Here is a 143194-nt window from a genome sequence, read left to right as displayed (position 1 = left end):
TTTTTTCTTTTCTTTTTTTTTTAAATGGTAGAAATGAGAACGATTAGTAATTAGTTTCAGAGAAAGCTGACATCTAGAGCTGGGCGACAAACCGAATTAATTCGATTGATTCGATTTTATTTTTTCAATCGATATGAAAAAAATTAAATCTCAAAATCGAGTTCAATGTTTCAACCCGGTGCGTGTAATACACACAGCCACCACGACACGCACATACATCAGGAGGACTGGCGCTGTTTCCTAAGCAGACTGCGGTCCGATCAAGAAGAAGAACACTGGCTTATGCCCACGCTTGTGCCGGACGGACAGGTAACAAAGACGTGACATGAGGGATGCAGGCGGCAGAAGTCACGGACACAGAGCACGATATTGTTCAAAAAAAGGGAAGCGTGACTTCGGTGGTATGGACGTGGTTTGGAATTGCGAGGTCGGACTCGGAACAGACCGGCGTGTTGTGCGAACTTTGTAAAAAGATGGTGAAAACGAAGGGAAGAAGCAGAACAAATCTTTTCCAGCACATCAAGCAACAGCACCTGCCAGAGCGGGAGCGGTGTGTGAGGCGTTGCATTGACGAGCATTGACGCGAGCTCCATGAAAAACCTCCACCAAAATCACAACCAAGTGCTGCTGCGGCGTGTGACAAGTCAGGAAAGAGATGGAAGGACGTTACTGATGCGGTGGCTTTTTACGTATTGAATTTAATTTAAAAAGTGATTATCTTTTAAAAATGTATCTGATGTTTTGGCATCAATAAAAATTCTATTTGTCGAATTATGTTTGTGTGCGTTTTTTTACACAGGAAAAAAAAAATCGTGAATCGGATTTTAAAATGAAAAAAAAAAATCAAGATTTAATTTTTTGGCCGTATCGCCCAGCCCTACTGACATCCAGGGGTGGGACAGAAAAAAGGAAATAACAATCATGTAGAGATAGTCTGCCTCACATTGTTTGGATCTTACGTAGGTGAGAATGCAAAGCACTGGTATCTGCCCCCCCCCCCTCCACACACACACACACACACACACCCACACAGCATCATCCCTCCCACTCTGACCTCTGACCACACATACCTCTGAGCCATCCATGCGTCACGCTACAAATGGAAGATGTACATCCCTGGAATGATGAGGATAAAAATTATTCCTGAAACCTGCTCAGACTCTCACTGCTCTAACAGCGCTCTCTGTGTGTGAAATGATGCGTGCGTGCGTCTTTCCCATCTGGCTACTGCTTTTTGATTTGTAACGTTTTTCCACAACGGTTGGGACGCCTTCATCTATAGAATAAAGCATCATCTATAGCTGACACCCTCACTCTCAGCACTGCAGATAAGATCAGCTGAGATCTTGAAAAAAATCTTCTGATTAGAAATATTTGTAACCTAAAAAAAACTAACCAACTGTACTGATGTAAAAAATAAATAAATAAAATCACGCAACAGACTGTGTTGGACCAATCACATCCTCACACTCAGGCAAGATCCTGTGCTGGCATTGTAGAACACACACACACACTCAAGAGGCAGATGGCTGCTCTCCACACCCGCCGGATTGTTGGCACAGTTAGCAGAGGAGGGAGGAACTCGGCTAAAAACAAAATCTGTGAAGCACGAAACAGAGTGGTGTCCTTCAGCCATGCAAACTAACGACCATTTGTATGGTTATTAATTCAACCCCCAATCTGCTCCTCCAGCCATCTGCCTCATTCATGGACAAGAATAATACCTTTATAGTCCACATTCTTACACACACACACACACACACACACACACACACACACACACACACACACACACACACACTTTACACTTACACAACAGAGACAACAGTAGAGAAGTCCACATAATCATTGGTACCTTAAATTCAGTACCAGTCCACATGTTTTTTCCAAACACTGACCACTAGAGATGCATCAAAAATGCATCTGACTCTAGCTCGCATTTATTTTCTGTGCTGTTGAGCGAAATGATTTCAATCCATAGTTTTGAATGCATCTGAGCACCAGTTAAAATATGTGATTCGGGATGTCAGAAAGGCTGGTCAAAGCAGTGTGTTACACACATACGCACGCACGCGCACGCACACAGAGAGCTTGAGTTAAACTACAGGTTAATGAGTGCACAGAAACGCCACGTGACTCGTTCAATGTCAAGATGGTCACTGATTTAACCACCGGGCAACACGGACAATGTGTTCTATCGCACACGGACAATGTGTTCTATCGCATCATGCCTGGGCATGCACTTGATGCACATTCTGACAAACTCATATGCTGGCTAGCTGGCTAACATTGAAAATGCTGCACACCGCGACTGGACATCCTGTTTATGGCACGTGGAGACGGAAAGGTGGCCCAACACAAGTGTCAGTGACACATTGAAACAGTCAGCGATGGGGAGCTCTGTTATGGGAAGAGGGCAGCGGGTAGATGTCAGCCCACACCTGGATCCCTTGGGTTGGAGGAACAGGTGGTGGAACAGGTCTTTAAGTACCTGAGAAGTCAGATTGACACCCACCTGTCCACACAACATGCAAACAAGGTCTTCAAAAAGGCCCAGCCATGCTTGATACTCCTGAGAATCCTGAGAGGTTTTCATGTCAGACAGGACATTTTAACAGCAGTACACTCCTACATTCAGTCCTCACTGCAACACTGCGTCACGACACAACGTCCTCGTAGAGAAAAGCAGGAAAACTCACAAGAATCCCAAATCACTGGCGCAACTGTCAGATCTTTCCAGTCAGACTCCATTACTGAGGACCCTTCACTCTCCCTTCAATCAATCATTTCAGCTTCTAAATTCACAGCACCTCGGGCTAAAAAGACAACTCACACAAATTCTTTTGTTCCTACACCACACCTACACTTTTATGGTGGAACTGTTTCTATTTTACTTCGTTTTATGTCTTTTCATATGTGTCTGTTTTTTTAGCGAGGTTTTTGTTGTTGTTGTTTTTTTGCCTCTCCCCTCACACGATTTTCTGTCACTAAAGTAAAAGACTTAAGTTTTCTGATTGCTTGAATTTCACATTGATCCGGTTAGGCTCATCTTTGGTGCATGAATCTGCAGCACCAAATGTGAAAATACAGTGATGAGCACCATCACCTGTGTTTTTGTTCGGTATTTACTGGCACTGATGTAATCTAACTCGTATTGCTACTCCATAGTATTAATGTAATTCACTTACTTCCCATTAACGCACCAAGTTCCGTACCCAACCATAACCAACACTCAGTGTGTATCGCTGTCATTTTATTGCGCGGTCCTTACAGACACAGCAAAACCTGTGACAAAAGGTAGGCAGGGTAATCTGTTAATATACCAGCAGCAGGAAGAGCAGCTGTGGCGGAGCTGAATAGTAAATAGTCGTGACAGAGACGGGCTGCTTTGGAGAGGGAGACTGGCTGTCTGCTGATAAATAAGGGGCCCGTCTCCCCACAGACGGACACACACATGAGGATAGATCAGGATCAGGTTGACGCACGTCCACACACGAAGACGAGTCCAACAACCAGGAAGTGATCTAAAGCACATGGTCTGAGGCGTATGATGCAGTTCCTTTGGGGCACGTTCATTCAGGTCCGTTAAACAATGACTCACACAGGGCACAAAGGTTTGGGTTAGACTCTTAATCAAGCTGACGTGTGTTTAGGGTGGAACACAAAGTATAATGGAAGCTCATGCAATCAGCGTGTTAAGAGCCAAGTGCACTTGCATCTTGGTGCATTGCTATCTAGGTGGCATGCTTGGATGTCCAAAAATATATCGCTAAAGCTAAATGCTCAACCGTTCTCCTCCAGAGATTCCCTCTGCACTCTTTACTCTTATATCAAGTTTAAATGTTTAATTCTCCTTTGTAGAGCTGAGCTCACAAGACTGAGTTTAGTTGGGTTGGTTTCTGACTTGTCCACACACCTGCAGTGATGGGTCACACCTCGGGACTGTCTGGGCTTGAACCGACACCAAGGGGTGACATCTCCACTGAAGAAATCACAGCTTGAAGGGAGACTGACACTCAGAAGTAAAAAGGGAAGCTATCAGTGGAGCATGCTCTGACTCAGCAGCTGCCTGGATGTGTTGCCAACACACTGGATCCTGTCCAAGTCCTCCCCATGGTTCAGTCCGAGTGTCTGTGGGCGGAGACATGCCTGCTGCCGCGACTCATAGCGATTGAAGAATTCAACCGTGTGGGCAGACTTTTCCAGGAGTGGAGACATTATTTAAAACACCTCCAAACTCGGCTGCCATGTATTGTTTTGGATCAAGAACTCTCTGATAAGGGTCATGGAGGGCTTGGGTGGGGTAGGTGTTTGACAGAGGAGCCAACTATCCCTCCGAGGAGAGGCCTGTCTTAAAAGCTCAAGCTAGACCTGCTTGTTATGTAAATGATCTTAGGGTAATGTCCCTTTTAAAACATTTTCCTTTTGTTGTCAGGTTAACAAATTTGAAAAATGTCTAGATTAAATATTGGACTAGAACTGCTGCCTTTGTTGGTCTGTCCAGTCCTTCGGAGAAATGAGTATTCCTTCATAATAAATACTCTCCAACCACTCTGCCTCCCACACAACAATCTGTCTGTGACTGGCGGCGGCAGGGGTCACTTCATGACTGTCGCCTGTGGAAAACCTCTCTGGGTTTGGTTGACTGTTGACTGCAGCCTGAGTCTCAGTGTTGCTTTCTCCAAGCCATCCTTCCTATGCTTCCTCTGAGAACATTTCCAGGATTTACTTGCTCACACACCCTCTCCCTGTGCAGGAATTTTGTCCTTCAGGGTGTATTTTCTTCAACAATGTGCCAGTTACATAATAGTAATGTTTGTGCTGTCATCAGCTTCAAATGTCCAAATAGAAAATTATGTTTGCACACTGGCCCACACACCAACTCCAAGAGAGACATAGGAACAAATAGTTAACCATTTTACCACTGTAATGGCTCAAACCCTGCAGTCAGAGGTTACAGCATGTTGCATCAGTAAATGAGTCAGCTCGCTGTCTCGTGGGGGAGCGTTCAGGGAAGCTGGGCTGATATTGACGGTCTCTTATTCACAATGATTACAGCCACTCTGGTTTCAGCTGACTGCCTGAAGCACAAAAGAGCTTCAGTGCTTTCATTTAAAATCTGAACTTTAGAAGTCAACTGAGGAAAACCTCTCCACAACAGGCCAGAGAGGAAAACACATTTTTGCAACTAGGACTTCATTCTGGAGGGGGTCAGGAGCGTGATCAACATTCCTGACGTGCACCAAAAGGCTCCTCAAACGTCATTTCTACATTCCAGTGGAGTGAGGAAAGGGAAGCCAAAAGCAGCGTCTGTGATAAGACTGTTGAGCAGTCACACACCACGAAACATGAAGTGGAAGCAGCTGTTGATGCTGGTAAGGTGTGATGTTTTTGGTTGGTTTTGGACAATGGTGTGGTGTGACAATGTGTCACAGTGCTGATGATGAAGAGTACAAAATTCTGCACATTTTAGGCAGTAGAAACTGAATTCACTGAGGCTAACTTGCCCTGTGGCTGCATCGTTTACAGACTAGAACAGTGTCTCTAAAGTGAAAATGCAAGGCCAATAAAAACACCTGTGTTTTGTGACATTGCTGGAGGACTCGTTTCTGCAGGGTAACAGACTGACAGCGCTTGAGAAGAAATACTAAAGGCCTTGTTCAGACCACAAGCAAATCTTATCGGAGAAACACACTCTGTTATTTGAAAGTGATGAGCTCGCACTTGTTTGGTCCAGACATGGCCCACCTTGCACAGACTTCAGCCTGCCCGATATCCACCAAAGTTCAAAGACATTTGCTCAGGAAGTATTCTGTTACTTTATCCAGGAGTGGAGAAGAGGCTGCTGCTAAGGTTTTTATCCGCTGGGTCCATGTTGACTCTCCTTTCTGGTTATAAGATCTGGTTGAGGTGGAGGCTCTTGGCTGGGAATGGATTCATTGTGCAAGAACTCTGTAAAGACACTAAAGTTCCAGGCTGGAATATCAAGATTCTGAGACGGTTATAATCGGTGAAGGAGAAGTGGAGGTGCAGGAGACACACCACAGGGGAGGTGCACCAGGACCAGTAAAATGTGTCTCAGCGTGTTTCACTCTGATGTGAGACGCACTCATGCGTGCATAATTATCAAGGACAGAGTGATTATTGAGGTCATATTTTGCATCTATCATACGAGAGCTCGATTACTCATCTACCACAACAGGCCTAAATCAGACAGGTAAAAATAACATTTCATGTGGTTTTTGGCTGTCTGCTTCACCTAAAAATCAATCTGGGCAGTCTGGATGCTAAAAATGAGATTTGGCCTGGAAGGCCTAGGTTTGTTCTGATTGGCAATCAGCTCGTTAATCATTGACTGAATGAAGGTATCATACTCGTTTTTTCCAAAGATGATTGGATCGCCTATTAACATTTAATAGGAATTCAGCTATTTAGTAGGGGTTTTAATATGGACAGTGAGTCTGCAGCATTAACGTCAGGTGATAAAAGCATAATTAGCTTCATATCAAACCTGAACCTCCATGCCAAACCATTAGGGATGTCGTGCCGATTTAGATATTTGATTTGATTAGATCGGTGATCCGCAGATCTGCGTTCACAATCCCCGATCCGATCTTGAAAAATATGAATAAAGTCATACATTTATAACCTGCGGTGTATAAATAAAAGCCGCATTTCTGCCCTCTACTTGTCATCACTGCCGTGCTCCGACCGGACGTGACGTATCGAGGTCGAAGGTTTCCGCCGGCCGCACGTCTCAACATTTGTAAACAAAACAACTACGCCGGCCGTGTGGCGACTCTACCAGTCGGAAGACGAATGCAGGCCCGCAGCCAAATGCAAAGTCTGCAAGCTCGTGGTTTCAAGCGGTGGCAGCAACAGAGCTTCCTAGTCTATTGCTTGCGACGACCAGCCCATTTCCGTGGTAGAGAACACCAGCTTTCGTTGGCTTTTGGAATTCTTGGAGCCACGTTACGAGCTACCGTCTAGGCACTTCATCACGAGTACAGCAATACCAGAACTTTACAACAAAGTTGGGACTCATGTACGGGATCCTCTGTGTTCCTCAATTTGTAAAATGAACAAAATGGTGAGGAAAAGGAAAGCATGGATTGACCATTGAAGCAAACAATCCAATTTATTTATTCTATTTATTTATGCATGATTGGAACGCACCAAGAGAAAAGTCTGAATCCAATGGATTCAGTTTATTCAAGGAAAGAAAAAAGATCGGATCAGAAAAAAAATCGGGATCGGCAATTATTCATGATTAAAAAAAAAATCGGTATCGGATCGGGACATCACTACAAACAGCACCCATTAAACACATAGAAAAGTACAGTCCCGTGTTTCATTTGGTTGTCCGTCCGTAGTAATGGTCCCCAGTAACCAGGACAATTATTCAGTGACTGCTTTCACTGGGGCACTTCTATTTGGGGCTCTTTTTTATTTACATCATACCTTTTTTATTCGCATCATGGCATTTTTCTTCGCCACTAACTTAACATCTCTGTCCACCATGTTTGGTGCCTGTCAATGATGTAACTCCTCCCATTTTGATCGTAAATTGGCCATCTCCGTGAGACGGGATTGCAGGGTTTCCCGCAGAAATTTGGTTAGTTAAGGTGGCGGGGTGTGACGGGGGGTGTTGAATAGAAAAAGAAGAAGAAGGGTCGGCGGTCGGTCGGCTATCCAACTTCCAGATGAATGCCTTCCCGAAGTTTTCGTTTTCTTTTTTCCCGGACGTTGGCGAAAGATGACAGATAGCGACATGGCACAATGACGTTCAACCAGCAAATGCCGCCGTTCGGACGCATCTCATGATTTTGAGGCAAACCACTCAGACCTGCTGTATTTAAAGATTTAAAATGCTGATTCTCTTCCGATTCATGACACGTTTTTGTGAGACTGGCGTTGGTCACGGTTTGGAATGAAAGAACGAAAGCAGGACATGATAACATGGCCAATATCGTTTTGTTTTTTGTTTTGTTTTGTTTTTTTGAAGATGTTCATTAAGGCGGCAGGCGTTTGTTGCTTAGGTGGCCGCCTAAACTGTACAGTGCTGCGGGAAACCCTGGGATTGGATGATCTGACAATCCAGCTGACTGACCAGCCCTAACAAGCCCTTCGTTTTCTTGCAGCTTAACAGACGTAATAAAAATGCACTGACAGAGGTTCCTGACTCTCTCCCTTGTGTCTTCTCTTTCACCTGCAAAGAGGTCACAGCCTTGACTCAGTACAACAGTAACTCAATACCACACTTACTACCTTCATTAAATCTTTAAGCGCTGCAAGCGATTAGTCCCTCTCACTTTTCCTGAATCTCCCCTCATCTCCTTCCTAAGGCCTCTCCGCAGTAGAGGACTAACAGCCACCTGATCTTCTGACTTCTGAGCCCTGGCTGTAAGAGAATCCCCTGCAGCAGCTCATGGTCTGGGCTGCTTGTTCAGATGTGTTCTGAGTAACCTCACTGTTGCATCGGCAACCGGCAGCGACGCACTCTCCACACCTGCTTCAGGGCTCAACTTCATGACCTCTGAATAATCTGGTGGAAGGAACAAACAGCCTCAAAATGTTCGGAGGATTCGTGACCCACCACATCTCAGGAACCACACACACACGACTGATGCTGCTCCTTCTCATTTGTTGTGTGAAAAAAAAAGCTTTAAAAAAGGGAAATGTGTATAAGTGGACTGGATATTTTATGAATTCATCTTGATATTTAAAACTTGAGTATTTATGAAAGAAAATGTACTCAATATTGCTTTCCCAGATACTTTCTTCATCGAGCTGCTATTACTTTTCATATTCAATCATAGCTTCGACTTCAAATGACAACACGAGAACTGAGATAAAATTATTAAGTTCCACGATGATGCTCTTATTTTGTGAGGGAATTGAGGGAGAGCCTTATGTCAGAGGAATTAGAACAAGTAGGCACGTAGTAAATGTACTCATACAAACTGAGATCTCAATACTGACCGAGGCAATCGAGTGATGCTGCCGGATTTGGTGAAAAAGTCCAACTGTGAATACTGTGTACAAAATTGTGATGTGCAATATCACAAAAAAGGGTATCATGAGCATAACTGCTTGGGGTATCCAGAAAAATGCACACAAATTACGAATACTTTTGAGATGCTTGTTTCTCAAACAGTAACAAAGAAAACATTCACGCTAACCGTTTCAAAATAACAATATCCCAGAAATTAAATAAAATGCGGAGACAAAACTAAAAGACATTTCTGCAACATTTGTGCAATACTGAGCAAAATATTTTGCTCCTTTTTGCAGTTATATTGCAACAGAATCATGGAACAACACCAATCTGGACGTAATAGTTCTGCTGTTATCAGGCAGCCCTGGCAACAGACACTGCTTGAACGCTCTATGAATGAAAGCTTTATATGAGTTGTAGGAGTCTTGTGATTCACCACAAGTTTAACTGTTACCCATGAAAACTATCACATTACTTTGTCTTTGTCAGGAAAGCAGTAAAAAAAAAAAAAAAAAAAAAAATGCACCTCTTTTTGCAAAAAAGGCAGAAAATATCCTGCCCACATTCCAGTAGAGAACAGGGGGAGGGATTCATGACCAGTTCTGATAGCTCGGGGGAATTATCTTCTGTACAGAATCAGGGAATCAATGGGTGTCCAGGGGACGTGAAGGTTCATGGAAGGAAAACGTCGTCAGACTGTAAAGGACTTGAGCACCAGAGCTTTACACACATTAACGCCACTGATCCGTTGATGATGCTTGTGTTTGCCCGCGTTAGACGCACATCTGCATGTGCGATACACACAAATCCTACTTCATGTTTGCATGCATGTGTAAGAGGTTTATCCCAGAAGAAGTTACATCATAAAACAAGATGTGAACAGTAATCTGTTCTCCACCCATACTCGCTCCCAAGTAACCTACCGCAGGACTGAAGTCCTGCATTTACTCTACTAGGAAGGTCTGCGATTCACAGCTGGTGACTAAAGGGACATGGTTACTTACAGTGTGTTATGAACCTACACGTTTCTCAGCTGTTGGGTTTGGTTTGTAGCGTAAATACAACAGCACACTGAAAAACCTCCCGTCGAGGCAGTAAACCAGCCTGTGGTCTCCAGCGATCTGCAGCAGTGGTGGTCAGCAACCTTTTCTGGCCCAAGGTCAGCAGTAGCAACAACTGAGAAGCTTCTGTAGCCATACACAACCAAGCCGTGTCAAACATACAGCAGGTCGTCAAGTTTGAACTCCACTAAGAAAACAACCATTTAAAAGTCTGCTTGTCGTTCTGTGTGTCATGGTAAAAAACTAAGTTTGAAACAGATGTTAGCCTTGCACTTTCTTCCAGGAGCCACCTGATCACACTCACCCCTGGTCTGGTCTGACCTGCTGCCACTGAGCGGCTACACTGGAGCAGCTGGGCTTACCAGCGCTGCCTCTTCACACTTTATCCTGCTCACCCTGGGGAGCCTCCTGTCACCCCTCTTCCAAACTTTGCCTCTGATGCTAGAAGGGCCATGTATAGCGGTTTTATCTGAGCTTGCTGGCTGAAAACAGATAACTGCTGCTGCTACAAAGCAAGCCGATAGGAGAGTAATGGGCTATAAAAATTAAAACTATCGGGTAAAACGAGGCACATAAAGCTGCTGATTTGTGGTAAAGAAGTGCACATGTCTGCAAAGGAGTAAACTCTCAGTCTTTTGGATCATTGTTTATATTGAACCCACCAACCCACATCCCCTAAATCTCTTTATTCAGTGACTTTTCCTGAAATCAACTACCAGTTTCCATAGCAACACCCATTGTTTACTCATAGAAGTTGGTGGTCCCATGAGCTTGAGATAAGATTTGAGCAGAAACACGATGAATGTATTGGAGGTCATGACATTGTTCCAGGACACAAGCAATTTCATTCTCACTTGATAGGGAATTGTCAATTGAGGAAGAGGTGCTGACATCCTTATTGCAAAAACACAGGAACAGAAACTGAAAACCAACTTCAGTTCAGTTCTGTTTTTTCCCCCCGATATACTCTCATATTTGTAAACCTTGAAAATGGCCCATTAATGAAGCTTAAACCTGTTCTACAGAGGCCAATTTAATTATTCAAATGTGTTTGTGTCTGAAGGTCGACAAATTCAAATCCATCCATTCACACTCACAGTCACACCTACGGTCAATTTAGAGTATCAATCAGCCTCGTCCCCTCTTGATGTCTTAGGACTGTGGGAGGAAGCTGGAGTACCAGAGAGAACCCACACAGGAACAGGGAGAACATGGAGACTCCACACAGAAAGATCCTGTGATGGAGCCGGGACTGGAACCTGGAACCTTCTTGCTGTGAGGCGTCAGTGCTGACCACTGCACCACCGTGCTGCCCCAATTTTTCAAACCATGTCTATAAGTCAAAAGATGTAGATGACAATTATGATAATTATCCACTTCACTGCTTTAAGAAATGACATCTTGGCCGTGTTGCTGGAGGGGGTAGGAATGACCCCCTGGCCACTCTAGGCTGTCTTGGACTGTTGCAGGTTCCAGAGTTAAAATAAGGTTGGGCGGAGAGAATTCCTCCACCTCCTGGACCTGCAGTAACACACCAAAGAGTGTTTCACTAGGCAGCTTTCACACGAACCACCGAACCGCTAATCGCCCGTCTTTTTTGCGGCTCGGTCCGAGGTTTCAGACAGAGTGCGGCAAATTGGGGGTCAGTTTTAGCCCGGCAATATTCCTCCTCTGAGGGTACACTTATTGCTGCCTCCATTGCTATGTGAATCCAAGCCGTCTGTCAATGTGAATCCAAGCCGTCTGTCAATGTGAATCCAAGACGTCAATGTGCCCACGGTGGGCGGAGGTGTCGATGATGACGCAAACTCGTAAACATAACACAACCGATTCTCCTGCATCAAACACCTCAAAGAATGTCAACACCGACGCTGCTGGCAGCCTGAGCGGCGAACTGCTGTTTTGAAACTCAGGGACTGTCACGGGGCTAAATATTCCTCTGAGTCATCACCACTTCAGCAAGATGAGCACCTGGGGAGCCGCTGAGATCAGGGAGCTGCTAGTATCACTGCTGAGAGGACTGTGGACAACCAGCTCACGGGACTGTGAAGGATGACTTGTTGTATGAAAAGGTTGAGGAGGAGCTTGGTGGACGTGGCTATCGCTGGATGACGGAACATCACCAGAAAGTTGAAAAACTTACGAAAAAATACCAACAGGTCTGTGACCACAACAGCAGCAGATGGAGAGGGGGAGAGGGAGGTTGGACAGGGACACTACAAGGTTTGCCAGACTGTCACGGGGCTTAATATTCTCCAGACGTGGATGTTGCCCGTCACTGTTCATGCGCAACTTCATGCTGCACGTCACGTCACATGTTCATGCGGCTTTTTTAGAAAGAGGAATATTACGCCTCCACTTCACAGACATGACGGCAAATTCCCCCCTCTACCGGGCCGGGCTGCAAATTTGTGGCATTCTGCTCTAAAAAGGGCTTCTGATGACCAGAAACCTGAAGACCAGACTGGAGGACCCTCTTACCTCCCAGCTGGTGACAGATTTTCCACGTTTAGCTCCGGCTAGCGGGAAACTCTTATTGTTGTGCTCTTCTTCCAGAGAGGAGTGACGTCCCCTCTGTAAACTGCTTTTGCTCATTCTCTCATAGTACGGCCCTGGAAGTAGGGCAGCTTTTTAGTGAGGTTGGGGGGAGTGATGTGGGGTGTGTCTGTGCTTATCAGCTGGAGTGAGCCAGAATCCTCTTATGACAGACCTAAATAACTGGTAGCAGGGCTAGACTGGGTATTGCTCATGGAGGTCAAAGGATAGTTATTATTAACATGACTAAGTCTGATAGGGGAGGGTGCAGCTGGTGCCAAGTTTTCCAGCTGACGGTGCTGGTCTTTGGACACGGTACACTGATGATGTACATATGGATCATCGCCTCCACCCGCCTGAGGGGCAGCGGGGAGAGGGTGTCGCTCTGAGTCAGTGTTACCGAGTAATCATGTGTCACGTTCTTCTTTTCAGAACAAAGGACACCACAGACAGAGAGATTAAACCACTTTCTGTTCAGTTCAGCTTGATTCGCACAGGCACAATAGTCCTTCATAACAATCAAAACTAAATCAGCGAATAATTACATAAGTGAGGTGTGAAGGAAGGTCATAGTGACCGTTTACAGCAAGAAGTAATGAGACACTGAGTAAAACCTTCAGACAAAGAGCTGGGATTTGAACTCTACCCTATTTGGTTGCTGTAGGGTGGCGATCTTTGGAGCTGAAGCCAAAAACTCAGCCCTCTCTCAGTTTTCAGCTGGTCATCATGCCGCAGCAATTTTGTACATGTAAAAATATTTTCTACTGCACAGACTGTTGACTTCCAATCAACAGTCTTGTTTATTCTACATTCTAAATAATTCACTAATGGGATGTAAACAACTGTCTGGTTCCAGTGCTCCTCTCCTCTCGTGAGAGATGTCCTCAGGGCAGTGATGTCATGAATTTACTCAAGACTGCTGAGTCCAGACAGAAACCTCAGCCAGCATGAAGGTATTCATGAGGCAGAGGAATAAGATTCCCACACACAGGATTGGTTCCTCTGTCTGAAGCTTCGGATGAGCACAGTAGCAGATCAGCTCTGGTTCAAACAGCGATGAATAAATTATAGTATTAAACAGTAGGCTAACAAGTCTGTGGGGATCTTTTCACATCACATCTCTTGTTGCCTCTGCATTTGTATTTCATCGAGTTCCCTGAGAGCATTTCAGATGAGGACGTACTCAGTACGTGTCAGCAACCGAACTCCAACCATCTCCTCTCTTGCAGGGGTTTAGCAAACACACCTCCACCCTGTAAAACATGACACGGTCCCTCCCAAAAAATCGCAATCGCATAAAGGACCGTCTGTTCTATGAGGTTAATTCTGCGATGCAACCTGACACGTTATCACCTAGTGTGGACATCCATGTAAAACAATCAAGAAAGCAATCAAGTTACCTTTTTTTTTTTTTTACCTTTTTTTTTTTTTTTTAAATTGCATTTTTCCTATCAAATCACAAATCTTGCCAGTTACTGCAATTGTAGCTCAAATTAAAGCTGCAAGCAGCGTTGTTAGGGCCTGAGCCCCCGAGCGGCCGCAGGTGTGTTTGTTAAAGCCGTGGGATGGATGGTGTAGACGTGAGAAGCGTTTGTTTGACAGTATGTACCCTGAGAGGACACGCTCTCCCCATAGACTTCCATTGTAAACGTGAAAAGTGTCCCCCACTTTGACGGCTTAAAAAATCCAAACCGAGTAATTCATGTAAAAACTTTTACAACTTTTAATCAGCACAGTTGGGAGAGTAACGTGTGAAAGTTTGGAAGCGATAGCATTAATGCCCTAGGAGGAGATAGATTTTGTTCGGGGAGTAAAAAAAGTCCTCATTTTGACAGTTTTGTCCAATTTGTGGACATTCTGTTGTAGACAGGTGAGGGGTCAGAGTGTATGAATTGTTCGTCTTCATGAGACGAGTCCAACGGTGTTGGTCCCATGTTTGTGGGACATTCGTGGGAGGAGTTATAGCGCTCCAAATTATCAAAAATTATCTTATAGTTGTGTGGCTCCCTAGGTGGCGCTATTGACTTTTGTGGTGGTTTTTTTTGTGATTAGTTTAGCCAGACCAGACAAGTGTGCCGAATTTCAGTGAATTTCATGCATGTTCAGGGGGTGAAATTAGATTATGCGCGTTATGCTCATAATGCTCATAATGCGCATGCTCATTGAGAGCAAGAACAGTCCAGTACCAGATTTTGAATGGTGTGGATGTGAAAACCGGCTCTGGGCCGTCAGGCCGAGCTGCCTCATGGGTTTAGGGGGGGCTGGGACACTGTTTAGTGTGTGTTTGTAGTGTTTTTAGTGCTGCTAATGTGTTGCTCTGCCGAGCAAACATAATAGGGCCTGAGCCTGAAGGTAAAGCTGCAAGCAGCGTTGTTAGAAAAGAAATTTAATGAGCAACAGGGACTGATCGCGAGCAAAACAGTTTTAGACAGGTCTGGAACGAGGGTGAAAAACGTTAGTCTGGAGTAGAGCCTGGCTGATATATCGGGGCCTAGCACAGACATTTAGTATCAGCGTATATGTTTTCTAATATGCACTGATGATAAAGAAAACTGCTTTTATAGCTCATAAAATGCCGAAAACAATGCCTGTTATTGTAAAATGGTGTAGCCTGACGCGTCCAGCAGAGAGCGCCCCAGTGCCTCCGCCTTGTTTATTTGACTGCTTTCTTTTGGTCTTTATTCAAATGGTGATGTATGACAATGTTGATCATTTTTAATAACCTAAGTTATTCGTTTAAGAAATCAGCATTCTGAGTATCTTTAATTGGTGCTCAATGAACATAGAAATTGCAGCACAGAAACTGCCTGCATCGGACGCGCCTGCAAACAATCTGTGATTTTCTCTGCTCTAAATTGGTGTCGGTATCAAGGTCAAAAATCCAATATTGGTTTGGCCCAGTCCCGGTTTGGGCTCTGTGTTGACAGGGTGCCTGTTACAGCAGAAAGACGCAGGAACTATTTATAGCTCATACGTGTACTTAAATATTTGTTCGTCTCACACATTAATGTCATTACCTCACACAGCCCTACCAAACACAGCCTCCCATGTTGGGAACACAAGTTTGTGACTGCCTTTGAATTGAGGATTTATCTTTAACCAATCCTGATACATTCTTTGCTGTACTGATAGCTCTTCTGTGGATACGTCAGGGCTCGCCCAAGCAGGAAGAACAAACATGACCCCATGACGAACAAGTAAATTTATTCAAGAGATGCTGAAACTCAAACAAAGGCACGCAGGATGAGTTATTAGTTTGCTGACACCAAAAAACCCAAGGGTTTGTCATTAACTCACAGAGATCTAAGATCAAAGATAAAAACCTTGCAATGTGTGTGTTTTTTGTGGCTATGGTGTGTTTATGTACACACACACACACACACACACACACACACACACACTTGTGGTGGGAACCAGAGGGGGCTGATACTCTTGTTTACATTCAGCCAGTCATTTGTGTTACCACGGACAATGATGGAGTTACAGTAGACGTTTGTGTTTTGCTGGAATCTGAGCTGAGAGACTCGCTGTTGTCACCTGAGACACAAACCATGGAGACGTCTCACCAGCAGAAGACCCTGCTGAGGAGACTGCTACGATTTACAGTTAAGACTGCGATAAATACACCACAGGAAGTCTGATTGAGCACACTTTCATTTTCGAGTGCTCCTCCAAAGACTCGCCTGCACATAAAAGAGGTTCTACACCTGATGCTTGCAGCCTGAAGTAAGCGGTCAATACAGAGGTGCATCTCCCAGGAGACAGAATGTCTATGCAAGCTGAGACACTGAGCCGTCACACAAGCATCCCCTGTTATCAGGCGACTTTGCAGCGCGTGCAGCTGAGAGTCAGCTGGCCGACCAGGACGCAGTAGGAGGCTAAACACAACAGACAGGCTGTCTCTGCCCACCACCTCAGATCTATAACGCATCATCGCTGGCATCGTGAGCACAGGGAGATCTCCCGGTTTCCCTCTCAATGCCAAAGGACAAGCAATCACATCTATGTTTAACCATTTTGTGCTAAGTCCTAAAACATGGCTGGTATCGAGATATCTTCTCATGCAGCTATGCACTTAGTTCACTGTCCATTAAAAAATTCATTCCATTCAAATCACTAATATAATCTCCAGCAGGCATTACAAGCCTATCTAACACTCCGACCTTTGCCTTTCAGCTATATGACAAAGTATTTCCTGTTATCCGCCGCAGTGCTGACGGGATATGTAAATCACGCACGTAGGGCAGCAATTACTGAAAAACCAAACTGCCACGGTGCCTTTATTCAACCGTCTGAGCCATCACAAAGAAGAATCTCTGCTGCCTGTCAAACAAAAGCCGTCATGTTAGAACAAAATAACAGAATTTCTTTGTCAGAATAGAGAAGACGCAGCACTGGAGAGACTTCAGGGGACAGAAATGCAAACAGCGCATCACAACTAGGCAGAGTTTAAGGACAAGCAGTACTTGACTAAAAACATGTATTTGGACTTTCAAGTGCTGCCAAACAGGTGGCTTGAGCTCACGCAGAGCTTTTCCCTCCTGCATTCGTTATTTATGACTTCAGACTTCAACTATGTACATTCAACATGAGGCGAATGATGAGCCGCTGGACGACAGTCGCCAAGTACTGCAAATGCACTGAAATGGACAAACGCAAACAGAGTAAAAGTACCAGCAAATTCAGACAACAGCTCCATCAATTTCACAACACATGCGCAGCGTAAAGGAAACGCGCCGCCAGCACCCACAACACAACCAAAAACACGAATGCACTGCAATGACTCCAAGCAACTTTTATCACAAAAATCATTCGAGGTCCAAAACAAAGGCCAAAACACAAGCACAGAAGAAATGCTGCATATCCAGCCGCCATAAGGGAAGTGCTCCAGGGTACCGGACAGGATTATGAAGGCTAAATGTAAAACAATACATAAAAGGCCACTTACCTCTCTATTTCCATAGACTTTACATATTTATATTTCTTAGCTCCACTTGTCTTCCTGCTTCCTCTCCCGTCTAGCGTCTCAGGTCATTAACTTCCGCTAACTACTGACAGCAGCAAAACTGTCAAAAACCATCCCAGCGCAATCTCTCAAGCACATCGTCCGATATGAACCAAGTCTTTCATATTTGGCTGTACGGCGTGACTCTGAAGGAACGTCTCAGTGAGCTCGACAAGAATCATTTTTCAGTACTGGGAAAAACTAAAAATACTTCTTTGGTAAAAGAACCACTTTAAAACGATCTAATTTAGGGAAGTAAGTTACAGTTCATTTAGATTTCAGTGGCCAGACACCCCAAAACCCAGTTTTTTTCACGATGTAACTTGGCATCAAATCTCTCTGCTGTACTTTACTGAATTCTTAATTCATTTTTTTTGTTGCTGTAGTTGTTTTTCAGGGGGTGTAGGATAATGAGCGAAGCCTAGTCAACTGAAAGTAGGAGTACAGTCCTAGAGCCCTACAGTTGTTCGTGTATTCAGGGCTCATGTGACCGTGTTTGTCGGAAAGCCAATCAATAGGGATGCTGTCTAATGGTCTCCGTCATCAATAATACAGTGGGAAGCTCGGAATTTGGCCTCTAAAATATTTATTTCATCATACAATTTAGTAACTGTATACATCACCACACTCACACACTGCAGTGTAACTAGCGAGGGTCAAATCCAGGTATCTCACTAGTGCCAGCATCTTTGTAATGGTGTGTGAGGCTCATCAGACCCCACGCAAACACACACTCACATCCATTCATTTGGTTAAAAAAAAAAACAACAACAACCTGGTGGTAGGGACAAAAAAAACCCCACCTCTCTGAGGGGATCCACTATTAATCTACCTTGTTATGATAATTCCATGTGGTTTCTCTGATTATTGCCCTTGTGACTCATTAACTGACTTAATGAGACATTCCTAATCAAATAAATGCAGAAAATCAAATCAGCTGAGGAACCAACGATGAGCGTCCAGATCAGGAAGTGTCTGGATTGACCGTAACAAATCAGCTGCTCGCGTTTGTCCTGTTTTCAGACAAACACCAAAATAGGACACTGTCCAGCTTGAGCACAGAAGAGGGAAGTGCAGGTGCCACCCAGCTTCAGCGCGATTCAAGACGTCTGACTGATGGAAGCATCGGCAGCTGTGGTTGAGCGGGGTGACGCCACTCAACACATAACGCAGCCTCAGCATTTAAAGTACATTAACACTAAAAGCCTCACTTCCCTCAAACCTTTGCCAAGAACTCATCAGAGGACTCAGGCTGACTTCGTCTGGAGGGAACAGCACCGTCCTCAATCAATAAAAGAGAAGCTGGAGGGACTTTTCACGTTCTCATGATTTAGAACGCACGCTGCCTTCCTTCACACGGGCTTCACGCAGGCAGGAGGCCTTCATGAACACAAGACAAACAGACTACTTCTATACAGAGGGAGGACTCTGACCATCCAGCTGTCCAACCAAGACACAACCGGGACACTTGAGATGCGGCTACCTCCTTACATGCCGATTACATCATAGCAAGGGTCTTGTTATTAAGACGGTCTTATTCTTATTGTTTCTTTTATTTGGGGTGAAGGAGTAGAGGGTGTGGCATTCATGTCGTGAAGTTGCTCTTGGCTCTGGAACTGCTCACATCACATTTCCTGGATGAATATCTAACGACATTTATTTTGACTGGTATTGATTTGCAATATTGGACGGAATGTTGACTTTATTTTTATTTCTATTTTTTTTTTCCACATCAATCTCATTTTCGTTGAAAAAAATAATCAAAATGTTCATGTTGTGAAATTAGTGGGGATTTGTATCAAACAAAGATGTCAGCTTAAGTCTGTAGAATCTGCAGGCCGGACGTGTGCGCAGCATTACAATATTTAATTAAGAATTTGTTTTGGCGTAGAATTAGCCTTTAATACATGAAGCTCCTTCCTGTGATATTACACTTGGTTCCATGTGACTGTGCAGCCCTACAATAACTGCAGCTCAATGCCAGAAGCTCCAGGTGAGCTACAGAGAGGTCAGCACTACCACAACCACGAGCCGTACCCTCAGCTTTTCTCTGTCAACGCTCTTTGTTCCATTCATGAATGCATTAAATTATTCAGCCACGATAACACCATTAAATAGGTTTGTAGACTTGTTCATTTCCTTCTTATTCACCAAACTGTTTTTTTCTTCCTTCACTTTCCTAATGTTGGTTTTATTCATAAACATCGCAAGTCTGGAAAAGTACCAGTGTGATTTTAAATGTCATCTATCACAGGGCTGAGACTGAAGGCACGCAGTGATAACAAACTGTGGTGCACAGGAAATGAAACAAAAGAGGACAGATAGACCAGTGAAGGCGGCACGGTGGTGCAGTGGTCAGCACTGTCTCCTCACAGCAAGAAGGTTCCAGGTTCCAGACCCGGCTCCATCACAGGATCTTTCTGTGTGGAGTCTCCATGTTCTCCCTGTTCCTGTGTGGGTTCTCTCTGGTACTCCAGCTTCCTCCCACAGTCCAAAGACATCAAGAGGGGACGAGGCTGATTGATACTCTAAATTGACTGTAGGTGTGACTGTGAGTGTGAATGGTTGTCTGTCTCTATGTGTTGGCCCTGTGATGGACTGGTGACCCGTCCAGGGTGAACCCCACCTCAGGATGCTGGGATAGGCTCCAGCCCCGTGACCCTCAACAGGATAAGAGGTAGAACATGGATGGATGGATGGACCAGTGAATGCAGATGGTACTTCTCAAGTCCCTGCGGCCTGAACAATCAATTCCTGAATCTCCTCAACTGATGTTACTGTTTTATTGACTCCCTCTCTTGGAGAAACTCCCCAGCTCTCCTCCTAACACACGCGCACACACACACACACACACACAGGCCACAGATGGGTTTATTTGGAGGCGTGCTGTCAGGTACAGAGGGACTGCAACCATGTGACCTTGCATTGTCACAGTGCTCAGCGGCAGCACTGACCTCTGCTGAAACGCCATCTGCCTCAGGTCAACCCGTTTGTATACGTATGTGTGTGTGTGTGTGTGTGTGTGTGTGTGTGTGGGACATGAATCAAACTGTCTGGGGAACAGGTGAATAAAAACCTTTTATCATCAAAATCACTCTTACAGCTGCAGTGCCTCCTGCTCAGGGAAGAGTATGAATATACAGTTTTAAAAATAACGACAGCGGTGAATGAGCTTATTGGTTTCTGTAGCAGAGATTCGTAGAAAAATAGAAACAGTGACAGCCAATCACAATCCACTCAAACTCACTCTTCATCATCATGCACCTTCACACACACACACACACACAGACACACACACACACACACACACACACACACACACACGTCACCCTGCAGCCGTCAGACAGGCTGAGAGGTCACAGCGGGACATCGTCATTTTTAAATTCATTCATCAGAAGTGTGAGCGCGCAAGTATCATCCTGTTGATGTACATGGTGAAAGAATAAACAAAATAAAAGAGACAAATTCAAACACAGTAACACACAAAAGATGTTTGTTGCCATGGTAACCTATGCGCAAAAGAGACTTTTAGATGGTCTATTCAAAACACTTAGGAGGTGGACTTAATATCAGGCTTTAAATTATAAAGTTACACATTAAAAAAAAGCTACTTTTAAATGAGACAACCCCCCCCTCTTAAATATTACCGACTCCCACTATCAGGCTGTCCTGACGGCGGGAGTCTTCGGCCACGACGTTTCACCTGACAGTGAGAAGATTCACCAGGAGGACGTAGCATCATGTGGGTGGTATGCTACACCACCACCACCACCATGAAACCAGGTGCCCTGACTGACCAGAGGAGGCGCTTGTGTATGTGCAGACCCCAACCAAGCCTGAGGCAACGCGGGAAGTGAGAGGAGCGAGCGGGCCGTGCGTTGACCTGCAGCACAACAGTTTACTGATGACGTCTTCTTTGACGATCGCCGAGACAGAAGCCAACTGATCTGCCTCTCATAACAGAGCTGGATTCTTATCCATTTTTACTGGGGATGCACGGTATCGGATTTTTTATGTTATCGGTCAACATTTTACAACCGGATCGGCCAATAAGGTGGTGTTGACCCTTCGACCTGCCAAGACGGCTGCTCCCTGGTTGCCCCAGGTTTCTGGACTGTGGATGAAGAAATAAATCGGGCAAATCTTGAGGCTCGCCACGTTAGCAGACCAAATGGATCAAAGTGTCATATTTGAAGAAGTCATTTCAGAGGTGTCCTGTTACGCCCCAAACTAGTCGCTGCTTCCACAAGATGAACACCAGAGACGGCTTCGGCTGCCAGTCACCCACGATCATTTAATGAAGAGAGAGAGCAAGTGCTGATTTTGAGGAACGGTATCAATAATAAAAAAAAAAAAACCTTTACAAATATTAGGATAGGCTGACGGACAGATAAGCACACGTTAGGTGCAAGTGCTCACCCAACATCGCTACATTCCCCGTTTCATTTCCTGTCCTTCTCAATGAACACACCAGCGTGTCAGCCTCCCTCAGAGGAGGATTCAGGTTCAGTTGACAGCAGAGAGCTCCATTATCACCGGAGAATCCCCCTATCGATCGCTGCCGCACAAAAGATCCTTTGTGCCCCTCCGTGGTAACTTCTCAAGCTGCTCTCCACCTTGCTAACCTATTTTGCCTCCATTCTCATCAGACTCGTCCCACTAGTTCCCCTCCACGCGGTTCCATGTTGGAGTAGTTCCCATCCCACTGCTTTAACACCTGTGGTTCATTCACTATTCCCAAACCGAGGTCTGGGGTTGTGTGAGACAATGTGTGGAAGCATGATACAGCAACAGGCAGGATGCGGTCCAGGATGTGGGTTTCTGAGCGAAACGATACTCAAGCAGAAGCTGGAAGCGTCCCCTCCCGGAAAGCACCAAAGAAGCTTGAAAATATTTTACACCTTCAACAAAAAGGAATCGCGGAACCGAACAATGGCGTCCTATTTTCTCCCACACAACCACTGACACCACAAGGAAAAGTTTATTTACATGCGCGCTCCGCGGAGGCACATCAACAGACGCTCCCTCGGTGCGGACGCCCGACGCCGGACTTACCTTTGAACGGCAGCGAGTTGCCAAGTCGTATCTTCACGGTTCCGCTGATAGACTCCCCCGGACTGTAGACCACCTTGTTGTTGGCAAAAGTGATATCAAATTCTTGTAGTTTCCCCATGGCTGCGCTCCGTAACTCCGCCGCCCCGCGTCTCCGAAGGCAGCGACGACGAGGCGATGCTGCGCTCTCACCTGCTGCCGCGAGCCCGCACCGCACGCTCACCATGTGACGTCACGATGAAAGTCATGGGAGGGACAAAACCGACTTATCTTGTGTTGTGCGGACCTAAAGGTCACAGCGTTTCAAATAATTCCCAGGCAGGAGCGTCTCTGAGGCAACAACCTGAGTGATTCATCTCTCCGCATGTTGTTCCAGGGTGGGAACCAAAAGGTGAAGTTTAACAGACTTCAACTTTACAGGAACTGTGAGGGAACTTGAAGAGTTTAACACATTTCAACCGTTCAGCCATCGCCTCTGTTGATACCATTAATTGATTTATGCTGCTGCGGGTGACGCCATTGAGCTCTTAAAATAGAATACATGACGTTTAAACTTTGTAAACAACATTTCTGAGAAAATTTAATCTGATCTACTTGTTCATCCACTGCCTTTAGTAACTCAGCGTATGGAGGTTATCTTAAATAGACGGAATTAAATGTTGGGTTTGAGCACACAGTTGCTTATTTATTTATTTTCTGACTGCAGTGTAGCAGAGTGGAGTCAAAGAGGAGTCCAGGTTGTCTACAGTCCTACAGGGTCTGTCAAAGGCAATCGTATCGTTTCATAATTAATCATTTCTTGCTCATTTTTTGCTCATCGCCTTCTTAAACTACCGTAATCGCCTAAGCCGTCCCCTCCCCCCCCAAGGTTTTTCAGAAAACACAAAAAAATGGAGACAAAACAACATAGCATCCAAATAAAAATGCCTTAGGCGATTACTTTAAGAAGGCGACGATATGTATTTATATTTATTCATTAATGGAAAGCCCCTTGTGAGGAACCTTCCCATTTCCCAGGTTGTCTAATTCTAACCGGGTCGGGCCACTTTTAAACTTTTTCCTGTATAAATGATAGGGAATCAGATTAAATGAAATTGAATACCTTAAATGCGCAGAACTTTCAGCGCGAGTCTGTAAGTGTGAGGAAGCTTGGACTGTCTCCCATGACATGATATCAATAATAGCTGCTCACGTACTTCAAAACAGGAAACCTTGCAAACTAAACAGTTGGCGTTTGCATGTCGGTTTCATAGTTCCTGTTCGTAAGTTTAAGAGGTTACAGATTTCTGGAGAGACCACGGAGAAAACCAGTTAAAAACAGTCAGAGCGAGACGTAACCTGCTTCCCTCCGTCTGGTTATTTTGAGGGCATGAAATACACATCTTGTTCCCTCAATCTGATCATTTGGGGCCATGAGATAGAAGTTCTTCCCTCGGTTGAACTAGCTCATGCAACCGCTGATAACTCTGCACGGGATGAGTATATGACCACACCCCATCTAACGCACCAAAAGTTAAGTTTAAAAATGTTTTTTAAAAAAAAAAAAGTTACGCCATCAATTTAAGATAAACGGGTAAATTCTTGCTTTTCTCACACGACACCCAAAAACAGCTCAGTCTTCACGCCTTAGTCTTGTAGATTTTACCACTCAGCAGCGCGCGGTGACACCAGGGAACTTTGTTATTGTGCTTTAACTAAAAGTCTTGTAAATTCTTCCTGTCTGACTGCACTTCCTGTCTTGATGTGCAGCTACGCCAGCTGAGGCTGCGCAAGTCACGTCATGCTTTCATTCAGTTTTCATCCTGAGTTGGGTTTTTTTTTTTGAAGGTGTTGCATGTTGAAGAGGACCGCAAATGACGACAAATACACACAAAAAATTGTTTTCTTTCTGCCGCTCTCTCTCTCTTTTCTCTCTCTCCATCATCCCACCAGGCCGCTAATAATCCTGGAGGCCCTGAGGCAGATGTTTCTATGACAACAGACAAACACAATGGTTGCCAAGTTACTTTGTGTATCCATGGAAATCTGGAATGCAGTGGCATCTGATACGGGCTTTTAAATAAAGCGCTCCTTTTTTTTTTTTTGCTTATTCATGTTCCAAAACGTTCCTTTCAAACTGCTAGAATGATGAAAACGAGAGCTTCACGTGTCAGGGAGTGACAGGATATCCTGTTAACACCGAATGTCAAATACAGGGAGTATCACGCACTCAACGCCAGTACAGAGACAGCGACTCTGACAAACTCTATTGTCTTTTCATCATCTTTTGTTTTGATGCTCCTTTTGTTCAAAATTTGCAGGTGAATGCAGGCTTGGAGTTAAGAATATGAAAACTATAGCTCCATCTGGTGGACATTTGTAAAAACAAAACCTACATCCACAGAGAAGTGGGATTCACTGATGTCATGTGACCCAGTTGGAGCTCTGATTCAGATTCATTGGCGGGGTAACTGAGTGCGCCTGTTAACTTAGACAGCTTTCAGTGACTCAGCTGTCATCGCGAACGTTGTACGGTAGGCCGATGGTTAACTGGTACTCGGGCAGTCGTTTTTCAGCTTTCTATTCACCCATGATGTGTTCAAACTAGGCCTTACAGCTTTGCACCCCAGGGGGGTGATTGAGTTAAAACCTGTACGTGAAGCATAGCGAAGTCAGCCAGTGTGCACCGTGTTTTTGTTACATACACCAGCTTTTAGGGAAACATGCTCATTTACCATCCACAGAGAGGCCAGACATCCCCTCCTCTCCTCTGTGCTGCATCAGGGAGCTGAGACCACCAGAGACCAGCTGATCCTGCCAGACAGCTTGGCACAATGATTGTAACGAACAGTGATGGCATTAAAATAATGCCGTAATGGTGTTACTTTGGTCAGTAATGGGAAATCTAACGAATTACTTCTTACGGTTCCCTCCCACAGTCCAAAGACATCAAGAGGTGAATGGTTGTCTGTCTCTATGTGTTGGTCCTGTGATGGACTGGTGACCTGTCCAGGGTGAACCCCGCCTCTCACCTGAAGGCTGCTGGGATAGGCTCCACCCCCCCCACCCGCCACCCCGTGACCTTTAACAGGATAAGTGGAAGAAAATGGATGGACAGACATATAAAAGAGCATTTTTAGCTGAATAATGGTGTAAACACATGTACATCTTGGCTCCCAGCCTATGGAGCAGTGTAAGACTTTGACTTCAGTGAAGGGGGCATCTTTCTGTCTCAAACTTGAGTGGTTTATAACTGTGGATCGTTTTCAGTGTTGAAACATCATCATCAAGAACAGTTATTAGACCGGCCAAAATGCTACCAGGTCTCCCTTTAGAAAATGGAGGGAAAATAATGGCAAAAGTCTCCGCTGGGAGGTGATGAGGATTTAATTGTCTGGGCTAATACACAAGTTCTAAGTTAATTGTGTTCATTTTGTCTTCTCAAAATATGCTCAGACTTTCTCATCTTCAGACAAACCAGATAGACTTGACAGTCTGGGCTGTGACTCCAGTCTTCCTCAGAACTGGAGTCACAGCCCAGACTGTCAAGCAGGTGTAAATATCTCTCCATTTAATTTGTCTGAAGATGAGCACGTCGGAGCAAACCAGTATTTCCTCTCTGATACGGGAAAAGTCATGAGCAGCCAGGAACACCACAAAAATAGTTTCACCTTCAAGGTCACGGGAGGACACGCGTTTGTGTGTGTGTGTGTGTGTGTGTGTGTGTGTGTGTGTGTGTGTGTGTGTGTGTGTGTGTGTGTGTTTCCTCTGAAGTTCCGGATTGCTTTCCCCGCTTTTGTGACCACAAAAACAGACCAAGTTGAGGTATGTTAAGGTTCTGCTCCCTGATTGTACGCATTCCCTCTCTCTCTCTGGCTGGTTGTGCTCACCAGTGTATCACAACACTTCTACAACAATTTCCCGCCAGGGATTAATAAAGGATTTCTGATTCTGATTCTACCCCGGAGCGACTCCTTCCCAGTTTCACTTCAACAGCACTGGGACAACCTAAATATTAAAGAGATATTATAAAATGTACAAGTGTCAAAAACTTAGTCGAGTGCAACTGTTGAATTACAGGATATGCTGAAGAAAATATTCCCATGAAGATTGCCCATCTACACTGCTGTGTAGAGCATAAAGTCTGCCGCTAGAGGGAGCTAAGGTCATGCAAGTATTGGGTGATTTTTGCCCAATTTTTCTTTTCATAAGTTTAAGCAATAAAAAAGGTTTTCCTCAAAGTTTCTACAGCAGAATTTTTTTTTTAGCACAAAAAAAGCAGGAGAGCATTTGAAATGATTTGTTAATGGTGTGAAAGTTTATATTTTAATCCTAATCTAACATAAACTTAAGGTATGGGAAGGTGTTTTGTTGCCTACACTTAGTTTTCATAGAGTTCATGTCCATTCGCTTACGGCAACACGCAATGTGGCTAGCGTCTTTTTTTCTTTTTTTTTCAAAATGTGTGTACACCAAGAAGAGATGCAAGGGGGAAAAAATGTCTTCATGGATTCTCAAGAAATGATCATTTATGGGTGGAGTATCATTTTAAAGAGTACAGAAATCAGCAAGACAGCCTGATGTACTTGACTCATCCACACACTGGTGTAGGAATGTGACTGAGAGATTGCGCCGCAGGTCCCATCAGTCGAAGAACTACTGGATGGGGATGATCGGAAAAGCAGAAAAAGGCAGGAGAGGCATTTTAACCAGGAGAAGTGATTCATGACTCCCGTATCTGACAAAGCTTCGGAACAAAATATCACCATTCTTCTGTCTAAGGATAACATCGGATCTTGAGACTGCACACGAACACAAACAAACGCGTCAAACTCTTGCGATCGGGTTGAACAAGTTCATTTGCCCTAAGTTCTTCATTGAAACTTTTAATTCAAGTAAATGCACAGGCAGATGTAGATTTTGGTGTACACCTCCACACAGACAGGTGAAAAATTAAAGGAGAAACATGAATTAATCAAAGGAATTGAGAAGCTTCCATAAAGAAGAGAGTTTGAGGATTACTTGCTGTGTGAAGCATTCACTTTGGCCTTCGTGGTCACCAGATCTCAGCAAAAGTGCACACAAATAAGATGATTTACATTGTTTTTTTTTTAAATTTTCATTATTTTAATTCGTCCCCTGTCTGTGGCAGGCTTAACCCTTTCCTCTACTTGCTCTCATCTTCCTCCCTGTCAAGCAAACAGGTGTGTGCGATGGCCCTTGTCACGGTGTACGGGTCGCAGTTTGCTGCAGGGCGGCGGTCCTCGAAGTAGCCCCGCTTGTCTTGGCCCACCTGGCGAGGGATGCGGATGCTGGCTCCTCGGTTGGCCACTCCAGCGCTGAAGTCGTTGATGCTGGACGTCTCATGGTGACCTGTGAGACGTCTCATGTTGTCCTGTCCCCCACATGGGTCGTAAACTTGGATGTGTGCAGAGTGTCTCTTGCTCAGCCTCTCGATGGCCTGCTCAATGTATCTGTGATAAAAAACAAAAACAAAACTGAGTAAAATGATCCCGCAAATCTGAACACAATGAGCTGAAAGTCATTATAAAGGTGATTAAACAGCAGCATCCGGCGATATAATTCAGGGTTTTGTCACTTGACCGCCTTTACATTCTCATTATTGATGCAAAGATTTTAAATGTATCTCCTAAAAGTTACAGCACTGAGAAAGAACTGTTTGCTTGAGTTACAGAAGCGCTATGGATGCAGTCCCGATGCTCTCGGGTGTTCAAATACAGTAATTAATCAACCAGAAGTGTCACATTGTGCTTGCACGCCTATGGCAGTGACCTCAACCTTTGACCGCCAAAATCTTTACAGTACATATCTGGGTCCTTGAGGACGTTTGTGGCGAATTCGAAAGAAAGTTCCTCAAAGCGTTCCTGAGATGTGGCTTTAACCAAAATGAGACAAACTCATGGAAGCAAGGATGAACAACCCCGAAATTGAAATGATTTTCGACTGACTAGAGAAGACGGCCGTACGACAGCAACCCAAATATTTTACCAGTTGAAGTTAAAATAAATGTCAGAAGTTTCTCAAGTTTCTTGGGAAACCTATACTCACTGCAGTCCTCCTTCTTCCCTCATCTTCTCGGTGCTGACATTTGTATGGCACCCAGCCCCGTTCCAGTCGCCTTTAATTGGTTTGGGGTCCAACGTTACGACAACGCCGAAGTCTTCACACACACGGTAAAGCAAGAAGCGGGCGATCCACAGGTGATCTCCCATCTCAATACCCTCACAGGGCCCCACCTGGAACTCCCACTGAAGTTTGAGGAAGGAAACAGGGGAGGTTTGACACGTGAAGGCATTTCCCTTTCACATCTGTGCTGACACTTGCCTGAGAAGGCATAACTTCAGCATTGGTGCCGCAGATGTTGACTCCTGCATAGAGACAGGCCTTGTAGTGACACTCCACAATGTCCCGTCCATAAGCTTTGTCTGCCCCAACCCCGCAGTAGTAAGGTCCTTGTGGGGGAGAGAGAGATATTGTGAAGAGAAATTCAAGTTTTTTTTTACTTTAATTTGTTGGTACCATCTCAGTACAATTGGTGGTTTACAAAAGTCCAGGAGATGGATTACAGCAGGAAATACACTATGCTGCCCAAAGTATTCACTCATCCATCCAAATAACTGAAATCAGGTGTTCCAATCACTTCCATGGCCACAGGTGTACAAAGTCAAGCACCAAGGCATGCAGACTGTTTCTACAAACATTTGTGAAAGGGCAGGTTGCTCCCAGGAGCTCGGTGAATTCTAGTGCTGTACTGTGATAGGATGCTACCTGTGCAACAAGTCCAGTCGGGAAATTCCCTCGCGTCTAAATATTCCACGGTCAACTGTCACTGGTGTCATCACAAAGTGGAAGAGATTGGGAACGACAGCAACTCAGCCATGAAGTGCTAGGCCACGTAAAGTGGTAAAGTTAAAAGTTAAGTCAAAGTTAAAGTTAAAAACACTACAGGTCTCCAAACTTTATGTGGCCTTCAGATGAGCTCAAGAACAGTGCGTCGAAAGCGTCATGAAATGGGTCCCATGGCCCAGCAGCTGCATCCACCTGCACATCAGTAAGCGTGACTGGCGTGACGAATCGCGCTTCACCGTCTGGCGATCTGACGGACGAGTCTGGGTTTGGCGGTTGCCAGGAGATCGGTACTTGTCTGACTGCATTGTGCTGAGTGTAAAGTTGGCTGGAGGGGGGATAATGGTGTTGGGTTGTTTTTCATGCTTCTGCATACCGAGAGAGTTTGGATAATTCCATGCTCCCAACTTTGAGGGAACAGTTTAGCGATGGCCCCTTCCTGTTCCAACATGATGCACACCCGTGGTGCTGCGGGTGAATTTGGTTTTCTTCCAGAGGCAGAATATAAAGATCGAAACAGAACTTTTCCACGAGGGGTCCCAAAGAGAAGCATCCAAGTCAGAGACTAAAACGTTTGTTTTCAGGGGATTCCGCTCTCCTAGACTCTCATCATGAAAAGCTGAACTCCACCAAGTCTACGTTTAGTTTGCAGAAAAGTCCTTTTCTCTTCATCTCTGTTTAACGGGGTCCGTCGTCTTTGGCTCACATGCAAAGCTGATGAAGTGTTCCGAGTCAGCCAAGGGTGATGGGCTCTTTTACTTTCTTTGGGTTTATATTTGACAGTAAAGTTTCTCTGGTTTGAGGAGGAGCAAAATGGAAAGTTCTCGCCAAAATTTGAAAAAATTTAATAAAACTAAACAAAATGTTTTTTTTGTTTTTTTTTATTTCCTCTTTTTTTTTTTTACATTGGCTTGCATCCCTACATGATCCACTCAGAACGAATTAAAAACACTGACCCTTCAGCTCTGTACAGAAATACATCTTGCCCCTGTTCAAAAAGTGGGTAGCCACATATATGAGCTTTATTCACAGCACGATGACGTACACAGGTGCCCCGCTAGAGGGAACGCCATCGACTTTGTATCAGGCTGATTCAAAAACTGCATGGAAGAACTCGTTCTTACATTCAGCAACACTAAGAATGAGTTACGGCTCACCTTGTGGTGCTGGGAATCCTTTCGCAGGCCAACCAAAAGGATGTCCGTCTACCCCTAAGAGTGTGTACTCCTGCTCCATACCAAACCAAATGCAGTGCTCCTTAACCTCCTCCATCACTTTCTTGCAGTTCACTCGATGGTTCGTTTCTGCAAAGCAGGCACAATAATACCAGTAAATCGTGTTTGCTCAGGACGACTACGGTGGTGAAAAGAATATGTGAGCACACATATTGTGTACATATCCTGTACCTGCAGGAAGGCGGTTGTATTTGAGGACCTCACAGAGGACCAGTTTGTTGGGGTCCAGGGTGAACGGGTCTCTGAACATGCGAACTGGGACGAGGTACATGTCACTGTTGGAGCCTTCAGCCTGGTATGTGCTCGAGCCATCAAAGTTCCATTCAGGAATATCTAATCAGATCATTTGATACAAATGATTATCAGCAAAATACAAAGCCAGAGGAGTGAAATGTTGCTTTTATTTTCTCAACTCATGGGAAGGTCTTGTATGTTGCGGATATGAGATCCATATTTTGAGGCCACTACTTAAGGTGTGGCCACGAAGCGTTAGAATGAGGAAACCAGACGGGCGAAACTACTACTTCTTTACTGGCACAGGAACAACTCCAGTGAGCTGCTCTAGCTCTGCTCGTGTGAGGCTCCCTAACACCGATCACACACTCTTCAGCTGAACTCAGACATAGTCCCTCAAACTAGTTCATGCCTGAATTTGCTGTGGAAACGTGTTGCTGCACATGACAAATATGTGAACTGACAGATTATGCATTCCCTGTATGAGAGACAGAGGACATAAACGTACATGAATAACAAACATAAGTGCATTTCGACACGTTAAATGGTGGATTTACACTTGACCAAAGCACATGACGTTCAAGGTGAAGATGTTTTCAATTTAATTTTACCAATCCTAGTTATTAGACATTTTAATGGCCCATTCAAAACAATCAAATGGATGCAAAATGTTCACAGAAAGTAAAAACTGCACAAGGAAAAGCAATAGGAGATCATTTTATCCAATTGGAAGCGGCCAGACTGCATGACTAAAAAGGACGCCATCGATGGGCAAATTAGCTTTGCTGGGAAGTTGCAACTTAAAGCCTCTCACCATGTCCTCTTTTCATAAAAGAGAATTTAAAGTATCAGGAGAGGGGCCAAAAAAGGCCCTGAGGGGTCAACTGCTACCCACTCCACAAGCCAGGATAGTTACCTGCCAAACCATTTGGTTCTGTGTCCAGGGTGCGGGTTTTATTGCGAAGACCCTCCCCGGTACCGTCGATCCAGATGTACGTCACCTGGCATTTCTGTCCCTGCGGCAGGCTCATGTACTGCTGGCGCGCCGTCTTGTTGAGGCAGGCGCTGACCGACACCGTCGCCATGACTGTCTTTAGTCGGAGGGGAGAGCACTAGAGATGACAAGGCCACACTCACTGACACACACATCAGATCATAACGGGTTCTCTTGTCTATCACACTGACACGCAAGATTCAAAACCATTCACCATGGAAACCATTGATTGTCTTGTTTTCTATGTACAAAATGCATTTGGACTACAACAAAGCATGAAGCAGGAAGTGCTGTATTTTTACATGTAATTTGTGCATTTTCACATTTATTTATTTCTATGTATTATGGGTTTATAATAAAAACATAATTTGAACCATTATTTTGTTTAAAAAGGCATCTAGTAGCCTATCAGTCATTTCTTTTTGTAATTCTACATTTCTCTCTCTTTCTTTCATTCTTTCATTCTGTCCTTCTTTCTTTCTCTTTCTTGTCTGCCTCTTCCTTCTTCGTCGGCCCTGAACCAAAGTCTCCCGCTGCTTTTGCTGCAACACCTAATTTAAAATTGTTTACTGCAAATCTCTCAGTTCCATATTCTTGGATTGCAGCGAGGAAAGTTTTCCTCTCAGACTCGTGTTTTTATTCATATCTAAATTGCACATCAATGACACATAAAACAGAGCAAACCAATCAAACCATTTTGAATTGGTCGTAAAACTTTGACATCATCACACACACACACACAAAAAAACACACGTACCTGCAATTTTAGATAAACGATTGCAGAGCGGGATGTATTTCTCTCAACTTATTTTGGAAAAAATGGTCCAAAAAAATGGATGGAAAAAACAAAACAAAAATTATTTTATAGAATTTCATGAAAAACTCACATTTACCGGTCGACAGACAGTTAAAGTCGTACTTTGATAGTGATAACTATGCGATAAAGTGACTGAAGATCGTAAATCAAGTCAGTTATTCTGACGGCTTGAACAAAACAGTAGGGTTTTAAAGAATGAACATCAATTTGAATGTCTGAATATTTACCGTGTTACGGGGGACTCCAGTAGCGTCTCAGCCAGTCGGCCGCCGTGTCGTCTGCCTTAACCTGTTTGTGGTATTTCACTAGAATGCAAATGAGCACGGGAGCTGCAGGTTCAATGGCGTCTCAGGGGACTCGTCGTAGGCGTGTGGTTGAATCCTGTTTTCATGACGTGACGTTTTTGTGACATATTAATGGAAACCAGTTCTTCCAGTAAAAGAAACAACGAACATTTTCTCACAGCGGCAAATTGTAATTTTAAGAGGTGTCATTATTTAGGATGTCATAATTTTGATTTTTTTTTAAATTATTTTTACTTTCAGTTGAATAAATTTGATTTTAATTTTTGTTCCTTTACAATTATGATTCAGCATATTTTACCATATACCTGCCAAACATGAGATTTGCACTACAGTGAAAAAAGGAGCGAACACACACGGCCTCAAATTGACCTCCTGGTTCAGAAATCAGGGTGTGATTTACTGTGTGAGAACAAAAACAAAATCAGTGGAAACGTTACACACTAACAGCTGAGGGAGAGAAGTCAACATCCACCTGCTCCATCTGCTGACTGACTGATATTTGCTGAGCTGAGTCCAGTCTTGCAGCTCAGTGAGCAGAAGATGCTCAGTTGCGGCTTCGCTTTCCGTCTGCGTGGCTGTCCTGAGACCAGAAATAGGAGCGGTCAAACGGAATACTGCACTCAAGAGTTCAGGCACGGAGCCAAACAAAGAATAAGCAATCTGAGCAGTTGCCCAGGGGTAGAGGATCTTGGGCCCCCAGATGGCCGAATTAATCTCAGTTGGACTACCAGCTCTATGCTGATGTCAGTATTTAACAGGGTCACATGACGTAATCCTAATCCCAAATAAGGAAAATCAAACCTGAGATTTGTATTAATGTTGAAAAGTCAGTGGAGACCAAACAAAACAGCTTTCAAGGTTCAAAGCATCAAAATATTGTTTGAATTTGGACTGAAGTTTATTTCAAATATGTTTAGTGACTTAATAAATGAATAATGAGTCCATCCATCCGTCTTCAACTGTTTATTCGAAATCTAATTGATGAGGTAGAAGCTCCAGCAGGGAAATTTTCAGCCACACTTCTCTCTGGCCACGTCAACTGGCTCTGACGGGGGATCCTGAGGTGTTCCCAGGCCAGCGTGGAGATGTAGACCCTCCACCTGATCTCCTGTGGCCTCCTCCCAGCTGGACGTACCAGGAACACCTGTGTATGGAGGCGCCGAGCTGGCGTCTTGACTTGATGCCAGTACCACCTCAACTATGATGTGTGTGTGTGTGTGTGTGTGTGTGTGTGTGTGTGTGTGTGTGTTTATAATAAAGACACAAAGCTGCATCAGCCCAGGTAGTGAGGGTGATAATACAACAGCTGTGTTCTCCATCTGGTTCACCGCTCATTTCTGGCTCAGTGGCTGAGGTCAGGGTTGGGCCAGGCTCACCTGGATACCAGACATCAGAGTTCTCCACCTATTGGATGGCACCTTGAATGGTGACTGACAAAGCTACGCCCTTCATTCAGTCCACAACAGGTCTTCCTGGAACTCCTGCTCACTGGTAATTCTCCTACACAACAAATCCCTTTGTAACCTGGAGAGACCTCTTAAAAGAGGGTGCCTTCAAAAACTGGACAGATTAAGATGTTTCACAGCAAATGCAAGAACAAAACTTTGAAGGAAGGGGGTGGAGTGGCTCAGAGGTGGAGTGGGTCGCTGGTTCAATCCTCACTTCCCCCGGTGACCATGTCCAAGTGTCCTTCAGCAAGATACTGAACCTTTAATTGCTCCTGATGGCCCTGAGATGGACTGGTGACCCGTCCAGGGTGAACCCTGGGATGATAGGCTCCACCCCCCCCCCCGACCCTTAACAGATAAGCGGTATAGAAAATGGATGGATGGAAACTTTGAAGGAGGTTCCTTGTCTTTATTTAATGGCATTGATTGATATGTTATTGTTCATGTTCTATCTGTTTTAAATGGCAGAACGGTGACGGGGGAGTGTGAGGGGCTGGTTCAGGATCGAGCCCAAACCTGTGACTGAACTTTCACCGCTAAGGTGGCTTTTAACCGGATTTGTTCACTCTCGTGGTTCAGATCATCCTCACCAGCAAATGCCCTGAGATTCCTTCCTGTACGCTTAGGTTGCTGAATGAAGACTGTCTAGATCAACCACAGAGCTCTCCCTCCCAGGGACACCAGACATGACCTGCACTACAACATTTATGGGAGAAGAAGCCTTCAGAGGAAACAACGACTCCTCCTACCAGCGGTTGTGGTTATCAAGCCACAGTTCACGGGGAGGAACGCTTCCCTGAAACATCGTTGCAGATTAACACACATCCCTGCTCACAGATTATCAATGGGCTCTACAAGACCAGAGGACTGTGTTCACCATGAGCCTGCGGTGACGTGCAATCAGAGAGATTTAACCACGTGATTTCAACGGCGTGTCAGAAACGACGGCAGAGCGACAGCCTACGTGGCTCGAAGGATGGCAGCACATCATTCAGACCATCACTTTGGCCTGGGACTAAAATATCAAGACAACCGTTAGGAGTGTTGGTCCAAGTAATATTCACATTCATGCGTGAATATTTTCAAGATATACGTGTTGCTTGAAACGGTTCATTTCAGCATGCCGACAATGTAGTTGGAAACATTTTGTTGTAAAAGCGGCCACATCACGCTCCCGGGCCAGCCTAATGTTTTCATTTGTGTTTCTACCAAAATTCACATGAATTTATGCTCAAAAAGACACTTTTGTCACTGGCAGAGACGCTGTTCTGCCCCCCCCCCCTCCCCCAGTGTGTTCAAAATAGAATTTGAGAAAACTGAGACGTAGAGTTACTGATGACCAACCTGCCATGCCTTCAATTTTTAATACCAAAGCAGGAACTGTAGTATTTTACAGATGTTTGACCATCAGAACTTGAATACACTGCATACCAGGGAGAAGAAGAAAACTCCTGGTTGCGTGGTCACAGAAGTCTCAGAAATAACCACAGTAGTGAACGGTTCAGATGCTCAAATGTGCAGCTGGCACGAGGCCCGACGGTGGCGAGGTGGACCAGACATGCTGATAAGTCGACACTCAGAAGTGGCTGAGAGGCGAAGGTCCTCTGTCCTCATCAGGCTTTTCTCACGATGCGTCCACACTTCCTCAGGTCCCTCCCTCCTCTGCTGGTTCCGCCCGAGTGGCTGCTCGTCCTCCACGATCCCTGGCACACCCGGGTGCTGAGGGGAAATAAGAAAAAAAAAAGTGCATTTCCAAAATCGGAATAAATACAACAACATGTTTGAGAAATGTGATGCTTGTAGACAAATTTATATATATTTGCTTAAACTGTAGTTAAATTTATACATACATTCACTTAAAATAGAGTGTAGGACACACAAGGCAGTTGTAATAAAGATGTTTCTGTGGCAGTTCCCAAAGAGGTAGAAAATGTTCCAACACTGTATTTAGTTCATCAATGTACTTCTTTAATGTTAGTAGCGGTACCGGGATCTCCTGCTCATGCATCCCAGGTAGAATCAATGACTTAGCTGCAAGTCACCTTATTTGACCTCTTGAACATCTGGAAGTAGTAAAAGGTGTTTTACAGAGGGGTCCCAAAAATCTCCAAAGCACCAGGATTAGTTGGTGCCATTGCGACTCCAGGAAGGAACTTATAAATACTGGAGCCAACACAGAGAGACATTCTAAGATATAAGACAACAGAGAAACACTATCAGCAGTAAAGCACAGACCAGACTGTTTAGAGTGGACAGGTGAAAAGGTCCCAACAGGGAATAGCAGGAGTGTAGCTCATGCTAGCATCACTCCCTCAAGCTAATTAAGTCAGAACAGAGTCCACAGAATTTCTATGGTGAGATGAGGGCGGGAAAGATAAGAGCAAGGCCGTGAATCAAGGATAGAGAGGTTTAATCTTCACAGCAGCAACAAGAAGGCCACGATGGACCAGAAGGGACTGGCACGAGGTCAGACAGAAGATTCTGCAACAGACATGAAGATCAAAAATACACACTTGCACGCAGAGGCGATCACGTAAGCACCTCCCCTGTAACACATAAAACTGGAGAAGCTAGTGAGGTCGTTGGACTTCTTGCCCCAACGCCAGGGACGACGCATCTGCGTATGCTGACTCCAGCATAGGGGAAGACGATCTCCAGAGCTCTGGATTCTTTCCTGTAAATCTGAATAAATTCTTTTGAACCAACTGGAAGGTGTCTTCTCCGGATTTGGAACAGCGCAATACATATACTCTGTGGGTCCTTCTGATTGATTAATGACGACTTGTTGAAAAATTCCTACATGCTTGGTCACCCTCCCTCCCTCCTTGATGAGGTGGTTCTGCAAAACAAACCAGCTGCATCACCTCTGGTTCAAATCAGTGCCATGAAAGAACCAGGATACTTCGCTGCTGTTAAAATCAGCATCTCCACTAAACTGAGGGGGGCCTATCCCAGCTGACACTGGGCCACAGGCGGGGTTCACCCTGGATGGGTCAAAAGTAAATATTGAATTTTTTTCAAATGAAATTTTTCCACCCATTTCCAAACCGCAGTGCTGAAGGGAAACGTGACCATCAGACCTGTTAAATTCAATCCCCCTACCTCATAGCTAGAACACAATCACCTCTGATACTGCGTTTATTTGAGATCATCCCTTTTATTACACGTCTTCCATTTTTCAATTATTAGGGCCTGAGCCAGAAGGTACTTCTGGCAAAGACCCTATTATGTTTGCTCGGCAGAGCAACACATTAGCAGCACTAAAAACACTAAAAACACACACTAAACAGTGTCCCAGGCCCCTCCAACACCCATGAGGCAACTGGGCCAGACGGCCCGGAGCCAGTTTTCACATACACACCCATTCAAAACCTGGTTTTTGCTTTGATTTTGTTTTCATGTGAAATTATTAACCTAAAATTACAGAATACCGAGGTAGAGTGGAAACGTCGCAACCGAGGGCCCGCTGGTTCGATCCTCACTTCCCTGGTGACCATGTCCAAGTATCCATGACCGAGATCCTCCAATCTTATGCAGCCTTTATAAGCAGACATTGTGATGACCAAAAAATAAGGAAGTTTACTGTCAAGCTCCAGCTAACGCATTGTTTCTGCCTTCGGTGGTAGAGACTGACACAAGGTCGGTGTGTGTCTGTCTGCAACCCCTGTCTGAGTGTGCCCCGTCAAGCGCTCGCTGTCTCGCTCTCGCTCTCTCTCACACACACACACACGCGCGCGCGCGCGAGGGCGCACTAACCTTGAGCACATCAGGGGATCAGCAGCTCGTTTGCGGGGCTTGGCACTCTGTCTCCGGTACTGCATCCAGCCGCACACCAGCTCGTGCGCGATCATGACGTACAGCAGGAAGATGAGCACGCTGGGATCCATTAAGTCGCACAGGACGACCGCCGTGCACTTCAACCCAACGGTCCAGAGGTGAGGAGGTGGATCGGGCTGAGGGACGAGGAGGGTGATGGTGATGATGATGGTGATGATGATGATGATGGTGTCCCCCGCGTGTCCGCTGAAGCTCCTCGGTCATTCAAGTCATATAGCGGCTGTTCACCATGACAACACTATCATCGGTTCACCGACTGAAAGCGCTGATCTGACAACAGACGCGAGTCTCAACAGTCAGGGGACACCGGAGGATGTTACCGTAGAGACGTTACCGTTGCTAGGGACAGCATGTCGTCATCCCCCTCCGAAAGATGCTGGAGGCATTTGACATTCCATAGAGCAGAGGACTCGTCTACGTGTGTTTGTACAGTCGAGCCTGAAATTATTCATCCCTCTGGCGAATTTTGACTTCAAGTTCCTTTTATTCAGCCTGCAAGTTTTTTTTTCTTGTTTGGGATGAAAACAAAATGGAAAAAAATATTTCTCAGCTTTTATTTACATTTGAACAAAAAGTGGCATGTCCAAAATTATTCATACCCTTCACAAACTGTCACAGTCGATGGGAAAATCCAAAGTTCTACACCATTCCAAATAGTCCAAGCTGTTCTGAAGCATCCTCCTTATCCTGATTCATTGACGGCTCTTTTAATTCACTCAGCAGCTGAAGAACAGCAGCTCTCTGCAGGTGGTTTGAGGACAGTCGTGGCTAAGACCAAGGAGCTCACTGAGGACCTGCAGCTGCGCATTGTGGCTGCTCACAAGTCCCAGTGTCTTTTGTGCAAAGTACTATTAAAAAATAAAAGACGTTCCGCACTGTGGAATATCTCAGAGGATGTGGTCGGACGCCAAAAGTCACACCTTTGCTGGCCAGGAGGATAAGTGAGAGGTGAAAAAGAATCCAAGGATCACCACCAAGGCCATCCCTTTGAATCTGGGCTCTGCTCAAGGTCAACAGTCCAGAGACTGCACACTGCTGGGTCCCACGGACGCAGACCGAGGAGGACGCCGCTCATAAGGCACACAAAAGCTCGCTTGCTCAAGCTCATCATCCAAAGCTCATCTGGACAAAGAGGAGTTTTATGCTGCAAGAGTGAAGAGTCCTGACTTGAATCCAACTGAGAATCTGTGGAGATGAATAAAACTGAATCCATTTTACTCTATCTTCTACAGATGGACACATTTTGATTGAAACATCAATATCACCAGCAAGAAAGACACTTGGTTAATTGAGCAAATTACAAAAGACCACAAATTGCATTGAATGAGATATTTAAAATAGGGATGGCTTCAAACACCCCACAACTAAATAACTGACATGAAGTCTTGGAACACACACACACACACACACACACACACACACACACACACACACACACACACACACACTTGTACGTGACAATCACAGAACTGAGCCTCGTTTGATCCTGCAGAAACTGCTGCCTGGGTTGGCAACGGTCTCCCGTGCTTTCAGGGGTCAAAGGTCAAACCAAAATCAACTTTCTGAAGTTGTAAATTCTTCTGATGATCCACATTTCTTCTTCTAATCTCATCGCTTGTCACTGACGACGACCTAACCATGTGTTCAGTACGCAGAAACAACCCCGCCAGACTCAAGCTGGCTGAGCAAACTGTAGGTTGTCTGGACTAAAATGAGCCATCATTTGATATTGGATATACAAATACAGCCGAAATCAGAAGATAATCTTAGAAAGCAAAAGAACATCTGACTGTTCATTTATGGCAAATTTACACCGAGTCATCTGCGTAAGGCCGACTGACCCGAACGATAGCAAACCACAAACAAGCCATTATTAATTATTATCTTAAAATAACACTAAAAACAGGATAAACCACCACAGACTAAAATATTGGAGGCCTGCTAATGTGTTCAGATTTCAGAAAAAGGCATTCATTTAATCATTTTACTGGCAGGCGAGCGTCAGACTCACCGAAAACTGGATGGATCTCAACAGCGGAACTGCTGTTTGGAGGGAGGGACACCCATGGCTGCTGCACATCCACATTCCAGTACAACGGAGTCTATTGGAATCTTCATAAAATAAATTTGCTCCTTTACTTGTCAGAATAAGAAAACCATTCATTATTCTTATTCAATGACTGGTCTTGTTTTCACTCATCCTTCACCTGATCTGATCTGATCGAAGAAGAAGACACGAAGATCTTTGATATTTACATTAATCGATTACTTTACTGTTGCTACATTGCATTGTACGTATAATAATAAAGTGCATATTTTAGAAAGTCCCGGCTCCATCACGGGATCTTTCTGTGTGGAGTCTGCATGTTCTCCCTGTTCCTGTGTGGTGTAGCAGAGGGGAGTATGTGTGACAGAGGAAGTGACATCATTAATCGCATTGCGGAAGGAGGAAGTGGACTAAAAAAGGAGGGAAATTAGAACAAAGGAGGCAGTGAAGGGAGAGTGAAGGTCCGATCTACAGAGGAAGTGAGAGCAAGAGGAAAAGGGAGGAAGATAAGAGTGGAAAGCTGTGTAAACTCATAGAACAGTGAACAGCTCTGGAGGTGGACCACAGGACCCAAGAAACAGTGGAATCCCAGGAGCAGGTGGACCATTCCTGCTTGGACGGCCCTGCTCATTTCTGGGTTGGAGAACTTCCTTTATGGCTACACTGGAACTTTCACGATAAGTTTTTCCCTTTTACTTCAATCTCTCCTGGCTTCACCCCGTCGGACCTCAGAACCCCTCCTGCTCTGACAAACCCCCTCACTCTCCTACATCAGGAGTGCACACTTCCTTCTGGTCTTACCTAAAGGAACCAGATTCTATCCCCCCCCACCACACACACACACACCTGCACAACCTTCATGAACCTGGACTGACCCCCCCTCCCCCCCCCCTCCTTCCCTCCTCCTGTCATACTCCTGCATACCTGGACTTTTGGGGGGTATAAATAAAGACTTTAAATTAATAACCCGTATCTTTATGTTGAGTTATCGGTCTGATTTTTTTGAACTGACTGTTGATATTTTGAGTTATGCATGATGATGATGTTTTTCTGACTGACTGCCTTATTTGAACGATGTTTTGTGGGTGATGGACTATAAAGAACTTTGTGCAGCCTTAATTCCACACGTCGTTGATTTTTTTCTTATATACTTGAACGGTGTATTTGATTCAAGTGGAATTTTGTAGATTGAACAGACTGCCGGGTTTCCTCTCCCTCTGAATCATAGTTTGAAATAGTAGATGACAGTTGAGTGGTGGATTCTCCTGTCTGGCGCCAAACCTCCATTTCCTGTTGGGGGAGGTGGTTCAATGCTACAGTGGGTTCTCTCTGGTACTCCAGCTTCCTCCACAGTCCAAAGACATCAAGAGGGGACGAGGCTGATTGATACTCTAAATTGACCGTAGGTGTGACTGTGAGTGTGAATGGTTGTCTGTCTCTATGTGTTGGCCCTGTGATGGACTGGTGACCTGTCCAGGGTGAACCCTGCCTCTCACCTGAAGGCTGCTGGGATATGCTCCAGCCCCCCATGACCCTTAACAGGATAAGAAGTAGAAAATGGATGGAGGGTTGGATGGATGGATGGATGGATGGATGGATGGATGGATGGATGGCATGCTTTTGAAGAGAGTACCAATAACGCCAGATCGGGCCGTTTTCTTTGACTACTTTTCATCGCATTTGATTGGGAAAAAAATATCTGGTAGATACACAAATTACAATTTGGTGATAATTCTTTGTGGACTTGGAGAAGGCTTACGACCGTGTTCCCAGGAGCATACTGTGGGGGGTACTCCGGGAGTATGGGGTGGATGGCCCTTTACAAAGGGCCATTCGGTCATTCTACCTGAGGAGTGAGAGTCTGGTCCGTGTGGCCGGTAGGAAGTCGGACTTGTTCCCAGTGAGGGTTGGACTCCGCCAAGGCTGCCCTTTGTCACCTGTTCTGTTCATAACTTTTATGGACAGAATTTCTAGGCGCAGCCGGGTGGTGGAGGGGGACGAGTTTGGTGGCGGGAGGATGTCGTCTTTGCTGTTTGCGGATGACGTAGTCCTCTTAGCGCCATCGGGCCACGACCTCCAGCTCTTGCTGGGACAGTTTGCAGCCGAATGTGAAGCGGCTGGGATGAGAATCAGCACCTCCAAGTCTGAGGCCATGGTCCTCAGCCGGAAAAGGGTGGTTTGCTCACTCCGGGTCGGGGGGGAGGTCTTACCTCAGGTGGTGGAGTTTAAGTATCTCGGGGTCTTGTTCACGAGTGAGGGTAGGATGGAGCGGGAGATTGACAGGCTGATTGGGGCGGCATCCACAGTCTTGCAGTTGCTAAACCAGTCCATTGTGGTGAAGAGGGAGCTTAGCCAAAAGGCGAGGCTCTCGATTTACCGGTCAATCTACGTTCCAATCCTCACCTACGGTCATGAGCTTTGGGTAATGATCAATAAACAAGATCCTGAATACAAGTGGCTGAAATGAGTTTCCTCCTCAGGGTGGCTGGGCTCTCCCTTAGAGACAGGGTGAGAAGCTCAGTCATTCAGGAGGAGCTCAGAGTAGAGCTGCTGCTCCTCCATGTTGAGAGGAGTCAGTTGAGGTGGTTCAGGCATCTGGTGAGGAAGCCTCCTGGGCGCCTCCTTCTGGAGGTTTTCCAGGCATGTCCAACTGGGAGGAGGCCTCGAGGCCGACACAGGACACGGTGGAGGGATTATATCTCTCGGCTGGCCTGGGAATGCCTCGGGATCCTCCCGGAAGAGCTGCTGGACGTGGCTGGGGAGAGGGCAGTCTGGGCTTCCTTGCTGAGGCTGCTGCCCCCGCGACCCAGACCAACCGGATGAAGCGGAGGACGACGAAGACGAAGACAATTTGGTGATAATTCCATCATTGGCCTTGTGGTTGATTTATTGGTTTCCTGGCCATCTACATTTTGCATTTGTTTTGGTTTGGTTTGTTTTCATAGTTGGGCTTGAAACCCACCTGGAGCTGGCAACCCAAGCCACTGACTCAAGTCAGATCAAAGTCCGAACTTCTGACTTTGATCTGACTCAGAACACAGAGCGAAATCAAAGATCCGTTCGTGCGCTTTTGTGACTTCGCAGTGATGTCACATGATCCCAAAAATCTGACTGTGACTTCGCAATGACAACAAAAAAAGAAAATTCTGAGAGTTTATAAGCGCACACAGCTTCACTATCAACTCCATCTCAACATTGCTGCACTTTCACGAGGAGAACTGACCTGCAGCCTTTCGTTCTAGCAGAACATCAGACTCTGAAACCAACATCCACATTTCTTCACAAAATGTCTCACATTCCGGTAAGTTTTAAGTAATTCTTGAAATAATGACTATTGATTTGTACTTTATATTAACTATCCGGCAACTTCAAATGTGCAACAAGTAACAACGGAGTACATTAAGCTTCCACTGTGGCTCGTGTTTGACATGCAGAAAATACTACAAAGCTGTGGAAAAAGGGTTGTCTTTCTAATTATACATGGAACTCATGAAAAAGTACTTGATGTAAGTGAAATAACATGAAAGCATTTGTAGGTTGTGGTTCATTTTCTAAACTGGTTGAAGTGGAGTTTATTTTTATACTTCACAAGACAGTTTCCATTTATGTTAAATGTCATGTTTTCATTTACAAGTGCAGTTTTTGTGTCATAATTGGTAGGCCGACGAGGACCAGGTGGGCCAACCAGGAGACTACCAAATGGTGTCTGACAGGGCCCAGTGTGACGACCACCCCGCCGCCCCGCTGCTGGAGGACCACATCGCCGGGGACTTAATATGCCTCCAGTGTGGGCGCGTGATAGTCGAGCGTCTTATTGACGTCGATGCAGAGTGGAGGACCTTCCACAATAAAAGTGACCCCTTCGGAGTGGGGCACGCTGAGGATCCACAACTGGAAGAGGAGCTCGGAACGCTCATCAGGGGACGAGGCGCAGCCCAGCTCCTTCACAGGTCAACAATGAGGAAGGCTAACAACGCATTTCACAGGGCCGCAAGAGATCTTGGTAATCAGGTAGCTCGTCTTCACCTCCCCGCAATCGTCACACACACCGGAAGGAGACTGTTAAAGCAGGCTTATGGGCTGGAGGACCTGCATGAGCACAATGACAATGACGTCGTGATCTCAGCCTGCCTTTACATAGCCTGCAAACAAGAGGGCTCACCAAGGTCTCTGTCTGAGATCTCCGCCATCTCCAACTCTTCCAGGAGGAGGATTCTTAAATGTGTGAAGTGGATCTGCAGGTCACTGAATATCAAACTGCCAAGCAGCTCCACTGCTGCTCAGAGCACATCCAGGAAGCCGCCACCCTCAGTACAGCGGCTGTGGAGGAAGATGGGGTTTGAAGGAGTCACCAAACGTGCTGAGTTACCTGAGCACCCACCTGCATGGCCTCTGAGAAGAGGGTCCTAAAAGACTCCAGGCTCATCACTGCAGCTGCCATTGTTGGACTTCAATAGTTCATCTTGCCACTTGCTGGAGTCTGCCTAGTATTTTCCCTGGGTTTTTTTTCATGGACCGTGTTTAACAAAGACTGACGGATCTGAATTTTGAAGATTTGATTTCTTCAAAGGCCTCAAAAATATCAACAGCTTTTATTTTTTAAATATACATAGACGTGTTTAGGCTCCCACCAAAGACTTCTTCAAGATTGGAGGACAGTTATTTCCTGCAGATTAGGCTTTTCACAGTAAAACGTGTTTTTGTACAATTCACATTTACATGCTGTTGAAGATGAATCTGACCTACTTTGGTATGTGAAAGAAATAAAAACACCAAAAATGACATTCATGATGCCTGAAGTATTTTTTGTGAGTGAAACCTTGCTGTCTGTTTGAAATTTGCAGCTGTTTGTTGTTTTGTTGTGCGTCTAATGTTCTGCAGAGTTGACTTTGTAACTGTAGTCGTTGATGTCTGCTGAGCGGACAAAGCACTTGTTTGTGTTCATCAGCATTTGAAGCTGTGGAACAACATTAAATGCGTACAAAGTTTACATTTTCAACTTAGATAAAGATATTACGGTAAGAAGCAGAAAACCTAACAACTGTGTCACTGGAAGAAGCCACAGGGGACAAAGATGCTGTGTCAGATCATGCTAATTATGAATTAATGTCAATGAAGCAAGAAATTACTTTATTTCAATCCGTCCAATTCAGTTTGCACACACGCGGAAAACTCCTACATTCAAGACGGGACACAACATTTTGTCTTCAAATCAATTAGCCGCTCTGCTTGTCCAACGAACAAAACAATTCATGAGTCTGACAAACAACAATAGCATTTGCCATTACTTCGCTGTTTGCACTGTCGGCGTTTATCAAGTTGCAGCCCTTCACTATGAGTGGGATACGTTGTTGTCCTCACCGCGGCGGAAGCATAAACAAAGTGAAAGGTGAGGGGGAACTAATGTTTGGACATCGGAAGTATTTTCGCGGCGGAACCATAAACAAAGCGAAAGGTGAGAGGGAACTCGGTTGATTCGCGCTCACCCGGCGCGCCACACACTTTCGCTGCGTCCGAATCGCCAAGTAGGTCGGATCGTAGGTCTCAGAGTAGGTCGGTGGCTGTCCGAAACCACAACTGGCGCGAGTAGCGACCTACTTCGCAACCTAAATTCCAGCCTAAACACGCCCACATTGTAGCTCGGTTCAGATTATGTCTATGGGTTCAGGTGCATCCTACGAGCAATTTATGGCCCACAATGCACCGCGGACTTCTTCTTCGTCCCCTAAAAACTTGTGGACCCGCAAGCCAAGTGTGCACCACCAACTGTCTCCCATTCTTATGCAACACCAACATTTGTAGTCGTTGTTGAGACTAAAGGTGTGTTCACACCAAGCGCGACGCGGTGTGAGCGCACCTTTACAGGTGCGTTAATGTGCTTAGTAATAGAGGATGAATGAAGAGTGCGTTCAGAGTTAAGTGTAGTACGACAGTCAGGCCAGCAGGTGGGGCTTTCGATGGTGCTGTCTACCTAATTGCGGTATCTGTGCTCTGCCAGCAGAGGTCGTGCTTCACCACCAATCTTGTAGGGGGTCTGAATGGTGCCGCCGTGTTTAAGTTGTAGAAGTAGGCTGTAGCGGTGGGTGGTAGCAGTAGGACGTAGGTTGCTCCTTTCCAAGTCGGACGCAGAGAAACACAGGTCTAACGGAAGTAATGATAGTCACGTGTCACCTTTGCATGGACGACTGTCCAAACATCCCTCAGCAACAAATATCAATTAATTGTTGATTGCTTTACTTGGGTTACCAGGTCAGGACATCAGGTGATTCAGCAAACAATGCATGGCACGGGGCCCCTGGTGGCTCCAACCAGCCTCTTAGTAGGATCATTGGCTCCTTTGGCTCCGCTTTACATCTGAATTTTAAATTCATAGCTAAATGTTAGCATAATCCAAAGCAAATATTGAACTTTGGTCGATAGGTTTTCTGATATCTGACATCCATGCAGTGGCTTGTCTATCATTCACTGACCAACATGTCTGGCAAAGCTTTCAGAAAACCTTTTGAGCACGAATGCCATGAAACCGCAGCGCTGGTCAATCAGCGGGGATGAGCTGCAGCTCCCCAACAAGTCGACCGCCGGCGTATTTAATCTTTGCGAGCGTGTTTTCAATCTTGCTCTCTGCACATCTCAGACAGACACGAGCAGGCTGAAAGATGAAGGCGCACACTGGCGTCAGTTTTATTTGAAACAAATACCGTAGCGTGTTTGACCACAGGGGGTCGCCACTCAGAGGAAGTGTCGCTGTGCAATGTCTGCTGACGCGTCGCGTTCGCTTGTACGGACAAAGCTTTCATCGCAAGTTGTTGTTACAGAGTGCAGTCGTCAGTCACACGCTGCAGGATTGCCGAAGGTCCAAAAAAAAAAAAAACAGGATAAAAATAAAGGCTTAAATTTAGATTTTCAGTCAAATCCATCTTCAGCTTCAGGATTGGGAAGATCCCGCTGTGTCATCCGCACTGTTATGCATCCTCCTTCTGCTGGGCACAGATTCCTGCTGGAACGTTCCCAGCACGGATCAACACATGTGACACCGAGACAAGGACTGCGCATGCATGTGGGGTGCAGGAGGATTCCTGATGCAGTGCTTTACACATTCTTGTAATGTGAACACATTTTGATGTCAGAGCCTCACTCGGGTACCTCCCTCACATAAAGATCTCCAACATCACCATAGAGACTGGGATTTTCCGTGGCATGGGAGGTTTTGTTGGCTCTCTAGCTGGAGCGCTTTGAGAATACTTGAAAATATCATCAAAGATACCCAGAGCAGCGATCTTTTTTCTTTAGATAAATCAAAGTAGGTGAGACAACACACTTATGTGCTTTTCCATGAAAAAGCAGCATGCAGGACAGATGCTTTGTCCTGACAGGACACAGCTGAGTCCACTGCAGCAGGATAACAGCATTTTGCCTGCGGATCAGAAGCGAATGGCGCATGATTCAGCCTGGGTGACGCTGGGGGCAGAACAGGTGTCCAGAGGAAAATACAAGATGTCTGTTACACACATCAGCTGAACCTGATCATTCTCACCTCGTATCCACCCATCCATCCATTCATTCATTCATTCATTTTCTACCTCTTATCCTGTTAAGGGTCGTGGGGAGGGGGGAGGGGGGGGTGGAGCCTATCCCAGCAGCCGAGAGGCGGGTTCACCCTGGACATCAGGACCAGCAGGACCAACACACAGAGACAGACAACCATTCACACTCACAGCCACACCTACGGTCAATTTAGAGTATCATTTTTTTCGGCTATAAGTCACACAAGATGTTTATCTTTTAAATATCTTTTGATGATGTAAAATCAGCATTTTCCAAACTTTGCCCTGCTCTCTGTGACTTATTTTCTGTGGAAGGGGAATATTAAAATGAATGTGAGCTGAAAACTTGATGAACTGAACGTTAATATCTAAAAGCGCCCCCTCTAACTTTCTAACCCACAGGTACTTTCACTTACCAAATGATTTCTTGAAGTTGACACAGAAGGAACTCAGTAGGTCTACTGTTTTGTTTTTTTTTTTACTGTTTTTAAACTGTTGGGTTTATTTTGGAGAGGCTTTAGAAGAGCGCTATCATGCAAACGTGGAAAAATGACTTCGATGTCGCCTGAACTGCACTATACAAAGCACGCGTCACGTGACTCGAGGTCCTCCAGTAGTCGCATCATCGTGACGCGAGCTCGACCAGCTGGTGAGCCGGGCGCTCTTCAGAAGAAAAAAGAAAATCCGCTGTGGATCAAAGTAAATAAACTGGCTTTGATCAGATGATTTGACAGGCAAAACTAGTGCCGAATTGTCTAAATATATATATAAAATGTATATTGTGGTCACCTTGATGTAGATGGGCGGGGATGTGGTCTACAAAGTGCTAATTATAAAAACATTCTAGTTTTTTAATGGGGTTTGTCCCGCTGCCAAGCGCGTCACAGGGCGCATTTGCTGTTACGTGCATCAGCTGATCAAACAGCTGTTCACCAACACGCACACTGGCACAAACAGAACACAAAGCCCATGGATGTTTACCACAATTTACAATTCACAAGCACGTTTCACAGAGAGGTTTCAAGTTTTTATGAGTTTATGTTTTATTCAGTTGGGCATATTTGGCGGGAAAAAACAAAAACCTCGGAAAAAATAGATGAGGTCCGGACCTCGCACCTGGCTACGGCCATGTCCCCTCTTGATGTCTTTGGACTGTGGAGGAAGCTGGAGTTCCAGAGAGAACCCACACAGGAACAGGGAGAACATGGAGACTCACACAGAAAGATCCTGTGATGGAGTCGGGACTGGAACCTGGAACCTTCTTGCTGTGAGGCCACAGTGCGGACCACTGCACCACTGTGCAGCCCTACCATATTTATACCATATTTTAACCTTGGGCGGCAGCACCACGCCACGCCACTACCACCTCAACTATGACGTGTGTGTGTGTGTGTGTGTGTGTGTGTGTGTTGATAATAAAGACACAAAGCTGCATCAGCCCAGGTAGTGAGGGTGATAATACAACAGCTGTGTTCTCCATCTGGTTCACCGCTCATTTCTGGCTCAGTGGCTGAGGTCAGGGTTGGGCCAGGCTCACCTGGATACCAGACATCAGAGTTCTCCACCTATTGGATGGCACCTTGAATGGTGACTGACAAAGCTACGCCCTTCATTCAGTCCACAACAGGTCTTCCTGGAACTCCTGCTCACTGGTAATTCTCCTACACAACAAATCCCTTTGTAACCTGGAGAGACCTCTTAAAAGAGGGTGCCTTCAAAAACTGGACAGATTAAGATGTTTCACAGCAAATGCAAGAACCAAACTTTGAAGGAAGGGGGTGGAGTGGCTCAGAGGTGGAGTGGGTCGCTGGTTCAATCCTCACTTCCCCCGGTGACCATGTCCAAGTGTCCTTCAGCAAGATACTGAACCTTTAATTGCTCCTGATGGCCCTGAGATGGACTGGTGACCTGTCCAGGGTGAACCTGTCTCTGGTTGAAGGCTGCTGTGATAGGCTCCAGCACCCCCCCCCCCCCCCCCCCATGACTCATAAAAGGATAAGTGGTGTAGAAAATGGATGGCTGGATAAATATGGTACGTAAATACCATGAAAATATCATATAACAACAAAATTTACTCTTTGTCAGTTTATCAACACACGATTCAGGATTCATTCTGAATCATAGGCATATGATTATTTTCTTAATATTTGTATCACAGACAAATGTTTGTATCGATGCCATTAAAGTCAGATTATCCATTTTTGAAAAAAGCAAAACAAAGAAAATATTTGCAGTCAATAGTCATTGGGCGAGAAAGAGAATGTGGTTCCTCAATGTTTCCTGCTCTGTCTCTACAGAAACAAAGACAGGAGAAAATTTGTCTGAGAATTTTCATCATATTTGTATCACAGCTGATAACGTTAAAGGTAAGTAAAGTGTCTGTGGTGGACATGCAGTCGTTGACGAAGGAATGAGCTCCACTGCTGTGAGAGGACGTCCCCTCAGTGATACGTCGCTCAGCCTTTTAAGTCGCCTCTTGTCAATGTCTTAAAAATAACTTACAAAGCAAATTTTCAGTAAATTATGAGTAAAAGACCTTCAAATGACACATGAATGATAGTTCCCCTGGTAGCTCAGTCGGCATGTGTGTGCATGTGTGCGTGCGTGTGTGTGCGATTCCAATAAAACTCACCCAGTAAAACACTTTACTCTCTAAGTGAGAACACAGACGCCAGAGTCCCGGGGGTCATGTTAAATGAATTTATCGTTGGTTTAATTACAGCGTTCATGTATGTGGTTTGAAGCAGACCGAATGTGCCCTCCAGCACACTGCTGTTCTTCTTCCACTCGTCCCCTCACAGCTACGTGTCATCATCTTCTCTGTGTCTTTGCTCTTCAGAGTGTCTCTGCCCTTCTGTGGAGCCGTGGGACCTACAGGACATTTACAGACGTGGCTCCAGCTCGACTCCTTCAAAAATTTAACTCCACAGCATCTTTCCTTCTACTTTTTCCTTCAACTTTCACGTCCTCCTCGTCCACAGTTCAGCGTCGTCTCCATGATGCTGACAGACGTGATGAGTCGCTGAGTATCGTCATCCCACTGAACCTGCCTGAACATCCTCACAGACGAGAGACACATCTCACCGTTCACGCAACAGTTAAAGTTCAGCTCAGCGTGTTGTCCCGCTGACTCCATCAGTCCAGCCACAGGCCCCCCCTGGGGCTCCACCGCATCTGAGCCAGGGGCACTGATCAGGCCTTCACCAGTGAGTCCAAATATGTGTGTGCATGTGTGTATTTGTGCATGTATGTGTATGTGTGAGTGCATGGGTGACACAAGCAGTTCTTCTGCTGTGATATCACCTGAATTTCACGAGGCCACCTTTAGGTGGTGGGACCACTTCTCGCTCCGCCTCACGCCACCTCCATCTCTCTGAAATCAGCAGAGACCTGCAGACACAGCAAGAATTCCACAGTCAGGTTTGATGTAAGAGTTGTCTAAAGCCCCCCCCAGCTTCTGGTGCTCCAGTGCCATTGTGTGGACAAAGTCAAGTGAGGAGCACCAGCAGGAGGATGTTCTTGATATTTTTAGCTTTGATTCTGTCTGTAAATTACAAGTCATGCTTTTATTGTAGTGTATCACCATGAGCATCACGCCGTTCATTCGCCTCTCATGGTGTTTGTTTGTTGGTACAACAAATTTCTAATGCAATGGTTGTCATTAACTTCCTACTAACTTTCTTATAAATGTTAGCCAACAGCTTGTGGCTGACAGTGAGCTAACTGGAAAAGTCTGTTCAAAACTACCTTGGCTAATCCTGCTCAAATATTGCGTTTGCGTTTTTATGCTGTCACAATCTGACCAAACCGAGACTAAACTTATGTGTTCATTCAAAATATGTCGTAATTATGAAAATAAAAGTTCCTTGGAGAAAAGCTGATGTGTATGTTTTTGTCGGTACCACGAACAAAAAATTGGAATCAGCTGAGAAAAATGTAAATCAGTGCATCTCTACATTTTAGCCTGCTAACATGGTCTCTTCTTCTTCTTTGCGTTCAAAATACGCGCCGCTGCTCCTTTCTCGCTGCGGCCCTTTAAGGAGGAAGAGGGGCCAACAGTTCCAAAGGGGAGGGAGAAGGAGAAGATTCACATGCATAAAGATCAACGCGCAGCCACCCCAGCGTGACAACGATAGGCTGCAGAGCAACGCACAGAGAGGGCGTGTGACCTCACGCTCTGTGCTTCATCACGCCACGACTTCTTTACATAGCAAACACATTTTTCCTGAAATGTCATTTTGTTTGTGGCTCCTTTAACGCTTGTTCTTGCGTAGAGTTGTGTGTTGTACGTCTGTTGGGGAGTTGAAGTGGATTTTTGTTGTACGTCTTGTGCAACGCCAATAAAGAATTCGATTCTATTCCCAGCAATGCTTCTGTCTACTCACAGGGACGTTATTGAAGCCGGCCGCCATTGGATGATTCTGCGCCGGTGGGATAGTCACACGGTCCTCCTGCCATAAACACACGATTCAGCGTTAATGAAACAATCAACAGAAGCCTTTGGTTCTGCTGGAATTCTAATTCCTTGTCGTGTGTGTCGTGTCCTAAGAGGCGAGCAGGAGGACGACAGCAGGTCCAAGACGCTTCTCAGTGCCCATAGAGGACAGCAGAATACCAGAAGATGTAAGTGAGGAAAAGAAAAGGAGCACCAAGAATCAGCTTGGACCAAGTTCCAGATGATTTCATCAGATCAGGCAGAGTGAGGAGGACTTCATGGTTAAGATGTAAAGTTACAAAAATAAATCACGAAAGAAATCATTCTTAGCCAGAGATCGGTGAAAGAATTGAGCACATTGAAAGACAATCCCAGGATTACGGCCATTTTGGTGATGCAATAAAGACATTGTTGTGTTTTGGTGTGGCTGCACGCGCTTCTTATTTATTTAACAGTGGCGGCTTTGCTGTTTTGACAATGACTGGGAGCTTCTTCAGAGGCCACCCTATTGGTGGGCATGAGAGCGGAGATGGAGGCTGCAGCAGACAGGAGGAGTGTGCGTGGTGAAGATCTGGCACGAGGAGAGAACTGCAACCCAGGTTGCATCCATGATAGCCTAGCAGGTATGAGTTTGCTGCAGAGTGACGCAGCGATGAGGTATTTTGAAGGTCAACGTTCATGTCAGAATCACCGTGGGTTCTCTCCACGTGTTCTTCAACCAGCACATGCTCAGCTATCCACAAACACCTCAATGTGAGCGAAAAACAACTACATCACCATTTTGTTTCGCCGTTGTTAGCCGCCTGTTGGGATTAGCTCTAAGCTACATACACGGGCCTATTTGCGAGTACATTATAGTGTATTGTAGTATTCGTATTATTAATGTATTGTGTTTTTTTTGTAGTTTGTTATAGTTTCTACTATTTATTGCTCTTGTACTTTTTATGCTGCTACTTCTTGGTTTCTTCTGCTGTAACAGTGCCAGTTTCCCCACTGATGGACGAATAAAGGTTCATCTCATCTTATCTTGTCTTGTCTTATCTTATCTTATCTCTTCTCGTCTTGTCTCGTCTTATCTTATGAAAGAGAGTAAAATATACTTTTAGAAGTGTATTCATCAAAATGGTGGCCAGGCATAAGCCAGTGGTGTCGAGGTCCTTGATGTCCTACTTACTGTAAGGTCGGGCTCATATGACTCATTACTGAAACCAGCACCAGCTGAGGAAGCTGATGGGGAACCCATCGAAGGCGGAGGGTTGGCTGCCTGTTGGGTTCGAAGGTAGTAAAAGAGCAGCGTGATCAAGGTGGCGATCAGCAGCAGCACCACGATGATTGATGCACCCATCCCTCCACTGTTGTCCCCCTTTGGTGGCTCTGGAGCAGAGATGGAAAAACTCAGTGGGCCACTTGGACCTTTTTAGCCCTCAGTTTAGTCTTACAGACAGGTTGCTACTGAAGGAAGTCTAATGTGCCAACACCAACTTCCAGCATCTCGCTGCTGCAGTATCACCACATGATAAGATCATGCGACTGCAAGATGGCTGCACCTACAGGGACAGCACAGAACTCCCTGCAGAAGTGCTACTTGTTTATGAAGCCTGAACTAGAAACACGCTAGGAACTGTTGGTCCATCTTACTTGTCAATGGATCGGTGACTTTTTTAGCGCAGTCGATCCCGACGGTGTACTCGATGTCATCCAGAGCCACGACGCCCGATGTGCCCTTGATTCCCTCCAACAGGATCTGGACACAGACACAAGTCAGTCTCAGGTCATCAAATGGAAGATTCACACTGCGATGACGTTGAAATCTCTGGACTGATTGTTTGGTGGCAGAGTCAAACCTGGTATTCCTCCGTAGACATGATGTCCACGTCGAAGCGTTTCCACAGTCCCTGCAGCTCTTTCACCTCCAGCAGCTGATGGCGAGTCCCCCCAGACATCCTCCACACCTTCAGCTGGCTGTCGGCTGCACGATAAAACACGATATTAAAAAATGAATAAAGTCCGGATAAAACCATCTGAATGTGGACTCTTACATGAGACCTTCTTGTAAGCCCAGAACCTCAGACAGGTGCCCTTGGTTGGGGGCAGGTGAGGGCTCAGCAGCAGAGCATTCTGATTGGCTGCTGTACGGTTGCTGCTCGGCAAGAACAGGAAGTGACCTGGCAAAGAGAGGAAGGTGGTCTACATTAAAAGAACAAACATGATAGAAAGTTGACCTGTGCAGTAAAAAGTCTTCCAGTGTTAAATCATAATTATGAGATCAAATGCAAAATTATGGGATAAAAATTCCTAATTATGTGATAAAATGTACAATAATTAAAACTTTTTCAGAATCACTCTTATAATTTTGATTTTTATCTCATATTTATAATTTTTCCTCTCAAAATCTTGATTATTTTAATCACAGAATTTGCAATTTGGATTTTTCTTAATCATGTAATTCCATAATTTTATTTTATTAAAATTTTGTCTTTGGAATTTTAATTTTATAACCTTATCTTTAACATAAAATTTTTCATATCCATCTTCTAATGTTGCATTTTTAGCTCATAAAAATAACACGAAGCTCATCATGCAGAGATCTATCCCATGAAATTAAAAAAATACATGAATCTGATAAATTATGTTGTCGTAATTTTATCTTCAAATATCAAATTTTAATATATAATTTAAAAAAAAAATCACAATCTTTACTTTTTGGAATTTGGATGATGTCATCCCAGATCCTGTCATTTATATCTCATAATTCGGATACGTAGCATGTGAATATTTTTATTTAAATTTAATGTCAACTTTTTTTGTCCATTCCTTCCATAAACGCTGCACTTTGCACTTTGCTGCATTGAACATCAAATCAGAAATGAAAGGTTTATGTCATCTCCGCCACAACATCCAGAGTCACTGAGATGCCACCTTTCTCTGTCCCTGTGGTGTGGTCCTCCGGAGGGGTGAGGTAGTGGCTGTCTGCCTCCTTGCTCGTCAGGTCCCAGTCCAGTTCATCCATTTCAGGGTTCTGAATGTTGTTCCAGCTACACATTCCTTTCTCCAGACTGCACTTAGAACCTGAGTTATTTTAGAAAACAAACTTGAAGAGGGTGTTGTATTGAAACGCTGTGAGGTGCAGGTAGCTCTTTCCTTCAGTTAAATCTGGCCGTAGGGTCACTGGAATACAGCTCTTTTAGTGACAAATGGACTTCAGCGCTAAATAAAGTCATTCATGTTGCCACTGATGTTGCAGAGTAAAGATTTCTACAAACCAACATGCAGCCTCAGTGATGATATCCTAAAGCTTTATTTTCCTATTTGTGGTCTCACAGCTTGAAGCTGACACAAACCTTGATTTTCACACGGATGAGCCAACAGAGCGACATCATCGATGGCTATGTGAGTGTCTTCACCTCCGGCTCCAATCACCTCAAACTCCAACTGTAGAACAAAACCAGCAGAATGTCAGATCTTTCTGGAGCACTGGGGACTCATCTGACTCCCTGAACCAGTTCAGAAAAGAGGTGGCGCAGTGGTTTAGCCTGCCTCCAAACACCGTGGGTGCAACACAAGTTCCAACACATCTATGCTTCTCCAAAGTTGCCGAGCCTGATTCTTTTACAGAGGGGGGAAATTAATATTTGGAGGAGACACGACGGTGTGGAGCGATTCTGATGTTTTTGCAAGTCAAAATAGGAAGGGAAGGGAACGCAATTAACTAAAAGTATTAAGGCGGAGGTGGTCTATCTTAGCATTCATGATACTGATATACAAACTATAAAATGGCTCATTTTTCCATTCTTCATCTCTGTGGAAGAAATGCTCGTCGCCATCTCCTGGCAGTGACAGTTATTACAAGCAACTGTCAACAATATGTTACGTCACAGGCTTCGCTGGAGGCTTCTAGTTGTTGATGTTGCAGTTTCAAACAGCTACATGATGAATTTATTCATGCGGCCGTTAGCAGAGGGCTCAGTGGAATATGTTACCAGTGGAATACCCGACAGACATGGACTTTCATACATTGAATATTGACTTGACTTAACTTGACTTCGGCGCTAGAAAAGTCTGTACTTGTTCCACACTGTACCTGCCAGTCCACAAGTGCGCTGGAGATGTCGGCGTTACCGTGGCGCCAGACGTCTCCCTGGTCCAGGCCGTTGGAGAAGAGCTTCACCTTCTTTCCCTTCACCGGCTTCATATACACAGTAAGAGAACCTGCATAAAAGCACTCAGTGTTAGTGTCTTTTATTCTTTTCTGGGGGTGTTTTTGAGTGATCGAGTATCTCACCAGGGTTCTTTCCCCCCATGTGATACCAGAAATGGAGGCACTCAGTCTTAGCGGTTCCTTGGCGAACAGGGGAGATGAGGACCGTGTTGCCACCAGAGGGAAGGAAATTTCGCCTGGTGTTCACCATCATGTAGAAACCTGATCGCATAAAGGAATTCTCGTTGTTTGAAAAGTAGGAATGAATCACTGCGGATCTGGGATGTATAAACCTCATCAACATTCTCTCTGCTTTCTGCCAGGTCCAAAGTATCAGTATTCCTCGTCACCTAGTTCAGTCTCCAGGGTGTGGTCCACTCTGGGTCCGTTGTTCCCCACACTGTGTCCGTTCCTGTGGAGCCAGGGGCTTTGACCGAGACTTTTGTACCCACATTGCTGGCTCTCAAAGGAACACATCCTTGGCACGGTGCATGGCCCGGCCATCAACACCACATCATCGATGGCCACCCGCCCATCAAAGCCAGAGCGGACGACCTCAAACATCAGCTGTTGGTGGGTCAGATGTTGGAGAGACTGAGTTAAACAGACTTAGTTTTTGACTTCCAGTGGACAACAACATTCCAGATGGACTTGCTGAAAGCAACACGTTAACTTTTCGAGGCAACAAGATACATCCCTTCTCTCTCCTGTGTGTCACCCACAAGAACCATGTGACCGCTGGCTAGCTTGGCACAGTGAATGGTAACTGATGGGAAATAGTAGCATACCTCCATCAAGTCCTCAACTAAGTAAGGCTCAGGATCTTGGTCTGTCCAGAATTAAACCTCATCTTCTTTTACAAAGGCGACCATGATGAAGAGCGGCAGTCACTCGTTAGCCAAAATGACAATTACTGCACAAGTACAATGTCTTATAATCAAAAAAAACAAACGCTAACACCTCCTGTCCACTACCACTCACTGGGCTACGCTAACTAGGAGTCTGTTGGTCTCTGTGGGTCTCAGCTCCCTGATGCAGCACAGGAGAGAAGATCTAGGATGGAAAATATTCACATTTCCCCCTCAAGAAAAAAAAAGCTATTTTCCTTTAAAGCTGAAGATGCTTTCAATATCCTACCCTCCTAGTTAGACCTCTTTAATTGCATCTACTTCTTTTAAGTCACTAGTTTCTCATGTAACAGACGGTTTTGTGATATTGCTGAACTGAGGACACTGAGTGGTCTTAAGTTAAAGCATACCTGGAACTGAATGAGCTGGTGAGGTACTGGGCAGTGAGCTTCATGCCACATGTTGCCGTGAGCTCCGCTGTGGGTCCAGAGGACTTTTTCAAAACCGTACAGGTCTAGCAGCTTGACATTCAGAGCACCTGGAAGAGGATGGAGGATTGCTCTCACTCTGCTCAACAGAAACGCCACTGATACAGACCGAACCTTTGATTTTGTTGTCACATTAGAGTAGGGCTGTTAAACTTGTCGTAGTTCCCCTAATAAACACTGCCCCCCCCCCCCCCTTTAAATACTGATTCACCTGTGTTTGGTCCAAAGAGTTTGTAGAAGAAGGACAGGCATTGCTCTTTTTGTCCTGGGATTTGTGGGTATGAAAGTAAACGTCCAGACAAACCACGCAGAGAGGAGCTCCACACGTCCACAACAAGGCTTCTGCCTGGATATCCATGGAACAAGGACACATTTAAGAGTGGAGAATTAAGAGGGAAGCCATTTATGAGCTGCTCTGGACTCCAAGCAAACTCTCTTCACACATTAAATATTTTCTATCTGGAAAAAAAAGGGTGTTTTGTTTGTGGTGAGGACCAAGAGACGATGTGACTGCAGGCACCTCTAGGGCTGCTAGGGCTGCTGCTGCTGAACAGACACGTCCACTACAGTAAAGGATGATCAAGACTGGAAATGTATTTGACCTCGAAAGCATAAACAAACGAGAAGATTTTTGTATGAGATCAATGAAATAAAGTCACAAACCAATAGTGAAGAACATTGTACAAGTTGTAACATCTTTCTCTCTTGTTTTCTCTCCATAAAAAAACACATTTGTGTATTAATGTGTACCAGCGACTTGCACTGCTCCAAGCCATGATTACCAAATTGGACTTTTCTCTCATTTGCCTCACTTCACATATTCAAAATATGAGTCTCTCCAGGAGTCCAAGGAAAGGTGGTATGTGAAATATCTTACCAATTCCGATGGTGTGGTCCATCCCTTCAACTATCGTCCAGTCAAAGTTGTCGCTGTTGTCCTGATACCATCCACACAGTCCATTCTCAAAGTTACATGAGAGGCCTGGCCCAGAAAACAAGCAAACCAGCTCAAGAAGTCAGAGCATTTTAGGTTGGAACATTATGGAGTAGTCGAGAGCGTTACCTGTAGAAGAGGACGGGAAATAGTCGGCGTGACAGCGGGAGAAGTGAACGCTCTTTACTTTGATCTTAGTGTCAGGAGACACGTTCAGTGCGCGAGCTTCAAACACCAGCTGGCAAAGAGGAAAAGAACAGAGGCGCCGAGGTTAAGCCATGGCTGCGTCACTTCTGCGTGACTCCAGAATGCAGGAAGAGCCAGCCACGTATATTCAGCTTGGGCCCTGTGGCCGCCAGCGACAAAGAAAAGCAAAACTGTTTCGAAATGTTCAGTACAAACTCTCAAGTGCATCGCCCTCGTTTACCCAGGAGTACGCTCAGTAATCCACAAACATTTTGAGTAGGCTAAAACCACACAAATGAAGGTACTTCATATTTGGTTGTACCGCGAACGAGCGTGGGGCCAGGAGTGTTTCAGTTAGTTTGTTGCATCGTCGTGGATTATATGATGTGAGGGTTCGTGGAATGATAAACCTGCTGATTTAGTGGTTGGCTGAGAGGAGTACTGTTAGCTTTCAAGCTAAATATACATAGCTGGCTCTTTCTGCATTCAAAGGAGTGATGAAGGAGGGAGATCAAGACGACCAGAAGCGATTCCTTAAATGGCAGAATCCACGGTTTGGGAGGTGTACAGCTTTAATGGACTTGAACAGCTTCTTCCCAAAAGCGGTCAGACTCACACACACACACTCCAGTCATCAACTGTACTGAGTAAAGTCAGAAGAATCCTCTGGTGTGTGACAAACCTTTGCACGACAACATGTCGTGGGTGAGGCCCAAAGTGTCTATGAACCGAATCTAATAGTACGTGAAAACATTTCAAATGTAAAAATGACCACTCGCTGTCTTTGTTGAGTTGAAAGAAAAAGACAAGAAAGGGTTAAAGCATAAACCAAATCTACTTTGTTGAGTCTTTGACAACACAAAAAAAGGCTGATTTTTTTCGCCCCCAGCTCTCAATACTGAACCTGCTGTTGTTGTTTTTGTTATAAGAATGACTTGTACTTGTTTGTGAGGAGAGCAGGAGCTGGTATCAGTGAGTCAAATCACTTGAAGATATATGCAAATGGGAATTCTGAACAGCTTACCTGAAAACGCTGTTTCCTGACTCCAACGGGTACTTCAGTGTGTTTCCACTCGCCCTCCCCTGTTCCTGTCTTCCCACTGAACTCCCACAGTTTAGGCAGCACGCCCAGCAGGCTGTCAATCACCCTGACGGACAGCTCACCTGCAGCACAGACAGCTAATCAGTAAGCGACTCCAGTGATGTGTCCTTCATGCTTGGAGAAGGTAAGAAGCCGAGAGCAGCTGTACCGATGTGATCTGGATTCCCAGTCAGTGCAAAATCAAAACTCAAGGTGCAGGCGGGTCCGGAGGGGCCCAAGAGGGGGGTCCGTGTCTGGGCCTTGGTCAGCTGCTGGCCCGGGGCCTTGGCCACATACAAGTGCTCCTCTAAGGGACGTGGAAAAGGGAAATAAGTCAGAGGAGGATGCATGGTAACATGTCCGGAAAGTAATTAAAGAGTCATGTTGCACCTTTAGTTGTGGAATTCTCATGTAGCACCCAACCTTGACTCCCAACACTGGTGTCGGTCCAGCCTGAGCTGCCCTCAGGGAACGAGAAGTCCCCTGTGTCACATTCAAAAGGAGACAGGAGTGTCAAATATAACATTTGCATCACTGCTGTGTGTTAACTGTTCAGAGTCACTCAAGCAGTAAAGACAGTAAATCAACCTCCTCACTTCATAAAGGTAAAACAGAATAAAAGAAATAAAAGAACTCACCACATTTGGCTTCATCTTCAGCTTCGTCACAGTCGTGGTGAAAGTCACACATCTTGTCCGGCGTAGTGCACGGGTGTTTGGGAGGTTTAGGGAAAGTGGGCCGGGTTTTATTGGCTGTGTGGGACATGGCAGGTTGCTCACATTTATTCATATCAGGTGGTTTGGAGAAATCAAATAACTTCCTTTCTACAATAAGCAGACAGGGATTACCAGTCGATGAGCGGCATTCAGGTGACAGCACGATGCTATCAACAGCGATGCCTCCATAGCTGAAGTCCCTGATGGCTGCCATGATTAGAATCTATCATAGGAGAGAAATCAGCACGGAGACCAGCGGCTGGCGATAAATAGCACAGCTGTATGAGAGAATTTGTTTACCAAATTTGTCTCCTTTTACTTTTTCTCAAACAAAATTTGCTTTCTTAATATGTTTTTTTTTTTTTTTTAAATTTAGTTTTCATCAGCTTATAATTCTCCTCTCAGTTGTGGAAACAATTGTAACCTTTGTACGTGTGTGTCTGAGTGTTTTTCACACTCACCTGGAAAGGATATTTGGTGACAATCTCCACCTCGGCCTTCACCCAGAGATCCCCCAGGGCTCCGCCTCGCTCCCACACTGGGTAGATGCTGTGATCAGCCACCAACACGGTCAGACCACCAGACCTCGGTCCAAACTGGTGCGTGTACATCACCATCTGCACTCAGTTCCAATTACAAATTAAACTCAAATTATTTGAAAAATCTACAAATGACAAATTTCAAATACGAAAGCGTGAGGACACGTCAGTTACTGAACTGTAATATCTCAGCGATGCCCTGAGGTCCTTTCTTCGTATTCATCAGAGGTCCACTGGGACGTGTAGATGAATTGAAAAAATAAAATAATAATTGCTGCTCAAAGGTCTAGGTGAGCTCACGTGAACACAATATTTGTCCGGTTTTTGTTGACACAATCTCTCAGGAATGTCTTGCACAAATGTCTACATATTTAAAAAACAAACAAACAAACAAACAAAAAAAAGTCCACTGGGACTCAAGGATGAAGTGGAAATATTTCGGTGGTCAAAAGTCAAAAATCTCTGTCACCACCCGCGACCGCGATACCTCAGGAACAAGTGGAGGATATTTCTTCAGATTTGGCACAAACGTCCACTGGGACTCAAGGATGAAGCGGAAAGATTTTTGGGGTAAAGAAGTTAAGCTCAGGATCAGAAGTAAACGTGGCATTCCTATGTAATCGTTCAACGGTGTGCGTGAACTGAAGGGAGGATGCAGGAACAGCCCCTCTGACTGACAGAAGGAGGGGACTCACCTTACAGGGATGAGAACTATTTGTGGGTTCTAGAAGTGGACTTTGGAAAGCTGCCCAGTCCATTCGTACCGGAGCATCAGGAAGAGTGACATACAGGAAGTGGCCTGCGCTCAGAACACAAATGTGATGTGAATGTTTTATTTTTAATTATTATTATTTGGTGATTTTAGATACAAATACAGAAACCAAATGGGGTTTCTAATGACACGTGCGGGCGCTACCTGATACGCTGTTGTTGGAATGGTCCCGGCCTGGTCCTTGTAGGGGGTCTGATGTGGTGATGGCTTCCTGACTCGTCCTCACCCACTTCAGGTCAGACAGAGACCTCAGGTCCCAATCACACAAGCCCTCCTCAAAGTCACAGCGCTGGAACCCTTCTGGAGACACAACATTTTACCATCTTCATTTTGGTTCACACTCAAGACAACATAAACTATAACAGATGCACAAACAAACACTCAGAGGACAGGTACATCTGGCCTGAGTCGACGGGTGGATGTGGGGACTGCAAGTTAACAGATATAGAACAAAAGCTTGCTAGCACCCCCCCCCCCCACACACACACACACACACACACACACACACATCTACCTTATACAGCTGCTCATAGATAGACACAGCACGACACGCCCAGGTAACAAGCAACAGAAAATGTCGACAGGCTTCATCCCTTTATCTGGGCTTCCAATAGGCGTTCGATTTGATTTCAATGATCTTCAGTTACTTCAGGGGAACCAAATGGTCTGACTCGCTTCATTTTATCTCCGATCGTTTATCTCTACGACCTTGCTGGCACTTTGGCTTGGCTTCCTCTGGCAGGAACCTGTTATCTGTTCCAGACTTTCACCTGAAGATTAATGGGGACAGAGCTTTTTAGAAAAGGAACACCCTGCCGGAGGAAACCTGACATGCTGAGTCAGGCGCTTCTTTTCAATTAAAGTTTCAAAACATACCTTTATTGTACTGACTTGCCTGATTTTATCAAACTCTTTAAGTTTACCTTTATTTTGAAGTTTTGAGCTTTCTTTAGTTCCTCTTTTATTCTTATGAGTATGTCCCTCTTGTCGCAGATCCTTATTCTGCTTCCTGCTTCTGTCCCATTTCCCCATCTGTGTGTCTAATATGTTTCCCCTGTGTCCACTTTGCCCGTGATGTGTAGCCGCACTCTACACCATCATAGGCTAGATTTTGTGTGGTAATCGTCCGTTCCAGTAACCACACTAACTGGGGGAGGGAGGTTCCCAATGAGTCTGGTTGGAACCGATTATAAACCAAAATGATCCTGTAGTGTGTGAAGGCTTAACGGACATAATCCTAACGTCGCTGACTGGATTGTGAGCCTCCCGAAGTTTGGTATTGGGAAGGAACAACAATGGATGATTGAGCAGAAATAGCCTGAGCAGGAAGCATCAGCAGCCACACAGGATGTTAGCTTGTGGCTAGCCCTAGCTTTTTTGAGACATTAAAACTATATTTTCCTCTCCTGAATGTGGTGTAGCCAGGCTTTATGTGTGTTCGCATGTTTTCCCTCTGTAGGGTTTCCATAATCCTTGGACATTCACACTTTGAAACTCCCTTTTTGGACAACCTGAACTGTTTCCTCGCCTGCGTTTGACACACACACAGCTGTGCAGTTAAGCTACAGTCAGTTGAAGCTCCCAACTGTGCTTTCTGATTTCTCACCACAGTCCTTCTCATCAGTCCCATCACCGCAGTCGTCCGTCCCGTCGCAGACCTGCCGCTGCTCCACACACCCCCCACGCAAGCAAGGAAGCGTCTCGTCTGGACAGCGTCCACCTGGGAGTGATACTGATGCTGAAATGGGAGGAAAAAAATACTATCAAAGTCACCCTCATGTTATGATTATCAGTTTCTGGATGGGTTGGAAGTAAATTATATTATGACAGTTTTTGTAAGTTACTACTGGTGCATATTCGTATTAATACTATAAACAGGGGCGCTCACAGGGCAGAGCGCAGTCCAGAAACTCCATCTGGTCAATGGCCACATCTCCTCTTCGTCCTTCGGAACGCTCAGAATTCAGACGGATTTGAAAGGTTGTAGGAATACAGCCCAGAAAGATGGTGGCCTCCCTCCAGCCACGGATGTGAGTGGCTTCAGGACGCCACACTACTGTTGTTTTAGAACCTCGATGAACAGATGCCCACAGCGGGGCAGAGCCCAGAAGTAAGTCACCTAGAATTAGAAAGGCCGCCATCAGGAATGAAGGCAACAATGAAGGTGGCATCAATCAGCAATCAAAAAGTCTGAAACCTTGACACCGGTTTCTACCTAAATGAAAGTAAAGTCTCACAGGTCTCTTTAACTGTCCTCAGAACCAAACTAACAGTGATATCTCAAGTCATGTTTGTAAGCCCACCCCTCAAATGAACACACCCACTTTTTGGGAATTAAGGTTAGTTTCCATCCTCTCCAGAGCAAGACAACAAGACAGAAAGGTTTCTCTCCTCTGTGGTCCATCAGGGAGCTGAAACCCACAAAGACCGGCTAACCGCTCGTTAGCGTAGCACATGGAACAGTGAGTGGGAAGTGTTAGCGTACATGAAACATCAACAATGGGTCAGGCTCAACATCTTGGTTTGGTGAGAAACAGTCCTTCTCTTCCTGTCTGGAAAAAATTGGCCGTGATTAGGAGCAGAATTCTTATCTTGTCTTGTCGGCCAAATTTATCATGGGGCTTTTGAGGTGCTGCGTCAAATCATTGCGCCCAGGCAGGAAAGTAGTTCCAGCTAGTGTGTCTGATACTACTCATGATTTTAAATTGTTTTTAAGCCCAACCCTAGTTATATTAAAACAAATTTTGCTGTTTGATGACTTCTGATGGACGTATGCTAACACTTAACACCCACTTCTATTCCCTGCACAAAGCAATTAGCACAAAGAGGTTAGCCGGTCGCTGTGGTTCCCAGCTCCCTCATACAGCACGGAGAGCGAAGGGGATCTATCTTTTAGTCTGGTTCTGGTGAGGACTTCAAATAACCTTACTTCCCAAAAATGGTCATGTTCCTTTAAATATTTCACTCTTAAGGTGACAATTGTGAAAACAGCTTTTCAGTGGCAAAGTCTGCACAGATCGACGCTGAAAGAATAACCACCACCCCCCCCCCCCCCCAAAAAAAAAATCACCATTACCTGAATCCCACAGGAAATATCGGAGTCGAAGACGACACGTTGGCGAAGACTGCTTCATCTCTGGAGAAACTAAAACTGCAGTACTGACAAGGCCTGTGCTCACTGCACTCACTCCCATGAACCAACCTGTCACCACAAATGTTATATTTCATGTTCACAAAATGTATTTTTATTTTGGGCCACATCTCAACCATTGTAGGTTATTGTTTTGTTTGAAGGCTGCATTTACTGCATGCTCCATTCAAATGTAGTTATGATTCTTATTCCCAGCAGCGGGCGGACAAATATTTTCAACAAGAAAGCCCACATCAAATATAAACTCCAAGGAGATCAGTGGGTCAGATTAGCCCATATTGTTTGATATTTCATGAACCTTGCCTAGTTCAGGCACATTAGTGTGACAACCTCTTCTACATGTGAAGGGATGGGCGACAGTGTTTACCAGTGGCAGTCCCGGTGGTGAAGTCAGACGAGGGCCCGCTGTCGGGCAGCGCGTCGCCCCTCTGACGCCTCTCCCAGCTGTATGCGTTTAAGGACTGGTCAATCCAGCCACACGCCCCTGCCTCAAAGTCACACTGAAAGTTGTTCCCCGAGTAGCCTTGAGATGTGAGAAGAACCAAGTCACCGGACAGATTTGTTACCGCAAAACGAAATCATGAATGACGGACGCAATCCTCCTCCTAACGCGGATTGTAAATGTGAATACGCAACATCGAAAACAAGTTTTGTGACACTTGTGTTGAAGTTGGCTGTTGCTGGTCGTTTGGTGCAGAGATGATCACGCGAGACAATTTGCTCCTCCTCTACACGTTAACACACGTTTCCTCATTAAACGCATTTTCAAAACGCTGTTTTTCAAGCTGGTATTGAATATAAATGCTCATCATATCAGTCCAGGTTTTCATGCGCTCATCAACTTAAACCAATATCGGCGACGTACCGCAGTCTTGCTCGTCGCTGCAGTCGTCGGGACAGTCACACACAAAGTCACATCTCTTGTCAGGGCTCTGGCATGCAAACACCTGACAACCAGCAGCTGCGTTAGAAGACACACATCAGAGCAGTTTGACAGACGTCAGGTTTCTCTGTGTGATATCAAACATGTTATTAAATGTAAAACAAAACAAAAAAACAACAACATATGAAACGTAAAGATGAATTGAAGATAACTACTGCCTGTCAGTTGCGGTGAAGTAGGACCCAAATGAGGAGAGCGGCGGAGAGGCAGAGCATGAAGACGAAAGATTGATGAAGCAAAAATGAGCTAAAACAAGACGAGGCTCAACTTTAATTAAAACTTAACAAACAGGATTCTGTAGGGAGACGTGGATAAGAGAAAGAACTGATGAAGTTTACCGAAGTAAAGGAAAGACTCAACTCCAAGACTCAGGTGGGAGAACAGGAGGGCGACAAACCGGGCTGTGACTTGCAAGGACTGACAGGCGATGCTTTCAGTAAAAAGAGGAGCTGACTACAATAATTAGAATCAAACCATAAACAAGGACACATGTGACACAAAGAGTTAGTAAGTACACAACTGAAGAGTTCCAGATTAAACCAGCTTAAAGAGTCCAAAGCTAAGTGCCACAACTCAATTAAAGGCAGTCCTGAAGGGAACGTTTAAGACAATGAAGGTATTCTACAGAAGTGGGGGTGTCCACAGAAGTGTCAGCTCGGATCAAGCAACAGTTTATGACTATAACTACCAATACTCCATCACAGTTGTATCCCTCCGCCTGTTACAGTGACCTTGACCTTTGACCACCAACATGGGTTTAGATTCAGTGAACGTTTACTGGATCTGCAGAAACCTGAGAGTGACCTTTGACCATCAAAACCTTTTCAGTCCATCTTTGAGTTCCACTGAACATTAAAAAAAACAAAAACTGAGGAAATTCCCTCGAGGCCTTCACGATATTTTGTGTTGGTGAGAATGGGACGTACGGTAGTGACAACCCAAAAACATGACGCCTCCAGCATAGGGGTGCCGCCGGCAAGGAGGCGTCAAAAGCTCAGGCCTCAGGAGGGGAAAGTTGAAACATACATGTGCACGCCATGTTTTAATGTGACAGCAGCTGACTTTGTCGTGTTCAGCTGCGTAGCTTTGAGTACAGAAAACCCTCTCACATCTGCAGCCCGGATGGAGGTGGATCTTGAGCGCGAACTCTCAAGTTGTGGATGAGCCAAGTCACCTGTGACACCAGACGTCAGACGAAAAAGGTCACAGAGTAAAGTATCAAATAACTTGGTTAACTTCTTCCCGTCAGTGACTCATGCCCAAAGGGCTATCTGGACTCGTTACTCTCAAGAAATTTATGGCACAACTAATGCCATCAGGTTCAAAGGTCAGAGAGGAGTAATCAGGTTTTAATGGCAGCAAAATCCCACCCATCCATCCAAAGGTCTCTGATTAAGACTCCGCACTTTTGCTGCTGGAAAGGTTAGATGTGTGTGACACATGGGTGTGTGTTTGAGCTCAGCCATTATGTACTTTTAAAACTGAGCCATGTAAAAAGTAGGAATTTAACTGGTTTTGTCATTTGTACAGTAAAGGAACTAAAATGCTCCTCTGCATCAAGAACTACAGGCCAGGAGAGAAACGCTCCTTACAGCTGCTGCACGTCCTGTCACTTGCCCTCAGGATCAGTTCGATCCAGAACAACGAACATGAACCACCTCATCCTTGTACCTTTCCTCCATGTTACATCAAAATGCGTCCAACATTTTTTGAATTATCCTGCCAATATGGAAAGATAACATTTGATGTGCTACTGTGCAGTTTTATCAAGAGGTGCAAATTTTGTAAGAACTCGTTGGAAGGTAATTACAATACATTTGGAAAGTTTCCAAGTGAAAACATGCCGCTGCATTTCTTTAGGCGTCAACACCAGCGAGACCGCAGGCTTTAAGTTTTCAGGACGTCCGTCTGTGTCATTCCCATTGTTTTCCCAATATTTTGGGAATGTCTGAAAATTTGGCTCAAACATCCACTGGGACTCGAGGAGGGATTGAAATTTTGTTGGTCAGAGGTCACTGTCACGCTATCTTAGGAGCACCCTGAGGGTCTTCAACCTGGCACAAACATCCTTGCTGGCTGCACCGTTATTTGTTCACACAAAGATACAAACACCCTGTTTAAGGGTGGAAGGACTCTTACCCCTGAGCAGAACCAGCACCAGAACCAAGGTCGGGCTCCTGGGAAGTAGCATCTCTCTCCTCTTCCAGCAGGCCAGTGGAGCTCTGAGCACAACTGGGGAAGTCTTTACTGCTAAACTCTGCCAGGCCTGAGTTTAACTCTCCCCTCCCGGCCTGAGAGATAACAACTGGACTTTTGAATCACCCAGCATGCAACTGCAGCAAGCCCTCATAAAGCCATTACCTCAAGAGTGTTTTACACAATGTATCATAAAAGCTGCAGTAGGCACAGCTGGCAACTGACTCATGGACTCAAGAGAGTTTCAGTTGGATTCTACATCCTTCTGAACTCTTCTGGTTGGATGAGAAGTACAGTATCCCAAAAGTATCACATTTGATGACGGTGGTTGACGGCAACGTCTGATATGGCGGTGATGTCAGGTGACCACAAATGTCTATGATGAGAGTCCTGTGCTGTTATTGGTTCACCTGTCTCTGTTTAACCTTCAGCACCAAGAACACCTGTGTGATCCCAGCTCAGCCTCTGATGAACTGAGAGCCACCATCGCTGCACCATGGCAGCAACCTATAGAGCTCGCCTGGTGTCAACCAAGTCCAGGTAATATGGGGTGCCACAGTGCACAGCTGACACTTTTTTTAGTCTAGTTTTACATTTATGCTGATGATTTATAAACTGTGCATTCTAATCCAAAATCTATTCAGGGATTTGTAAACCACACTAACAGATTAAGCCAGCTTCCATGCCTGGGGATCAGACAGCCAAGGCCCTCGCCTTATACTGCTGCCCAAACGGCTGATTTCTAGGCGCAGCCGGGTGGTGGAGGGGGTCGAGTTTGGTGGCAAGAAGATGTCGTCTCTGCTTCTTGCGGATGACGTGGTCCTCTTGGCTCCATCAAACAATGACCTCCAGCTCTTGCTGGGACAGTTCACAGAGCAGTAGGGAGGCGTTCAGAGTAGAGCCGCTGCTCCTCCATGTCGAGAGGAGTCAGTTGAGGTGGTTCCAGCATCTGGTGAGGATGCCTCCTGGACGCCTCCCTCGGGAGGTCTTCTAGGCATGCCCAACCGGCAGGAGGCCTCAAGGCCGACACAGGACACGCTGTAGGGATTATATCTCTCGGCTGGCCTGGGAACGCCCCGTTATTTCCCCAGAAGAGCTGGTGGACGTGGCTGAGGAGAGGACAGTCTGGGCTTCCTTGCTGAGGCTGCTGCCCCCGCGACCCGGACCAACCGGATAAGCGGAGAACGACGACGACGATACTGACCAACAGACTAAAGTCTCTTCCCATGTTTTTTGTAATCTGTACTCTTTCTGTGGAGATCAGGAATCAGAGTGGACAGATGAAAACCATATACGCACACCAATTTCTAAAGAGAGTAAAGATTTGTGTCTCTTGTTTTTCTCAGCTGATACTCAAATAGCCACCAGCCAGGGGAACGGATCTCTGTTTCTCTACTCAAGGATTCTCACACTAACGCTCCCTGTAATGGCATGCGGGGGAACACCAGAATTTTTGTTTTTAAATGAAACAAGTCAAAAACATTAAAAATCAAACAGTAAATATCTCTTAATGAAAATTCATCAACTTCACAATAAGTTATGTCTTTCTTGAACTTTTTCTGCATCAGACCGCCACGTGGTCATTAATTCATGCTCATGATGGCGACAAACAACACAAGACTGAGGAGCCATGACTCGAGTTAAATCTCCAGTTCAGATCCAGTGGCACTGAGGTGGAGCTGAGACCTGGCGCGTGCTCAGCATCCATGACACCAGCGAACCTCAGACGGAACCGAGCAGGATGCACTGAAGCAGTCCAGGTCCACACTCACACACACCAGTAGCAGTCCAGGTCCACACTCACACACCAGTAGCAGTCCAGATCCACCACTCACACACCAGTAGCAGTCCAGGTCCACACTCACACACCAGTAGCAGTCCAGATCCACCACTCACACACCAGTAGCAGTCCAGGTTCACACTCACACACCAGTAGCAGTCCAGATCCACCACTCACACACCAGTAGCAGTCCAGGTCCACCACTCACACACCAGTAGCAGTCCAGATCCACCACTCACACACCAGTAGCAGTCCAGGTCCACACTCACACACCAGTAGCAGTCCAGGTCCACCACTCACACACCAGTAGCAGTCCAGATCCACCACTCACACACCAGTAGCAGTCCAGGTCCACACTAACACACCAGTAGCAGTCCAGGTCCACACTCACACACCAGTAGCAGTCCAGGTCCACCACTCACACACCAGTAGCAGTCCAGGTCCACACTAACACACCAGTAGCAGTCCAGGTCCACACTAACACACCAGTAGCAGTCCAGGTCCACACTCACACACCAGTAGCAGTCCAGGTCCACCACTCACACACCAGTAGCAGTCCAGATCCACCACTCACACACCAGTAGCAGTCCAGATCCACCCCTCACACACCAGTAGCAGTCCAGGTCCACACTAACACACCAGTAGCAGTCCAGGTCCACACTCACACACCAGTAGCAGTCCAGGTCCACACTAACACACCAGTAGCAGTCCAGGTCCACCACTCACACACCAGTAGCAGTCCAGGTCCACACTAACACACCAACACAGTCCAGGTCCACACTAACACACCAACACAGTCCAGGTCCACACTCACACACCAGTAGCAGTCCAGGTCCACACCAACACACCAACACAGTCCAGGTCCACACTAACACACCAACACAGTCCAGATCCACCACTCACACACCAGTAGCAGTCCAGGTCCACACTCACACACCAGTAGCAGTCCAGGTCCACACTCACACACCAGTAGCAGTCCAGATCCACCACTCACACACCAGTAGCAGTCCAGGTCCACACTCGTACACTAGTAGCAGTCCAGGTCCACACTAACACACCAGTAGCAGTCCAGGTCCACACTCACACACCAGTAGCAGTCCAGGTCCACACTAACACACCAGTAGCAGTCCAGATCCACCACTCACACACCAGTAGCAGTCCAGGTCCACACTAACACACCAGTAGCAGTCCAGATCCACCACTCACACACCAGTAGCAGTCCAGGTCCACACTCGTACACTAGTAGCAGTCCAGGTCCACACTAACACACCAACACAGTCCAGGTCCACACTCACACACCAGTAGCAGTCCAGGTCCACACTAACACACCAACACAGTCCAGGTCCACACTAACACACCAACACAGTCCAGGTCCACACTCGTACACTAGTAGCTCTGCAGCAGCTGATCTGGGAGCAGAGACTCTCAGAAACAGCATTTTCCTCTGAGTGATGTCAGATACATCCTGATGTGTGTGATTCTAGAACTTTCTGGTGCTCGTTGCAGTTGCACATTTCAGAAATGTGCCATGTCGCCCCGAACGAGCGGAACCCCGCGGTGAGCACAGCACCCTCTGCATCTTGTGTAGTAGCGAGTACTGTGTACTGAGAATATACTGGATGTGTACTGAGAATGTACTGGATGTGTACTGAGTGTGTACTGGATGTGTACTGAGTGTGTACTGAGTGTGTAATGAGTATGTACTGAGAATGTACTGGATGTGTACTGAGTGCGTACTGAGAATGTATTGGATATGTACTGAGTGTGTACTGGATGAGTACTGGATGTGTACTGAGTGTGTACTGAGTGTGTAATGAGTATGTACTGAGAATGTACTGGATGTGTACTGAGTGTGTACTGAGAATGTATTGGATATGTACTGAGTGTGTACTGGATGTGTACTGAGTGTGTACTGAGTGTGTAATGAGTATGTACTGAGAATGTACTGGATATGTACTGAGTGTGTACTGAGAATGTACTGGATATGTACTGAGTGTGTACTGAGAATGTACTGGATATGTACTGAGTGTGTACTGAGAATGTACTGGATATGTACCGAGTGTGTACTGCTTCCATAGGAGGTTCCATCAGTGGTTCCAGCTGTTTGCTGCCTTCACATATTTCTCCATCATGTTGGATGAGAGCGCGTCCCAGCTCCTTATTTTCATGTATTTTATAACATAATTCAACAAGTGGGTCTTTTCATTGTAACCCCTGAGTTCCCCAGACTGACACGTCCAGGTAACACAAGTCCGTACAAATGAACACATTCCAGCAGGTGTGTTTCATGTTGCCTTCTGACTGGCTGATGCGGCCCCTCACTGACTTGATCCAGGTCAGTGTGGCCCTCTGAGAAGACACGTTGCCCCCCCTGCTGGAGCTGAATAGAAACGCCAGGCTTTTGTATTTTTTTTTTTAAACATTTTGGACATAATGGTGGCACTTATTTAAAAAATAGAAGTTTGAACCTAAAGTCTAGACGTCCTCGTTCACCTCTTCACTACTGACGCTCCTGCCAGACGGGAGCCGGGAGCAGAGATCGGTCCCTGGAACATTTATAGCTGCTCTCTTCATACAGAAGCAGCCAAATCTGTAGTCTGCACACAAGAAGGTTCACTTTATGGAGCTTTTCCTCCCATTTCAATAATACAAAAATTAATTTGGATTACAATGTGAAAGTGTAAACGTATATTTCAGTTCAAATTCATAATGATGAGCATTTGCCGTGATCCCTACTTGGTAACCACAAACATTACATTACTTTAATACTACATCCAATATGTACTAAGACATCGTGTCCTTGAACAAATAAGTTCCACATTGTCAGACACCATGGCTCTTTCATACCTGAGGATGATTCTGAGTGGCGTTGGAGAGGCTGGACGTCGTCGAGGCGCCAGGCTCTGACCCTGAGGGAGATTCGCCCCATCCTGCATCAGGTTCAGTTCCACTGTTATTAGCTGAACTTCCTAAATAAGTTCGAAAAATAGATGAGGGTTGAACTTCAAGACCCCTTCAGGCAGCCAGAGGCTGAAGGTCATTGACTTTGGTCTGGCCTTTCACCCATCAGATGACCTGAGAGGAACAGAGCTTCAGACGTTGTGGTGAAGGTAAGTGACACAACTGTCTGGAACTTCTGTTTTGTGTCAGCCATGAGACCAAGGGTCATGTTTTGTTTCTCCTCCTCTACGAGACCTCCAGAGATCCTGCTTGGAGCTCCTTTAATGAGGCCACTGGAAACTACAACTTTTTATGGGCCGTTCAATCTCCCTGGAGACAATGGGATGGATGGATAGATCATTAATGTCATCAAGGCAAAACCTGGGGAAAATCAGCACACGTTACGTAACATGGCGTTTTCCCAACAGATGGAGAACATCCTGGATGAATCCTGCTCAGACCTCATGAATCCTGGTCCAGTCAAGGTGAGTTCAAATACTCCACCGCTTACACGAACTCCAACCACATACAAGCAAAAAACCAAAAATGAATAAATGTTATTTCCTGTTTGAGCATTGTAGAAATACAATAGAATTTTTAATATTTATGTCATGTTCATTTTTGGTCATAATTCCCTTTGAGCTTTCTTTAATATTTAATGACAAACTTGATCAGTGTCCCTACAGTGAATTGTTCTCAGCATTGATGCACGTCCACGTAGGATGTTTGCCCTCATCACCCTCACCTCTGGTCACGCGGCTTCACGTCGGCCATCTGCCAAACCACAAAGTTGCTGCAGACTTGCGTTTACGGATTATCGGTGCCAACGTCAGTGGTGCCTAATGATAGGACCTTTTAGAGTGAAACTTCACCCAAAAAGTGTATTTTTGTCTTTCAAGTACTCACGAAAAGTCTCCAGCCCATGGAGACATTTTTCCCTCCAGCTTCACATCTTTGTGACAGCAGAATGCAGAAAGAGCCGGCTGCCTGCACGAGGGGGGCCTCTCATTTCAGTTGGGGTTGAAAACGTATCCAATATCTGAATCGATTCATTTTCAGGTTGAAAAAGCTGGACTTCCGGAAGCCACAATGGAGACTGATGGCTAAAAACAGTCAAATGTACCAAAATGTCACTTTGCAAAGTCAAGTGCATCACCAGGTATAATCCCCATCTCCATAGCAGGCATACGCTCAGTCCTCCTTGAGTTCAGCCAACAACAAACTAGACCACTTCTGGTTCGGTGCCACAGTGAGCAAGCAGAGTTGAGAAGGTTCCGCTTAATACCTTCGCTTTTCACGCTCCACTATGCTCATGTGGTTTAAATGCAAAATAATGAGAACTTTTTTTTTTTTAATTCATTAGATTATATCTTGTAGCCATGTCAAATCGAGAAAATGTGTCCAAATTAAAGATAAGCTAACTACTGTGTGTGTGTGTGTGTGTGTGTACCCCTGAAGAAACACAGTACGCTACTTCAAAAGCAGATTTTGAGTACTTTTATGAAACATCCATCACAACAAAGCCGTCATTTTTCCAACACTTTCTGAGGCTGAAGACTCTAAAACAAGCCAGTACGTCCTCCGTTAAACTGACGTGTCATTAGTTTGACTGGGAATTCAAGTGATGCACAATTTCACCCGCGTCTCCACCATCATGGTGTTTGTTTTAGATTTAAATGAAGTAAGAGAAACACTTCTTTAATTCGGTTGGTGCTGAGAAAGTCACTGCGAGGCCTTTAGAATGACGTTGTTAATCTCTGCTCTCTCATGACGGCTTACAGAGAAGTCCAGGATGAGGGGCATCCAGCAGGAACTGGTCTCAGTTTAGTTCAGTAGCCCTCATTGTCCCAGGTCACCTCATAGTCTGGATACTGGGCCTTGAGTTTCTCAGTCGATACTGCGTGTTCTGCTCTTCCATATCCCTGTAATGAGAGGTGTCACACAAGTATCCATTTGCAGTTATACACTGTATTTATCTTAATTAAGACTTGATTCAATTAAAATGTAATTAAGTTTCTATTGTTTATAGATACATTTTTATCAATGTATCAATTAAATGACCAATCAGTGATGCAAAACCCAGATCCATATTGAGGTTTTACATCTTAGGTGTACTTTTATTTTGAAATTTAGATCGATTACTTTTTTTCGTTTTATGTTCCTGTCATTTCTATGTTTTTGGGAGCTCAGGAATAAACTGTGAAACCAAACTTTAGATCATTTCTCTGAGTTGATAATATCAACGTATTATTAAGCGTATATCATCAACAGAATCAAAGAGTAACTGTTTGCTGGTGACACTTCACCGTTGTTCAGACTCCTTATTGTACGGATCATGAATGGACTCTGACCATGGAGTAACCGTAGACATGGATCTTCTTGGCCTGGGCGTCATGTTTGATCCTCCCTCCTCCAATACACTCACACTCCAGGTGTCCGTCCTTCTCCAGCTCCTCTGAGACCTTCTCGTAGATATCAGCTACAAGGCAAAGACGCACATGTATGAGAATTATTTCATCACTCTCAACATGCGTGATCAGAAACACTGATAACTCACACCTTTGTCTGTTATAGAATGGTGAATTTTGCAAACTCCCCCACTTCTGCATGTATTAAATACACTTTGTCGTCCCTCCAGGCCTGCACAGGGTCTAACTAGACCTGATATCACCAATTAAGCCATGTCACAGCTGGAAAGACGCAATAATCCATGAATAGGAACTAGAAAGCCTCAAGAGGAAATATGCACAGTTATGGACGTAGCATGGCGGAGAAAGGATATGTTCAGACCTACTAAATGACCTCTTTTTTTTATGTTACAATTCAATCAAAACACTTGATAATAGAAAAAAAGAACCAAAAACACAAAGCGGAAGCGCATGAGCAGCTGCTTTGGATCGTTCCTGACAGTGTTCTTCACTCCAGCTGCAGCCCGGACCACTGCAGTGCTACGCAGCAGCTCCGCTTACACGGACACCCTGACGAGGGCGGCGTATCGCTGCACTGCTGTGTACTGTTAGAAAGCAGCGGACATGTAATGATGGTCCTTTTCATGTCATGGAATGAATCGGTACATCGAAGGAATCTATGAAAAGGTTCGTGACGTGAGGTGTCGTTCATCCACTGAGCGCCACAGGAAATCATTCCTGCCGGTGGCTATCAAACTGTTTAAGTCCTCCCTCTAAGATGGAACCCATCTTATGGAGTTGTTTTTCTCTGTTAAATTGTGCAATACTACAAATGTCCTATTCACTTGTGTAAAAATTAAATATGTACAAAAGTTACCTCCTTATCTTCTGATTTTCTATTTTTGTCTTTATCATATATTGGGTCTTTTTCCAGTGAAATGGAGCACTGCAATCCAACACTCACACTTCCTGGATAGCAACCTGTCCAGGTAGGAAGCAAAGCTGAGAGTGAATCAGTTTCACCTGCTGCTGTGCAAAATGGGACAGACAACAGGCAGGAAGGAGAGGCAAGTAGCAGGACGGGGGGCTGAGGTTAGGTCTTGATGACTGGGTCAACCAGTCCTGCTTGTTCAAACGTGGATGTATCAGCAGATCAGAGAGAGAGATCAAAGCTCCAATGTAGAACGCTTGTGATTTCTGCCTGTTGATCTCTTAATTCTGATTTGATCGGTGGACACATGGAGATCTCCTGAGGGTTTCATGGACACGCTCAGGTAGCATGAGCAGCACGCTGAGTCCCTGTACTCTAACAACCGGCCAGAGCGCTCAACTATGAGGTGAACGGGGCGTTCTGGAGGGAAACTAAATCACTCCGCGTTCCCAAAAAGACTCTCTGCTTGCCAGTGATAGAACGTGAAGATGAATCAGGAAGAGCTGAAGAGGTCTGCCTGTCATTTTGTCAGGGAGAATTGATGCTAATGTGAGCAGAGTCTGCTTTGCACAATTAAGCACGAAAACCCTTCACACCAATGACCAACAAGGCCAGAGCTGGCCCTGCCTGGTACTGATACAAAAAACAAACGCTCCCAAAACATAACACATAGCTGTAGTTTTCTGCTGTTCTACATGCTTAATTGAATCAGTCACGATGTTAGCATGTGTAACTGTACAACTGCAAAACAAAACACGTGAAAGAGCAAACACTTTGCACTGAATACTTTGTACAGTTCTGCATAAATGCTGCTGAAATGAATTTAATTTGTTGCCATCTGTCAAAATAAAACGTTGTTATTTTAAAGACAGTACTGGAAAAATGACACCCCCTTCTCTATTTGTAGTTTAAGTCGTACATTTGAATCAAGATAAACCCCAAATCATCAATGATTCATTAAAAATTGCAACGTGATCCTTTACAACACCAGCTGCATCATAAAATAGCAGGTTAACCGTTAGCAACCCCTCTCAAACTGGCTCATCCCCAGAGGCCGTGAGGACAGTAAAGGTTCAGCTACATCAGTAACTGGAGTTTAGCGGGTAGATGGTGCTGAAGTGATGGGGGACAGCGACTCACCGTGGTACTCAGCCCATCCGTATCCTCGGACTATCTCTATCGAGTCGTCTTTATCACTGTCTTTGCTATGAATCCGGATCAGAACGTATTTAAACACACCGGACAGGTCGATGTCCGCCAGCGGGATCTTGGCCATGAGGGTTGCCGCCTTCGACTGGGTGCACATCTCGGCGTCTGGATGTAGCAGCTAGGCTAAACTAACACGCTAACAAGCTAAAGCTCGTGCTTCGCAGACGGACTCCGGTCAGAGTGGGCTCGCGAGCGGCTACGAGGCGGGTTCTAACGTCAACTAGACTGGACGTAGATATTACCATAAACATATATGTACACGTCTATGGATATTACAACATGTTACACAGTACATTTGGCAAAGTAATACATGGCGTATACGTGACTCCAACAAAGGTTTCCGGTTCCGTCTCAAAGTACACTCGTAGCGCTTTCAAAATAAAAGTCTGTCACGTTTTATGGCGGAAAGTGCAGTTTTAATTTTACTTTCTCAAACCGAGCAGGGCCGTCATTTGGCCTTTTGTAAGGGAGCTACAGCCCCATTTAAAATAATAATAATAATAATAATAATAATAATAATAATAATAATGATAATGATAATAATAATAATAATAATAATGTTGGTGTAAAAAAAAAGTATAACAGACAAATTTGTCTGTGTGTTATACTTTTTCAGTGTTGGGCACATTACTTTGAAAAAGTATTAGTTATAGTTATTTGTTACTTCTCCCAAAAAGTAACTGAGTTAGTAACTGAGTTACTCCACGATGAAAGTAACTAGTTACCAGGGAAAGTAACTATTGCCTTACTCTTTTTTTCTTTTAAGTTTAAAATGTCAAAGAATTTTGAGGTGTTTTTTTTTTGGGGGGGGGGGGGGTTGCTATGAGGGCCCTGAAGGAGTCTGAATCAACTGCTGACAACAACAGCCTGTTTTCAACAATATAAAGGCCTATCAGTTCATTAAGTTCTGTCTGTGTCAAGTTTTTTTTTGGAGCGGGCAGTGCTTAATTTGTAAATCATAAGGTACCAGAACACAAAGTACATATGACGGCTCAGGGGTGAGGGAGGGGCACAGGTCCCGGAACATATACAGAAAACAACATACAAATGCCCACTTGCCATGATGTGGGACTTACAAGCCTCCATTTCAAATAATATCCATAGTATCAATGTTATGACGATAATTCACAGTTATTTAGCCTCCTCTGCACAGCACAGGTGAATGCCCACATCACCACAGGTGGACTTCGAGTCTACAGTCAGCAGTTCGTTTCTCAACAGGTCCAACTTGTAAAACAAACAAAAAAGAGCTCACAATACATCACACAAATCTTCCATTATTATTATCACGGTATTTAAAGATTGGCACGGCGGCCTATTATTACACGGTATGCTCACCGCTAGCTGCTAGCTGGACGTGAACCTGGCTAGCTGGAGGTGAAGCAGGCTAGCTGGAGGTGAAGCAGGCTAGCTGGAGGTGAAGCAGGCTAGCTGGAGGTGAACCTGGCTAGCTGGAGGTGAACCAGGCTAGCTGGAGGTGAACCTGGCTAGCTGGAGGTGAACATGGCTAGCTGTGGCGGCGCTAGCCTCCTGCTGCAGCCGATTTTGATCGTCAACATGACCGCTGCAGCTGCCCTCGTCGCCGCTTGTGGAGGCTTTTCTGACTCGTTTTAAGCGTCATGCGACTCTTCCTTCTTTTTGAAAAAACAGCAGATTAAACTGTCTTTCTGACATGTTGGCGTTGAAACAGTAACTGTTTATTTCCTCTCTGCTCGCTTTTTAGAGGCGGCGAATTTCTAAAGGTTACTTGTTTGTGTCAGGGGCGTGGTTTGTTGGCGTCAGCGCATCAACAGATCTGCGACTCTTTCAAATGACGTTGAATCTTAATAAACAACATGAAATTCTAAGGATTTGGTCTGTAAATTTATCTATGCACATTATTGTTGTATTTTAAACATTTTCATATTTTCTTTTAATACAAGAGGTACCGGATCGGCCCAAATAAGTACCGGAACACAGGGAGGCCAAAATTCAGAGGTGCCGGATCTTGTTCCCTTCATCTGTTGCTCCAACAAGCTGTTCCCTTGCATTGTACAGGTGTGACATGATGGTTGTATTAGGATATCTAAAGGCCCTTTTGGAGTGCTGGTACTTTTTACCCACAAAATTGTAATATAGTTACCACATTGAACAATGTATATTTGTATTCCAGAAATATGAAAAAAATAACTCACATCCATCCATCCCTCCATTTTCTCTACCACTTATCCGTTAAGGGTCATGGGGGCCTGGAGCCTATCCCAGCTGACATTGAGCGAGAGGCGGGGTTCACCCTGGACCACTCCTAGGCACAGCTCATTCTTAAATTCCTCATTCGAGCAATGCACAAGAATTCACCAGTATTTTTCTAATTGAGATTTTCTCTTGGATCAAAGTCGATGAGTGTCGCAGACCTGTCGTACAAGTTGCACAACCCAACTGTTACTCTTGAAAGCAGTTGAACTTGAGGCGGACTCACGTATCATGTCTCTCTCTCACACACACATACACACACACACACACACATACACACACAAAACAGGGTTTGTACACATTTATGGCTTCTCCTCACCATCAGACAACATTTTAAGGACCTTGAATTCAGTTTTTCACAGGCCTTCATGTTCCATTTTCTCATCCCAGGATGTTTCCAGGTTTTTCATGATCGTATGGACCATGAAAAAAAATATCATTTTAAAAAAAGATCAAGCAAAAAGGAATATTATTTAGTAATCAGCTGAATATCATCTCGCTACTGAGGGGGCTCGTCACCGCTGACTCATCTCTGACTTTGGTCTTTTGGGTTCTTTCTTCGTTCTCGGAGTTCTAGCTTTTATGTGAGTATGTCCATCTTACTTGGCTAGTGGTTATCTTCGAGAGAGGGGATATGGTGTGATTTCACTTTAACAGTCTGGGGTTCTGAAAATAAAAAAAAGAGGAGTGGTTTAAGACATGAATTAGCTGTTTTATGGAGGTGGGAGTGACGGCAAGCAGGAGTTGGCGGACCTCAGCTGCAGGCAAATATCCATCCACGCAGCTTTGATGTGTAAAAACTGTGGTTTTGGCCTCATTATTTTAGGAAGGCTTCGCCCTTCTAAAGGAGACCTGCCGACGTCCCTGGATGTCTTTGTAAGACTTGAAAGCTTTTTAGCTTCAACCATTGACCCAACGTACTTTTACTCTGAAGGCAGGACGACTACGCTGTAAGACGAAGGAAAACTCCAGCATGACAAAGCATTCTGGTCGTTGTGGTTCAAAAGACCTTCGTCAAGGTCGGTGGGTGGGAGCCTTTGCTTTCATAACATTTCATTTAAGTGGGAAGAAACATGCTCACAGAAGCATGTAATGACATGACAATTTAAGACTCTAAAATTGACCAAGTAGTAATGAAATGCAGGTGCAAAATGGAGGAAGCCTGTGAAATCTTTCATATTGACGAATCAAACGTGGATGAAAACAACACATAGAACCAGTTTTCACCATTTGTCACCGCGATTTGTCAAATTTTCAAGGTTTTTCTCTGCAAAAAATCACAACAGCAGCATGAAAATCCCAATTATGTTAAAAAACAAAACAAAACATGCACACTGTGAGACTTCCATAGCTCACACAAAACTCCAAGTCTGGGCTTGGGTCGGAAAAAACTTGGAAGTCCTAGAAAAAAAAAAAGACAGCGACACACACACAAAACAGATGGAGGGAGTTTCAGATTTTCTTTTAAGTAGTTTTACACTCAATTATTTGTCAAGAAAAAAAATGCAGAGGTAACATACAAAAACGTGTAATCCAACCACCCATAAAAGTACTCAAATACAATGTTCGTGTTTGTACAGATCAAAATATCCTGAAGAAATTGTAGTTTGGAATGAAGTCATAGCAGTTTAGCAACCAGGATGATAACTTGCTCATTTCAAATTTCAGGGACGCATTTTCATAAAGTTCTGCCCCATGAACAGATATCGGACATTTTGTCTGAAGTCAACAGCTACATGAAATCAAAGATTGCGGATAAGAAATGTATAAAGTTAATAACTGCATAGTCACAGGAACATTGTCAAAGAAAACATACTGTGTTTAAGTATGTATGGTAAAGGTTATTCAAAGGGAGTTCTCTTCAGTAATTTGATACGTATTAAAACTGACCATTAAATCAAGTTGGATGACGTCAGTGTTTTAAATCTCGTTCACTTCGATCAGTAACTTTCAAATGTGACGTGTTTCACATCAGAATCTGTCAAAAGGTAACAGGAGGAAACAATCCTCCTCAGTGATTTGTTGAAAAAAAAAAACCAAGACAAAACTTGTCCCTTTTCTTGCTTTGCATCCATTCAGGATATTAACAGCCAGATCAGGAGTCAAGTGCCTTCTAGTTGAGTGTCTTTGTTTAGGATTTCTTGGATTCACCTTAAATTGAGCAAAGTATTTAACATTTAGTGAAGTTAAGATGTAGTGAGGTAAGTTAACGATGCATTGATCTCTGTTTGACGAACTGAGGCGTCATACCAGCAGCGGGGAGGAGAATGGAAGAGGCTACTGGAGAACAGACAACAACCATCAGACAGTATGAGAGTGGAAGGGACGCACAACACCAACAAAAGTAAGTAAAACAACCAAATATAAAGATATAAGAATATAAAAGACAAGTAAATGCACACATATGTGTGTACAAAATGAGCTACATGTCCTTGAAAATCAAAAAATTAAGTTCAAAGCAGTTATTTGACTCAAAATTCACATTTCATTAATGTAAAATCGTGATACTGCAGAGCCCCAAGTATTACAGTCGTATCGTTTTCTGCTCTGCTGTTGCTGAAGCTAGATGGAGCTGTCATTTCCTCTTTTCTTCCTCTCATTGCAAGGCCGAAGGACGACGAAGAGCAAGATTGCGGCAAGGAGGAGGACAAAGAGGAAGAGGAGTGTCCCCCACACTTCTTGGGTCAGAGCCTTTCTCACCCCCACTTTTTCTGCTGGCAGCAAATTGCTCAGACTCAGCATGTAGCCCAGAGCCCAGCCCACAGTGGCGTCCCCCGCCTGGAGGATGAGTCACACAATATCACTGCGAGTCTGGAGATTTGACGCTGAGCATCAAAGATGTAATCAAGTTCTCACCTTTTTCTGGAAGGAGATACGTGAGAACGATGTCTCGTCAAAGCCGTAGCCTCTCAGCATGAGAATCTGCATAAAGATGGAGGAGGCGCAGTAGTCCTGCAGACGAGACGCTTGCTCTGGAGCGAGGAGCAGCATCTAAGCGTGTGAACACAAGAAACAATGTGTTACACGCTGCAGTACAAGAAATGATGTCCATCCACCAGTGAACGGTAAAAACAAACAAACAAACACACGTGTTGATAAAATAGATATACATTTGACTGATTTCATTCAAAGAACTATTCAGTAAAAACAATTCATACAGATTTTTAACTGAATGCTGCCATAATTATTCATAATTAGGGTGACCCGTTGGCTTTTTTTTTTCTCTTAAAGAGATACAACATGAACTAAAATCAATAAATAAATATAAGACTGTATTACCTGATTGAAAGTCATGCCGCACACTCTTTGGGCTGCCTCCTCCATTTGTGGCGGAGAGCTGGCAGAGATACCGGTGATGCTCCGCAGGAAGGTGTGAATGTAGAAGAAGGCAGAGAACGCCTGAAAACACAGAGAGAGAGAGAGAGAGATAAGAAACTCAGGGACTCATAACTATGAGCACATGGAAAACGAGACTGAAGTTTGTGTTTCCATGCTTTCGTTGTACTTTGAGGCCATATTGCGTCAACTCTGATGTGTTGCACTCTGGGAAAATCTGTTACGTGCCATTACGTCTTAACAAAGCCGAAGTAGTTACAGAGTGATGTGGGAGTGAGCAGTAAAAATCTGGAAATTTCATACAATATCTTTCAAAACGAAATACGTAAGTCTCCTCATCTTTCGTTCGCCACATAGCTTATTGTCTGCAACAATGTGAAGTCCAGTGTAACAATCAAAGTGGCTTTCGGGCCATGGAGTCAAGGGTGATCCTCGGTTCTAGTTTGGCCATCAAAACATGTTCTTCCTCCTCCAGCCCCCAACTGTGTGTACTGTTTGCACTTATTCTGCTTTTCTATAAACATTTCATACTTGAATCATGTTGGTCTTGTGCGGTCAATAAATCAATTATCAAAATACAATACTGGGTAAACACCATCCAAAGACATCAAGAGAGGACGAGGCTGATTGATACTCTAAATTGACTGTAGGTGTGGCTGTGAGTGTGAATGGTTGTCTGTCTCTATGTGTTGGTCCTGAGATGGACTGGTGACCTGTCCAGGGTGAACCCCGCCTCTCACCTGAAGGCTGCTGGGATAGGCTCCACCCCCCCCCCTCGTGACCCTTAATGTAGGAATAAGTGGAAGACAATGGATGGATGGATGGAATATTGGGTATATATGTTTGGACGGCATGGTGGTGCAGTGGTCAGCACTGTGGCCTCACAGCAAGAAGGTTCCAGGTTGGAGTCCCGGCTCCATCACAGGATCTTTCTGTGTGAGTCTCCATGTTCTCCCTGTTCCTGTGTGGGTTCTCTCTGGTACTCCAGCTTCCTCCCACAGTCCAAAGACATCAAGAGAGGACGAGGCTGATTGATACTCTAAATTGACTGTAGGTGTGGAGTCTCCATTTTCTCCCTGTTCCTGCGTGGGTTCTCTCTGGTACTCCAGCTTCCTCCCACAGTCCAAAGACATCAAGAGGGGACGAGGCTGATTGATACTCTAAATTGACCGTAGGTGTGACTGTGAGTGTGAATGGTTGTCTGTCTCTATGTGTTGGTCCTGTGATGGACTGGCGACCTGTCTAGGGTGAACCCTGCCTCTCACCTGAAGGCTGCTGGGATAGGCTCCACTCCCCCACGACACTTAACAGGATAAGAGGTAAAAAATAGAAAATTCCATCCATCCAGCTGACTCCAGTCACCATTTCTTTCTTTTCTTTTTTAGAGCAGAAGACATCAAACATCAGCAACAGCTCCTCTGATGCTATGATAAACAGCATCTCTACCATCCTCCCTTATGACCGTAACTTGCTCAAGGGCCACAGGAGACATCTTTGATGAGAGCGCCTAGTAGTTCAGCTAGGCTCTTGACCAAGACACCAGTGATTTATGGCACTCTGACACAACCATCGTGAAAACAAAGATATATTGTCTAGAGTAATTTTAGTTGAGCTTCATACTTGATCTCTGATGGCGTCAATCCCTCTGTTTCATCCATCTACTTACCATGAAGCTACCGGTGACATTTGGCATGAAGACTTGATCGAAGGAGCACTGGGAGAAGGGGCAGCGGTCGAAGGAGAAGATCTCGGACACGTTGCCCAAACAGTGTCCATAATGTCCGATGCCTTGCACTGTCAGAGAGTCACGGCTGTTGTAGGAGCTGGGTTTGTAGTTTGCTGTACATGGAGAGTTGAATATACCGTCCAGCTTTAAAGTTCTAGTGTGGCCTGCAGGATAGCAGGGATGAGTGACGGCGCCCGGATACCCCTGAGACTGACAGACACACAGGCAGACACACCAGTCAAGCTCATTAGAATTCAACTTTGTCCAAACATAAAAATATCCTCAATTATATCTTCTTTAATACACAGGGATAATTATTTACCTTTTGTAGAAACACAGGCATGGTTGTTTCATTTTATAGTCCATTAATCAATTGTAGCCCAGAATTTATAACATATCAGGCTCTTATGGTCAAATATGTTGGCTAACAATCACAAACATACATTTTCGGAGGAAACAGCGTGCTGCCATTGACCAAGATTATTCTTCCACTGTAGATATTCCTGCTTAGCTAATGCACACAATTATTCAACATCCAAATATTTATTTCTATTGTCAAAATGTTTGTTTGTGTCATTTACTGTATTTATGTAGTATATGTATTGTATTTATGTAGTCAGACAGACAGTTTACAGACAGAAATGACAAACGGGATTGTGACTGCTAGGAAAACAGACCGAGCCAAATGTGGGGTTATGGCTGATACTCAGGATTCTGATTGAGATGAAAGTCAAGGCTCTGAAGGATAGCCAGGATGACAGAGATGAAAGCAGGGACTCCAGAACAGGATGACAGACTGAGATGATAGTCAGGATTCAGGATGACAGACTGAGATGATAGTCAGGATTCAGGATGACAGACTGAGATGATAGTCAGGATTCAGGATGACAGACATCACAAAACCTTTGGCCCATATGCACAGTTTAAGCACAATATTTGTTGGATGTTGCTCTCAGTGCGTGTGAAGACGCCTTGTTACCTTCACCATGTAGGCCAGTAGTCTCTTGAGGACCTGTTCCTGCCCGTAGCAGAGGAAGCTGTGTGTGTACAAGGAGTACTCCTGCCCATAAAGATGCAGTTTTATCAAGTCGGCCTCGTCCTCTACTTCCTCCTGAGTCGCAAATGTTATCTGGGTGGACGCCCCGCCGAAATCCAGGGCCCCCACTGTTGGCCTGCCAGGCCTGAACCAGTGCCCAACAAAACCATACTAGAAGGGAACAAAGGGAATAAATAAAGGAAAGGAGTAGTAAACATCACAATCGCTGAGCATCCAGCTTCCCTAGAAGTCAGTGGGATTTTTGAATTTGTTTCAGCTTCCCTCCCTTTAATGAGGTCTGTGGTTAACTCTAGGCCAAGACACTTTAACGTTTTGTTCTATGCAATGAAATGAGTCTGTAAAAAACCCACTCCTGAGTTTCAAAGCTTCTTTCAGCAGCTGCTTCAAGAAGAAGCAGAACTGATGTCATCCAAGAAGCAGCAGCTGAAAAGAGGCAAAATCAAACTACAGAGGTTGTCGCAGACAGTAAACGGCACAACGCTGAACACAGAAGAGGAGCTCGTTGTGGTTATGGTGAGGTCATGTCCCCGTGGTATCATCTCATCACAGCATAACGGGACAAAATGCGAAAAAAAGACAGAGCTCTGCCAGAGAGTTTATTTTCAACCGAATAGTCAAGGAACCCACTGTGATGCTGCAACGGTGTCAAAGTGAGGAATTTTGCAGGTTTACTTTCCATCCAATTTCTCCCGTCAACCGATACGATCTCAGGTTAAAGAAACAAACATGTCCAGCAAATTAATCTTTGAGGACAGAAGAAAAAGAAGAATGAAAAAGCGTCACATTTGAACTGATCACTTGAAGGGCACGGATCTCAGTGGCACTTGATTTATTTGACAAAATTGCTGTTGGCAGTCATTTGTTGCCGCCAGTTAAAGATATTGAGGTCTTGTTTTGCTGTTTGTGGGGACACTGTAACATTTCCACTTCCTCCAGACCTGTGTGGCGGCTGGACCTTCACTTTGGTCACGACAGGAATATTTTTGGCATCGAGCAACAGTTTCACCCCCCTCAAGCTGAACATCACCAGAAACTGAGACGCAATAGTGGAGCAACATGCACAACCAGCAAACCAGTATTTTCTTGTCTGCAAGTCGTGTAACTCTGCGCACGCGCGCGCGCACACACACACACACACACACACACACACACACACAAATGCACGCACACTTTAGTACCTTGATAAAGTTCTCCAAGAGATAATTGACAGTGACCCAACCGTAGGCCCCCTCCTCTTGACCACTCAGTATGGCTGCTCCTTGGTAGTTGAAAGGGTAGGATTGGATTTTACGGCCAACTTCCTGCAGAATACGGGTTGACTGCGCTGGACTGGAAATACTGGTGGGGGCAAAATAAAACAGTCAGGAGGATATTAGAATTTCCATCCATCCATCCATTTTCTACTTCTTATCCTGTTAAGGGTCGCGGGGGGGTGGAGTCTATCCTAGCAGCCTTCAGGCGAGAGGCGGGGTTCACCCTGACAGGTTGCCAGTCCATCCCAGGACCAACACATAGAGACAGACAACCATTCACACTCACAGCCACACCTACAGTCAATTTAGAGTATCAATCAGCCTCGTCCCCTCTTGATGTCTTTGGACTGTGGGAGGAAGCTGGAGTACCAGAGAGAACCCACACAGGAACAGGAGAACATGGAGACTCAACCAGAAAGATCCTGTGATGGAACCGGGACTGGAACCTGGAACCTTCTTGCTGTGAGGCCACAGTGCTGACCACTGCACCACCGTGCCGCAATATTAGAATTTTATTTTTTTTTATAGGATGTGACCTCTGACGGGAGTGGCACATGGCGGTATCGTCTCACAGAACTGGAATGAAAAAAGAAAGTCACATAGGAACAACAAGCAGAATAAACACAGACTTACTGCAGGAGCCTCATGCCAGCTGTGGCTCCCAGGTACACAGGTGTCACCCGGTGTCTTTCTTTGGGGATGTCCTTTACTGCCTGGTCCAGACAGGCCTCTAAGCTCTGCCCTGCTGCTCCCCGCTGGCCCGCATAGCTGGAGATCCCACCACCTGGGTGAGGGGTCGAGGAGATCAGAAGCTGCATGACTGAGTTGTTAGATTGTGTCCAGGTGTGTGTTGTGACTCCCATGCACAATGAAAATGGATGATAAAACGATACTACGGCGCACATTTGGAGCGAAGTCTTTCATTGATAGGTATCCAAGAATCAAAGATCAGGAAGGACGATGATGTAAACACGTGGACTGATGTTTAGATCCCTTAAAAAAAGAGAGATCACGTGGTAGGGCTGAAGAAGCAAATCAAGGAAGGAGCTAAACTCTTCAACACTTTGGTTTGAAGCTCACAATAAAATAATCACAAAACATTACACCATGCACTCATCTACATGACTCGCAATGCAACAAGACGGCTTTTATGGACGGAAAATCTACCAAGACTCACCCTTCACGTGACATTCGCTGTGCTGGGTGACGACACCTGTGCCGTTTTGCTTGTCTGCAGGCCACTTGTAAACATACAAAGCTGTGTGTGACGACCCAGCATCCAAAACAATCCCATACTACAGAGAGAGAGAGGGAGAGAACCACAGAGTGGTGACAAAAATGTTTGGATTTAAGACTAAACGCTGAACAGACTCGTAGCTGTGCTGAGAATCCTGAGATGAGGGGTCTATTGAAGTGAAGTCAGTCACTCTCACAGCTGCAGAGAAGCAAAAATCATTTTCAACCACAGACCTCTGGTTTTCATACTTTCGTGTCTCAACTAAACGAACAAATAATTTCATTCATAATGACGATGACAAACATCATTATAAAGATAATCCCTAATCAAGCACTTATTTCAATACCGTTGTGATGTGGTATAATCTTTTTGTTGTGCAGGTGCAGGTTAAACGTTTTGTGACAGGTGGCGCAGGAATAAGTTCAGTTCCTTCGTCTCAGTGGGATTTTTGTATATTGGTTTTTGACTAAACGCCTGAAAAAAGCTGATCGAGAGTCACACGTGCGTCCGTAGCATAAAATTAGCTTTGTGCTTTTAACCATTGAAATTAAGATAACGTGGTGTTAATTTTTGAGGATTATCAGGATGAACAAAACAATCCAATCTCGACTTTTGGTTGAGGTAACCCATGGCGACGCTAATGTCCCACTAAACCACCTCATCATCCCCGCGTCCCTGGATGGAGAATTCTGTTCTACGAAGGCAAAGTAAACATTGTTCACGTTTGATTGTCGCTGTCGGTGAATGAAGATCATCACGGTTACGGGCAGCAGTGGTGTTATGAGAGGTGTTTCTAATATTTTGGCCACCCCATGAACATGAACATGAACATGAACGTGTGGTTCCATCTGTTCCTCGCGCTTGCTCATTACTGCTGTGCAGTCGGTTGTAAGGACCTGCTCTGACACCCGCCAACAACTCAGATGAACTGTGATGATCGGTTTGTCCTCTCATTTGTCACACTATGGTAGCTTATTCTGTTGCCTCCCTGGGAAATGTCAGAAAACTTCTTTTGTGTAACCGGTCCAGTACTTTGCCACTGGGGGAAAGGGTCTCTGCATCACTTGTGGGCAAAACAAAACCTCAAGGAACCGGATCACCTCAATCCAGCCCTCAACATCCTCAAAGGAAAAGAAGAATCTTACAGAGAATCAATAAAGAGCAGCATTACATGAATGAATCTTGACATGAATGACGACCTGCCGCTACTCTCGATAGCAACGGAGGTATTTGGTATTTTAATTGAAGACCCAGGGTTTGGATGAACACCTCGAAAAAGAGAAAAGTTGAGTCCTAATTGTTCATGAAGTGGCAGCATGTTGGCCAAGAGAGTGTTCAAGGAGTACAACAGCAGACATTTCTCAATCAAGCCTGCTAACTATGCAACAAATTAGTATTTAAAGAAAGAAAATGCACTGAAGTTGTCTTCCAACTTCACGTCTTTGCCCTCCTCCATCAGTTTTTTTGGAATGCAGAGAGCCAGTCATTTATATTTAGCTTGAAGTTCAAGGCACCTGGTGGCTAAAAACAGTAAAACTGTTCAAAAATGTAAATCTACAAACTGTCAAGTGCACCATCTGGTATAATCCACGTGGTCCTTTACAGCCTTATGCTCAGAAATCCACAAAGACTTTGATTGGAGTTCAACAATGTGATTGCTTTTTTTGGCAGTTCCACCGTTGTCGTAGTGCTGGAGCTGCTGTTAGCCAGTCTCCATTAGCGTCCAGTCAAACTTTCTGCATTCGAAAAGTGATGCAGGAGGGGAAGAGGTCCTTGTTCACTGAAGAAAACAGCTTTGTGAGTAATTCTGATGCATTCAGTTTGAGGCTAATGGCAGCTGACAGACAACAACAGCAAAAATGTCCATTTACAAACTCTCAAGCAAATCATCTGATATAAACCACGTCATCTTTATTTAGTCATATGCTCAGTAATCCATAAACCCTTTATTTCTTGCTAAAAACACTAGAACCCCAGCTGTGCTCTGCTCTAGAGTGTTAGCAATATTTATGTCACTGTTCAACTTCCATTTCTGAGTTTCACGACTTTACACAACAGATTGTGAAGGTGACTCATATTTTTGTAGACACAACTGAATGACTAATGTCAGTCCTTTCTGACAACCTTCAGTCTTTGGTTACACTGAAAAGCACTGACCCAAAACAACATGACCGCCAACCTTACCATGACCCCCGGTGCCTCCCGCAAGTCCTCGGTGGGGACAGTCAGGAGCAGGACAGCAACAAGTCCAAACAGCAGCAGAGCGATGGGGACGGCAGGCTGCGCTGAGCAGTGAGCCATGACGTAGAGAAGAAGGTGCAGCCAGAAATATGTGTGAGCAGACACGTTGGAGGTGTGTGTGTGTGCATGTGTGGGTGTGTGTGTGGGGGGGGGGGGGTGGTATCCCTACTTCACCTGCCTCCTGCTTTACATTTCACTGCATAAGTCTCGCCGGAATTAATGTTCAAACCAAGTCCTCCTCCCTGTGAATAAATCCTGGGACATGAACACAGCTCCAAGGCTACTGGTGCTACGGAGGGAAAAATGTCTGCATCAGCTTTGCACCCATGAGGAGAGAAACTTGCATTCACATGCATCAGTAAGCGAGGAGCTAAGTTTGATCTATGCCTGGATGTTCCAGTTTAATAGAGACAAATCACATGAATCATAGTTATTCAGCCATTATGGGGCAACAATGGATGGTCTGGCCTGGCGGAGGTCCAGGCTGTGGGTGGTTAGAGCAGGGATTTGTGGCACTGGTTGTTGTTTTAGTCCAGAATTTGCATGTGAATGGCTGCAACTCAATTCCTGACTTGCAAATCACATCCCCATTTGAATGTAAAGTTGAGCAGAGACTTGCTCTTTTCCTCTATTTTTGCTAAATCCAGACAAAACTGCCTAAGATTAGCGGAATGAGGCCTTCCGTGAATCCTATGTGTGTAAGTTTTGTCGCTCAGGGAGCAAATTCACATTACAACTATACTGAGGATATTGTGTTAGCGGTAGCCTGGAAGGAAGAGCAGAACTACACATGCTCAAAATGCACACAACCAAACAAACACCCCAGTTTGTTTTCCCACTAATTTTTCAAAAATTCAAGAAAAAGAACAAAGACTTCTCATACGCATCCAAACAGCCCAAAAAAAGTGAAAAGTGCTCATGACAGCGAAAGCAACTTGGAGGAAATGTAGTGTTTGAGTACACAGATTTTTTTGTTCTTCCCGCAGGTGGGCGTCGATTCAGTGGATAGCATTTATATCATAGCTCAAACAGTCCCACCTTAATAAATGAGGACCACCCCTTTAACAGCTCGCTCATCTGCTCTCTGGCGTCATGCATCACCGTCCAGTCAATGAGGTTTTCAGAGCACTTCTTTTCTCACCAACAGGGGGCAGATGACCAACACTGTTGTTTCACCCAGTTGTTGGAGTTGTTTGTCTCCTAGTGTTCCTTCTGTTTTCCATGTGACTGTAAGCAAAGGCTGCATAACAGCCCTTGATGTATCTGCTGCCTCCTAATGGCAAGTCTTTCTCTCTGTCTATCTCTCTCTCTCTCTCTCACACACACACACACACACACACACGCTTACCTTTTTATAAAACAATAATTTCACTTTCTTACTAAGGATTTGTATGTCAACAATAAAGTGTAAAAAAAACCAATGTCTTTTCTTTTTTTTGGCAAATTGACTCATAAAAGTCTATTTGATGCCATATATAATTTTTCCATCCATCCATTTTCTACTGTTTATCCTTTTAAGGGTCATGGGGGGGTGGAGCCTATCCCAGCAGGGGTTCACCCTGGACAGGTCACCAGTCCATCACAGGACCAACACATAGAGACAGACAACCGTTCACACTCACAGTCACACCTACAGTCAATTTAGAGTATCAATCAGCCTCGTCCTCTCTTGATGTCTTTGGACTGTGGGAGGAAGCTGGAGTACCAGAGAGAACCCACACAGGAACAGGGAGAACATGGAGACTCCACACAGAAAGATCCTGTGATGGAGCCAGGACTGGAACCTGGAACCTTCTTGCTGTGAGGCCACAGTGCTGACCACTGCACCGCCGTGCTGCCTTTATATTTTCTTGAAAAATAAATGACTTTGCACTGTGGTCTGAAGTCCTTCAAGCAACTATTGCTGGTTAAATCGTTAGTAAATTCTGGATCAATTAAATCCAAAAGGCGTCACACACTTCCTCCATAAATGTACGTGCCAAAAACTTTACACAAAACTCCTTAAGTGTCTGCAGGTGGAGGTTGGGAGGAAAATAGAGACACCAGGCACAACAGACACAACAGGGAAAACAGCTAGTCCCAGTTAGCCTTCTGCTAACTTGAAATCGCTTTTTTTAATATATTAAAAATTTGAACACAATTTTTACAAGACAGGCATATTTCTAATTATTACAGTTTTACATTTAATCACATCGGCTCAGTGATGCTGTGTTGGATTGTACATTTAGATGCTTCACAAACATTTAAACAAAATTGATATAAACTCCTCATTTTGCTTGGGTCCATGAACCCCACTTTGAGAACCGCTTAATCAGGGCAGCCTACAAGCTACATTCATCACCTGCAGGTTCTAAGAGATCAGGATATTGTAACTCTTTGACATGTGCGACGGACAATTCTCAGCTTCATCCTCTATTTCAGTAACTGACAACCTGAGCTTGTGGATCACTCTCGACCGTAAGACTTTTCCAGATGAAAGACAAAAGAAATCGATGCCAGGATGTAGGATATTTTATTTACACGTATATAAACAAGATGATCTGATGCAAGATCTTTACTGGAAAAGGTAAGAAAAACCAGTGATTTAATTTTTTTGTGTGTGTGTGCGTGTGTGTGTGTACGTGTGTGTGTGTGTATAACTACAGTATAAGACATTCTCAGCTGCAGTCATAATGCAAATGCAGTACAATCTCAAACCCATCTACTCTGAACCAGACTATGTACATTTCATTCAATTTTAGTGCTTCACAAAGCATCAAATCAACGTCAACAGACAAACTAAAGCACTGATATTAACACAAGCATGCATAGGCCAGAATGAGAACATGATCAAATGCAAATTATTGGTTCAAGTTTAGAAGCACTGTGATTGGTTGGTTAGATATACCCTTACTTCACTTAAAAAGACTTCGATTAACCGTTTAATGAAGTCAACTTAAAAAGATTTGTGAAATTAGAACATTTCATGTTAATGTGGTTCTGTTCTTTGTTAAATCATTGTCTTGTTATACCAGTTTGGGAGACCCCTCAGTGTAAAGTGCGATGCAGTGCCAGACACCAGGAAGGATGTGATAGTCTTTCAACAAGCAGCAGTTGTTTCTCTGCTCCAGAAAATGGGAAACGGCCTGTTTTTGCACCTAACCAAGATCTGCACAGGAGCTCGCAATCTGAGCCACGCTTTCAACTCACTCTGGGTTCCTTCGTGTAAAAGTTCTCCGGCAACTGCATGCGTGCCAGGAGGTTTTGCGCGAAAGACTGAGTGCTGGTTGGATGAAAAACCTGGCCCTTTGATGCAACCCCTCGGAGACTGGAAAAGAGAAAGACCGCTGCGGAAGGAGAGAGGAAGAGAGAGGGCGTCCCCCGACATGGCTTATGGCTCTCAAACATGGCGAGACATTAAAAACATTTCACTGTTTCATCAAATTGTTATAAATTGTAGTAAATGATTCGTTTTAAGAAACTGGCTCTTTAGTAGAAAACAAATCAGGCATTTTAGTAGAAAATTAAAGTGGAACAAGATGCAGTTTCAAGAGTCTGGACTTAAAAATACTGCTATTTCATGAACAATTCATTCAGAAACAAAACGTCTTCTACGAGCACACACATGCTTCATCTTCACTACAATATAAGAGTAGTCATCCTCATCGGTAGTGCCATTATTAATACTTCCCAACAAAAGAATATCTTAGAACGTAAAAGTTCCTTTTAAAGATTTAAGCTTACAGTACGTATTGTATTGCAGGATGTGTTTAGAAATACTAAATGTCACTACAGTTCTAGGCCCTAATTGGAAGTGATATGTCAGGTACTTGCACCAATTATGTATAAATCCGGCTGGCTAACGCTATACAGCTGGTCAGGCAATGGGAATGAACATCAAGCATCACATATTCTGAGTAAAAGGACAAAAACAAGATTAAATAAGTCAGCTAATAATATACAGAAGGAATAGGTTGTATATGTGAATCAGATGGGTTCTTCTGTGCATGCTCAGGGACCCTAGAAACATCGAAAAAATAAAAAGGTGCAGTGTTTTCAGCCACTTTGTCAGCAGGCAGTTCCTTCAAAATCTCCGACGACGACGGGCGGCGAAAAGCCTCGACCGCCTAAAAGGTCTGGAGGAGATGAGTCTCTCCCCTCTGCTTCCTCGCTTCGTTTCCTCTCTCCTCAGGGTGGTGGTGGGGGGAGTCAGATCTCAGGGTCTCCCGCTTTCTCTCTCTACACCACAGTGCTGACTGACGGGTCAGATAAGTTGAGTTGGCCCGTGATGTCAGTCGGTGGGTACTGCTGCAAAGAGAAGAAGGGGGGAAGGATGACGGGAGACACACAACACGGTGTCAGTCTGCAGCAGAGTTTTCTCTGTGTTCATTTTGATTCTAAGAACGCCTTTGCTTCATTCCTGCGGACACTTAGAAGCAGGGGGGTTCTCTAACCCCTCTCAGGCAGATCTTAGTTGTGCCTGAAGTGGGCTAGATGGGAGTGGACGTGAGGTCACGAGGCGAGACAACAGCACATTTGAATCATCATTTCAGCCTTACAACGTGACTGGGTGATAATTAATGATGGACAGCTCATTTATCTCCCCACAGTCATTTGTATGCATGCAGGCTGACAGGCGGCCTCTCTAATTTTAGAAGACGACTTTTTGCTTGATTTCAAAGCGCTGTTGTGAGGGACTCTCACATCCAATCCCCTCTTTACGTAGCTTCTTTTAAAAGCCGTTTAATTACAGGTTTCTGAGAAGGGAAACAATATCCAGATTTCATGCAGGTGCTTTGTTTCTATGGCAACAGTCTTTTTTCTTTTTTCCTCTTGAGTGTGTGGTCTGACAGCAGGAAATCATGATTTTCACAGGGTGCTTTTTCTACTTAGGAATCTACCTGATTAAACAATTACATCATAAATGTGCAGCATGCCAATCAGAGGTCTGAGTTGCAGCTCTGCAGGTGTTGGACAAACCTGGTTCCTGACATCCAATATGCAAGAGAACATCTTTTGTATTCATGAACTGCAAGACCACAACAGTGTACCATCTTAAATGCCTCTCGTATGAAGCTGACAGAGCCGATACATTCAAGCGTACGAGCTTCAGAAGCTCTTATGATGCAACTAACATGCTGGCAGATGTGGCCACACCCACGCTGATGGATAAAAGGTGTCGTTCTTTAAATAAAGATAAGCCAGAGTGGATGTGCCGCATCCCCTTGACCCGCCAGTTGCATCATCATATAGCTTACAGCCCCCGTTTGTGTGTCTTCGTGTCTCGTACCGTGAGGGGCCAGCTAACAGCGCACCCTACTGGGGTCAAGTCGACCAGCAAAACAGAGACTGACATCACAACCACAGTTAACGCTTCTACAGCTGCTTAGGGATCTTTTTAGTTCACAGTAATAAGGAGTGTTTCTACGGTTACTACATCTACGACAGTAATCGCATGCTTGCAGAGGGAAAGAGGAGCAGTGTGGCATGTGGGTGAGGGACACTGACACTCAAGTCCATTGATATCCATTAATGCATAAAAGAAGAACATTTATATAAAATCAAAATAATGGTCGAAGACTGAGGATGGTAAATCTTTCACCTTTTTGGTGAACACTAAACCCTGTTTTAAAGTGATACTTCATCCAAAAAGGTTTTTTTGTATTTCAAGTACTCACAAATAGGTGTTTTGAGTGTTTTGTCCTGCATCACCTCTTCATGACTCAAGAATGTAGAAAGAGCCAGCCATGTATGTCAAGCCTGAAGCAAGAGGAGACTAACAACAACAACAACAACAACAACAACAACAGCAGAACAGCCCAAAATGCAAGTTCGAAACTCCCAAGCGCTTCATCTGACACAATCCAGGTCTTCTTTATTCAGCTGAACACTCAGAAATCCACAAACGTGTTGATTGAAGCTAAAAAAAAGTGCAACGGTCTGTAACCAGGCCGATTCAAGGATCCGCCCCTCATGAGAATGTTACTTGGTGCTTTCCTTAAGTGTTGCCTGTGCTAGACAGTTGCTAAAAGTTTAACCAGCACAGCCATCTTGATTTAGTCCACTTTCACCCCCGGTTCTTCCTGCTCTCACTCTTTCTCTCCATCCTTCTCTCTCCTTTGTCTCACTGACAATCACATAGAAAGATATTGTGTACAGCTAGAAAATGACATGTAATTTTTTTTTAAACAAACACAGCAAACAGAGAGTTTGAGTTTTAGTAAATGGGAAAAGACTTGGAAATCCATATTTGAATACTTTGGCGTAGGATCAAAAAAAAAAATTGGCAATGTGAAACTATCTTTAGGAGTCCATTGCAATGATGTGGGCGGGCTTGTTCTGACTGTGTGGTCTTGACTCTCTGTCGACTCCCTATCATCCCCTCCTTCTCTGTGTGCTGCCAACCAGGAGGCAAACATAAACATAAACTAAACAGAATATAAATATGAGAAAAGGTAAGACGATGGCAGAGGTCATGTCAGTTCACTCTAGGTGAATAGAAGTTTGCTGTGAGTTTGACCGAACTCTCTGTGGGAGATGAACTATCCATCGATTAACAGACACTCAAAATTGTAGAGAGCCAGTACCTTGATGCAAACTAATTATTCTATGAAATGAAAAAACAAACAACTACGTAAAGCATCAGCATTGGTAATTAACCAGAATGCGAGCAGCTAACTCAGATGGCAAACATTAGCCAATAATCACCTTTGATATCGATAAGTTTACTGATAGGCTATTTTTCACACTTAGACAGTTTTGACAGTTTGTCTCAGTTTCCCACCATTACATTCATAGATGCCCAAAAGAAAATAAAAAGCTCCCACTGAAGCAGGGGCTGCATTCAGACTGTTTATCCAGCGCTTTTGGGTCTTGCCAGCTCAGCATGAGCGTCATTACTGCGTTTGACATCATTCACAGTTTTGCTACTTTCTCTCCTCTGCCTGTTTCCTCTGCGGCAGAGGACGACGGACAAGGGAGAGAGGAGTAGGTTAGTCCACTGACGACCAACCGTAAAGTTATGTGCCGTAAAAGCTTCTCGTCAACAGCAATTATTCATGCAAATCATAAAATAAACAGGAATGCTAGAACCCAGCAAGAATCTGATGACCATTTTCATTTAATTCTGGGGTGCTGAGATGAAATGTAGGTGTGATCCAGCAGCCTACACAGGGGCTAAACTAGCCTCTGGGTAACAGGAAGAGTTCTAGTTTGCTGGGTGTTTTTTGGATTACTAATTATACAGCTGCATAAAAAGATGTGGATCATATCAGAAAGAAGTGCTTGAGAGTTTGCAAACTGATATTTTTGGGCAGTTTCATTGTTCTACGTTTGCTGTTGTTAGCCTTCGGCAGCCTTTAGCTTCAAGCTAAATATATGTTTCTGGCTCAATCTGTATTCTGGAGTCACAAAAAAAGTGATACAGGAGAGAGAAAAAAACATTTTCAGGAGCTCAAGACACCGATTTGTAAGTACATGAAAGACAGAAACCCCTTTTTGTGTTAAGTATTACTTTTGTTTCCACTGTCAGCTGTTTTTATCTGCTTGGGCTCACAAACCAGCATCCAAACCCTCACACAGACACAATAACAATGGCGATCCCGCTCTTCTTCTCTTCAAACGTGAGCGAATTCTATTGTGAAACCTCAAGGGGGAGAGTAAAGGTGGTTTGCAGAAACACTCATAAAGAAGACACACAAGAGAACAAGAGAGAAAGACGGGAGATAAAATAAAAACAGACACACACACAAAAAAAAAAACCCATCACTTTAGCTCAGCTGCTAAACAGCTCCCCCTAAAAACACATTCAAAACACAATGCTGGTACGGACGCCTTCCACCGGAGGTGTCTGTGCTATCTCCAGAGATCATGGCTGCTTCCTGTGCCAGGTTTGGGCAGCTACCAGCTATGTCTGGCGGAGCAGCTGGGCACAAATGATCGCGGGTCACTGGTTTGCCAGAGCGCTCCACGCCTGTGGAGCACGACCTCCGCCAACCGCAACGAGCAGAGCTTTACAACTCAACTGTGAAGGAATGCCGGAAACCCGACACTCTCATTGTGCAGCAACAAATGAGTCAAACAGAAGAAGAGATGTTTGGGGGGAAAAAAAGAATAGCTTGTTTTTAATGTTTGAGTTGTAACACAGTGAGAGTCTAAGGCTTCGCTGCCCGTACACACACAAGAAGACCGTCTCCACCACCTGGAAAAGTACGTTGAAAGAGGCACACACAGTTCACAACAAGAACACTGAAAAATAAACAAGAATTATGACAAAGTATGACAAAGCAAAAAGTAAAATTGATTAATAGAAATCCATGATCCTGAAATAGACAACACATTAGTTTTCTTCTCAGAAGGACTGGCCACCACCTTGGAAATGGAGTTTGGATAAAATGACAGAAGAGCAGTGCATGCTTTTTAAACCAAAGCAAACCAACAGCGGCTGAAACCCAAACAGAGGAGGTGCAGGATTGGTGCAAAGGAAAAGGTGGATACACAAAGGATCGAGCAGTCAAAACGACAGGATGCGGACATGTAAACACACGCTCACGAACAGGACACACACCACAACGCTACCAAGAAGGAAACAATCGCCAGAGTCCACATCCAAACCAGCGGCGGGGAGGAAGAGCAGCCCAAGACAAAACACCACTGGCAGAATGCTTGCTTTTGTTGCCAGAAGAACACCCCACTATTCCCATATTGAAAAAAAAAAATTCTGGATAGTCGGAAGAGCCCTCCACAACCCGGAGCCCAGCTCCTGGCCTGGCCTGACCTTAGTTCCTGCACTGATGCCCTCCAGCCTGAGGAGGAGCTACAGATGGTGATGGCTGATCGATGAATGGACAGACATGTGGCAGAGGCCGCGGAGCCGTGTGGAAATGGGTGAGTGGGACATGGTAGTCTCTCGCGGTCGGATATGGGAATGTAGGCAGAGAGGACAGAGAAGAGCATCAAAGGGCGGAGACAGAAGAGGAGAGGAAGAAGAAAGAGAAGGAAGGAATCAACAAGGGAAGATGTTGCTTCTTCGTCTTCTTACCGTGTCTTTGGAGGACCTACGTCTCTTGATGCTGGACGCCAGGGTGGTACTGATGGACCTAAAAGAGGCTTTCTTTTTGGGGTCGGGATCTGCTCTACCACTTTTCCTATCCTAAAATAAATATATGTAGACACATTATTCATGTTCTCTGGCTGGTGATAAGCTTGGTTTCCTCTTCCCAACATCCACCACCCACCACCCCATAATTGACCTCAATGTCTAGGTTCTAAAATAGAGGGAGGGTCCTTGTGAGAAAGAATTGTAAAATGCGCAAAGAGGGAGAAAGAAAGCCTGTTAGCTGTGAGAGCGTTACAGTCTGATATGAGGGCCGTCATCTATATTTGTCACGCTGCAAAGATGGCGCAGCAGTCCACTCACTGGGCTCCTACAAATGCATTGGAATGAGTGATGACTAGTAAAGATGTCAGTGGGTGTGATAGCTATGTTGCACTGCTTACACCATCCAAAAATATTCAGCCTGTACGCTCACTAGTGCCTGAACACACACTTGACAGTTCCAACCCTCTCATCTCCACGCACAAGCGATCTCAGTTTAAACAGAAATATGCCAGATATGACTCTGAGTTATCTATTTTCGCATGCAATCCTGTCAACCACAAAAAAAAAAACAGAAAATGAAAGGACAGGAAGCACTTTGAACTCTACCCTGAGATGATGTCGAGCCAATTCGTTGCCCTCCCTCCCTCGTACCATCAGAGTGCCCCAAAGCTACTCTCAGCACAATAACTGCGTGTTTGTGTGCAGAAAAAAAAAACAAAACAACAACTCATATTAAGGTATTCTTACATCCTGAGTCTCTAGAGAGGAAGAGGGCTGCATAGGGGGAGAAAAGAAAAATAAAATAAATTTCCATCCACTTGATCGTTTAAAAAGAAGATCCTTATGCAAAAAAGCCAAGGGAACCAAAAAAAGGGTGAATATCTTTAGCAAAGCAAACATCCACATCCAAAGCCAGGCAGGTATTTAAAAAAAACTTAAAAAAAGTCGTGACGCTAAAAGTCAAGAGAGCCACTAAGATGCATATCAGAGAGGGAAAACAACAGCGACAAAAGTCAGTAATTGAAGCCCATTTAAAGTCATTATACCTTCAAGGGTATAATGGAAATTCACCCCACACATAAGGAAATGAAATGAGAGGAAAAAAAGTCTCTGGACGCAACGAAATATTCCTGCTGTAAATACGGAGCCCTGGAGCGGCCATGGAGGTGTACGGATACGGAATTTGTAGGTACAGAGAGAAAAAAAAAGAAAAAAGCTTGTCTTTTTTTTTTCAAAATATAAATTTTTTTTCTTTCTATGCCGACAAATGTTTCTGTGGCCACTTCAGAGCTCCGTATGTAGGTGTAAGAAAGGAAAGATTTGCTAAAAGATGGCGTTTATAAAAAGAAAGCTTCACATGATGGGTGTTAGTAAAGTATAAGATGAGTGAGTAGTTGCAGGGAGGGGGGCCCTGCAGTGGGGCGGGGCAGTGTGGTGTGAATTTCATCATGCCAAAACATTTTATGGATGGAGAGAAGGATAAAAAGGGGAGGGAGGGGGGTACATAGAATAAGTAAACACAAAACAAACAGCATGACAACTCAATCTTGGCCAGCACTGGCCCCCGCAGTACATCCTTTTTCATCAGGTCACATGACTGGGTTCTTTCGGGGCACATTTGTACCGCCCATCACCTCCACTCTCGACCCCCTGATGACATGAGATCAGGTGGCGAGCAGGCAGTAGCAGGTGTGGAGGGCAGATGAAAGCTGGCAGGAGGAGCGATTGCTGCACGCATCACTTGATTTTTGCTCAGGTTATTGTAAATAAAGTGTTTTGGGTTTTTTTTTTGTCCTGTTGGGAAATGACATCTCATGTTAGTAAATGATGAAAGTCAGTGTGAGAAACAAGAGCCTGTGACTGCAAACGTCTTGGTTCAGGAAAAATCAATGCCCACATGACGTCACTTCTCTGTCCGTTCTGCTTTACTTTTGACCCCCTTTTCTCACTCGTCTGAGCCCTGATGAGGCGCTGCGTGTGCACAGTCCCGGCCATGCAGGGCATGCTGGACCATCGGATGAAGCGTGGCATGGGACTCACACAGTGTGCAGCAGCTGCCTGTTTCTTGATGGAAACAGAAGCGAGTCGCCACTGTGCATCGTCATCATCATCATCATCGTCATCATCATCATCATCATCATCGTCGTCATCATCATCATCATCAAAACAGAGTTTCCGACACTTTGTTTTCATCTCAAACTGACACCAGGTGACGTCTTCTTCAGACTTCTGCACTTCTGACTAACATCTGTTTTAAGCATCGAAAGCTTGAAAGCCACATAAGTAGCATCGTGGCGGCGAAGTATTCAACCATCCTGTTTATAGAAGAATGGACTTCATGAGACGATGACAACGTAGCACTCAAAACACGAAGATATAACTTCATGGAATGTCGTATAGTAAATGAAATTACGACCAAGCTGCAAAACATGACTCCTCCAAGACATTTATCGTTGATATTATGTGTCACTGTTAGCGTTCTATTAATTTACTGACAGAGAGAAAGCAAAAATTAATAACTTGCACATGGCACGTTTATTGTTGTTTGAATTCTAAAGCAACATCGTGTAGTTTTGCTGAGCAGCAGTGACTTCTGTGGATACCAGCGCTACAGTACAGGACACTGGTGCGTTCAAATTTGTTTATTTCAGAACTGGCAGAGCACCACACCATTGTAACGATATCTGAAGTGACAAAACTGCAGAGAAAACCTTTAGTTCTGCTCGCTTCAGCTCTGGACATCTAAAATAAAACCCAACCCTTTCGTTTCTGATGGAGGGAACCTACGTCGGCCTGCGCCACTCATTCTTCAAATTGCCCTCATCTGATCATTCCCATTCTTCATTCTCAACATTTTATCACATGTTCTCAAGTATGAAGGACATATATTTGAGATGGAGGTGTGAAAATGTTAGTCGGTTGTTGCTTTATTTGTAACTTTTTGTTGGTTAGTTTCCTTTTTTAAATGACAAAAACAGACACACACTGCCACTGCTGGTATGGGGAGGTATTTTTCCTAATTTAGAAGCAGAACATGCGTGTTACTTGACCGTCGGCTGTGGTATTGGCAGTGTGTTCAACTTTTCAAACATTGTTAGCGATGTTTGCATCTTGCCCGAAGTGAGAGGAAGTTGGGATATTTTCGGGGTTCTTGAGATCTGATCGCTGTAGAGAATGAGGGATGTGCTACAGGAGCAGATTTAGATTAGTCAGAAGTGCATGTTCTCTGAGGTCACATCTCTGTGTGTAGGAGTACGTGGGGCAGGGTACTGCACAGTGCTTTGCATCATACTCCAATGTGAAGCATAGAAAAGCACATCATTACATACAAACACATGTACAAGCGGTAGAAATGATGCCAACGATGGATTTCCAGGTTTCAGTGCTTGCTGCACTAAGGAAGGAGGAGGCCACATAAACTGTGATCTTAGATTTTCCATCGTGATGAGCTTGTGTCCTACATAACCAAGTTGTCGTTATTAATTTGAGAAAATTAGATTACGATGAGTAATCACATCAGTGCACCCAAACAGTATGAATAACACGTTGAGTAACATTCACGCGGAACAGATTGTATTAGCTTGGCTTCATGGGTTCCCTCTGTGCTCCTTGTATTAGAACCCATTACAGCGGTTGTAGTTGGAGCGGTGAAGATTGTGTGTGTGTGTGTGTGTGTGTGTGTGTGTGCGCGTGTTATTTTAGCTCCAAGGCCCACAGTGACAGTCGATGAGCAACATCAGCATGCATGAGCCGCTGTTCAGCGGTGCAGAAAAATCAATGTGCTGATCTAAAATGTGCTGGTCCACGGCCAGTTTAATGTGTCCCTCTCCTTTCTCAGTGGCGCCCCTCTAACCCGCCCGCCCAGCATGCACTCGCCTGCCGTACGCACCTAGAGAAGGTACATCCATATAAGGACGCTCACGACATTTACATACAGTAGTCAGGTTGATTTCCTGACAGGCACTTGTGATTTCATACTGTACCTTCCTCTAGCCCTGCTGCCTCTAGCCAGCAGGGCTACTCACTAGTGAGCTCTGCTTCAAGGATTTTACACAGATGGAGCACAAAAGGCCACATCACAGACATCACAGTGATTGGCCATCAGAATGGAGCTCCCCTAGGCCTCCACGCTATCCAATCCGAGGGAAACCGCAAACAGGAAAGTAAAGGAGGGGGTGGAACGCTCCGATGCACAAATGCGCCACAGCTTCACAGCCATGTTTGATTGCATCGGAAGCCAATCATCAGTAAAGAGGAAGACCATATTGCTTGATTGGAAAGGGTCAGCTCACTCAAAAGAAAACAGACAACTTTGATCCGCGAATGTATTTTCATTCGTTTCCACTTTACTGGGAGGATTTTTCTAATTTGGGTGAACTGACACTTTTGATGTCTGCCTGCTAGGCAGCTTGAAGCCTCTGGCATGCAAGGTAAGTTTGACTGTGTCTGCATAATGGAGAAGTGGGAGCAGACGTACTATGCGCTGTAGCATGACACTTAAAGCAATAATTCATCCAAAGAGTGTATTGATATTTAGGAATCTTTTGAGCATTTATTGCTGCCTTAATTAAGTCTTTGAGAGTCCAGAGTGGAGGAAGAGCAAGCCTCGCACATTCAGCTTGGAACTAATTGTGAATGAGGGCTAAAAAAGAGCCAAACTCTGTTTACACCGTTAACTTCTGGGATAATCATCCTCTTTATCCTGTTCGATGCTCGGTAAACATTTTGATTTGAGTTAAAAAGACGCTAGCTGTAACACCTCGTTCACGCTTGTTCATGGTAGCGCTGAACTGGTGTTAGCAATAGCTTCTTTGTTTAAGCTCAAATTACAGTGGTTACTGAGCACTTGGCTGGATAATAAGAACATGGATGCGCATGGAAAATTTTTAGTTGGATACTTATGAAAATTTTGCTGTTGTTAGCTGTCTGTTGTCATTAGCTTCAAGCTAAACATATGTGGCTGGTCTTTTCTACGTACTGGAGTTAGAGATACTACGCAGGAGGGGGAAATTTCTTTGTATGTGAGTATTTTAGAGGCAAAGTACACTTTTTGGGTGAAGTAGTGCTTTAACAGCTACACTGATAGTAGTGGGAGTCATCGCTTTGTGATTGAACCAGGGCATTGATTTGAGTCTTTATGCTCTATTTATGATGTTAGCTTCTGGCTGCAGTTAGTACAGATGCCATAGTGATGATGACATGAACATTACCCGCACAGGAATCACTTGTATTATTGTTTTCATGTTGCTGGTGCTTTCTTTTTGTTTGTTTTCCGTATCCATATCATCTGACCTTATGAATCTTATCTGCACCGCATCAAAGGTTCATGCCATGATGTGGAGGGTGACGTTTTAAATCCAATATGTTAGAGGTCGTATCTTATTGTTACACTAAGGAGCGGTGACATGGCAGCGGGAATGGCTTTGCTAATTCGTTACATACTAATGAGGGTGTCCCGGCCACCGCTTGACTTCCGGAGGCCTCCTTATTGTCCTGCAGGCACACAGAGGACACATAGTTGGCCTCTGGCTTTGGGAGCTACTGGGTGGCCACTCTGGAGGATTTAGTGGAGGAAGGCGTCACCATTTCTCATACAGGGATCTTGCTGTCTGATTGCTGCTGATGTGAAAAATGAAAAGGTGCCAACTGACCCCATGTGATGGGGCTTTACCAACACTCTTGCACCCCAGCCCCTCCAGGTGTGCATCATTCCTACCTGCAGGTTCTTCCTCCAAACATTGACGGCCGCAAAGGCCAGCTGCATCTGCTTCCTGCGGGCGTCTTTATGGCGCTTATAGGCGATTTCGATGAAGATGAGGAAGATCCCTGCTGCTATTCCTCCAGCCACCAACATGAAGACCCCTGTTGGGAAGGGATAGACGAGTAGAGGAAGAACAGAGACGAGAGATGAATGAGCTGTATGTGTAAAACCCTCGCCACTGCCACTGAGCATGAACGCTTGGTCTGCCTATCATGCTCAGCAGCCCCCACGCCTTTTTTAATGCCAGCTCCGACTAATGACGGCGGCTGTAAAACCACACAATATTAACTGAACACAACCGCACAAAGCCACAGCACAAGATACTGTACGGCACATTTCCACAGAGCACCCACGCCGACACTAAAACAATGTTGTAAAGGTATTGGACAAAAAAGGGCTACAGTACCTTACCACTGCAGTTTTTGTCCAATCACTTTTAACGGTTTGACTACGCCGTAAGGACCATACCTGCCATATTTTCAAAGGTGAGTGTGGCTGGGGCATTGCTCCTCGAGTCACACTCCTGGTATCTCACCCAGGTTTTATCTAGGTCTTCCATGAAGCCATTCTCATGAGAACTGTAGGGGGTTGGGGGTGGTGGGGAGAGAGGTGACAAAGTTAATACGCGCTGCAAGTAGCGAGATATTAAAGCCGCTTACTCCCAGTTTGCAACATAAATGTAACAAGGACAGTTGGACAGGTGCACTGACAAAGACAGACATAAACTTGACAGACAGACAGAGAGGGCAGGAGAGGGGAGCTACAAAGAGAGAAGATGTGACATAAGGCGATGGTTGTAAAAAGGTCTATCCGTGACCGGAAATCATATTGATAAGAAACAAACAAAAAATAAAAAGTCATACGAGTAATGCAGCTTTGGCTGGGACAGACCTGAGAATAGCCAGGGACACATTCTGTTTCCAGGGGCTGTCCTTGCGCATGCCTATGCCAAAGCCCGAACGGAAAAACAGCTCTCCCGTGGTCACCAGGTCGCACTTCTGCGAGGCTTCAAACTCCAGCACCGCAGAGTCCCAGATGAAAGCATGCAGCTTGCTGTGGGGGAGGGGGAAGGGAGGAGGAGGAAGGAGGGAGGAGGAGGAGGAGGAGGAGGGGAAGGAGGGGTTACGGTGCAACAGTACAATGATTTACATACACATTTACGGCTCCCACCCTTCTCTCTCTCTCGCACACCAGATCATGTGTGTCATTCAGCGTTTACCAGCAATCTCTACAGCTGCTTATGGCCCAAATGAAATCCAATGCCAGATGGGTGAGGGCGCGTCCCCCAATGGATTCCCCCCATCTCAAAGATGTTCGTCTGGGTACAACCTGAAAAAGGGTGCTCCTCGACGCAATGTTAGCTCAACCTCACACTGAAGCCAGTGCTGTTGTCACCTCCACACCTTCTCCTGTCCCTGGACGTCTGCCTTGGCTCTGCGATGGGCCAGGATCATATGGAAGACTGCAGTAAGTCCTGCTGTTTCCACCTGGTCCAGAGGTCCATGCCCCCCACCCCACCCCACCCCCCACCTCCCATCCTGAGCTGGCTGGACTGGCCCTGACTGTGTGCCTGACAGGTTGAGCAGCCGGCCGACACGCGCTTTGGTCGGCCCGGCCCAGGCCTGGCCGAGACTCACTTGTCGCGCACGGCCTGGATAGCCTCGGCGGCACTCTCATAGTTGTGCTTCTCCATGTGGCGGTACATGGTGCTAAGCTCCACCTGCCGCCGAAAGTAGATGTCCACAGAGCTCTGCTTCACTGTGGCATAGATGAACTTGTCTGATGGGTTTCTCAGCTGCACAGAGAGACAAAGACATATGGAGCAAATTAATATCTGTATGAATTTAATATATAACAACATTTAGGTCTAGTAACAAGGTCTAACATCATAATCTACACACCCTTGGGTCATTGATGCCGGTGATGCGCTCCTCAGGCCGGTCCAACACCAGGAAGGCAGCCAGGTTGGCAGTGTAGGAAGCCACAATGATCATGGCAAAGCCAGCCCACACCATACCCAGGATTCTCGCTGAGAAGCTGCGAGGCGCTCCTGCGTGGTGAGTTCAGGGTTTGACATTTTAGCTCAGACATTTTTATGTGCATTTCACATCAGCGGTGTGGAGAAGTTAGCTGGACACATCCATTCACAGTGAGGAACTATTCTGCTACGAGTGCCACTGGGTAGATGTGTTTTTGTGGGCCAACGCAGAAAGTCAGCATTAACTTAGGTTCCCTCGACCAAAAGCCAGTCAGATTCTACTTTGGATATTTGTTACTTTGGATATTTGTTATTGCCTATTGCCTATTAGCTCCGTGGCAAATGAAAATTGGGTTATAAACAAACTACACTAGGGACCGGTGCCCTCATCGTCACTGAAGCTAGCTTTGTGCTTCTTCTCTGTTCTTCTGCTTTTAGCGGGATGATTCATATCTGTGACAACCTCTGCTGTCTTGTGGACCCACTTGTTGGCGATTGCCTTTTTAAGATGTATAAAAGCTTCAAAATTCAGAGTGTGCGTTATTTACTGATGGGTTTTTGCCATCGAAGAAAAACGTCAATACATCTTAACCTAGTGTGAACCGAGGACATTTAACAATGCTTTCCAGGTTTTAGGACTCGTTTCGGCAACACTTTTAGAACAACTATAATAGCTTTGTCATCTGCATTTAATAACAATAAAACAGACAATATTTGTATTCTCAAATAAATAATAGACAAACATTTTACAAAACACAAACCTAGAACAGAAGAAAATAACAAGAACAACAAATATTAGGCCATTATAACATCAGATATGAAAATGACACTTCAATTAAAAAAAATACGACAGCAATCAAAGCTTTACTTTGTGAAATTTGATATGAAAGCAATTAATTTGTCAACATCATAGAAAAACCCCACAGCGAGGCAACACCTGGAGCAACATCAAACTGTGTAAAGACCAAAGAACATAATAGGCCTTTTTCACAGCAGACATTTTGACACGCGACAGCAGGAAAAGCGCAGATGCTGCTAATAACACGAACAGCGACTTTGTTCTATTTGAGGGTCCCGATAAGACATGGCAGTGAGACAATATCATGTCTTACCTTCTCCTATCCCAGAGTTCAGCAACACTCCCCAGGAGAACCACATAGCGGATGATAAGGTGAGGGCATCTTCTTCTTCTTCTTCACTGTTTACTTTAAATCTTCCAAACGGGCTACAGGGAAGACATTGGGAGGGTTGCAGGAGAAACTGTGAGAAAGTGCGAAGAACTTGCACAAGCGAAAACCCTGGCAACCCCGAGGCAGGGAAAGGGAACTGAAAGTGTGCGAGCAAAGCCAGAAAGAAAACAGAGGGGAGAATAGACAAAGAAGGCAGCACAGGTACAGAGCGGTGGGATGGTTGGAGCCAATCTTCACCTCTGCCTGCCTTCTTGTCCACACTGAGGGAAGATCTGCAGTGCTCAGGATTGCACACACACACGCACACACACACACGTGTTCACTGATTCAGCAGTAAAAACGCGCACGTGTGTGTGCGCACACACACACACACACACACACACACAGAGTTTCCCCTTGTACCTGAACCGGTCTAGTAGGTAAAGCATCACCGCCACCACATGCACCGAAAGACCCACCAGCAGCCAGAGAGTGCTTTGGAACGGCTGCATGAACGAGTCCAGCGTACTGCGAGGGATTTCCTGAAACACACAACGAAGACGGTTATGGCTTCTTTTACCTGCAAAAACCTCTGATGTCAACCTCATGGAAAATAACAAGAATGGTAACACACCAAACAAGCGATGAAAAAATATGCTGCCCTTGAAAACAAAAGCTACTGAATGAACCCTGATATGTCACAGCCTACTCGCTGCGCTAAATGTTTTTTTTTAAATGAATAAAAACTTTAAATACATCATGTAATCGTACCTTTTTAACAAGGATGGTGAGACCTTGATATTTAAAGGGTTTGGAGAACTCGATGTACTGTGCTCGTTCGTTGTTTATAGTCAGCGGGGCGACAATCATGTCCGCCAGGCCCCCCAGGAGCTCACCCATCATGCCATTCCACTCTTTCTTGTTGCTGTTGTTCACCTGGAGCACCGAAAGGAAGACACTGTCATGAGAATCAGGAGTCAACTACAGGTATTTTTTTGTTTATTAAATTTGATGTAAGCTGATGAGCAGATTTTGCTATCCTTTCAAACTGAATGATTGGCTTTAACAGATTGCGGTGAAAATCCCACCAGCACTAATTTGACTGAGTAGAGGAACAGGACTCGCCTTCCAAGGTAAGGACTTTCTGTGGTGCTTTTTTTCACTCTTGTAAGTTAGAGGATATCGGGTTTTTTTTATTCAATGTAATTCAGGATAATTTGCTGATTGATTTATCAGCACAGAGCAGATTCAATCATAAACCTGAAAACAAACGGAAATACAGTCCAGACTCCTGTTTAGAAGCCTGGTATTTTTACCATCGGCTCAGGGGAGACCGTGATTGGAGACAGGTCGCTGTAGCCACTTTTTAAACACAAGCTAGCCAAGTCCTAAAGCATTGCCTGTTTAAATGGCTATTTGATTCCAAACGTCACTTTGACTACAAAACGAGTATCTTGCTGATAAAGACTTCAAAGTAGCGACCGGGATCTTTTTAGCAAAATGTTTGAGGAGGAAACAAATCAGAGCGTCAGGGTCAAACTCAGACTTATTAAGTCGAATACGGACAGATGTCTCACTCTCTTGGTCCATTCAATATACGGCGAATACAACAGCATTAAAGAAAAAAAAAAAAAAAGAAGAACCTGAGCTGCTCGCCAAACACAAAGAGTTGAAGGCTCATCATCGTTTTAGCTGACTGACTCTGTTTGTGTTGGTTTATTGGACACTAAACCGTGGGTCACTGCTTAAAACTTCAACTCTGAATGGTAAACGAGGCGACTTGTTAGTTAGTTAATTAAAATGATGTAAGTTATGGTGTAAATGTACTGAACGCTTAGAAATATGACAAATATTAGCTTGTGAAACTAACCCGCTCCTGGGTTCCAAATTTCCCATCAGCCACCAGGTGAACTTCATAGGTGAAGTTCATGGTCATTGCCAGCTTGATCAGGAGATCAATACAGAATCCATAGCAACACTGCGGGACAATAGGGCGTCCTGTAACAAAACCAGCATTGGTTGCAAGTTAGAATCACTTCTGAGCGTGTGAGGTTTTAATATTTTAGTCCGAAGGCGAAGGCGCATGTAGACTGGACAAAATGCGTCACTCGTCCCTCACGCTCAGACACATTCACGCTGATCAGCCCACGCACGTCCCAGCATCCATCACACACTTGCAATGGCACACTCAGCTACATGCATACATATATAGATACCTACTGCATATATATGTATGCATCTCCAGTGGGTGTTTGTGCAGTAAAAGCACAGTGATATTGTAAACGTCCCTGATGTGTTACCTGGGATGGTCTCATTGGGCCCAGTGCAGATAACCTTTTTAATTAAGACTCCATTTAATGTCATTTCCTCCTTGCACGTTCCGTCCGGCATAGTTGGTTTCACGTACACAAACGGCTCCTGGTGTATCGTCACTATCTACAACAAACGGGACACAAAGCTGTTTACCAAGGAAGGCTGGATCTGTTTCCATCCTGAGGGACCTCAGCCAGCAAGACACACACGAAGACGGAGATGAATGTAAAAATAACTGACAAGGATAGAGATCAGAGGCTCTTTGCTGGCCTATAACAAATTTAAAGAGATTAAAGTCAAAGTGAATATATCACTGCAACCTTTATGGGCATAGAGCAGCTCCATTCCTCTGTGAGAAACAAATATTAGCACGCTGTCCAACAGCAGTATATCAGCGCCCGTCTTTGCTCTATCTGTGTGGACGTGCTTGTCACATCGCTGCAGCAGAGTGAAGGCGCCTTACCTTCAGTCGAGTGGACATCTGGAAGCCCTGCGGTTTTTCCGTCTCTCCCCCGGGCCAGATAATCTTCCGCTGATTGTTCATTACCACCTGCGGGGATGCCACACACGTATATCTATTGTAGGTGCGAGCTGACAGAAGGCGTGCAGCTGATGAGGCCTCTACTCGTTGGGTGGTGAGCATCACTAATGAGTCATCTTTATATAACCGCAACTCAGCTGTTCTTTTCTTTATTACAGCGACCTCTGACTCCTGAATCGCACCCGAGGGTTTCGGGAACTTATTATTACACCGATCACCGGGGAACTGAGGTGCTGCTGCTTGCCATCCTTGATTTGCTGGCGCGCACACAGTAAGTAGCCGGTATTAACTACAGTGTGAACAGAGCCTGACAAAATAAAACCCAGAGCTGTCGCACACAGTTGTCATGGAGGAGTCGTTGCAATTAACATGCGCAAAGATGGATATCATCCCAATCCCTGGCAGACAAGTGATAACGATCAAATATGGAATTTATAATGCTAAAAATACAAATAAACAGTGTTCATAGTCATAATAAACACAACTCTTGCAGTTTACTGTAAGAATACATCAAGTCATATCAATCAAGATTCTGACTGACTTACTGCTGTTTCTCTCTTGTCTCTTTTTTAATTCCTCCATTTATGATTTACAGAAAAGGTTCATGATCATTTAAATTAAAAAAAAAAAGTTTATTTGGGTTCTGATTTCATCCTGAGATTGCTGACAATATCTCAGATAATTTTTACCCTAAACTCAAAAGGTAGGTAAATCTGAAAGCATTCGGCCTGACTTCTTTAACTTTAAACTCAAAACTGAGCCCCCCCCCCCACACACACACACAAATAAACCAACGGGTGGCCCACACCCTCTTATGTCACGATTTAATAAACTGACACCAACGATTGCCTCAGAAATCCTTCTGTTAGCTTGTTTTACTTTAATGTTCCCTGTGAAACAGGCGGTTTACCTGTGTTCCGTTGTATATGCCCACTTGAATGAGTCGACTCTTCTGGTAGTTGAGAATACTGTAGTGCGCGTACTTCCTGTCGCCGTCGTCGTTGAACTCCACGCGTCCCGTCAGGCCCTCCGGGTATTTAGAAGACATGAGCACCCTGTGGAAAGAACAGGAGAACGGTGACCTCTGCTAGGGGCTGGCTCTCAGGACTGGTCCTAGGACTCACGCTCATCAGCCCTGAGGTTCCCCTTGAGGTGAACTTTTGTTATGACAAGGACAAAATGTGGACTTCAGGAATTTTGACGCTGGACAGACCAGATCAGGAGAATGGTGAACGTCGCAACAGCACACGCCAGACGACACACAATCTAGGCGACACACACGCCAAACAACACACACACCAGGCCATACACAAGCCAGGCGACACACATGCCAGACGACACACAAGCCTGGCGACACACACACCAGGCGACATACATGCCAGGCAACCCACGCCAGGCGACACACACGCCAGGCAACACACACGCCAGGCGACACACACGCCAGACCACACACACGCCAGGCGACACACACGCCAGACCACACACACGCCAGGCGACACACACGCCAGACCACACACACGCCAGGCGACACACACGCCAGACCACACACACGCCAGGCGACACACACGCCAGACCACACACACGCCAGGCGACACACACGCCAGACCACACACATGCCAGGTGACACACACGCCAGACCACACACACGCCAGGCGACACACACACGCCAGGTGACACACACGCCAGACCACACACACGCCAGGTGACACACACGCCAGATGTCACACACGCCAGATGAGACACGCTGTTTTTTTAATGTTTTTGGTGTCCGGACAGTCATCATATTGAAATGCTAATTAATGGTGGACAAAACACACATGTTACCTTTTTTGGGGGGATCCTAAACAATCCCACGGTAGCTGAGGCGCCGCTTGTCATGGTTTATAACACTGCATTTTTGTATCGGAGCATTTAAGTTTCCCGATCTTCACTAGATTTTTGTGTGTGTGTGTGTGTGTGTGTGTGCCAAACGAACCAGATGTGGACTGTGTCCATACACCACAAAACACCTGCGAAAAGGAATGCATGTGTCCATCATGAAAGGATTCCTACTTCACCTTCAACTGGTGGTGTTTCTGTGGTGCGGGCATGGTTGATGGTCTGTAGTTTCTCTCACTACTGGTTAGTTGTAAAAAAATGATACAGGGGTCTGAGCAACAGACTTGTGCATGCAGGGGTGCTCATGAGCTCCCCTGGAGGAAAGAGAGAATTGGGACACTGCATGTTTTGGGGCAGGACCTCCGTGTACACGACTCTGGAAAACTCAGAGCTGTGAACCATTTCTGTTGTTTCTGTCTGCACATCTGCTTGGAAGGAGCACATTTAATTTTTTAGGACATTCTGCACATTCTGCTGAGAGAACCTGTAAGTGGGTCAGTTGACATGTACAGGGTGCCGAGCAAGTGAACACTGCTTCCCGCAGGGCAGCGTTTTGGACAGAAATATCCACAAAATCACACCAAATACCGTATATGATCATTGTTCGTTCGTTTCCCAGGCTGCAACCAAAGGTTATTTTCAACACCCAGTAATCTGACTCTTTAATTCACAATTAATTGATGAACTGTTCAGTTTGTAAAATGCAAAACGAAACATGCTCATCACTGTCTCTCAGAGCTCAAAGCCCAAAGATTCTTCAATGTCTGTTTTAAGTTGTTTTTTTTGTTTTTTTTAAATGGCTGAAATTCTTGATAGATGAGAGTCTGGAACCAGAAAATTCTGCTTATAAAAGACTGAAGCAATAACTTGGTCAACACCATAGTTACTAATTCATTTTCTCTTGATCCAATATTGAGTTCAACGATTATTCGTTGCAATGCTATTCATCATTCTAACAGCTTCAGAGGTCACTGTAAAATGAAGCAAGTCTGAGACATGGAAAAATGCCAATTTGAAATAAATATCCAACATCAGGATTTGATGCATCCGTCTCATTATTACCTGAATATTAAAGAAAGGTTGAAAACTGATAAATCCTTTACACACAAGAGTTGCGAGTGATTTTGTTTTTTTTACAATGGAAGTAAAGCAATGAAGTATGAATGAAAACATCAATCATGAATTTGCTGCAGCCCACCGTTTGAAGAGCGGCCCTGTCTTCCAGATGTTGGTGTTGCCCACGCATCCTCGCGGCGGTTCTGTGATATTTTCCTTCTCAAAGAGCTCCTGGATGGACTGAGCCACTACAGCCACTGCATCATTGATGTGAGCCGACTCATTCTTGCCGTTGATGAGCTGGAGGCCGATCAGACCTGAGACCAGATCGACAAACGACACAATTACCAACCCGACCCGATCACAACCGCCCTGGATCCTTTTGCAATGCACAAAGTGGGGAAAAAACTTATAGGGCCTCCAGCTTAGACATCCTGAATAAAGGTCAGACACCAGCTGCATGATGATCCATCTCCCTTGCCTGTCTAAGTCAGGGAAAATGTCCACATCCTGTCATTTATCAACACTGAAATAAATGGATCATTTGAATGCCACTGGTGACCTTTTCACAGCATGTGTAAAGAGTCCCTTGAAGTTGGATTTTTTTTTTTAGAATCTCTTCCTAGGGGTTTGGGGCATCAGCACAGACAAAATTAAGTGTGTTAGGACAAAACACAAAAACCGTCAGGCCTAAATATAAACCCATCAAATATCCAACTTCAGCTAAGTTTTCTGATTGCAACCAGATCCGACAGACTTCTGGAGGAAGCCGTGGACGAGACACGGACGGTACAACAAACGCTCTACAGGGGTTGGTTGTGTTTGAGTGCCTGGAGGACAGAACCTCGACATTTGTGACCACAAAGTGATAAAATATCGTGAGAGACGAAAACCAAGGAGTAGAGACAAGAAAGGCTGTTGTAGCTTACCATTCTATCAGTTATCTGTTGCAAACTCTTCCTTTATGGTTCATTAGAAACCGGGGTATTAATATGACAGAACAGCACAATGAATTACCCAGGACACAACACGAGTGTAGCTACTGTTCACAACACATGTAAACCTTTAAGCACACAATGCTTAAACGTTTAAATGCCCAACATGCAACAAGCAGTTCATCAGGTAATAAAAGCGTCATCTCTCTAATCCTGTGTGTGTTGTGGTTGGCCATCTTGTGTAAGTGCCACTGATCCGTGCTGGATGAGCGTACCGTCTGGCGCCTCACTCAGGGCTTTACCCGACATCTCGCGCTCGCCCACCAGCCACACGTAGCCGGAGCCCGTCATGTTGAGAAAGCGGGCAGCCTTGTACACTGCAGCAGCATCTTCCTCGCTGGAATCGGGATCATAAAAGAACAACCTCATTACAGTTTAGGGGTCATTTATTGCAATGCACTTTCCAAGTGCTCACAGCCAGGCGTCTCGATGGTTTTTCTTCCTGCATCTCTTGAATCCAGAATGCAGGAAGAGCCAGCGACGTATTTAGCCTGAAACTAATGGCGCCTGCTTGCTAACAACAGCAAAACTGTCCATTTAAGAGATCTCAAGCGCCTCGTCCATTATAATCCAGGTCTAATCCATGATCAGTAATCCACTAGCACTTTAATATGAGCTAAAACCAGATAAACAGGTGAGAGTTTCGGATTATGGAAGGCTCAGGATGTTTGTTTTTAGCTCCGCTCAAAGTGTCTGGGATTACTAAAAATAGAGTACAGAGAGAAGGCGTGGATTAAACTGAATGACGGGTTTAAGAGTTCGTAAACAGATATTTCTGGATAGTTTTGCTGTTGTTAGCCAACAGTCGTCATTTCCTTCAAGCTAAGAATAAGTGTCCGGGTCTGTCTGTATTCTGGGATCAAAAAGAAGTGATCCAGGAGGGAAAAACTCTCCCCCATATCCACTTCACACTTATTTGTGAGCACTCCAAAGACAAAATAAACTTTTTCGGTGAAGTTTTGGCTTTGCAGGGTTGTACATTAAAATGCTACTGTAGCCATAAAGATATAAAAAGAGAAAAAAATGGACTTTGCAGGGTGTCAGAGGAACTCACTAGCATGCTAACCCTCTCCAGTTGTCCCTCTCAACAGTTTCCTGGGGTGAAACTCACCTGGCGGACAAGATGATGACTCGGGCCTCCAGCTCTTTGGCCTCCAGCAGCAGGGCAGTTAAGTTAGTCTCCTGGCTGAACTGGAGGACTTTCTCTGCCTGTGATCGGGGCATAAGAAAGGTCAAGCCAGCTACTTTTCCCTACTTTAGACGCCATGCTGCCTCTTTACCTGCTTGGTTCGAGCTTGGCCGATTTTGTTTGAAAACGGGAGACAGAGATAAAAAAGAAAAGCGATCCAGGGTAACCGGCTGAACTAAAAAAAAAAAAAAGCTTGAAGGGAAAAAAAACTTTTGCATTTGTTTGCATGCAAACTGAGGGTTATCAAGGCTTCAAAGAAGGACGTGCATGTGTTAGGTAGGGGGGAAGAAGAAGGTCAATGCAACCAGTAACTAAAAACGGGTGAAGGGGGGGTGAGGGGGACGTTTTCCCCCAACAAAAAAAGCTGCTGAAAACGAGGGAGGTGCTACAGAACAGGAGGAAGTAGCATCTGGGAAACGGTTTTGTCCCACACTACCGGTTCTCCACAAAGGAATGGACTTGCAAACTCTTTTTGTGTGTGAGTGTGTGTTCTGATTACATGCATTCCTTTATTGAAGGAGAAAATGAAAATGATAAAAGCTTGACGCTGTTGACTTCTCTCTTTTTTTTCTGGAATGACCGGAAATTATAAATTTTTCATAACAAAATCATTCTTTATTTAAATAATAGGGAAATGTCTTAAAGTCAAAATTAAAGAAAAAACACGTGCTACCAAGAGAGGGATATTTCTGGGTCGGCTGGTGACTGGTTTGGGCTGGTTTCTAGTTGCTACGTTTGGAAAGTTGGTGGGCGGCGTGCATTGACCATGCAAATATACCTTAGGTCCTCGCTTGTTGTCATAGGACAGTTGGTCGAGGTTTTCATAGTTCCTTTTTTTATTCTGATGAGTAATGTGCACAGAGAAAATATGCAGACACAGAAAAATATTATAAACAGTTGAGAATGGAGGGCAGTAAAGCATTCCAACAAATCTCCACTTTTCTGCTTCAAATTGGGATCTTTAACATTGAGGCTTGCAAATGACATCAGAGATCGCTTAGAAGAGATAGTTGAAATGACAAAAACAGCAGTAGCTTTGCAGTACTGTAATTAACATTACATACTGACAAGATACTGTAAACTCAATGGCAAGGCTGTTTTTTTTTTTCCAACTAATCCAGGGCGTCCCTGCCCTCTTGAAAATGTAGCACTCCATTAAAGGTGTGCAGAATCCTACCTGCAACTTTATTTTTTTTTTAAAAATCACTAAAGAAAATTCCAAATTTTGGGAAATATTCTTTTTGTCCATCCTTCTCAGTCAGACAAGAAGATAGATCCCTTTCTCTCCTCTGTGCTGCATTAGGCAGCTGAGAACCCCCAGAGACTGGCTTACTGCTAGTTAGCTGAGTATCATGAATGTTACCAGATGGGATGGAAGGGTTAGCATAGCTTAGCCACAAGTCATTAAATACACTGCAAAATGGTATCAGTGTGCCTGCATTATGCTGCATTCCAGCTGAACGCTGAGGACCAAATCCCAGACAAAACTGATGAACCCTGAGATTGCAATTCAAAATGGCCGCCACTCACGAGTACGCTTTGAAAATAAACCATTTAGCACTTTAATGTCTTAAATGTAACACATAACAAAAATCAGGTTCACAGTACAGTTCTTCTATCTACAAAAATACACTTATATGCACAAAAAGAACCACATTCACTGGATAAACTGGTTGTGCGTTGTGGGCGGCATGGCTCAGAGGTAGAGTTGCCATCTAGCAACCGAAGGGTCGCTGGTTCGATCCTCACCCCTGGTGACCATGTTCAAGTGTCCTTGAGCAAGATACTGAACCCCTAATGAGTAGGTTGGTGCCTTGCATGGCAGCCTCCACCATCAGTGTGTGAGTGAATGGGTGAATTAGATGACACTGGAAAGCGCTTTGAGTGCAGTGTGAAATTACACGACTCATCCAGACATGGTGATCTGCAGCAGTTGCTGAGCAGGTCATATGTGTCTGACAATCCAGATGAATGGAGGTGTCACCTCCATTCCTGCAACTGAATTGTTTAGCCATTTTGCGGGAAAATGCAGCATCTTTCTGCTTCAGTGTGTCTTGCGCAGCTGCCTGGCATCACCACTCACAGCCTCAGTGCATTCTGGGTCTCTTTCTCTCCCTCCACACTGTCAACATTGACCATGCATCAGCACAAAATTCAGTCTGACAAGCAGATTCACAACAATGTCCTGCAGAAATCAGCTGAAAGGTTTTTAGACCAGTTATACAAGACGATAAGTGTGACTTACATGCTGAGATTTAATATCTTAAGCCTGAATACTAATCAGGACTCTTCATACTTGAGCATGAGGACTATAATATATACCATCTGAAATGACGCTAGAAAAAATAAAGCCTGGTGCATTTTAAAATCTTACCAGATTTTTAAAACAAGGGAGACTACAGAGATAACAACAGATATAAGCAGAGCTGCAATGTTAAACACAAGCACGCAAACACCCGACAATTCAATCAAGATGCTGGACCGTGCGCTCTGTGCTCGTCTGAAATGACTCAGAGCGGCAATTCCAGGAACTTGAGATCTCACAGAAACTCACCTCAGTGATATGTGGCTATCAGAGTGACCTGCACGTTGGTTGCAGAGGTGGAAACATTTCCTCAAGGCTTTCAAGAGATATCACATTTATGTAAGGGGACAGTGACCAGTGGCCAAAATCCTTTCAGTCCAGGCGGACATTTGGGTGAAATTTGAAGCTATTCCCTTCAGGCGTTCCAGAGATATGCATTCACAAGAATGGGATGGCCATATAAATGGACAGCCCGAAAACATGATGCCTCAGGTCCTCAGCTGTTGCTGGCGTGGAGCGTAAACTGGTTGTGCCTGTGTGTATATTTTTGAAACAGACAAGCAGAAAAGTGTGGATGAAGTCTGCTACGAGAGAACAAGCTTGCCTTAATACACATCTCAAGCTGGAGTTGAGTGGGAAGCAGCATTTTGTAGGGCTACAATCTAAACTATGCAACAGCTGTATGACAACAGGTTCGGGTTGGTTCAGTTCAACCGTGAAGAACTCATCAAGCTCCCTAAATACCAGGTAACGTCAGTAGAAATATCTGCATCTCCAGCTGTAGTCTCTATTAGCAACATTCAAGAAGCATTGCAGATCCAAAAAATGATTGTCTTTGTCTTTTTTCCCCCAGAGTTTTTCTGAGCACTCTATTTTTGTATCCTCAGTAAGGCATTAATATTTCATGTTGTTAGTCACATTTGCTGTCTGACTAAATCCACTGTGTCCAGACCCTCTTTCGTGGTGGTGCCAGTGATCCTCCAGTGACTGTGTGACCGTGCTAATGGCTTGCCTTGAAGCTAAAAATAGTATGTAAATGTGCATCTGCATCTATGCAACACAACTGGCTGATTAGCCAGAATATTTCTCTAATGTGACAAAGCTGCAAAGCATCAGTTTAAACACTCAGAGCTGTTACTGCATTTATTGTGCAGCTTAGACACTTAACTGCCATCCAAACAAATTTACATCGCGTTGCTAACGGTTTCATGACCCTGCTGCTGATGTCGGGACACACGGAATCTGATGAGGCTAAAGAAGAGGTTTGGGCTGCTTAGCCACTAGGGGGCGGCAGAAAAAAATCTGCAATTTAAACAACTTCTTACTTTTACATCTTTGGAGACGAGTCACAAGTAATATTTTCACAGATGAGACTTAATTTTATATTTGACTTCTTGTGAAAAAGTCTGTAAGAAAAATATTTCTCAAGACTCTGTAGCATGAACCCCGAGGCTATTTTTTTTACCCTCTGATGATATAAATTGCAAACAACAGATCTGTTCATTTTTACAGGCTGGGGTAGCAGTAGGTTCTGTAGAAGCTGATAGTAGATGATTACCGAGGTGCTATACCTTTCACACAAAAAAGTTATCACATGATGTATTTTTAAGCGAATGAAGGAACTCCCGGTGTAACAGTCTGACTCTCCTCACAGAGAAAGAAACTATTAAGACAGACTTTGGATGCACATCAATTCCTGTTGTGTGTTGGTGAGATCATCAAAAAAATTATCTGCTGATGAGAAGATTTAATAATCTGTCTAGAATTGGGAGTAAAGGATTAGACCACAGGATTCAAGAATGGGCGCAAGAGATAAACCTTATCGTCGTCGTCGTCATCATTATCGTCGTCCTCCATGTCATCCTTTACGAGGAGGCGTCCTCACCAGATGCCCGAACCACCTCAACTGACTCCTCTCGACATGGAGGAGCAGCAGCTCTACTCTGAGTCCCTCCTGAATGACTGAGCTTCTCACCCTGTCTCTAAGGGAGAGCCCAGCCACCCTGAGGAGGAAACTCATTTCACCCGTTTGTATTTAGGATCTTGTTTATTGATCATTACCCAGAGTTCATGACCATAGGTGAGGGTTGGAACGTAGATTGACCGATAAATCGAGAGCCTCGCCTTTTGGCTAAGCTCCTTCTTCACCACAATGGACTGGTTTAGCGCCCGTATCGCTGCGGACGCCGCCCCAATCCGCCTGTCAATCTCCCGCTCCATCCTACCCTCACTCGTGAACATCACCCAGAGATACTGAAACTCCTCCACCTGAGGCAGGACCTCCCCCCTGACCTGAAGTGGGCAGGCCACCCTTTTCCAGCTGAGGACCATGGCCTCAGACTTGGAGGTGCTGATTCTCAGCTGCTTCACATTCGGCTGCAAACTGCCCCAGAAAGAGCTTGAGGTCGTGGCCTGATGGAGCTAAGAGGACTACGTCATCCACAAAAAGCAGAGACAAAATCCTCCCACCTCCAAACCTGACACCCTCCACCACCTGGATTTCTGTCCTTAAAATTTATAGACAGAATCGGTGACAAAGGGCAGCCTTGGCGGAGTCCAACCCTCACTGGGAACAAGTCCGACTTACTGTCGGCAACAGGAACCAGACTCTCACTCCTCAGGTAGAATGACCGAATGGCCCTTTGTAAAAGGCCATCCACCCCATACTCCCTAGTACCCCCACAGGATGCTCCTGGGAACACGGTCGTAAGCCTTCTCCCAATCCACAAAGCACATGTGGACTGGTTGGGCAAACTCCCATGCCCCCTCCAGCACCCTAGCGAGGGTGAAGAGCTGATCCACGGTTCCACGGCCAGGATGAAAACCACACTGTTCCTCCTCGATCTGAGGTTCGACTATCGCCCTGACCCTCCTCTCCAGTACCCTGGTGTGGACCTTTCCAGGGAGGCTGAGGAGTGTGATCCCCTGATAGTTGGAACACACCCTCTGGGCCCCTTTCTTAAAGATGGAGACCACCAGCCCAGTCTTCCACTCGAAAGGCACCGCCCCTGATGTCCACGCAATGTTGCAGAGACGTGTCAATCAAGACAGCCCCACAACATCCAGAGCCTTGAGATACCCAGAGTGGATCTCATCCACCCCTGGAGCTCTGCCACCGCGGAGTTACTTCATAAACCTGAGAACCCAAAAAATCTGTAAATAAGGTCAAATGTGGTCAAACTGAAATTTTGTTGGGTTCAAGATCAAGTGAACAGACTTGAAAAGATGGTCTGGCACAGGTTTTTTTAACCAAGGTTTAGTCAAAATCTGGACTTCTACTAGAGTGTGAAGGACTAGACCATGTTAGACAGGACTGGAAAAAGCGTGCAAGAGATCAACCTGAGAACTGAAACATCGTCTGTAAATTCGGATCAATATTCTCTTTTAACGTGAGCTTAATGCTCTTAAATATTTGAATCTGCATGTAATTTTCTCTCATTGTATTTAATCTTAGTGTTTTCCTGCTGTCTTTTAAAGCTAAATGTTCTCTTTTAAACTTTGTAAAGCAGAATGAATTGCTGTGTGTATGAATGTGCTCTATAAATAAACTTGCCCTGCCTTGCCTGGAAATACTGCATCACAGTTGTATGCCTCTGCAGAATTTGAAGTCCCTCTCTCAAGCTGTTCCTGAGATATCATGTTCATGTGAACGGGCTGGACGGATGACAAACATAATGCTTCCAGCCAACAGATGTTGCTGCCGCAGAAACGTAAAAAAAAAAAAAAATCCTATCTTTGTCGGTCTTATGGGCCGTCCACACTGAGAATGACACGTGTGATAATAACGATTCAACTTTTTAAACGATGATGATGCGTCACACACTCCAGTTGAGTCGGTCAAGTTGTGGATCAACACTCTGTTGTGAGAGTTATCATTTTTTTGGACACACACTTTAGTATGAGTCACCATCTGGTTGACGCTACTGAGGATCCTCAAAAAGTGCAGCAAGAGTCAAGAAGAGGAAGCAATTAACTGGTCATACAGCACAAACTGAGGGATTAGAGGGGACCACCTAAAGTGCTTGATGGCACATCAATTAGCTTAAATCAGACAAGTAACGTTGCACTACACCTTCATGAAATATCGTTTTGTCAGAATATGTTCTCCAAAATGAATCTAAATGACAGCACCCAAATGGAGCACCGTAACATCGGAGGGTTTCATTTGCTGCCAGCGAGTCTGTCAGTCATTCAATCCTTCTGTAAACGATCCCAACGTTCCCCACTGTTGACGTTACAGTTGCGGTATAATTGTAGTTCTCATACTTCGAGGGCCCTCTACGCCTTGTTATCATCCATGTACAGATGGTGTCAGTAAATAGGTATAACATGCGGCGTGTGCCCCCGCAAAGCCACAGATACGGCCACTCATTAGCCTGGGTTGAGAAGCTAATTACTTTTGTTTTCAGACTCTTAGATGTGTGGAATGTGGGATAGCAATAGCTTGTTAGCCCTCTCGTAACTTTTTAGCTTGATTTTGCTAGTGCTGTCCCCAGTCTATCCCACATCCTTGGCTAGAGTTCAAAATTTTCAATGTACAAAATATAAAGAGAAGGAATTTTACAAGGACATCAGAGATTAAAAAGGTTTCCATAGAAATTAATTGATTTAAAGTGTATTATATTGTATGTCGTGGTGATGGGGGGGGGGGGGGGGTCAAGTGCAACTCAGGACCCCAGAGATGTTAGAGCTGTCCCTGCTGAGAAAATATATTCATAATGAGCCACTTTAGAAGAGAGAGCAACAATAACCTCTCTCAGCATTCAAGGGAACACACAAACTCCAGATTTTGCAAATATAAAAGGAACTTCCAGGATCCTCATCAAAGGCTTTTAATGCTCTAGTTTCTTTTCTACTCTGGTGCAGGATGTGAGTCACTGCTCGATGATTCTGAATGTCAGTACCATCATTTACTTCACAATCCAGTATGATTAATTCTGTTTGTTTGAAACGCCCTGGGTTAGTTGCTGTTAATCAATACTGATCCAAGTTAATTTAGACAGCTTTCTCAGCCTTCTGTGAATTACCTCGGATGAGTGTCATATGCACCCTCTCTGCTGCTTCTGATTTAATTAAACATCGGAATCGGGACTCGTATCATTCTGCCACACAATTACAGCAAAGACCCCAGAGAGGGCCAATAAGCATCCCAGAGTATAACCAAAAAGGATATCCCCAGCTAATTCCTTCGTATGAAATTGATGGAATATTTTTTCCCCCCTCCCTATCTGCAGTGTCTCTGTTCCTAAAGGGCACATCGTCGCAGTCTCAAGTCAGTTTTGGCTCGTAGACGATCAGCATTTCACTGACCCACATACACAGCTGAGAGCTACACTCAAGATGGATGCATCAGCGGAATCTAAAAAGACAAAAACCTCGCCCTTATCCTGCGAACGTGCCCTAGCACGGCACGCTAAGCACCAGCACAATCAAGACCTCAACCCTTCAGTCTGTGATGGTTTGCAAAGCCCCACGTTAAAGTCCACTATTTGGCTCCCAATGTGGATAGACACGGGATAATTTGGACTATGGTGAAAAGCAACGTGAAGATGAGCAAATAAACATACAAACTTTTGTCAGAATAGACCACATTAGACGCTGTTGATGTCTCTAGGAATGTTAGCAAATGTTTACACAATGGTGAGAAATTGATGTGGCCACATAACAGAAAGGAAAACAGTTACATACGTAGAAGACCTTTGAGGTTTCATAAACACACACACACACACACGCGCCCGCGTTCATGCTCACACACTCTGGGAGGGGGCCTGGGAGCTGGAGCATCTCACCTTAGTTTCTCTCTCCTCCAAGAGGGTCTCGAGCCTCTTTTGAGCAGCGCGCCCCTCATGGTCGTCGCTCACTATCAGGATGATGTGATTCCAGTTGAACTCGCGCATCAGGTCGAACCACACGTGTGCTTGGTGGGAGTAGGGAGGGACTGTCCGCAGGAAGGACAGGTGGATACTCTGAGAAAGAGACGAGTCCACAGTGGCTCAAAACATGGAGGAGCAGCAAAACAAGGTCAGTCTAAACAGGAAAATAATACTTAACTAATCTACTTAATATCTATGAGACTTATCTTAAAATTTTGAGATGAGATAAGATAATCCTGTCCCAAAGATGGGGAATTTCGTGGTGTAACAGCAGGACAGGGACAGCAAAAATAGATAATCAAAACATAATAAGTATGCACTGAGTAGACATGAGGAAATATAGGACTACAGGTTCCTCATACCCCAAAATATAGGTGCCTGAAACCTCAACTAAGCGTGACGGTTGAAGCACAAATGTTGCACAATCCCACCCACGCTGTCCAGACACTTCCCAATTTAAATTTAAATTCAACTTTTATAAAATCCATCCTGCAATTTTCCAACAGGGGTGCGACCTGATTGGAAAAGCCTTTCCCGCCTGAGGAAAACGTGTTCCTTAAAAAAATGTTCCGCACACATCATTCCATACTCATTTAATGGCTGTCGCAACGCTGTGTTGCCCCATGTATTGATCTCTCACACACACACACACACACACACACACACACACACACACACACACACACACACACGTGTTCTGCTTTTATTTTTAAATTACTATGGTCGAACTTATGAGTTTAATTCCATATTGTATATTTTTATTGTATTATGTTGTTTAAATCCTGAATGCGTTCTTTACGAGACTGCGCTGTCTCTCCCTGCACTTCATATTGTTTGTTTTGTTGTTGCTTTATCATTTCTGAGTCGTTTTTTTAAGGTTTGCAGAGGAAAAAGACCTCAAGTGACTAACTGGGTTCCACTTGTTGGTTAACCTTTAGCTATGAGGTGTACTTTTATTTCTATTTGCTAATTTATTAGGTGAATCTTGATGAAATAACTCGCTGTAGCACTTTTCCCTTCACAAATTAGAGAACGTTCTATTTTAAAGGTCATTTTCGAGGTTCTGATTTAGTTCGCTGTAATAGGAGGTGCTCCAAATATTTTGTTCATCCTAATTAATTGATTATTGAAGAAGTCCAATTGAATCGAGGTCCATGAGAAGAGATCCTACTTCTCACTGATTTATGACCACCGTTAAGATTCTCCTAATGAGTTTATGGTCTCAGTCTCTGGTCCCAGGTCCTCTGAGGTGGTCTGAAATCTTAAATTAAGATTTGAAGTCCATGGAATGTTTTTTATTCATGTGATTGTTTTCAATTTTCTTTTTCAAGTAGGTGGTGTTTCATAAGAACATCTCTCGGGTCAGTGACATTATTAATGATGTTCTTTCGATGTTCGGCTGGAAAGCCACTCAATCATAGCTCCCCTAATGGACGGCGATGGGACGTTTAATCTAGGAAGCCTTGAAGCCTCCCTGGGGGAGCTCCTTCCTCCCTCGCTCACTCGCTTCCTGTTTGCCTCTGTTAGCATCTCCCTCATCCATCACTCACCTTATCTGAGTAGATGGACATGCGGGTGGTAAGGCCCACCACGGGGATGCGGTAGAAGCCTGCCGTGTAGGAGACAGGCGTCGGAGTGAGGTGGTCATTGGACTGAGGCGGGTGACTCACCAGGATAGCGTAGACCTGCAGAGACACAGAAGAGGGACACTTCATCATTCTGACATCGGCACAGAGAGTCCGTACTCCCATTAGCTCCTTTTAGCAGCTTCCTTTCCTTTCCCTTATACCACAAAACAAAAATCTATAAATAAGGATCACGCACACTCCCCTTTTTACCTAAAAAACACTTCAACTGCAGGCACAAAACTAGAAATGAGTGGAACCCAAGAAATAACTTGATATCATGATACGTGCAGCCAGATAATTTAGTGGTTATCACAAGGTAAAGGCATTTTCCAAGTCATTAAAAACATGGCCTTTCTCAGCTTCCATATTGCTGTTAAAATTAAAGACTTTATTCTTTCAATTCCCAGCTGGAAGCCAAAACACAGTCTCCACAGAACACAAATTAGGCACCAGCGAGTCACATTTGAAGATTTCATCTTTAGTGCCACCAGTACCACACATCAATTCCCACCTGGGGCCCGTAGAAGCTCCAGCGCACCAGGGGAAGTTGCTCATCCTGGTTGCTAATTCAGTCTTGTGGTCTTCAGGTAGTCTGGCTTTCTACCTGAAGATAAATTCAACTTGCGTGTTCATGAAGTGTTGTCATAACCACATGCTTACAGGAGGATGCACTGTACATTGACGCAACATAACTTGCACTCTGTATTCAAGCCTGGTGCAGAGCTCGGGGACCGACTCCCCATCTTTCTGACACTGTTTTTGATTTGAATGACCTCATGGGGGGTTTTTTTCCTGCAGACTCAACATGCAAACGGGGGGGGAGTGAGGACGGCCGGCACTTGAAGCTGAAACCCACTTGTGAGGCAACAGTGAGGCAACCACTGAGCCACCGTGCTGTGTGGAGAGATGCAATCAGGGAAAGAAATCTTTTCCTCCACGTGGGCCATCAGACCAATGCAATTAATTTGACCTTATTTGATTTGCCCAAATTAGGCAAACCAAATTTGGCCGAAGGAAAAAAAAACAATCAATGATTTCTGTGTGCTGTTGTCAAAGCCCAGATTTGAGAAAGGCCCTGGAGTTGTGGAGGAAGAGCAGTGAAGTTGGCAGGGTTGCGCAGGCATGGATTATTGGATGTGAGCAGCCCGTATGGTTGGGTCAAAAACCAGGCCTGTCTTCCAAGGACTGCTCGCAGGCATCTACTCCTCCATCTGCCGCAGACTTCCCTTCTCAGTGACTGCTATTGCGTCTCATCACATTAAAACTTGCCTTGACTCTCACTTACAAGGGGTGAATGTGTGCGTGTGTGTGTGTGTTACCAAATGTTGTTGTACTGTGCACGGACTAATGGTTGGATTGCACGCTCATGCTTGGGGTGAGCGTGTGATGGGAGAATGGATGCGACAGTATTATCCTACAAGCCTGTATCAATTAGAGTCATTACACTAAGCAGAGGACCGAGGACATGAGAGAGCACAGAAGCTGGGGGTGTTTTTTTGTCTCTCGCTCTCTCTTCACATGAAGCTTAATTATGTGTGTAGGAGGAACAGGAGCGAGAAGAACTTCACGCCTCAACATGCTGTGTTGCACATAATGTTTTTAAAAGCTATGCTGAGCATTTCATGAGAGAACGGTCATGCCTTTCTACACTCTTAACAGCTCTCCAACGCGCACACATGCTCACCATGCATTACTTATGAAATCTGTTTGTTAAAGCGCGCTGCCCGAAAGACACTTTTTTTTTCTCCTTTTAATCTCCGAGAAAATCATGTAAAACTGGTCTATCCAATGTTGCATCATATACTGCAGCCCAGAGAGAGGAGAAGATCCGCCCCTGAACACAACTGTCACTCATCTCTTGCCAACTTGCCAACAAGCCCAAGCTGTTAAATGTGCAATAACATATTTTGCACATTTTCACTCTCCGCCGGTTTCCTCAGCTCATCTGCAGCTGTGTGTGTCCTGAGATGCACGGATGCCCTCTCATCCCAGCTCTGCCCCAAACCTAAGCCTATTTTTGGGATGTCTGCAGGGAGTTGGCTGTTTTATGCAAAGAGGACTCTTTGGAGGGTTTAAACAGTTGAGAGCATGCCAAACAAAAACAAATGGCAGGTCACGTGAGGTCAGCTGGATGGACAGAGAAATATTAGTATTCATTCAAAGAGTTCGGAGATGGAAGATGTGGTCATGGCAACGGATCACGAGAGGAAGCACGCTGATTTCAAGGCTCCTGCCACCCCCCCCCCTAAAAAAAAACAAACAAATCCCTTTAGAGACGTTTTAACAGAGATGGAGGCTGTGAAGTTCCAGAGTGTGTGAGAGCAGATGAGGCGGTGGGGTACCTGACTGGAGATGAGGTCCTCGCACACGGACAGAGCCATCTGGATGGCGTTGGGTTTGTGAGTTACGGAGATGGCGGTCAGCTTAAATTTGTCCCGGCCGTAGACCTGGTTGGCCTGGGTCACTGCATCTTTGAAGACCTGCTCGTACCTCTTCTGGCTCAGGACAGCCCCGATATTCACGATCTTGGGCTCGCAGCCGGCTCGCGCGCAGGAGCAAGAGAAGAGGACGGCGAGCAGAAACAGACGCATGGTGCGGACCAGCAGACGGCACCGCTCAGCGCGGCCGCTTCTCTCCCCGGTGGCGGCTCGGCTCGACCAGCTTCTGGACAGCAGCGCGGCTCGGCCGGTTGGTAGCACGATCCAAGTGGGCGGTAGGAGGGAGGCCAGAAGAGAGGGGAGGGGGGGCGCTTGAAAGGGGGGTGGGGGGTGGGATGAAGAATCGGCGGATCTATGTGCAATGCGGAGGAATGTGCATGCTCATATCAGGGGCTCAAGAGAAACCGCATCTCGCACCTCCTCTTCTGCACCTCCTCTCCCTAAAAGTTCTGCAGGAGCGGAGTCTCGCTCTCTCCGGCCGCGGCTCAGTGCGCTCTGTGCGGACTGATCCCACCGATGCTCCGGGCTCAGCGGCTGCTGTCCTTGGTGCTGACAGCTGTACATGCGCGCCTCGGTGGTGCTGATGCGCGCTCCCGCCGTATCCGGGTTTGCTCCGGGTTTGTGAGCGTTGGCGTGCTGCTGCTGTTCCTGCTGCTGTTGATCATATGAAAAATAAATGCGCTTCCTCGTCCGAAACACACAGCACCTCCATGTAGTTGCTAACGTGACGTGACAGACAAGTACGTGGAGCTCGCGGTGCCGGCCGGCGCACCTGCAGCGGTGTGCGGGTGCTGTGTGTTGCAGCGTTTATTCATTCCGATTCATTTGTTCACGCTTTGAAGCGGACGGTCATCATTAGGTCTCTTTCCCCCTTTTTTCTTGTCTTTTTTTTTTGTGCTTCACATAGTCTGATTGTAGAGGAGCAGATGGGGGGGGGGGGGGATGAGTGTTTACGCCAATCTGGCGGTCAGAGTTCAGCCGACTTTGATGTGAGTTGTTTTCCTCTAAACTGGAAGGGGAGTCGGATTTTGTTGTGTAGCTCTGAATAAAATGGAGCAAGGCCCGCATGGACGGGCTGGGAAAGTAAAACACCTTCTTTTTTGGGCTGATAGGCTTGATGTCCATCCTCCCGAGAGCCAGACCAGGCTGCAGATACCTTCCCCCTCTCTGTGCGGCATGACCTGACCAGCTGACTAGTAGTTAGCTTAGCACAATGACTGCTAGCTGGTGAGAACTGCTAGCATAACTCTGTCAAAAGACCCCAAATTCAATTGAACTTCACCCAAGAAGTGTTTTCGCCTTTCAAGTACTCACAAAAAGACGATTGTGGCCAGTAAGCGGACGTTTCGGCTGTTGTTTGCCATCATTGGCTATGGGGCACGATTACCTCAAAGCTAAATGTACGTAGCTGGATATTTCTACATTCTGGATTCACAAAGAAGTGATGCAGGAGAGAGAAACATCTTTGTGAGAGCAAGACATCTATTTGTGTGTTCTTGGAAGGCAAAATTCCCCTTGTTTGGGTGAGGAGTTGCTTCATAACTGTGACTGTGCGTGATGTTTGTCCTGAAAAAGCAATTTACAGTCAGACACATAGCCGGGACTACTTTCCTGACTGGGTGCAGGGATTTGATGCAGCATCAACTAAACAAAAGGCTTGCTGGTGTTGAGAGCCACTGCTGCTATTATGGCCGACTTTGTGAGAGAGGAAGAAGAGGACAAACCAGGACACTGACACTTAATTATTTGACAACTTGTGACTGAGGTATGTTAACCTGCCCGTGCACTGCCACCCACTGCGCTAGGCTAAGTCAGCAGGTCTCTGTGGGTCTCAGCTCCTGATGCAGCACAGAGGAAGAAGATCTTCTTATCTGTGTTTGTGCAGGTTGGACAATAAGTATATTCCCCCCCCCCCCCAAAAAAAGTTGGCGTGTTCCTTTAAACACGCCACATGTCAGCATCATCCATCTCTTCACGTCAACAGGAATTTGTGTTTGGAATCATGATGCTGTGTAATCTCTGGTGTACTCTCTGAGTGTTTAAGTAACTGTTGGGAGCATCCCTGCTGCTAGATACCGGAGCAGAATCAACCTCCTGGTTACCTAGGAAACAAGATCTTTACAACTCGCACACACACAAAGGAGGTCTGTACACTGAGGACATATTCTGTAGCAAGCAGAGTTTGTTCATCAGAAGAAACGTTGAAATATATCGCAAAATGGAAGCACACGAAACCAGTCAGTGTGTGACTGAGTCAACGACACACACATTTGTTCTTTTCTCCACTTATTAACAGTCAAGTGAATATTCCTGCCAGGGGGATTTAGCTCTGGGCCACTGTGTGTTTATGTCGAGCATTAATACCAACAATCGCTGCAGCTGAAAAAAAGGTGTTTTTGAAAACGAGGCCAGCATCAAATCATCGAACAGTGCTGTGAATAATAAATCACACAACACGGCGGTGCCTCCTCATGATGCAGCGAGCTGATAAATTAATTACAAGGCTGGAGAAATCAACATTCATCATCCGCTCACGTCCAAAATGAGCTCGTGTCCAGTGTGATTGGAGGATTGGTCTTCAGCGTAGTGTCCTTTACTGTCGGATAAATGGGGACAGGAAAAGCTTGCATGAGGTGAACATGAACAGTTTAGCCCAACCATCATTGTGCCTCTTCTCCGCATCGACACATAGAACAGTGGAGGACGAGCCCATCAAGAGGAGGGGGGCCTGGAGTCGTCCGAGGTCCTCTGGAGTCTGACTGACTGCCACTCACACAGTTGAACCCTCGCGGCGAAGCATCCCAGGAACGCTTGTTATGCAGGTAAGAATAACTGGTCTGGGTGGGGGCTGGGCTGGGGGGCACGTGTTGACCTGTCTGCTTGTGTTGGGTAGCTGAGATCGTACCACCGCCACCGCTCATTACTGTTTGGCTTAATAAACCTCAGGCCGTCCACCGTAACATTTCCGCCTTGTTTGCCAAATGTTCTGCTGGCGTAAGAAGTAAAGTGACTTCCCCAAGAGACGACGTGCACGCTGGCCAGGGGCTAGCTTAGCGTTAGCTTCAGCGAGATAGCTAGAGTCCACTAGGATGGAGGAGGTGGTGGAGAGGAAGGAGCACAGGGGCAAACGGACTACGTGACCCAGGAGTTCTTGAGAGTTTCACATGAGGTCAAAGATAATCTGGGATAATCAGCTGAGAAGTCAGTTGCCCGAGCTGGTGGTCTGCGTGCGGTCTCCGTGTCTGGCGTGACGAGAGTAGCCTTGAAGACTTTCTGCTAGAGAGCTGAGTTACAGAAAACCCTCCCGAAAGACTTAACCAAACATGAGACGATATTTTTCAAACTTTTGTCTGACAGAAAGAGACAAAAGGGGCTCGGAGGCAAAGCTCTCCCTGTGTGTCCCGACATCAGTGGCCACTGCAGTAAAGACGCCCTCGCAGGCTGGGAGGAAGTCCATGCTCGCCTGGGCTTACTTTGATTTTACGTCCTTCGTCTATTCATTCTAATTCTGCTCTTTTGTGTGATGTGTGAAGGCCAGGGGTACATTTCCATCCTGCTCTTTTTATGTTTTTTCTATTTCCATATTGAAATACAAAGGAGAGGAAACACAGAAAATTCAGATAAATCTCTTCTAATCTAATCTAATCTAATCTAATCTATAATGCAAAAAAAAAGCTTTTACTCTTTGGAGAGGTTGAAAATTTGATGTAACAAGGAAAATACATAAAATTAAATGCAGTGGAAACAGATTCAGCGAATAAATGATGATGAACCTCAATCACGTGGTGTCAGAACCCGCTGTCCTGGTAGTCGTTCAAAACTCTCCATTCCCGTCACCCCTCGTTAAGTTTTACGTCAGCCCAGTTGTTGTTTTTTTACCTCCTCCATTTGCATCTGTGTGTATTTGAGGTTTGGCGGATGCTCTTTTAATTGCTTCAACCTTTCCTTGTGCAGCAGTAGACGAGAGGATCAGCGCCGCCCCGAACGACACTTAAATAAACACACACCTGACATTGGCATGAGAGTGGGGGGGGGGGGGGGGGGGGGGGGCTTACCTTTGCTTTCCTTTTGCAGAATTTCTGAAACTGTGGTTGACAGTAATGATATATTTTGATGAAAACCTGACTAATGCACGCGTGAGAACACCGGAGAAGCAAGGAGAGTCTCGAGCAGGAAGTCGGTATGAATTGTGTCGCAACTGGGGCAGGTTCTGATTGGTTCCAGGATTTTTGTCCCTATGGATAAATTTATTCTGTAAACGTTTTTTTTTTTTTAATCTTCTTGATGTGATTAAACTTCAGTTGAGCTGGTCTGGAGCCTGCAGAAACATCTCCTCCACCATCAAACCTCTGAAAATATCTGAAAAAATACTGTTGTCGAGCGGAGCAGCTAGTGATTCTGCTCCCAGCAGCCTCACAGCACTGTGTATTGAACTGAGTGTCGAGGCCTCTTATTAAAAGAGGTTATGAAGCCCCCCTCCCCCCTCTCCCAGCCCACTCTTTCTCTACTCACACATCAATAAGACCGGACCGAGCCGCTCTGCAGCCATTATATAAGACGTTTGTTTGCTGCTGCTGCTGCTGCTGCTGCTGGAGCAATACGACACAGGAGTCCTAAAAAGACTCCGCGACTCAGCCGGACAGAGGCACCAAAATAAGCTGAGCGTGCACAAACCTTTGTAGGCTTTTAAAACTACACACAGGACATTAGTACACACACACACACACACACACACACACACACACACACACACACACACACACACACAAATGAACATTCTTGAGAACACGCTTGAGCCATCTGCCCACACAGAAGTAATACAGACTAATACACCAGCCACACGCTCCTCGGGGCGAGCAGAAGGATGTTTTGTATGCGTGTGTGTGTTGTAAGCATAACTCCAAAAAAATCTGAATACATATCTTCGACGAAGTTAGACAAGTTTATTTATAAAACCCATTTCAGACACCAGCGCAATTTCAAAGTGCTGTACAGCCTGATTTTGGAAAAAGATGTGTGTACTGATGATACTTGTACCACTTTACACGAGACTGAATTAACAGTAATATACTTGTGGAAATCAATTGAATTATTTCGTCCACATAATCATTTATCTATTACCTCACAAAACAAAACATCCAATCTACTAATGCACACTTGAGACAGTTGCGTGTCCAGAATAGCGAGTGGTCCACTGTTTGTCTTTATTTTACTATATTTCTGGGGTCACAAAACCATCAGTCCACTATTCTCATGGAGGTCTGATGTAAGTTCACGACAATCAGCTGTGTCTAGTGTGTGTGTGTGTGTGTGTGTGTGTGTGTGTGTGTGTGTGTGTGTGTGTGTGTGTGTGTGTGTACTTGAACAGCAGAGGACTGGTTGCATTGAAGCTAGCTACTAAGCTAAAGCTAATTTCCCCCCTGGATTCAGAGCAGCCACGCAAACATCATGTGCGGCTCATATCCATGTAGACTCAGCGGCAGCCAGTCAGGATGTCCATTCAGCTCTGACTCGGAGATTATTGAGCTCTTTTCCGGACCATTTCCAGTGGAACCCTGTCCTTCAAGTCGTGTCCTTGCATGTCTCATCTGAATGATGATGAACTGAAGAATGTATGAAACACAATGTGGGGGCAGAGAACAGGCAGAACCTTTCAACTCCTGCATGTTTTAGTGCTTCATATGCACTCTGCGTGTGTGTGTGTGTGTGTGTGCGTGTGTGTGTGTGTGTGTGTCTACAAAATGTCTTCTATCTGCTGTTTGCGTCTGACGAGAGTGTTTTCCTCTGACTTGAACATGTCAGAGCTGAGTGTAACTCAGTCTAACATCATTGATGTGAGCTGCAGCCGTCTGCATGAGGCTGTTGTCCGCAGCGGTAGGACACTGACATGTGAGGTTATGCTCCACCACTGCTTTGACATAAACAGGAAAGAGATTGCCTCAGTGAGTCAGCTGCAGATGGATGCCTGTCTATCTGATGTGTTTCTCATGTAGTGTGAAATGCTCACATTAATCATAGATGTGTTAGCCCCCGCGGAGCTGGCGTGTCCCCACGGCCAGCTGAAGTATTCATGCTGCACAGAATACAAAGATTCTTCTGGGTTTTAGTCTCCAGTCACTCAAGCTGTCAAAGGTTCGGCAGACTGCAGGCCTGATCAATACCCATCAATGCTTCATATCAGATTAGCGAGAGATGCTCGCTCCAAATCTGTTTCAGTAAGCCAGGAGAGGGAAGAAAGCGTGTGTGTGTGTACAGAGGATGCCAAGATGCCACAGTGTTCCTGTTATCCCTTAGTAATGCAATGATTGTGTTCACTGATGCTACATGCTCACCGTGCGTGTCTGTGCGAGCTTGCGCGTGCACGTGTGTGTGTGTGTGTGTGTGTGTGTGTAAAATGCTATCCATCAAAAGTCTCTTATCAAGGGTAGAAGAGGAGAGAGTAGTTGATTATGCTTTATTTAAATGGTTTTTAAGTGTTTAAAAACCTGAACTCAGACACTGTCACAACCCGACTTACACATTTATAATGTCACTGAATAAATGTTCCCTTTGCATTTTTATAGAAAATTTTTGTTCCCACATCCTTGTTGTTGTTGTTGTTGTTGTGGTCATTTTCGTGTAGTGTTTCAATAATTTCTTGCCAGTTTTCAGGTAGCTCTTGTCTTTTTACTCATGGTCTTTCTTTTCCTATTTTTTTGTAAGACAATTTGAAAAATAAAGGAATAAAGTTGATGAATTCCAACCAAAAACGGGCAGAAGAAATCCAAGTCACCTGCATTTTGTAAAGAACCACAATGCAGGTGTGCACACGCCATCTGTTTTTAAAGCCAACTGCCTAGAACTGGACTTGTTTTACTGTAACACCATTGTTTTGTCACAATTATTCCACTCCCTTTCATGATGAGTTCCTTTAAAATGTACACGTTTATGTCTCATTCTTTGTAAAACTGCAGGTTAGATCAGTTTTGCTGGATGTAGCTGAACATCCAGCAAACGGTTCCCGTCTGTGAGAGTCTGTGCAACAAAAAAAAAAAATTACAGATAATGTTCTGCCAATTTGATTTGCACTTCAACAGAGGTTGACAAGTAAGATGTGTGTGTGTGTGTGTGTGTGTGTGTGTGTGTGTGTTGATCAAAAAGTTTGAATGTTTTTTTCCAGAACCTGCATGTTATGTCAGCCTTTTCTTCAGTTTTTGTTCAAGCTGACAACAGCGCTAACTTCCTCTATCCCCTGTCATGAAAGCATTACCTGAATGAAGACCAGAGCAGACCAGCGGGAAGAGCAACACTTATCCTTCATCTGGAGGTTTGTGCTCCACCTTCTGAATGGCGTCTCAGAGACGTGTTCCTATGAACCGATCTGAATGCGTTCGTCAACAAGACGGCGAATGATCCTGATGGCTCCACGCGTTTGACTTCACTCCCACTGTCTGCCCTCAGCGTTCACAGTACCTTACACTTGACTTATGAAGAAGCCGCTTCTGCAGTTGAGCTTTTAAAAACATTCACACTTTTAAGGAGTTGCTTACGGTTCATGACAACTGTATGCGACATCAAAAACTGGGATACTTTTTTGTGTTCATAGACATGGAAAAAACAAACAAACCGTATGGATGGACTCTACCTGACTGCAAATGACTTCCAATCGGGTCAGTGTCTTCCGACTGAGGTGGTTTCATGAGGTACTTTTATTCTGACGAAGCAATTACACTGATGCGTCTTCTGATTATTGGAATATTAGTGTCCGTGTAAATCCAGCTAACAAGAGAAATTAGCCATCGCAGAAAGGTGCGTGAGAGAAATCTGACCTCTGGTGCTCGTCCTAACCGACTGGAAGTAGCGCGCCTCGAGAAATTTAATTTCAGAAATTGAGTAAGAATGTGAAAACTGAGCGCAGCTTTAATATAATTTTATTGAAATTAGGTTAGTCAAATCCAATTGTTGCTAACATCAGCCTGCATTTGCCTGCCATGGGGTCCTTAACTATTGACATTAAAGCTGCTTTGCATTTTAATGACATACAGCAGAGAAGCAGGAGGAGATGGTGGTGGTGGTGGGTAGGTGGTCCTCGGGGCTACCAGGGGACCCCAAGCTGAATCTTTGGATCTGAATAAATAAAAAGACTCACCTACTCTACACACATCCAAGCTCCCTCATTACCACACAGTGTAAAGGTACAAGTGCTACACAACAAAACCAAGAGGCGCATCAGTTCTAGCTTTCATCTCTCGTCTCTCTTTGAAAGCATACAATGTATATAAAGGATCAAACTGAGGGGGCCAAGGCTCCTTCATGTGCACAGTGAAAGGAGATCAAGGTGAGGTTTTGTTACTAAGAATATACAGCAGCTAGAACAGAGAACAGCCGAGCTGTTTTGAGGAGAACTGGGTCAACACCAGACCCAGAAAGACGTTCTCAAAGCAAGAGTTCTGACCCAAGGTCAAACCTCAATTATGGCAGCACCAACTCCTTGAAACTGCAGTCAGAGTTTGACAAGGGAGTGAATCCTTTTACGTAAACTTTGTGTATCAAATGCGGCTCTTTGTGTGCACCTGTCAATCATCTCGCCTGAGTCATTTCAGCTTTCCCACTCTGAACTGAATTGTTTGTGACTCATTGCAGAGACTTCTGTAGAAATCTGAGTCACAGATGAGTCCAAAGGTGTGTCAAGAACAATGAGGTTATGTGAAATGACGGATAACAAATGAGGATAACAAACTGCAGAACACACTTTATTCAACGGGAACAACATATGCTCACCAGAGTTGGGTTCCAAACCCTGTACTTTGAGGGTACTGACTTAAAAAACATGAGTAGTACTGAATATAAACTCAATCTGTGTCAAATTCAAGCACCTGAGGCAAAAAGTTTCCGCAACCGAGCAACTTTTCTAAAAGTCACACGTTTTCTTTTTTTAAACTATCGCAAGAAAACGGTTGAACTGTCTTGAGATAAACACACACATGAGGAAAGGTTCATGAAGCTCTTCATCACCAGACTATCAACAAGAGAACTGACAGTTTCTTGTTGCAAAGAGTTAATTCTCATATTTTAACACGTTATTTCATTATTTCAAGATAATTAACCCATTATCAGGAGAAAGCAGTGATTAAAAAGTCACTGCTAGTTTGACCGTTCTGGAGATTCTTGGGAGTCTCCACCGACTAACCTGAGGAAACCCCTGAAACACAAATTACATCTAAAAACTGAAGTGAATATTATTTGACAGGGTAAAGTCCCACAGCAGATGCAGCCAACGTCAGAAATGTGCCTGGAAACTGAAAATCTAGGAGCTTAGAAGTGAAATTAGATTTTTGCTGACATGAAGAATGTGAAGTTTCAGGAAATGAAAATTGGTTCAAATGTCACTTGCCGGTTATGACACTGAAACAGCTAACAGGCGGTAAATGTAACAGGACATGTGAAACCCCTACACGTAGCCAAAAACTACCGACGCCATTATGAGAGGCACAACCATGTAGAGGAGACAGCCAAGCAGCAGCAGGAGGAACAGCAGGACCACAGTGACACTGAGGCAGAGGTAGTGGCCCTCCATCAGTGTCAGTCCTCTAACAAGGCAGCAGCCGCATGTGGTTGAGTTTGTCTCCAGAGAAAAGGGGGCCTCAAGTTCAAGGCCAGGACCGCTGACAAAGGACGGTCCGGGCTCGTAGACGGCGTAATGGTACGACTCGTCCTGCAGTCTTTGGATCTCCCACTGAGGGAACGGGGTGGTCTGTCGACAGAAGGGGCACTGCAGTCTGCCTGGGTCCTTGGCCTGCCTCAGGATGCCAGCTATGCAGTGGTGACACAGTGCGTGGCTACAGTTCAGCAGGGTGAGGCGGTGCTCTCCATGCGAGTCGAACAGCTCGCTGCAGATGGGGCACTCATGCCGGCTGCTGTCACTGCATAAAGTCCTGACACTTCCATTGCAACGGAGCTGATCCCTGCCAGCCAATTCCAGCTCTAGTGGAACAGATGTCTCCTGGTCAGCCCCATCTGTCGCCTGATGTTTGAGCTGGAGCAGAGGCTGCCTGACTGAGTCGCTCTCGTCCTCTGGCTTCTCTGCTCCGCTCACTGGATATAAAACCCTCTGCTGAGTTTCCTCTGCAGCTGGCAGCTTCATTTCCTCCAGCGTGAGAACGGCCTCCTGCTCACTTTCACACACTTTAGCTTCAGCCATCCTAGCCAACAAGCTCCTGTCTGTTCACTGCAGTTAACACCAGCTCAAAACACTTCCTCATCACCTCTTCCTGGACTGAACTCAACTGTTGATGCAGTGCGTCAGAATAAAAACAGTCTTCCCCCACAGCGAGGCCAGATAAGATTAGCATACTCACTGATAAGGAGCGCTCGGCAATATTAAGAGTCTCCGAGAAGTGCCACTGTGAACATTTCACCATTCTGCTCAATTTAACACACTAACATATTCAGCGCAATGGGAAGCTGTTGCCGCTTCACCAACGCATGAGCAGACACATTTCAAGCACAGCCGACAAATGTATTCTGCATATTTGAGTGGACGTTACAGCTGTAAATAAGCCAGGTTCAAAAATATGTTCCGATATGAAGCGAGGACAGAGGAGGAGGAGTTCATCTGTGAAATTTTGTGAATCCTTACGTGAACGATCGCAGCACTCTCACAGAAGATTAAAAAAAAAAAACAGCTCATGAAAATCCAGAACAGGTGAACGTTATTGCTTTTATACTTTTGTCACATTTTCAAGAAAGTAGCATTAAATAAGGATTCACAGCTTTGCTGTCATCAGTGATTACGTCAGTAAAATTGTATCAAGAGAAACACTTAACACGAATGAGCAGATAAGACAGAGTAGATATATGTGTGTGTGTGTGTGTGTGTGTGTGTGGTGAATGTTTCATTAAAATGGTAAGCCGCACACACAAACACACACATATGTTAGTGGTGAGCCCTCCAGTTTGAAACCAACTACCTTTCGAGGAAGATGAATAGAATGCATCTTTCTTGTCGTTGTAAACGTGAAGCGAAATTGAATGTGATTTTAATCACTGATTAAATATTTAATTTGAATGTGCTTCAAACACCAGAAAACAAGAGTGCGGTGTTGTCTGAACGGCACCGGAGGGTCGCATCTTGACTTTGTATTTGACCTTCAGGTTATTGGAGCCTCGTTTTAAACTGGAGAATTCAAGGACACTGAATTTCAAAAATCCCTGTTGAGTAACTGGGATGAAACTGAAGACAACTAGAAAACTGATTTGTTACATTATGAAACGTCTTTGATGCTGTAAATTAGGTGGGTGAAATGTTCTTCCTCATTTTTATCTATTAGAATGGGAATTTGTGTGAAGGCCATTTTGGTTCGTTCACAGTGACCTTTGACATCCTAAATCTCATCACTTTGACGAGTCAAAGCGAACGTTTGCACGTTATTTGAAGAGGCGTCGTGGTTTCGGGTTGTCTCTCCTATTCCCAGAAGGCAATGTCCCTGCTGAGGTCATTTCTTCAAATCTGGGTCAAAGTGGAAAGATGCTGGTGGTCAAGGGCACGGTGACAGTGGCAGACGCACACTGCAGCCGCACACGACAACAATGAGGTACTTCTGGGGCTCAAAAGTGTACCACTTCAATAGCAACTAAGTTACTTTCAGTGCTTGCAGTTCAAAGATGTGATTAATATCAGTCCTCTCAGATATGCATGCTCGCCAGAATGCTGAAGAGAGTGTGTAGTCATGGTTACCTAAACCCTTCCGCCAGATCATTCTTCTGTTCAGCAGCAAATAAACACAAGGATGGAAAATCTATAAATATGTAAATAATCTCAAGCTCCTGGACACAGAATGTCTCCTACTTCACTTTAAACTGGTAGTGAACTGAAAGCATTCGCTAAATGATGAACTGGCTTCCTGTCACTGTGATGTCATCAGTTACGCTTATAGTCCCCCCCCCCCCCCCCCCCCCAAAGTCAGGACTGACAGAAGAGACGCAACGAGACTGGTGAAGTTCAAACATCCAACTCAGCATTAAGCAAAAGAGATTTTTGAGTATGTCTTTAATTTGTCATTGCATACCGCTGAGAGTGGAAAGTAAACAGCTGACCTGAGATATCAGTCAGCAAACACACACACACACACACACACACACACACACACACATACACACACACACACACACACACCTCCTGTTCAAACTGTAGCTGACTTTGACTGCACATGAAAGATTTAAAGTGACAGTTGCGAAGTCTTTGTGGAGAAATTGCATGCAAAGTGGAAAATACTAAATGTGATACACAGTGAGTAAAGTAGAAGTAAAGTCTACATCCTGATCAGTATTAAGAGAGACACCAAAAATTGTGAAAAATACTTCACCAGCAGATTTCTGTTCTCTTCATTTTCCTTTGTCCTCCTCAGCAAACTCTACTCACGCTGCATTTACTCACAAATCACCACAAACAAACAAAAAACGTGGAAAATACTTGACTCTTCTACGATTTATGTACTTATTCTTAAATATAAGAGTACATTTTTTTTATTTTCAAGATGTAAATTATAAATTTCCACGTGGAAATTAATCTAATTAAATGACAGCTTCGACCAATGCAACTGTGCGATTGGTGTCTTGTAAACCCAAGAGGGTTGGGCACTTTACATGTGACAATAAAATGAAGTAAATAATTAAAAGATACCAGATGTGATTACATTTAATCAAATGCAGTGAGCTTCTGGAGGTACGTGTGTGTATGTATGTACCAAATCTGAGAGTAGAGTTGAGTAATAATCTATTGCCTTTTTCAACAAAGCAGTGTTTTGTTTGTTCTTGATTTCATCACCAGCACTGGTTCATCAAAAAGCACTGTGAGCCCCAACTGGGAGAGCGGCTCAGTCCAGAAGCTGCAGTCCTGGGAACAGAACCATCACACTTCCTAGAAGGGTACCTGAGGTTAAAGACATACAACACAATGTGTGTGTGTGTGTGTGTGTGTGTGTGTGTGTGTGTGTGTGTGAGTGTGTGTGTGAAATGATCCAGTAAGGAGATTTTCTGGTATAACGGGATGCTGGATATTTCAGGAAAACACCCATCCCTTACAAATTGCCTAAAAAAGTAACAAAAATCCATCCCGGACTTCCTCCTCTGAGACATCTGACGTCACGTCTCAGCGCTGGCGTGGCGTCTCAGCGCTGGCGTGGCGTCTCAGCGCTGGCGTGGCGTCTCAGCGGGTCTCTCAGAAGTCTAAAGTGTCGCGCTGGTATTGAAGCTGTGGGCTGTTCTCACTGTAAAACTGACTGAACCAGCGCCGGTGCTTCTTGATAGCTGAGTCCTCCTTCACCAGCAGAGGCCTGGAGACGTACTTCTTATTGTTCCAGATCATCACATCGCGCTCAAACTGGACATGAAAGAAGAAAGGAACGTGATTTACAAAGACAAACACTAAAATAACACATCTTCATCATTATAATGGATGACTAAAGCGCATCCTCCATGTTAGTTCTTCCTCATCATCGGAATCCATCATCATTTATCATTGAAGTGCACAGCGTTGCAGATTAAATGTCACTCCCTCAGCTGCTGGGATTTGGCATTTCAATGAGTCCACAGTGAACTTTTCTGCAAAATAAATAATAAATTCCTGCCGCAGCTCTTTGTGTTGGAACAACTCAGGGAAAAATGACCTCATCGTAAATGGCTTGCGTGTCCAGTTCAATATTCGCACAAGCCTTCTCTAACTCCACAAATCTTGTGAGCCAACATTTTACATGTTTTATCACTTACAGCTGATTATCAGGATTAATGAGGCCAATTAACGCCTCTAGTGCGATTGTTACTGCTGGCAGCACTGACGAGGCGAACGGCAGAGTGGGAGGCAAACACACAGTAATCTCCATGCTGAAGTTTACCGCTCATTATTAGCAGTAAGCTAAAAATAGCATTACACTGTTAAACAGATTCCTTCAGTTTTGATGCATATGTCCTAAATGACTTCAGCTGATAAAAAAAAATCAGCTTTTTAAATTAATGATAAAGACAAAAGAGTTAGTTTAATCAGTCTGCCAGAGCTAGCATGTTCATGTGAGAAGCATTCCACATCTGTTTGCCTTGCTAATAAGCTACATGCTAATAATGGAAACCTTGTGCAAAAATGTTTAATTATGCTCAAGCTATGTAATTAGCAGTAGCTTTTGACTGGGCAGCAACAGTGACTCCTGTAACCATCTTGTCAAT

At 44.9% G+C, this 143194-nt stretch overlaps 8 protein-coding genes across 21 annotated transcripts in view; 1 reads left to right on the top strand and 7 right to left on the bottom strand.

Annotated features, from left to right (window-relative positions):
- arrdc1b (arrestin domain containing 1b) overlaps positions 1–22877 on the bottom strand; it is a 44090-nt gene extending 21213 nt beyond the window's left edge. Inside the window, exon 1 of the mRNA XM_086187743.1 lies at positions 22655–22877. Coding sequence (XP_086043869.1) covers positions 22655–22877 — 223 coding nt within the window. The remainder of the gene's footprint in view (positions 1–22654) is intronic.
- A 4050-nt stretch (positions 22878–26927) lies between these two features.
- Positions 26928–33139, bottom strand: LOC147244279 (glutamine synthetase-like). Of its 4 annotated transcripts, none has more exons than XM_086186506.1 (8): positions 33005–33083; positions 32718–32764; positions 31883–32057; positions 30904–31065; positions 30655–30801; positions 28981–29103; positions 28700–28904; positions 26928–28104 (listed from the first exon to the last, which is right to left on the bottom strand). In XM_086186506.1, the coding sequence occupies exons 3-8, from the start codon at positions 32049–32051 to the stop codon at positions 27798–27800; spliced, it is 1113 nt and encodes a 370-aa protein (XP_086042632.1). In that variant the 5' UTR covers positions 32052–32057; positions 32718–32764; positions 33005–33083; the 3' UTR covers positions 26928–27797. The 4 variants fall into 4 exon arrangements, with proteins under 4 accessions (XP_086042632.1, XP_086042633.1, XP_086042631.1 ...); XM_086186505.1 differs by having other exon boundaries at positions 26929–28104; positions 31883–32078; positions 33005–33096; XM_086186507.1 differs by lacking the exon at positions 32718–32764 and having other exon boundaries at positions 33005–33139.
- A 10467-nt stretch (positions 33140–43606) lies between these two features.
- On the top strand, positions 43607–45206 carry LOC147244278 (transcription initiation factor IIB-like). Its single transcript, XM_086187255.1, has 2 exons — positions 43607–43715; positions 44075–45206. The coding sequence occupies exons 1-2, from the start codon at positions 43701–43703 to the stop codon at positions 44822–44824; spliced, it is 765 nt and encodes a 254-aa protein (XP_086043381.1). The 5' UTR covers positions 43607–43700; the 3' UTR covers positions 44825–45206.
- Positions 45207–50627: 5421 nt separating this feature from the next.
- Positions 50628–73154, bottom strand: mamdc4 (MAM domain containing 4). Its single transcript, XM_086188262.1, has 29 exons — positions 73073–73154; positions 66172–66267; positions 65674–65829; positions 65232–65357; positions 64044–64274; positions 63762–63893; positions 62300–62455; positions 62079–62182; positions 61306–61461; positions 60977–61067; positions 60767–60880; positions 60519–60611; positions 60298–60435; positions 60072–60211; positions 58991–59099; positions 58805–58909; positions 58139–58273; positions 57850–57977; positions 56942–57158; positions 56676–56813; positions 56475–56602; positions 55735–55825; positions 55313–55462; positions 54433–54558; positions 54238–54362; positions 54032–54137; positions 53568–53767; positions 52344–52409; positions 50628–51348 (listed from the first exon to the last, which is right to left on the bottom strand). The coding sequence occupies exons 1-29, from the start codon at positions 73152–73154 to the stop codon at positions 51313–51315; spliced, it is 3675 nt and encodes a 1224-aa protein (XP_086044388.1). The 3' UTR covers positions 50628–51312.
- Positions 73155–74651: 1497 nt separating this feature from the next.
- On the bottom strand, positions 74652–78075 carry phpt1 (phosphohistidine phosphatase 1). Its single transcript, XM_086187016.1, has 3 exons — positions 77645–78075; positions 75517–75644; positions 74652–75087 (listed from the first exon to the last, which is right to left on the bottom strand). Exons 1-3 carry the CDS (start codon positions 77808–77810, stop codon positions 74995–74997), a joined length of 387 nt encoding a protein of 128 aa, XP_086043142.1. The 5' UTR covers positions 77811–78075; the 3' UTR covers positions 74652–74994.
- A 3311-nt stretch (positions 78076–81386) lies between these two features.
- On the bottom strand, positions 81387–90855 carry entpd2b (ectonucleoside triphosphate diphosphohydrolase 2b). Its single transcript, XM_086187176.1, has 9 exons — positions 90739–90855; positions 88495–88612; positions 87951–88101; positions 87243–87402; positions 85987–86214; positions 84948–85217; positions 83225–83344; positions 82802–82936; positions 81387–82723 (listed from the first exon to the last, which is right to left on the bottom strand). The coding sequence occupies exons 1-9, from the start codon at positions 90853–90855 to the stop codon at positions 82508–82510; spliced, it is 1515 nt and encodes a 504-aa protein (XP_086043302.1). The 3' UTR covers positions 81387–82507.
- Positions 90856–92896: 2041 nt separating this feature from the next.
- Positions 92897–129710, bottom strand: grin1a (glutamate receptor, ionotropic, N-methyl D-aspartate 1a). 11 transcript variants are annotated; one of them, XM_086188142.1, is made up of 22 exons: positions 128903–129710; positions 126483–126617; positions 124849–125025; positions 117533–117595; positions 116677–116774; positions 115781–115902; positions 114713–114887; positions 112547–112691; positions 111559–111645; positions 111074–111218; positions 110653–110783; positions 109554–109718; positions 109206–109324; positions 108726–108838; positions 107537–107685; positions 107273–107430; positions 106527–106688; positions 106104–106213; positions 105591–105736; positions 100622–100648; positions 99815–99925; positions 92897–95079 (listed from the first exon to the last, which is right to left on the bottom strand). In XM_086188142.1, exons 1-22 carry the CDS (start codon positions 129149–129151, stop codon positions 95014–95016), a joined length of 2853 nt encoding a protein of 950 aa, XP_086044268.1. In that variant the 5' UTR covers positions 129152–129710; the 3' UTR covers positions 92897–95013. The 11 variants fall into 11 exon arrangements, with proteins under 11 accessions (XP_086044268.1, XP_086044267.1, XP_086044270.1 ...); XM_086188141.1 differs by having other exon boundaries at positions 92897–95082; positions 128903–129709; XM_086188144.1 differs by having other exon boundaries at positions 92897–95082; positions 110653–110780; positions 111083–111218; positions 128903–129708.
- Positions 129711–141104: 11394 nt separating this feature from the next.
- LOC147244273 (cholesterol 7-desaturase nvd) overlaps positions 141105–143194 on the bottom strand; it is a 13555-nt gene continuing 11465 nt past the window's right edge. The window contains exon 7 of the mRNA XM_086187245.1: positions 141105–142358. Coding sequence (XP_086043371.1) covers positions 142197–142358 — 162 coding nt within the window. The 3' untranslated portion in view covers positions 141105–142196. The remainder of the gene's footprint in view (positions 142359–143194) is intronic.

This window comes from Aulostomus chinensis, chromosome 19, assembly GCF_037954235.1.
Source record: "Aulostomus chinensis isolate RoL2024-O1b breed Wild chromosome 19, RoL_Achi_v1.0, whole genome shotgun sequence".
NCBI classification, from domain to species: Eukaryota; Metazoa; Chordata; class Actinopteri; order Syngnathiformes; family Aulostomidae; genus Aulostomus; species Aulostomus chinensis.
This window is presented reverse-complemented; position numbering and strand designations above follow the sequence as displayed.

Bases quoted from the DNA above. Each gene is read 5' to 3' on its own strand.
- phpt1 (XM_086187016.1), bottom strand. From the start codon at position 77,810: ATGTGCACCCAGTCGAAGGCGGCAACCCTCATGGCCAAGATCCCGCTG. The intron at 75,645-77,644 runs GTGAGTCGCTGT...TTTGCCTTGTAG, and splicing joins CGGATGGGCTGAGTACCACG to CTGATATCTACGAGAAGGTC. The intron at 75,088-75,516 runs GTCAGAGTCCAT...CTCTCATTACAG, and splicing joins ATGTCTACGGTTACTCCATG to GGATATGGAAGAGCAGAACA.
- grin1a (XM_086188141.1), bottom strand. From the start codon at position 129,151: ATGCGTCTGTTTCTGCTCGCCGTCCTCTTCTCTTGCTCCTGCGCGCGA. The intron at 114,888-115,780 runs GTACGCTCATCC...ATCTGGTCTCAG, and splicing joins CCTGAGTGAGGCGCCAGACG to GTCTGATCGGCCTCCAGCTC. The intron at 109,719-110,652 runs GTTAGTTTCACA...TCGGTGCTCCAG, and splicing joins AATTTGGAACCCAGGAGCGG to GTGAACAACAGCAACAAGAA.
- mamdc4 (XM_086188262.1), bottom strand. From the start codon at position 73,154: ATGGGGCGAATCTCCCTCAGGGTCAGAGCCTGGCGCCTCGACGACGTC. The intron at 56,603-56,675 runs GTGAGATACTCG...GCTTTTATGCAG, and splicing joins CATGGGGGGAAAGAACCCTG to GTTCTCTTACTGTGTATATG. The intron at 53,768-54,031 runs GTAAGATGGACC...TCTCTGCTCCAG, and splicing joins AGTCACCGATCCATTGACAA to AGCCACCAAAGGGGGACAAC.
- LOC147244279 (XM_086186507.1), bottom strand. From the start codon at position 32,051: ATGGCGACGGTGTCGGTCAGCGCCTGCCTCAACAAGACGGCGCGCCAG. The intron at 30,802-30,903 runs GTACAGGATATG...CCTGCTTTGCAG, and splicing joins ATACAACCGCCTTCCTGCAG to AAACGAACCATCGAGTGAAC. The intron at 28,905-28,980 runs CTCAGGCAAGTG...CCTTCCTCAAAC, and splicing joins CAATGCTGAAGTTATGCCTT to TTCAGTGGGAGTTCCAGGTG.
- entpd2b (XM_086187176.1), bottom strand. From the start codon at position 90,855: ATGGCTCACTGCTCAGCGCAGCCTGCCGTCCCCATCGCTCTGCTGCTG. The intron at 82,937-83,224 runs GTAATACAGTCT...TCACACGCTTAG, and splicing joins GCGGCATGACTTTCAATCAG to ATGCTGCTCCTCGCTCCAGA. The intron at 82,724-82,801 runs GTGAGAACTTGA...CTCATCCTCCAG, and splicing joins GTATCTCCTTCCAGAAAAAG to GCGGGGGACGCCACTGTGGG.